Source organism: Globicephala melas, chromosome 1 (assembly GCF_963455315.2).
Source record: "Globicephala melas chromosome 1, mGloMel1.2, whole genome shotgun sequence".
NCBI lineage: Eukaryota > Metazoa > Chordata > Mammalia > Artiodactyla > Delphinidae > Globicephala > Globicephala melas.
In genome coordinates, this window is record NC_083314.1 from 42,511,359 (window position 1) to 42,655,537 (window position 144,179).

The 144,179-nt window shown below is 39.0% G+C and overlaps 1 protein-coding gene and 1 pseudogene across 1 annotated transcript; one reads left to right on the forward strand and one right to left on the reverse strand.

Moving 5' to 3' along the window:
- The first annotated feature begins 5,209 nt into the window (after positions 1-5,209).
- On the forward strand, positions 5,210-63,058 carry CENPF (centromere protein F). Its single transcript, XM_030873009.2, has 19 exons — positions 5,210-5,371; positions 6,399-6,595; positions 12,193-12,314; positions 12,729-12,820; positions 15,278-15,569; positions 16,699-16,901; positions 25,331-25,456; positions 26,405-26,533; positions 30,531-30,653; positions 37,137-37,272; positions 39,502-42,896; positions 44,404-47,145; positions 48,373-48,525; positions 51,626-51,802; positions 52,149-52,310; positions 54,591-54,753; positions 55,973-56,449; positions 57,890-58,068; positions 62,760-63,058. The coding sequence occupies exons 1-19, from the start codon at positions 5,210-5,212 to the stop codon at positions 62,961-62,963; spliced, it is 9,234 nt and encodes a 3,077-aa protein (XP_030728869.1). The 3' UTR covers positions 62,964-63,058.
- A 58,164-nt stretch (positions 63,059-121,222) lies between these two features.
- Positions 121,223-122,163, reverse strand: LOC115861693 (solute carrier family 52, riboflavin transporter, member 2 pseudogene; annotated as a pseudogene).
- Positions 122,164-144,179: the final 22,016 nt, after the last annotated feature.

The following is a 144,179-nucleotide window of genomic DNA, read 5'->3' on the forward strand; positions in this document are numbered from 1 at the left end:
CTGCCAGTGGTGACTCTTTCTAAAAGAAATCTCTAGAGCAGCTCTCATAACTCAAAAACTCTGGCCAGTGATCTACCCTTAGAAAGCCATCTCACTTCTGTGTCTAAGAGAAGACGTGTGTGCTCTGCGTCCGTCTCCTCACAGAGCTGTGCAAATAGACGTGAGCTAAGGGCATGTATTTTAATACATGATAATATTAATTGATAATAATATTGATAATTGTTCATTATCAACTTAATCACATCCTGCAAAACGCTGTTAAGTTCAGTTGACTTTTTCGGCTAGCCAGCATTTCTCTGTGGATGACACAGTCTGTAGACTCACATTCAGAGGCGACCTCTTTGACCCGAGTAGTGAAACCAGAAAGCCGTCCGGTCATGGCAGCTGCTCCGTCCATGCATATACTGACACAAAATGACCAATTCAGTGTTCCTGATATGTAATCATTCAAGGACTTGAATAATTCTGCAACTGTGGTGTTGGTTGGCAACAAAAGTGCGCATAACATATCCTCATGCACATCCTCCTGAAAAATATATCGCACAAAAACAAACACTGTTGCCTTGTTGTCAACATCGGTAGACTTGTCAACCTGGATTGCGTACCACGGTGACTCATTAATCCTCTCTAACAATTGTGCCTCAGTATCCTCTGCTATTTCATCAGTTCCTCTAGTTATGGTGCTAGCCAAAAACAAAGCTGGGGAAAAATAGAGGCAGGGGCAGGGAATCATAAAATTTAAGTCACAGAAATATCACTGAAGTTGCTACAATAGTCTCCATCACATAATTCCCTTGTCCAAGAAGTGAATGTATTTCTTTATTATTTATTATAGAATAGTGTAGCACAAAGCTTGGCTATACAGTGGTCGCTAATAGACATCTGCTTAGTAATGAATGAAAGAATAGTAACTGCAAATATCTCATTCAAACCTTGAGAATCCTCTATTACACGTTTTTCTAGTTCTGTTTTCCTTAGGCAGCTAATACATAGTCGAATAATTACCCTGGGAAGCAACATAGTTGGAATTGTTGTTGGCGTCAGAATTTGGTTCAAATCCCCAAACAGCCAGATACTAGACTGATAAGGAAGAGTGTCTCATAAAATTCTCTTCCCTTACCTGCTCCCTCCTCTCTCCTTGGGGCTTCAAGGAGACTGGCGAACAAGGCCTTTCTCCAGCTGGCAGTTTTACTTCCCAAGATAATTTTATTTTTAAGTTCTATGTGTAAAATTACTAGGGAGTTACTAGGGATGCAAAGATGAATTTAAAAAGATTTTAATCTACAGGATTTTCTGAGTCTGAAGGGGAGCCAGACGTAAACATAGATATCTATATGTATAACTATATTTATCTACCCATCTATTATAAGACATGGCAAAAATCCTAAAAGTATAAACCAAGCTCTAGGAAAGGCCTAGGAAATTATTATTTCTAAGGGGTGGGTGGGAATAGTGAAATTTTAAGAAGAAAGTGGCATTTGAATGGTGTACTGAAGGATGAGCAGAATTTCAGTGAAAGGTAAGGGGCTGCAGGAACGGTCTAATAAAAGATAAAGAGAGGGAGACAGAAAGATTGGAATCTATTGAGGAAGACAACAACATCAGAGATATATTAACTTAACAATTCATTGTTTTGCTCCTGCCTTTAAAGCTTATTTTTAGTTGAGAGAAATAAAACGGGTACATAAATACCCACAATACTAGTGAGCTTCATAGAAAAGGAGAGGTTGCATCCTGTTTCGACGATTTTTCTGGCTACAGTGTTCTCCCCTGGAATCCCGGCTAACAGATGTTCAGAATCACCTCTTTAGAATATGATCAATAGAGAACAGCAGTTAAGAGTGAGATCCTGCATGTTCTAGATTCAATTTCAAATGACTTAGCTTCTATGTGCTTCAGTTAACTTTTAAATAAAAATAAGAATATTTTCCTCAAAGAATTGTTAAGAATGACACGGGATGAAGAACACATGGCAGCACAGTACTTAGTATTTATGTCCTAAGTTATATATTTAATAAATAAGTAGATATGTGTGTACAGTATTGAGTTTTCACCAGACAGCACACTCCAGCGGGCTGTAGCCGATTGGCCTCACCCTCCTAATCAGTCTGCCCATTCCCTGGCTTTTGCGGAAAGAGCGGTTCATAACGCCTCCCAGCCTCAGCTAAAGCACGTGGACTCCGCCTCCCCACAACAACAAAACACCCTGTAGCACCAGCACCCGCCGCTCTGCTCCTGTGGCTTGATTTTTTTTTTTTTTTGGTGGCTTGATTTTTAAATCCATCCGAAAGGACCAATCAAAGGCGGCATTCCGAGTGCGCGGAAGAGGATTGGCTGACAGCTGATGACAGTGACCAATAGGCTTTGAGATGAGTTTGGTCTGGGCCGGAAGCGAGCGAATCGAAAACGGGTGGCGGTCGCGGGCAGTTTGAGTTGGAATCTGTGCTCCAGCCCGCGGCGGCTGTACTAGGGCCCGACTCTCTGAGTCGGGTTTTTCCCGACTCTGCCAGCAAGGTGAGCGTTCTGCTTGGGTCCCGGCTCTGGCGGCGAGAGTGAGGGAGCTGTTGGCCTTCTGCAGGGGGTTACTGGGCGGGGATGCCTGTGGAATCGCCCTCCTAGGCATTGAAGTTGCAGCGGGCCGCCGCCTCTTCCCTTCTGACGGAGCTGGGGAATCGGCCCCGGGCCAAGTTCTTTGTGGTGTCGGCCCCCCTCTGCTCCTGGTAAAAATGGGCTCGCACTAGTGTCCGGAGGCCCTGCTCGGTCACGGGCTTGCCCTTTGGAGGATCAATTTCCTCCTTTGTAAGGTAAAAGACTTGGGAGATCAGCAGGTATTTACTAGCAGCCTTCCGCGCCTATTTGAAATTTGGACACCGGTCCCTTGTTGCGTGGAGGAAATGCAGACTTTAGTTTTGAGGGTTTTGATCCGGGCAGCAGGTTGGTGTGCCTATTGTTAGTTGCGAGAGCATTTCTCTCACGCCTTCCACGTTCATTTGGCTGCGCCTGTGTTCCTGGCTCCGCTATGGGATGAGGACTCAGAAATAAATGACTTTGAGCCTGGTCTAGACGAGCAGGCAGAGTTTTCATTCACAGGCTCCGCGGTGGCACTTTAGGCGGGAACTTGGGTTTCTTGGTGGAGATGGGGAATTCTGATAAAGGGAAAGCGCAAAACGGGCCTGCCGTGCCGGGGGTGGGCGAGTCACAAGGTCACAAAAGAGCTTCCTCGGGCACTTTCTGGGGTTGAGTGATTCGGGCATGGAGAGTGTCCTCCCCACGGTTAAGACAGAAACAGCATTTTCTGGAAGGAGGATAGTCCTGCAGATCTTTTTTGCAGGAACCTCGATATCCAGGGCTTTTCTACATCACCCACCCCTGCCCCCCACTTCCATCCCTTTGCCCCTCACATCTTTGAGGATTGCATTTTTTGTCCTTTTCTCCCAGTGGCTCCATAGAGATTGTTGAATGGTTGATGCCTTAATCTGTCAAAGTTCCCTCTAATCAAAATTAGCTTGGGTCTGGTGATTGCTGTAACCATTTATTTGTTGCTGTGTCTTAGACTTTGGAAATGGAAAAGCATTTAACTTGCCAGTCTTCCTTCTGTTTATTTCCATCATCTCTATCATCTTTTTAAATTGCTCCTTTTAATATTTTGTTCGCTGTGGTGTACGGATGTCATGATTTCAGTAGCTGGCAGAATTGTTTAGGAGTTGTAGTTGTGTGCCTCTGAGGTATGCTATACCCACCCGTGAACCCCTGAATGAGCAAGCTAGTTTGGAATAGAAGGAGTAGCCTGTTGGGGCAGTGTAAATTGTCCTTTGTTGGTGGAGTGGCATGAGACTCCTTTAAGTAGTTTTTGGGTAAATGGGAATGGAGTTTAAGATGTTGTGTTCAAAGAACTAAAAGGGTGGGGTGGGAGGTGAGAATGGCAGAGAAAACAGCTCTCCAAGGCTTGATACTAAAGTATGTGTTTTCCGAGACCCTTCCTTCTCTTTTAATATTTGGAAAAAGTTTTATTATACTTAGTACTTTCATCAACTATTTATTAATCTGATAAAAAATGTCATTGATAAAGTCGACTGAAACAAAACGCTAAAAATGGTTGTGGACTTCATTTAGTAAAAAACAGATTCTCATCCTGTTGCTAAAGGAAGTGGAAAATGAATGCTTTTTCTTTCATTTGAGTTCTAAAGGCTAATGAATAAAGAATAATTGCCATACTTGTCTCCCAGCTGATTTAAATTTTCTAAGATATGCCTGAGAAAGAGGTAGGCCATTTCTATCTTGGCGCCACAGGCATCAGTATACAAATGAAAAAGCGTTTTCAGTGACTAATACAATCGCTAATATGTATGGAAAGCTTACCAGGAGATACTGTTCTAAAGCTTTAGGGAACCACCACCATTATTATTCCCATTTTACAAATGAGGAAACCAAGGCACAGAGGTGTTAAATAACATGCCCAAGGTCACGCATCTTGTAGGTTGCTGAGCAGGGATTTGAATCACTAAGGCTATATACCTGATTCATGGTCAGGGTCTGTCTGGAGAATGACTTTACTGCATTTTGCAGTGATTCTAGTGCTAGTATGGCATTCACCCTTTGTTCGTGCATGCATTGACTCAACAAATGATAACCTCTTGGGAGGAAAAGGAGGTACCTGTGCCATGAGAGACTTTGATGGGGAGATATGACCAGATTATGATGGTTGTCCTCAGGGAAGGCTTCCTGGAGGAAGAGGGACAGAGTATGAGTGGGAATTAATGACATGAAGAGAGGAAAGAAGAGCATTTGCAAAGTAACTTATCATGCATTTTATTTGTCCTGTAAGACCTATTTCACCAGAAACCTTATAGCAAAATATTCATGTCTTGTACAATGAAAACAAACTGAGTGGTAGAAAGCAGGTAGCCATATAAGAGTCAAAAATGAGATATAAGAAAACCAGAAAGCAAGGGGAAGCCAAACAAGCATACTGTGTACTATTGACACTTCACAGTCAGTTATTAGTAGTCACCTTGCAGAGGGTGGAGAAGATGGATGTTATACTTTGTTATCTTTTGAAACATGAAGTTTTGAAACTTGATTCTTAGAGGTGGTTATGTAGATTAGTTAGTCTCTGAGACAGTAAGTTTCTTTTTACTATAGTAAGACCAACAGGTTGTTTATTCTTTTCAGTTTATTTATAAATGTTTGACTAATAAAGGAGAGCAAAATGAGCTGGGCTTTGGAAGAATGGAAGGAAGGCCTGCCTACAAGAGCTCTTCAGAAAATTCAAGAGCTTGAAGGACAGCTCGACAAACTGAAGAAAGAAAGGCAGCAAAGGCAGTTTCAACTTGAAACTCTGGAGGCTGCGTTGCAGAAGCAAAAACAGAAGGTATCACTGAAATGCTGGTATTTAAAACTGTTCTCTCATTATTTGGATGAATGGTTTTGTCTTGGTCTTTTCAATTTAGAGAAAAATGATTTTGCCATCTTCAGGTGGTAATCCCCCCTCCTCTCCTTTATTGAATCTTTTTTTTTTTTTTGGCCACACCACGTGGCATGTGGGATCTTAGTTCACCGACCAGGGATGGGACCGCGCCCCCTGCAGTGGAAGCTCAAGCTGAGTCTTAACCGCTGGACCACAGGGGAAGTCCCCTCCCCTCTTGAGTCATTTTTATTTTAATTACCTCATTTTCTCCGTTCTTTGTTTTCATTTCTGCTTACCTGCTAATGTGTAGGGCTGCTGAGTTCCATTTTCACTTCTGTTTAGGACCAAGAATTGGGCATTGCTTTTGCATTCTGCACTAAAATGGCCGAAAATCTCTGGCTCCGAATCTGGGATCAATATTAGAGCACTTTGCAGTCCAAATAGATATCACTATTTGGATATCTATTTAAAGTCCACTATTTGGACTTTCTGAGAGTGAGCTTTTCACCTTGGTATTCCCACCTCTCTCCAGGACTAGTAAATGGAAACTTAAATAGTACTTCTTTCGTATCTTTGCATTAGCCAACCCATAGTAATACAACTACTGCTCCTAAAATGTTTTTGCTAGTGGGAGAATTTTTCAGTTTCTTACAGTAACTGGCTTTAGCAGCTGAACTTGAAAATGAATAGCTAAGGGAGGGTTTATAAGATTTATTTTTGATTTTTTAATTCTTGAAAGCCTATTAAAGCCTCTCTTTCTAGGATGGGTTTGTGTAGCCCTAACCAAGGACTGTAATACATGACTTTGCAAAACTTTTCTATCAATAGGCTTCAAAGTGAGATCATCTAAAATTTCGGTGTACATCAAGCACTGACTTCTGTATTTTTTCAACCATATCTCAGAAAATTAGTCATCAGTGTTAGATTAACAGATACTATTTGGTAAATTCATGAGTAAGAGACCTAGTTCCTTTTGAATAATCTGCATTAGGTTGAGAATGAAAAAGCTGAGGGTGCAAACCTGAAAAGGGAGAACCAAAGCTTGATGGAAATATGTGAAAATCTGGAGAAGACTAAGCAGAAGATTTCTCACGAACTTCAAGTCAAGGAGTCACAAGTGAATTTCCAAGAAGGACAACTGAACACAAGCAAAAAGCAAATAGAAAAACTGGAACAGGAACTTAAAAGGTAACTTTTTTGGGAATTGTATTTATTATAGATGTCTTTGTATATATTCATCAGATGCAGCTATCTTTTCCTTTTATGGTGTAATTATTACACATTGACATTTTTTTCTTTCCAGTGGAATGAACAATGATTTGAGGAAGATTAATTCTTTTCTTATATGCTTCAGTCCTATTGTTGCATGGCTCAGTACTATATAAATTCATTAAATGGTTGCTAGCTTATTCATTTACTTATTCAGTATATGTTTATTAAGCTGCTTCATGTGCCAGGCACTGTGTTTGTTACTAGGGAATGCAATAATAAATAATACCAAAACTATCAACAGTGGTTACTGAAAAAATGGAGGGAAGTTAAAGCATGGCTTATATTGATGGCTTCTGTTTTCTCTGTGTGGAAAAGCTGTTGTAGAGAATCAGAGAACTAGGGAACTTCAAAAGGACTGAGGAGCACTGAGGGCTCAGTTGAGATTGGAGGCCAGGAATTTATAGTGGGACCAATCTATAGCGTTTAATGAGTTTTTTTTTTTTCCTTTCTTTAGCATATAAATGCTGAGAAGGTATACAGGAGGATCGATTTAGGGTTTTTGGGCGAGGGTGATGGGATAGAAGACAGTGGAATAATTGAGGATATTGGAAGAGAGTGATTGAAGTTGGGTGCCATGGAATCTCAGCTGGAGAGGAGGGAAGTGAAGTCTAGAAGACTTTCCTACTGAGGTCCCCATCCAAGAGACCCATCTTCCATCTTAAGTATTACATAATCAATTCACCAATATCAATTCCATATTTAGGCAATAGAAAAAAGGTGCTTATTACTACTTTTCCATTAAAAAAAAAATCCCCCAAACAACTAGAGGCATTATTCAAAATAAATTTAATGGGACTTGAGCACTGCTGGCTTATAAATGGAATCTTCTTGTTCTAGTAGTGGAATTTTGTCAAAATAACAAGGAGTGATAAACACTAAAAGCAAAAAAGACTTTAGCAAATTGCCCTATTGTTAATTCCATGAATATACACCCAAAAATTTTAAGAAAAAATTTTGTTTTGAAATAACTTTAGACTTCCAGAAACAGTTGTTAACATCTTACATAACCAGAGTACAATGACCAAATCAGAAATAAACATTAATTCAATACTATTAACTAAACTACAGACTTTATTGGAATTTCACTCATTTTTCCAGTAATGGCCTTTTTGTGTTCCAGGATCTGATCCAGGATTCCACACTGCATTTAGTTGATGTTTTCTTACTTTTTTTTTTTTTAGTATTTATTTGGCTGCGCTGGGTCTTAGTTACTTTTTTTTCTAAGCTCTGATGGTTTCTTGTCTTTTGTGACCTTGACATTTTTAAAGAGCACTAGTCTCCTTTATTGTAGAATAGTCCTCAATTTGGGTTCGTCTGCTGTTTTTCAACAATGGCAGAATTGACATTTTGGACTGGATTATTCTTTGTTGTGGAAGGCTGCCCTGTAGGCTGCATTGTAGGATACTTAGAATTCCTGGCCTCTACCCACTAGATGCCAGTAGCACTTACACCACCTCCAAATTTTGACAGTCAAAAATGTTGCCAGGCGTTGCCAAATGTCCTTTGGGAGGGCAAATTCATCCCGGATGGAGAATCACTGGGTCAGATTGAGGTTATGAATTTTTGGTAAGAATACCACGGAGGTAGTGACACACCTTTATAGTGACGTGTATAGTAGTGACGTGCATCATATCAGAGTGTACATGATTTAATTTGACTTTTAAACCGATCGCTTGTTAGGGTGTTTATCTGGGTTTCTGCATTATAAAGTTACTGTTTTTCCATTTGTAATTAATAAATATTTTGATGCCAGGAATTTTTTTTCCTGGCATAGCTGCAATAATCTTAATTCTATCTACAAAGGAAACATACTTTTGAAAGTTAAAACGTTTAAAAATTACAGTTTGCCCTCCATATCCATGAGTTCTGCATCCACAGATTCAACCAACCAAGGGTCAAAAATATTTGAAAAAAATTCCAGAGAGTTCCAAAAGCAAAACTTAAGTTTGCTGCGTGCAGGCAACTATTTACATAGCATATACATCGTATTAGGTATTATAAGTAACCTAGAGATGATTTAAAGTATACAGGAGGACATACATAGGTTATACGTAAATACTACCTATGTGATTTTATATGAGAGTTGAGCATTTGCACATTTTAGTATTCAAGGGGGTCCTAGAACCAATCTTCTGCAGGTAGATTGTTAGGGACAACTATATGCTTGTCTTTTGGTGAAGCTGATAATTTAAGTGCACAGAAATCTTTTTCTAATTTTGTTTCCTATCCGTGTGGGAAGGTGGCTATCTATAATTTGCCATGTTAGAATGATAAATAAATTTCTGTCTTGTTGAGTTCTTTGTTTTCCTAAACTCTATCCTGGTCTGTGTTCATCACTATTCCTAGCACCTGGCAATTGTAGGTCCTCAAATATTTGTTGAATGAATGAATGAAAGAGAGGCATTTGTTTTGGAAAGCAGGTGCTCGGGAAGTAGGAAGCTCACTTCAGTATGCTAGAATAATCATTTCTTTGAAAAGAACATTTTGGCTGCCAATATTAGAAATATTGGTTTTAATAATTTACTTTATTAATTGGTTTTAATAATTTAATTTAGACAGAAATGTTAGTATTTTTTAACATTTGAGAAAAAATGCTTTTGTATACATTTCCCTATTTCATTGAAAAGTGCCATTTGGTAGCAGTGCCTGCAGATATAGTTCATGGTTGTATCTGACATGTAGCAATGGTTAAATGTTAGCATTAATATTATCAGTTGTTAGTTATTATCGTCATCATGGGATTAGGATACCCTCATAGCACATTTAGTTTAAAAATATTTTTATTATCTATGATGTTGATAGATATAGATGTTTATAAAAGTTTACAAACTGTATAGACTTTAGACTATAAAAACTATTGAGTATACTCTTCTATAGTATAAAAATTGTTAAGGGTATAAGACCTATAGATTACAATAACTATTGAGTATAGTTTTAATTATTTAATTTTTGGGGCAGTATTGGGTCTTTGTTGCGGTGCGCAGGCTTCTCATTATCATGGCTTCTTTTTGCAGAGCACGAGCTCTAGGCACGCAGGCTTCAGTAGTTGTGGCACGTGGGCTTCAGTAGTTGTGGCTCGCAGGCTCTAAAGCACAGGCTCAGTAGTTGTGGCACACGGGCTTAGTTGCTCCACAACGTGTATGATCTTCCCGGGCCAGGGCTCGAACCCGTGTCCCCTGTATTGGCAGGCGGATTCTTAACCACTGCACCACCAGGGAAGCCCCGAGTGTAGTTTAAAATTTTTCACTGGTAACCTTCAGGTACAGGGCAGGAACTTATTTTTTCCATCAATGGCCACCGATTTCAGGTACATCTTGAACGAGTTAGGTTGAACATTTGAAATGTTGGTCAAAAACTGGTGAATAATAGACACAGAACACAGACTGGTTGTTGTCAGGGACTGGGGGAAGATGGCACTGGGGAGAAATTCCTTAATGGTTAAAGAGCTTTACTATGGAATGATAGAAATGGCTTTTAAGTAGATAGAGATGGTAGTTGTACAACACTGTGAGTGTAATTAATGCCACTGCATTGTTCACTTAATCTGGTTAATTTTATGTTACGTGAATTTCACCTCAATAAATTATTTTTTAAAACAAGACAAAAAATGAACAAACAAAAACAAACAAATAAAAACTGGTGAATATTAGCAATCTCATATAGTTAAATTAGACCTAGGAGAAAACAGCTTAATTTTATGTTTTTTTGTTTTGTTTTGGTGGTGTGGTGATTTGTGTTTTTTCTCTCCCTAGGAGACAGGAGATACAAAGGTTTATAAAAATAATAGGGTATACTTTTATTTAATAGTTAAAATTAATAAACTTTTTTTTTTTTTTTTTACTGAAAAGATGTGAATTTGAGAGGGCAAAGAAACATCAGTTTTGCAAAGTTCTTCAAAATTCATCTCTGGAGTTTTACCAACCTTTTTACACCTTTGGAAGTCTATAGACCTGCAGTGTCCAATATGGTAGCCACTGGTTACATGTGGCTGTTGAACACTTGAAATGTGGCTAGTGTCAATTGAGTTGTGCTGGAAGGACACAACCCAGTCCAAATTCTGAAGATTTAGTACAAAAACATGTAAAATATCTTATTAATGATTTTTGTAATGATTATAAGTTGAAATTACAATATGGAAAATATTGAGTTAAATATTAAGATTAAATTCATTTATTTCTTGTTACTTTTTTCATGCTAATACAACATTTCTGTTGGAGGACTCTTACCTGTTATAAATTCGAATGTGACAATTTGATTTGCTGAGCAGCCATTTTCAGCTCATACATTGCTTCTTCCTTCCCGGATTGAATTTGGAGCAGGCAGAGCTAGGGCACTGAGGCACTTTCTTCACTACTTTCTTCACTCCCTGCTTTGAGTAATGTGTCCTTGGCAAAGAGAATGGTGCACATCATTAGCCATTCTACTAGGGTATTCATTTTATTTCTTGTGTTAAGTTAAACTCAGAGACATTGGAGACTTGCAGGAATTGAGTCCTCTCTTAGGTTTGCTTCTGAAGGGTGTTACAACTGAAATGGTAGGGATACTCTGTACACATATACAATACAGTCGGCCCTCGTATCCACAGGTTCTGCACCCACAGATATGGAGGGCTGAGTGTACGACTGCTGTTTTATATAAGGGACTTGAGCATCCCTGGATTTTGTTATCTGCAGGTGTCCTGGGACCAACAACCCACAGATCCCAAGGACGACTGTATATAGCTCACTTTCTCCAGTTCTTTGGATCTGTTTCCTGCCAGTATCTTTTCTAGATGCATTACGTTAACTTGATTTTTAAAATGTGTTTTAAAAATATCACAAAAGACGTGATATGTATATCAAATCCGTTTGTTTTTGGTTTTTTTGCGGTACGCGGGCCTCTCAGTGTTGTGGCCTCTCCCGTTGCGGAGCACAGGCTCCGGATGCGCAGGCTCAGCGGCCATGGCTCACGGGCCCAGCCGCTTTGCAGCATGTGGGATCTTCCCAGACTGGGGCATGAACCCGTGTCCCCTGCATCGGCAGGTGGACTCTCAACCATTGCGCCACCAGGGAAGCCCCAAATCTCTGTTTTTATAATGACAATATTATAAGTAATGCCATCCGGTTTTATGATTTGAGCCCGTGCTCCAATTTCCTCCTGTGTTTCTGAAATTCTGGTATTTTGTAGCACTGTGTCTTTCTTTGGCCTAGAATATAAAATTTCATTGGAATGTGTCCCAACCCTCTCAACTCTTCTTTGCTACTGTGGTGGTTATTACAGATCTTCATTATCGTCTTTATCACGTTGTAATTACTGGTCTATAGTTCTGTTTTCCTAACTAGACTGAGTTCCTTTGAAGACAAAGGACTGTCTCATAAATTAGTTCTTATTAAACGTCTGTTGGATAAATGAAGTGGTAAGAATTCTTAGAGGGTTGGGTTTTTTGTAAGTTTATCGCTTTCTGAGAACGTATGGTGTTGGTATTCTACAGCTGTTGCTCTGATTTGCCATCCTCTCGGGTCCTTTTCTCATAGGTGTAAATCTGAACTTGAAAGAAGCCAACAAGCTGCACAGTCTGCAGATGTCTCTATGAGTCCATGCACTACACCACAAAAAATTTTTGCAACTCCACTCACACCAAGCCAGTATTATAGCGGTAAGGATATTTTCCCTTTGTATAAATAGCTCTTTTATTGAGATTTTAATTCTGCCAAAGAAATGAATTCATTCAACTTTGAATTCAACTTCTAATTTTAGCATTAAAAAAAAAGCAGCCATTAGTTACATATACATTTGTGTATCTGTTGAACTATGTTGAGCCATCAGTAAGCCTTTAAACTTTTCACTTTATCCTATGGTATTTTAAAACATAATTCAGTTTTGGAATATTTAAAACACCTATGTTTCCATGTATTTTGATATTTGAGTAATTTGATCAGTATCCATTGCCTTAACCAAAATATTCTTTCTATCTGATGTACTAAGATACTCATTTCTAGGCGATCTATCATAATGATTCTTTGCAAAATCAGTGATCGAAGTAAAACTGTATCTCAATGTCTGTGTTTAGGTTCCAAATATGAAGATCTAAAAGAAAAATATAATAAAGAAGTTGAAGAACGAAAAAGATTAGAGGCAGAGGTGAAAGCCTTGCAGGCAAAGGTAAATTAATTATGGGCCTTTTAATAGAGTATGCAGTTGAAGAAGTACTTTGATATAGGATGCAACAAGGATAGAGAAAAATCTGCTTCACATAGGGCTGGCACATTTTTATTACACTGAGAAAATAAAGTTCCTGGCTCATTGGTTATGGTATTTTTAAATTTTAAAATAGGTAAGAGTAGAGTAAAATAGATTGGGGAGATGACTTTATCCCTAAATATTAAATGTTCACCAAATTCCATGGAAACTGTGGTCATGTAATTATTTCTCTGTTAAGATCTAATGATAAAGAAGAAGTTTCAAGAGGGTGGGACCAGAGTCATAACTGACACTCACTAGCTTTGGAACCTGGAGGCGATTGCTTCCTGTTCAGGCCTTCTGATGGAATGTGGTGATTGCTACCAGGGACGTGAGGTTTGGGGGTCATTATTAATGAACTGTTTATTTCAGGTGAGAATGTTATCAACGTAATCTCCCCAGTTCTTTTAACTAAGTTGCTGACAAGTGTTTTAAATTACATTTTGATAGGGGTAAAAAAAGCAGAGAGAGGTGGGTGAAAAGATTTGTTTAACATCAATAAAATAAACAAAATGCGTATTTTGGAAACCCCAGCTTTTAGTTTCAGGACTGACCCAGAAAATACCTGGTGTCTATAGAATATACCTTTCCCATTTCTGTGCACGATGTTATTTATTTATTTTATTATTTTTTTTTGCGGTACACTGGCCTCTCACTGTTGTGGCCTCTCCCGTTGCGGAGCATAGGCTCCGGACGCGCAGGCTCAGCGTCCATGGCTCACGGGCCCAACCGCTCCGCGGCATGTGGGATCTTCCCGGACCGGGGCACGAACCCGTGTCCCCTGCATCGGCAGGCGGACTCTCAACCACTGCGCCGCCAGGGAAGCCCGCTGTTATTTGTTTTTTAAAAAATTCCAGTTTGGCACTTAATGGCACAATTCTAAACATATGAACTTGGTGAGATGGCACAACTTAGCAAACAGTTTAAGGCTGAATTTATATGTAGATGCCTTAAATACTGAGGATCAAAAAAATACCTGTTAGAGCTTTAACAATTTAAATTCTTTTTACGTCTTTAACCCTTGTTTTGAGATCACCAGGGTTTTGATATGTAGCAAAGGCATTGCTTACAAGATGAATAAAATTAAACAATAATTCTCTGGTCTGACTTGGAAATACGTGCTTTGTTATCCAGTTCAGTCATTGGTATCAATTCTGGCCCTGACATCTGTTCCCAGAGTTATTTTGTGGAGGACTATGCGTCTCCAGAAGCCTTAAACCTTTCCCTGTGGCAAGAAAAGCCCTTGCTATCAAAAATTTAACTTGGGCTTCCCTGGTGGCGCAGTGGTTGGGAGTCCGCCTGCCGATGCAGGGGACACGGGTTCGTGCCCCGGTGCAGGAAGATCCCACATGCCGCGGAGCGGCTGGGCCGGTGAGCCATGGCCGGTGAGCCTGTGCGTCCGGAGCCTGTGCTCCGCAACGGGAGAGGCCACAACAGTGAGAGGCCCGCGTACCAACAACAAACAAACAAACAAAATTAACTCAGCTTCTATAGCCACACCTTGATAGTTTTCAGAATGCAGGCAGAGAGAAGAACAAAAAGAAGAATTCAAAACAGCAGAAAATCCACAAATGTGTATTATATGATACAAAATACCTCATACGACATTTTTGGGGGGAGAGTGTTATGGTGGAATGTGAGATTCTTGAAAGAGTTCTTTAGGTTAGTATTGAATTTTGAGTCTCAGTGTGCAAAGCTACAGGGGGAGGTGACCAAGGAGGGGCAAAGTAAAATCAAATTTCAGAATTCAAAATGGCAGTGAGTACTCACATGTGTTTTTATGAAGTATATGAGGGATGCAGAATAAATACAAAAACTGAGCCCATTTAAAATAGATTGGGCCTCAGATGGTACTGATTTCACCCTTCAGTGCCAAGTCTGACCATTAGAACATTTCCTCACTGGTTATTGGGACCCAGTGGTCCCCTTGACTTGATGAATGTTCTTTCTTGGTACACAGTGGAAGTGTTACTACCTTCTTGGCATGGCTTTATGTTCTATTTGAAAATAAGTACATAATCTTTTTTTTTTTATTGCAGTATTGCTGATTTCCAATGTTGTATTAGTTTCAGGTATATATAGCAAGGTGATTCAGTTATATACATTATATATACATATATACTTTTTCATATTCTTTTCCATTATAATTTATTGCAAAACATTGAATGTAGTCCCCTGTGTGTAAGACCTTGTTGTTTATCTATATTATATGTAGTAGTTTGTATCTGCTAATCCCAAACGCCTCATTTACCCGCCCTCCCACCCCCGCTGCTTTCCCCTTTGGTAACCATAAGTTTGCTTTTTTATGTCTATGAGTCTACTACATAGTCTTAAATATTTTGACTTCTAAAGGGCTCTAAAGAGTTTCTGTTTTTACAGAAAGCAAGCCAGGCTACTCCCCAAAGCACCATGAACCACCGGGACATTGCCCGACATCAGGCTTCATCATCTGTGTTCTCATGGCAACAAGAAAAGACCCCAAGTCGTCTTTCATCCAGTGCTCTAAAAACTCCAATTAGGAGGGATTTCTCTGCATCTAGTTTTTCTGGGGAACAAGAAGTGACTCTGAGTAGATCAACTTTGCAAATAGGGAATAGAGATGCTAATAGCAGTTTCTGTGATAATTCTAGCAATTCTCATCTTTTGGATCAATTCAAAGCCCAGAATCAAGGTAACTTCTTGAGCTAAATTAAATTTTCCTGAGATAATTTTAGAAGTCTAGAAATTTCTAGACATTTTTAGCCCTAGAAAGTGCTCATGTGTTTTGTTAGACCCATCAGTGATCAACATCCCAGCCTGGTGATGTGAAATACTGTCTTTGGGATAATGAGAAAAGATATCACCATTTGGAAAGGTACCTTTATTTGTACTATAAAGCTGGTGCCATGAAGACTTGAAAAGTAGGGTGAGTGGCTTTGACTTTCCAGAGCGGGGCAAGTAGGTGGGTTACAGTTGACACTCCCCACAGCTCTCCCCTGGCTCCTTTTGTGGCCCATGAAACAAGCCAGTTTTGGCCAGAGGTGTGGCATGTGTCTGTAGGAGAGCTTTGCTGTGTGCTGCCAGGTTGTGTGTATGGGAGAAACCTGTAACCTTGGCTGCTGCACCACGCTGCTGCTGACAGCCAAGGGTGCCAGGTGGTGTTCTGGAATCTAGTCTGCAGACTGTGATAATTTCCAGTGCTATGGTAGATTGAAAATCACCATCTGTGTGCACTGGTGAGACCTGTCCCATGGCCAGTGCCATTGGAACCAATATTGTGTATATGTGGGGAAAAAAATGAAAAAAAACATTGTTGTTAATTTTGGCAATAGAGGAGGTTCACACTGTCTTGCTCTTTACTGGAGGACAAGCTACTAGAGAATGTGGGAGGGTGAATTTTTCACTGCTTAGCACTCATTTGCATTGATATGGGTATAAAAAATATATTAGGTTGTGGGTGTATGAAACCAAGTGGTAATTTTAGTGCAGGCTGTTATATGTGGTACACTTTTTGCAGTCTCGATAAGATACTATTCACGATTTTAGAAAAACATTTCTGCCCCCCCAAGTTTCTCTGTGAAAACTTACGAAAATTTGTTTCTCCTGCTTTCTGTAGGGTTTTTGAATACAAATAACAATAAAGACTAAACATTGAAATTAAATCCAATTAAAGTAGCTTCTTTGTTTAATGTGAATTGATTTATGTTTGACTCACCAAAGATTTCAGAGCAGAGTAACGTTGATACATTCTGAGTTTAGTTGTAAATGTCTTTGTGAAAAATATATGTTAATTGAAGTGTGGGTTTTGTTTGTGATTTAAGAGCTAAGGAGCAAGATTAGTGAGTTGGAACTACGTCTGCAAGGACAAGAAAGAGAAATGAAAGGCCAAGTGAACAAGCTTCAAGAACTCCAACTCCAAGTGGAGAAAGCAAAAGTGGAATTAAACGAAAAAGAGAAAGTTTTGAACAAAAGCAGGGATGAACTGGTGAGAACAACTGCACAGTATGACCAGGCATCAACCAAGGTACTTGACTTTTCATGAGTTATTGATAAATCTCCATTTTTTTCATATCATTCTTTGGAAAGAGTACTCTGCACTTAGACTTGTGAAATAAATATTAGTAATGAACCTTATTATATACTAGGCGGTATTGATGCAGTTGAACAGTAAGTTCTTTTAGAGTTGGGTAGATCTGGGGTCAAATCCGGACTGCACATTTTCCCAGCCAAGGGACCTGGGCAAGTCACTGATCTCTTTTATATCTCAGAGGGTGGTGAAGAATAAAGATTATGTATGTACAGTGCCTGGCAGGTGCCTAATATATAAAAGAGGCACTTAAAGTCATGGAGCTTTAAAAGAGGTTTAGGACATACGATAGAATTGAATAGACCTACTCCTGGGATCCAGTGTATACACTCCTACCATTTAATCTAAGGCTCTAATTAAGGCCAAGCTTCATAGCCCGTTATTTGGGGGTTGTCTTTGTTGTTGTTGCTTTGCCCCCAACCTACCTCTCTAGTCTTTTCTTCTCTTTTTTCTATTATTCATTCATTCACTGACTCATTTGACAAATATTTATTGACCATCTACTGTATGTCAGCCACTGTTCTAGACCTGGGGATGCAGCAGTGAGTAAATAGACAAAAAGAATGGCCCTTGTGGAGCTTCATCATAATGGGGGACGTAACGTAGATGTACCAGTCACGTAGATAGTGTGTTATATGGAGAAAAGTGTAGAGCAAAACGAATTATCTTCTAGGACCAACTGCAGTTATTTGGTGTTTCTTGAACCTAATCTGTGTCTGGGTCAGTGTTCTGCTCACATTTGCCTTTCTGCTCCGCATACCCGCCTCTTGGAATACTCTTGACTTGCTCCCCATCCCGTGAGCTCCTTCTTTCATTTCTTAGTGTGGTGAGGTCTTTTCTCCTGGCTTCCATCCCCATTATGACCCTTTTATTGTCGTTATTTATGTTCTAGCTCTTGTAGTTCCCACACTTGGCTAATTGTCAGAATCACTGAGAACCTTGCAGAATTAATCTTCTTAGACTCATGTCTGAAGTGGGCCTATGGAATTTACCTTTAATAAAATCTCTAGGTAAAAACCACTGTAGTAGGTAGACCTGTATCTTCTATTTGCTTCCTGGGAACAGGCTCTTTCTTTCTTTTTTTTCAAATTAATCCTTTTTATTTTAAGATAATTATAGATTCGTGTAGTTATATAAAATAATAGCTTGTTAATATGATGGGTTACAATGATTGCTTTTCAGATATTTTAATGTCTTTCATCCTTGGAGTAGACCATACTTGGTCTTGGTGTATAATTCATTTTATATATTTCTGACTTTTATTTGCTAATAATTTGTTAAGGATTCTCGTGTCTATATTTGTGAGGGATGTTGTTCAGCTGTTTTCTCTTTTTGTACTGTCTTTGTCTGGTATTTGTATCAGAGGTAATACTAGCTTCATAAAATGCATTGGGAAGCATTCCCTTCTCTTCTCGGAAGAGATTGTGCAGAATTGGTGTTATTTCATCTTTATACATTTGGTAGAATTCTCCATGAAACTATCTGGGCCTGGAGATTTCTTTTTTGGGAGATTTAAAATTATAAATTCAATTTTTAAATAGTTACACAGCTATTAAAATTATTTATTTCACATTGGATGAGTTGGGTTAGTTTGTGATTTTAGAGGAAATTTCATCTAAATTGTCAAATTTGTGCATGTGGAGTTCATAGTATTTCCTTATTCTTTTGATGTCTGTAGGTCAGGTTTATTCCCTGTTCATTTCTGATATTTGTGTCTTCTCTATTTTTCTCTTTGTCAGTACTGCTAGGAACTTGACAGTTTTGTTGCTCTTTTATTGATCTTACCAAAGAGTCAGCTTTTTAATTCATTGATTTTTCTCTATTTCCTATTTTCAATTTCATTGATTTTTAAATTTTTTTTCCTCTCTGTTATTTCCTTCTGCTTGCTTTAGGTTTATTTTGCTCCTCTTTTTCTAGGTTGTTGAGGTGGGGAGCTTAGCTTACTGACTTGAGACTTCTTCTTTTCTAATGCAGACATTTAATGCTATAAATTTCCCTCTCAGTACTGCTTTAACTGTGCTCTGCAAATTTTGATATATTGTATTTTTTTAAATAATTTTTAAAAACATTTATTTATTTATTTTTGGCTGCATTGGGTCTTCGTTGCTGTGCACAGGCTTTCTCTAGTTGCGGGGAGCAGGGGCTACTCTTTGTTGTAGTGCGTGGGCTTCTCATTGTGGTGGCTTCTCTTGTTGCAGAGCACAGGCTCTAGGCACATGGGCTTCACTAGTTGTGGCATGCGGGCTCAGTAGTTGTGGCTCGTGGGTTCTAGAGCACAAGCTCAGTAGTTGTGGTGCATGGGCTTAGTTGCTCTGCGGCATGTGGGATCTTCCCAGACGAGGGCTTGAACCCGTGTTCCCTGCATTGGCAGGCGGATTCTTAACCACTGCACCACCAGGGAAGTCCCTGATATATTGTATTTTAATTTTTATTCTTTAATGTACTAAAAAAATTTTTTTTTCTTGGAACTTCCTTTTTGGCTCATTGATTATTCAGAAATACCTTGTTTAGTTTCCAAGTGTTTGGAGCTTTTTCTCTTTTTGTTATTGATTTCTAGTTTGATTCCACTGTGTTCAGAGAATATACTTTATGATTTCAGGTGTTTTAAATTTGTGGGGGTTTTCTGGCCTAGTATATGGTCTATCTTGGTATATGTTTCATAGGCACTTGGAAAAAAATGTATATTCTCTTGTTGGATGGAATGTTCTAAAAGTGTCATTAGCTCCTGTTGGTTAACGTTCTTTGTTGAATTCCTCTGTATCTTTGCTGATTTCTTGTCTAGTTGCTCTAGCAATTGTTGAGAGAGGGATATTGAAGTCTCCCATAATTGTTGATTTGTCTATTTCTCCTTTCTGTTCTATCAGTTTTTGCTTCACTTATTTTGCAGTTCTGTAGTTCGGTCCATACACGTTTAGGATTGCTATGTCTTCTTGGTGGATTGACCCTTATCATTATGCAATAGCCCTCAGTGTCTCTGGTAATTTTTTTTATTCTGAAGTCTACTTTATCTGGTAGTAATATAGCCACTGTAGCTTTCCTTTGGTTTATGTTTCATGATGTATTTCTTTCTGTCTTTTTAATTTCAGCCTATCTATGCTATTAAATTAAAAAGTATGACCTAACTATAAATTAGAAAATAGGCCTAATGTGAGTTTTGTGTGGACAGCGTATAGTTGGGTCATATTTTTTAATCCACTCTTTTAAAACACTATCCCCTTTTAGAAACACTATCTGTCTTTTAATTAGTATATTTAGATCACTGATATTCAATGTAATTATTGATATGTCATGGCTTAAGTCTTCCATCTTTTTTTTGTTTTTTATTTCTTTCATTTTTCATTTCTCTTTCATTTTTCCTGCCTTCCTGTAGGTTACTTGAACACTTTTTAGAATTCCCTTTTGAATTATTGATAGTGTTTCTGAGTGTATTTCTTGGTAGAGCTTTTATAATGATTGTTTTAGATAATGTATATATACATACAATTTATCACAGTTTATTGGTGTTGTCATTCTATCAATGCTAATAAATTATCGAAAATTTACTTCTCTTTTTGCCCTTATACCCTCCCCCATTTATAGTATAATTTCCTTCGGTGTTTTCTCTACATACATTTAGAACCACATCAGACAGTGTTATAATTTTTGCTTCACTTGTCAAACATAATTTAGAAAACTGAAGAAGAGATGGAAAGCCTATTGTATATATGTTTATTGTTCATTAACTTATTGTTCCTTCCTTCATGATTCCTTCCATATTTCCTTCTTTCATTATTTCCTTTCTGTTTAGAGAACATCCTTTAACCATTCTTTTAGTGTAGTTACAAATCCTCTAAATTTTCTTTTGTCTGGGAATGTTTTGATTTCCTCTTCATTCCTGGAAGATATTTCTGCAGGGTATAGGATTCTAAATGTTAACAGTTTTTTTCTTTCAGCACTGTCTTGTTTTTCCTTGGGCTCCAAAGTCTCTTGTTAATCTTTCTTCTCTTTTTTTCAGAGCTTTTTAATGTTTGTTTTAATGTAATGTGCAAGGTTTTGGATTATTCTTGGTGGGAGGTAGAGGGAAATGTTCATCTCTTCCATCTACCTGGAAGTGGTAGTCCAGGTTCATTTTTAGAATTCTTCTAGTGCAGTGCTTTGCACCGAGAAATTCTTGGTAACTGTGGCTTAGATGTATGAAGGAACATGATCTCCCTTGATCCATATATTTATTCTCTTTGTGCAGTCTGGGTTTGTAATTTGGTTTTCTAAGTTGGAAAGACTTGGATTCAAACCCTGGCTCTACTACATCCCAGTTGTGTTGCTTTGGAGCTATTTAATTAACTTCTGAACTTCAGTGTCCTAATCAATAAAATAGTGTTAATAATAATGCCTTTGTCATAGGATTGCTGTAAAGTTTGTGATAATTTTTAAAAAATATTTATTTATTTTATTTATTTATTTTCCTTGTTTTTTCTGGCTGCATCGGATGTTAGTTGAAGCACACGGGGTCTTTGTTGACGCATGTGGGATCTTTTCGTTACGGCGTGTGGTCTGCTCGGGTTTCTCTCTTGTTGTGGTGCACAGGCTTCTCTCTAGTTGTGGTGTGTGGGTTTTCTCTCTCTAGTTGTGGCATGTGGGCTCTCTCTTTGAGGTACGCAAGCTCAATAGTTGTGGCACGTGGGCTTAGTTGCCCCACGGCATGTGGGATTTTAGTTCCCTGACCAGGGATTGAACCCACGTCCCCTGCGTTGGAAGGCAGATTCTTTACCACTGGACTACCAGGGAAGTACCTGTGATAATTTTTATAAAGGTTTTGGCATATAGTGCCTGGCACATGGTGAACTTATAATAATAATTGTTATTATTATATCAATAAAGTTCCTTGTCAGTGAAGCTCATTTTCAGTTGCACTTCTGCCAAGTCACGCCTTCTCATATAAGAGAATTATACTTATCCTTTTACATTTTGTCTTGTTGGTTTTGGTGTGACAAGGTCACCGAATCCTTGTACTGGCTAGCATATTTGATGAAGTCTCTTCTTACCAGATCATGAATTAGGATTTTTGACTAGGACAGTGCTGAGAATATAGCTCTGGCTTTCTTTCTGTTGGAGACTCCTCTCCAAGTTCTTAAGACTCATTCGTTCAATGCTTTTTGTATTCCATTTTTTTCCTGTAAATTACAAACCCACCTAACTGAAAATTCAGTCCACCTTTCTCCATCTTGTCTCTAAAGATAATATGACCTTGTCCAATATGTTGCTGAAATCAGATTATGCTTTGTTTATGCTATTCCCTGATGTACCATTAGAACTACCTATTAAATAAAATGGAGCTAATTTAGCCAAAATCAATACCGTGTGCTTTAGTGAACATACGCTGTTTCTCGTATGCTTCTTTTCCAAGTATTTACAAACCGTGTGGGATGCAAGGTTTGAACTCATGTAGAAACAGAGTGCTGGGACTGGCAGCAAAGCTAGACTTCAGCACCCGTATTTTACAGCGAAAAGCTCATTGGTTCAGAGCACTGAGTCTCCAGGGTCATATGCTGTATATTTTTAAAGGACTTGAGCTCTGGACCCTTTTTTAGAGTATTATGGAGCATTCATGACACCTAGTGGCCAGGTACTTGCACATGGATTGTGCATCATAAATATCAGCATAAAAAATAATCTAAATAAAATATAAATTACTCTTAAAGGCTCTTTTTTAAGCTACTGTTTCTAATAAGAAAGAATTGATTGCTCCTGAGATCCTATAGTGGAATATGTTGCAGTTTGACGGAGTGCCAGCAGAGGGTGCCAAGGGTTCATTCATCTACTCTGCCATGCATGTTTTTTTCCCCCCTGAAAATTGTCAGAATTTTATTTTATTTTATTTTTTATATTTATTTATTTATTTGGTTGCGATGGGTCTTAGTTGTGGCAGGCAGGCTCCTTAGTTGCGGCTCAGGGGCTCCATAGTTGTGGCACACAGGCTCCTTAGTTGTGGCATGTGAACTCTTAGTTGTGGCATGCATGTGGGATCTAGTTCCCTGACTAGGGATTGAACCTGGGCACCCTGCATTGGGAGCACAGAGTCTTAACCACTGTGCCACTGGGGAAGTCCCTGTCAAAATTTTAGACCATCATTTAGGCAACAATGATTTTTGTCTGAGTTGTTTACTGCTATATCCCCAGTGCCTAGCATGGTGCTAGACATATTTGTTGAGTTCATATTTATTATTATTAGAAATAATTTCTTTCATACTTTTCCTTAGGGATTTAAAAATTCAAGAACAATAAGGTTAATGACAAAGGTGTCTTAATGTTCAAAGCAGTGGATTAATTTGAACAACTGCTCAATATTTTACTTTTTGAATCCAGTATTTTAAAGTTATGATATTTGCAAAATCAGACCAGCTTTATCTTTTCATCTTTGGTTAGTTAGTAGTTGGTGTCTGGTCTTCCAGGAAAGTCTTACATAATGTTTTCTTTTCCTCTGAATTTTCTGTTAAATTTCTAATAGTTCTAAATCGGACTATAATGAGTCTCAGAGAAATACATTAGTGGAGAGATTTGCCAAACTGGGGCACATTTCTTTTGGAACAGGACTTCTCCCCCACTAATGTGAGTTGTTCTCATTCTTTCCTGGGAAGTTAGAGTTGCTTTGTAGGGCAGTTCAAGGATTTGAACACCACAGGGAAGCATCAGAGGAATGGGTTTTAACACTTGAAGATTTAATTTTAGAAGAGCATCCTAAATTTTGATGTAGTTCATGTTTTAAAAATTATTTTAGAGATAACTGGCTATGCATAGAAAAGAATGAAATAATGCCATTTGCAGCCACATAGATGGACCTAGGGCTTATCATACTAAGCGAAGTAAATCAGACAGTGAAAGACAAATATCACCTGATATCACTTATATGTGGAATCTAAAAAATGATACAAATGAACCTGCTTACAAAACAGAAACAGACTCACAGACATAGAAAACAAATTTATGGTTATAAAGGGGAGAGTGGGAGGAGGGATAAACTGGGATTAACAGATATACACTACTACATATAAAATAGGTAAACAGTAAGGACCTACTGTAAGGCACAGGGAACTATATTCAATATCTTGTAATAACCTATAATGAAAAAGAATCTGAAAAAGAACATATGTGTGTGTAACCGAATCACTTTGCTGTACACCTGAAACTAACACAACATTGTAAATCAACTATACTTCAATTAAAAAAAAAGATAAATGGCTATGTAAAAGGGCAAATGCATGTTCTTCGTGTTGCCTTTGGCAGCTTGGTTAAAACCCATTGTGATATTCTTTGGAGTGCTGTGAACCTCCAGATATTTAAAATGGCATAGTGGGAGCATTGTGGAAAGATGCATATTAATATTTAAGTTTCCCACAAAATCTGTTGTGCTTGAAAAACACTATCACATGAGGATAATGGGTACCCTCTGGTTATTTTATAGCCTCTAAATTACGCAGGTCAACATCACTGCTTTTTTTTTTTTTTTTGCGGTACGCGGGCCTCTCACTGTTGTGGCCTCTCCCGTTGCGGAGCAACAGGCTCCGGACGCGCAGGCCCAGCGGCCATGGCTCACGGGCGCAGGTGCTCCGCGGCATGTGGGATCCTCCCGGACCGGGGCACAAACCCGTGTGCCCTGTATCGGCAGGCGGACTCTCAACCACTGCGCCACCAGGGAAGCCCAACATCACTGCGTTTTAACCTCTCATTCCCGTGCAACAAAACATTAGGTGAGGGCTTCCCTGGTGGCGCAGTGGTTGAGAGTCTGCCTGCTAATGCTAGGGGACATGGGTTCGAGCCTGGTCTGGGAGGATGCCACATGCCGCGGAGCACCTAGGCCCGTGAGCCACAAGTACTGAGCCTGCGCGTCTGGAGCCTGTGCTCCGCAGCAAGAGAGGCCGCGATAGTGAGAGGCCCGCGCACCGCCATGAAGAGTGGCCCCCACTTGTCACAACCAGAGAAAGCCCTGGCACAGAAACGAAGACCCAACACAGCAAAAATAAATAAATAAACTCCTACCCCCAACATCTTCTAAAAAAAAAAGCAAAACCAAAAAATCATTAGGTGAATCATTATTCAGACATGCTGATTTCTTTTTTCATGGCACAAGTTATGAAGTATTTATTTAAATGGTCTAATGCTTTACATCCTTGCTAGTATTTCCCAAATATAATTTTATGTGTGCTAAAATAATTGTAGTGGTTTTGGTACTTGACTAATTGTTTTAAACCCAACTTTTTATGAAATAAAAATGTCAAAACACTATGTTAAACTTGAACCAGATCATGGGACTAATTTTTCTAAAATTCAGAATGTTTGCTTCTTTCCAAGAATAATTTTGTTTTGTACTGAGTGTCTTAATTTGTTGTTAGTGTATTGCTTTGGAGCAAAAACTGAAAAAATTGACTGAAGATTTGAGTTGTCAGCGTCAAAATGCAGAAAGTGCCAGATGTTCTCTGGAACAGAAAATCAAGGAAAAAGAAAAAGAGTTCCAAGAGGTAAGGTAAATGGATTCATGAGGAGTTTGTCCAGAAGGCTCTTGTCGGCATTTCCTAGTTTGATCATTTGAAAAGAGAAGTGTCTGTCATTATTTGGGATGTTCCACTAGACGGGAAATGCTTTGTGTGGAAAAGGCACTATATTTTCCTTCACACTTTTCCATCTTTTAGTTTTTGACTGGAGAAGGGACTTAGAATGTTCTTTTTTATCCACATTTTCTGATTTGTTTGAAATTTGACACCAAGTAGGAAAGGATTGTATTTCTTATTTCAAACACTCTGTGTTCTAAAGGAAATTGTATTACATTCAGCAGGTGTATTTAAAGGCTGTGAGTTGGCAAATACATCAGGAAGGTAATTGATGGGGAGGGGAATGAAGTTGGCAGACAAATTAGGGCTGAAGATGCCCTTGCATAAGGCTTGGTATCAGTTTCAGGTGAGTTAGCCTTGAAATGGGTCTATAGTCTTTCAATGAGAGTGACTGGGAATGTTAACCTGGTGTCCCTGTGTGATTATCCAAATTAATTGGTGGCATTTCCTTCCTTTCATTCTCAATGGTCAGTGGCATAAGCTATTTGACATTTTAAACTCCATTTTTGAGTGTGTTGATTTCTCAGCCGAGTTGTGACCGGCTACAGCTCGGCTCTACTCTTTTGCCCCTGGATAATTCAGAACAGAGGTGATTCATTTAGGTCGGGGATGAGGCGGGAACAGGCCAGTTTCCATGTGTTCTCCTGGCGGACTCCTTCCTCTTCCGCTCAGAGACCCGGATCTGATGCCCGGGACCCGTGCTAAGGCTGCCTATATCAATCATCAGGTAGTCGCAGACCGGCTCCCATAATCTTCTGCTCTTACAGAAGAGCATTGCCTGGGGGAAGAATGGGTCTCGCCCTAGGATCTCCCTTGTTAACCAGCATCAGTTTGATGCATTTGTCTTTTGCTTTTTAGGAGCTCTCCCGTCAACAGCGTTCCTTCCAAACCCTGGACCAAGAGTTCACTCAGATGAAAGCCAAGCTCACCCAGGAGCTACAGCAAGCCAAGAACATGCACAACATCCTCCAGGCTGAACTGGATAAAGTAGGGTGCTAACTGATTTCTCCCTCCTCCTTAACCTCCCCATCCCCTTTTTAATACATGTCATTTCTGTACCACAGCGGACATATGATACCTTTAAAGAAAGAAAAAAAAAGCTCTATCCTCACTTTCCTTACGTATCAAAGTGGAGAGCAAACTGAACCTTTCTGGGTCTGGGTTTTCTTGTTTAGAGAAGGAGTGCAGTGAGTGAGGATCTCAGATCTGAAGGTCTGTGGGCGTCTCTGATATTCCAATGGTTCTTGGTCATGCCACCAGCTGGGAGCTATCCCAAGTATTTATGCTTCCAAATAGTCAAAGCACTGAAAATTATAATTTACTTATTTAACACTCCCTGCACAAATGATCTCATCTGCTTTTATGGCTTTCTGTGTCATCCATGTGACGATGACATCCATGTTTATATCTCCAGCCTGGATGTCTGGTCTGAATTTCAGACTTGTGGGTGTGCATCTGATATTTCCAGTCACACACGTAATAGGCATCTCACACTTGAAACATGTTATTAATGGAACTCCAACTTTTTTCAGACTTGTTCTTTGCTTAGTCTTCCTTGTCCCAGTAAATAGCAATTCCATTCTTCACATCGCTCAGGCTAAAACCTCAGTGTCATCTTCACCTCCCCTTTTCCTCTCAACACCTCAAAGTAATCCATTAAAACTCTGCTGGCTCTACCTTTATTTATTCACACACACACACACACACACACACACACACACACACACACACACACGTGTGTGTGCATGTGTATTTGTGTATATCTGTGCATATGTATATTTTCATGCATGAGTATATGTGTGTATTATATGAATAGTATAAACTTTTTTGTGGGTTAGAACACAAAATCTATATAGAACAAATGTACAACAATAAATTACTATAAGGCATGCCTCTCTTGTGACCATTATATATGTCAGAGGATAGAATCTTGTTGGCTACCCCAGAAACCTTTCATGTGCCACATACCTCCCTGCTAAGAATAAACCTGACTTCTCTGTCTTTATATTTTATACTGGATCTGACTGCTTTCACCATCTCCAGCTCTATATGTGGTCTAAGACACATCATCTCTCACCTGGGTTTCTGTACCAGCATCCTAACTGGTCTCCCTGCTTCCACCCTTCCTCCTCACAGTGTGTTTTCAATCAGCAGCCAGAGGGAGTCTTTTCAAGTATAGGTCAGATCATGTCACTCCTCTGCTCAGAAGTCTGCAGTTACTCCCCATTTCTCAGAGTAAGAGTCAGGTCATTCCAAATGTATGCAGGAGCCTAGGTGGCCTTCCCACCACCTTACCCGCTCACCCCATCTCCTACTCTCCCTTTGCTTACCTGTCCACGTGGCCTCCTTGCCATGGGGGGACACACCCAGCAAGTGGCAGCTTTGGGCTTTGCTCTTGGGGGTGCTCCATCCCCAGACAGATCTGTAGGGTGTGAGCCTTCACTATCTGAAGACTTGCTGCTCCAGTGTCACCTTATGAATGACATCTTCCCGTGGTCACTACATAGACCCTTGCCCTCAGGTACTTTCTGTTTCTTTACCTTGCTTTATTTTTCTCCATAAAGTCTATCACCTGACATACAATAGAGTTATTTGTTTATTTAAATATTATCTTCTGGGGCTTCCCTGGTGGTGCAGTGGTTAAGAATCCGCCTGCCAATACAGGGGACACGGGTTCGAGCCCTGGTCTGGGGAAGATCTCACATGCCGTGGAGCAACTAAGCCCGTGCACCACGACTACTGAGCCTGCGCTCTACAGCCCGCGAGCCACAACTACTGAGTCCGCATGCTACAACTACTGCAGCCCGTGCGCCTAGAGCCTGTGCTCCGCAACAAGAGAAGCCACCGCAATGAGAAGCCCACGCACTGCGACGAAGAGTAGTCCCCGCTCACCGCAACTAAAAAGAAAGCCCGCGTGCAGCAACGAAGACCCAATGCAGCCAAAAATAAATAAATTAATTAATTTAAAAAGATATTATCTTCCTTCCATCACTCAGATCTTTCCATGAGGACAGGGTCTCGTCTGTTTAGTTTCCTGCTCCATCTGCAATGCGGAAGCACTAAATATCCAGAGCCTTATGCTCTCAGAAGAAGCAATGTGGAATGTGGTCATTCATTCTTTTCTTCTTTTTTTTTTTTTTTGGCTGCGCCCTGAGGCTTGTGGGATTTTAGTTCCCCAACCGGGGATTGAACATGGGCCCTCAGCAGTGAAAGCGCAGAGTCCTAACTGCTGGACCGCCAGGGAATTCCCAATTCATTCTTTTCTTGACTTCACCCATTTTCCCTGAGAGGGTGACACATTTTAGAGTTTTATGCTGAATATGTCAGGTATTCACCTGTTGTCAGAGTTATACTTATTTTCTTAGTGTTTGTTTATTTTCTAAAAGTGAGGGTTTACCAATTAGGTTCTCATATGAAAAATACAAGTTAATTCCCAAATGTAAGATATAGCAGCCTAGGACATGTTGATTTCTAGTAGCAGAGGAGCTGGGGATGGGGGAATGCAGGTGAAATGCGGACAGCCAACATTTATTGATATCTCTTACATACAAGGGATCATCTGAAGTTCTAATAGAGTCATTCCTTTATCTGTCCATCTGTCCAAGTTTGGAAAAAAGAAAAAAAATCTTCCTGTGCCAGGATAAATTGTTATGCACTATTTATTGGATGTCCTCCAAGACTTTTAAAAATATACATTCGCAAATGTATAATTTTTTTTTTTTTTTGGTTTAAAAGGAAGCATTCTGTTGGTAGTGTCTGAGCCTTGTTTGTATTGGATGTTTTGTAGTTTATTTAGTCATTCCCCTACTGATGGGTATTTAGGTTCATGTAGCACCATTGGTGGTATCATTGGGCAGGTAAAGATGTGTGTTGCTGGTGCTTCTGTAGGACAGCTTCCTACATGTGACATTGATGGCCTCGAGGGCATATGTGTTCTCACGTGTGATAGGTACTTCCAAATTGCCCTCCAGAAAAGTCGTAGCAGTTCACCTGACACCAGCTGTAAGAGGCCTGTTTCCACCCATCCTCCTAATAGGAGGTAGTCCAGGTTTTTAAAATTTTGCCAACTAAGGAGTGAAAAATGTTATCTTATCATTGTTTTAATTCACACTTTTAAAATATATATATTTATTTATTTGGCTGCCTCAGGTCTTTATTGCGGCGTGAGGGCTCTTCGTTGTGGTGCACGGGCTTCTCTCTAGTTGTGGAGCGCGGGTTTTCTCTTCTCTAGTTGTGGTGCGTGGGCTCCAAAGCACGTAGGCTCTGTGGTTTGTGGCACGTGGGCTCTAGTTGAGAGGCGCGAGCTCAGTAGTTGCGGCACATGGGCTTAGTTGCCCCGCAGCATGTGGGATCTTAGTTCCCTGACCTGGGATCGAACCCGCATCCTCTGCATTGTAAGGCGGATTCTTTACCACTGGACCACCAGGGAAGTCCCAATTCACACTTTCTTGATTACCATTGAGGTTATTTCTTTCAGAAGGTGATTTGCCATTTGTATCTTTTGTCATTTCTGTTTCTGTCCTTTGGTCTTTTTATAAATGGGCTTGCCTCTTTGTATATTGAACCATAGATATGCTTTATGTGTTGTATTTTGGAAATATCGTTTTTATTCTGTTGTATTTATTGCAAATGTGTTCTCCCAGTTTGTTTTCTCAATTTTTGTTATTTCTTATCTCATTTTTTAAAATTAGTTTATTACTATTTAGTTGTTTTATTTTTTTGTGGTTAATTGTTTTCCTTGTGGCTTCCTCCTCAAACCCAGCCTTTTCCATCAACATATGCTGCTGCCGAGTAATGTCACAGGTTGACATGACGGTATTTTAAGTTCAACTTCTAGGGCCTCATTAAGCTGTTATGTATAGTGGGTCTCAACCAAAATAGATGATATCAATTATTATATTCCATGACCTTTTTATTCTTTAAGAATACATAGTTATTTAAAAAGTAAAGAAAAATGAAGCTTTGCTTTGTTTTCTACTTGTAGGCCACATCTGTAAAGCACCAGCTGGAAAAAAAATTGGAAGAGTTTAAGGAAAAGTTCAGTAGAACTGAACAGACCTTACAGGCGAGTCAGACCAAGGAAAATGAGCTGAGGAGAAGCAGTGAGGTAAGTGAGGGGTAGAGAAGAGTATTTGTCAGCTTCTGTACAGGAGGAAGTGGGAGGGTTAAAGAATTTCTATACCATTTTCTAGTAGTTTATTATAGCTACATTTTTGTTTTTAATTTGCCAGAAGTATATATTACAGTGTTTTGTATAAAATCTATGACATAGAACATGTGGGGTTTTTTTTTCACTTTCTATTCTGATATAACTTACTAATATACATCTAGCAATTATAGGAAAGCATGACTTATATTAAGACCATGTACTACTCTTTTGTTTTTTCTTAAGATTGTTTTAGACCACCTGTGAGGTGGAAGGATGGAAGAAAGCAAGGGATTTTCTAAATGGAAAGAAACAAAACTGGTGATGGGAGGTATAATTTAAATCCCTTTTCCAAGGGTTGGCTTTTGCATCATCAAATATTAAAAACCTTGTGCAAAGTGATAGACTTAAATATAAAATTTTTTACAGATAAAGAGTTTCTAGATTTAATATTGTTATAAAAACCTCAAGTAATTGTAAATTGTATTACTCTGGCTTCAGCAGTCAACATTAACTTTCATGTTGAGTGTGTGCAAGGCATGGGTGATGGTGTCTTTGCTGGGTTTTTTTGGTTTTTTTTTTGACCATGCTGCGTGGTATATGGGATCTTACTTCCCCCACCAGGGATCGAACCCGCGCCTCCTGCAGTGGAAGCACGGAGTCTTAACCACTTGATCACCAGAAAATTCCCATGACGGTGTCTCTGGAGAGTCATGGTAACGATACAAAATTGTGGATGAGGTTTCCCAATGGCACGGAGTACTGGGCGTACCCTGATGTTGCTTCTACCGATAGGATTTTATCTGTACTTAACTTTATTTATTTATTTATTTATTTTTGGCTGTGTTGGGTCTTTGTTGCTGCATACGGGCCTTCTCTAGTTGTGGCAAGCGGGGGCTACTCTTCGTCGCGTTGCTCGGGCTTCTCATTGTGGTGGCTTCTCTTGTTGCGGAGCATGGGCTCTAGCACACGGGCTTTGGTAGTTGTGGCACACGGGCTCAGTAGTTGTGGCTCGTGGGCCCTAGAGTGCAGGTTCAGGAGTTGTGGCACACGGGCTTAGTTGTTCCGCAGCATGTGGGATCTTCCCGGACCAGGGCTCGAACCCATGTCCCCTGCATTGGCAGGCGGATTCTCAACCACTGCGCCAACAGGGAGGTCCCCGTACTTACTTTAATTTGCTTCTCTCTGAATATATTTAATTGCTTGGAGTTTATTTTAAAGGGCTTAATTAAGAACCATTTAGGGGCAGTTAATAGACTGAAACAATATGAATAGAGTCATAAATCTACATTGTAGTTTTATGGAAAAGCACCGCAGAACATTGGAGGTTTCTTTTCCAGAAAATGTCACAGGAAAGAATTTGTTTTCACTAATCTTTTAACTATTTTGCAATTACTTTTTAGATTGTACGGTTTTTTTGTTTGTTTGTTTTTTAAGTTCTCTGTAAAGAACAGTGATTTATCCAGGTGAGGCAAGTCTAAATATATTTATCCCCTCAGCTTCAAGGAGTGTATTATGGTTATAAAATCAGAACGTCTGTCAGTAGCAAAGAAGAGGTTGTTAAAGCAGCTATAGCCTCAGAGGGGTAATACTGCTGGAGAGAGGAGGCCACAGCCCCAGAAACCCGAGTGGAAGAAAACTTCATATCAGATGACGGTTTCATCAGCAAACGTTTTTAAATGAAAGCGTTTGTTTCAGCAAAACAAATGTTCGCCGTTTGGCCAGTGGGGACCAACCAACAGATGCTTCTGCTAACATTTCCACAGGCAGACTGGCACTGAACTCTTCCCTCTGTGAGCTTCCCTTTCAGCCAGGAACTCTCCCGCGACTCCACTGGCTGCCTGGTGGAAACATTTTGTAAAATCGATCGACTGGTTAAGAGGGTCCAAACACTTTGCAAACGGTTTGCTTGGCGAAGGCTCCATAGTGGGCTGGACATTACTCGCAGGTGTTTCTGAAGATGCATGCATCCCTGCAGGGCCTGGTTTGTCAGCTGTGGAGCTGTCCACCACGAAATCTAGCTAAATGCCCGTCATGTTGCACTTAACATTTCATTGATTTCTGTGTCCAGTGAGGGCAGTCGTTGGAGGTGTGTAGCTCAGGGCCAGGGGATTCATTTAGTATTTGTCTTTAACTTACGTTTTTGTGTGTGTGCCTTCTTTTGAGGATGATATCAAGAATTCAAAGGGTGTAGCTGGCTCTTGCAGTTTGAATTGGGATTGGAATCAGAAAAGCAATTTACCCAGTTAGACTGGTGGTATAGCTTCGAGGTAAAATTTTGGTGACTTTAAAGTGAGCGAGATCTGAAATTGCATCACTTTTCTGCCACCTCCCTGCTGTGTGACCTGGGGACAGTGATTACCATTTCTGAGTCTGACTCTCCTCATCTGCATATGGGGACTAATACTAACCCTCCAGAGCTGCATTAATGATTAACTTAAATATTGTGTATCAAATGTTTAGATCCGTGCCCAGCAAGCACATAAGGGCTCTTTGGTCTTCACAACTGTTGTAACTTTTTGATGCTACCACTGTTTGCTCTCACCCATAGGCACAGAAAGGATGGGCAAAGGAAAGAGCATTTGAGATTTTTCACATATAAAATTGCAGCCCATTCTAGTCTTATCGTTCTGGGTATCTTTCTGTATCTAATTATAAGTACAAACAAGTTTAGCACGCTTATAGGTTTTGGATGCCAAAAAAATGAGACAGTTGTACTGCAATTTTCCTTGTCCATGTTTAGCAAACTAATATGCTGCTCACAGTGAGAAATTATCAGTAGTGGAAATGTGATGTAATGGCCCAATCAAGGGTAAAGTTAGCATTTAGTATCAAAGTGAATGGAAGGTTTAGATAAGCTGCTCACCCAGCATCCAGTGCCAGCTCCATAGCGTTGGGGTTAGGCGATCATGTACCATCATTTGACAGCCAAGATGAGGGAACACTTGCCTGGGGACCTTCCTGAGCGTGGGGACCTGTATTACAACAGGGTCCGCTAAGGGGCCTGGTCTGGCAGGCAAGAATGATGAGGTGGAAGGGGAAAAACACATCCTTTGCATCCGTCCCTGGTTCACCATATAGACTTCGCCCAGCAGGGGACGTATTAAGCTTCATTCATGGATGGGATCATGAAATGCCACACAGTAACTGAAATTTGTTTTGTCTGGTCCTAGGAAATGATGCTTCCCTGGTTGCTCCTAAACCAAAGTTGATCTGGCTGGAATTGCTCGCTAAGCTCTAAGGCTCGCTTGTGGTTATAGGGTTTTTTGTTGTGTTTTTCCAGACTAGTGCCCAACTCTGCAAATCATGTGAGGTTGCAAGAGCTGCCTAGGAGAATATATCCTTGTATGCTTAACGCATCGTTGGCAGTGAGCCACCCAGTCAAGTCCTAAGTGGCTGTAAGCCGTGCAGAAATGAATTGCTGATGGGTGGCAGCCTACAGCTCCATTTTCAGATGTTCATTTTCTAAATTCTGGCTTTTTAAAACTCTTGGGCTGGCCATAGCCATAGCATGATAAGCCTGCTGGGTCTCAGGACTGGCTGAACATTCCTTCATTTGAAACAAGTATTTATGGAACTACTGCCAGAATAGACAAAGACTTGTTAATCTTTTCATTGAGCTTAGTATTCATTTAAATGTCTCCAGTTATACACAGACATGGATAGAGATGAAGAGACGCATAAACATAAGTTGCACCCTCCCTCCTGCGGTCCCTCCCCACCTCTTCTTCTCCTTTTCACCTTCCTTCCTCCTACTGGGATGCACCCAGCTTTGCATACAGTGTCTTGTCAGCTTTCTTGTCACGCCTCTAGATGTAGGTGCCATTTGATTTGATGATTTTTTTTTAGGGTAAAAAACATAAGTTGCAAAATAAAAATGCTAAGTCAACTCAGATGGTTGCATTCTAGTTACTCTCTTATGTTGAGCTCACTTAGCTGATCTTAGCATTGATCACACACATCTAGCTGCTGTTAAATTTTAGGAAGAAACACTACTGACAATGCTCCATTACCCTTGTTAAAGTACGTTAAGGTATTTTTCCTTTCACATCTGTGATCTCATTTGAGTGGGGATTATTTTGAAGTCTGAAGAGCAAACAAGCGATTATAGATTCTCTAGTTGAATGATGCTAGTTTAAGTCAGTAACATCATTGCACTTCAGTGATCATTCTTTGCAGAATTTCACAATGACTGGTATGAATGTCAGTCTTGAGATGAGTTGAAGCGGGCTTTTCTTTTTTTTTTTTTAAATTTTATTTATTTATTTATTTATTTTTGGCTGCGTTGGGTCCCCGTTGCTGCCCACGGGCCCTCTCTAGTTGCAGAGAGCAGGGGCTACTCTTCGTTGCGGTGCGTGGGCCTCCCATTGCCGTGGCCTCTCCTGCTGCGGAACACAGGCTCCAGACGCGCGGGCCTCACTAGTTGTGGCTCATGGGCTCCAGAGCGCAGGCTCAGTAGTTGCGGCACATGGGCCCAGCCGCTCTGCGGCATGTGGGATCCTCCCGGACCAGGGCTCGAACCCCTGTCCCCTGCACTGGCAGGCGGACTCCCAAACACTGCGCCACCAGGGAAGCCCGGAGCGGGCTTTTAGTTCTGGTTGACCTCTTAATTTGATAGCTTGTCAGTTGAGCTCACGGAAGGGAGGTAGGATCAGGACAAAGGAGACAGAAATATAACTACAATGGACTCTGTCTTATTTTGATGATGAAATGAACATATATACATGAGCACAGCAGCTGCCAGCAAGTTTTCAAGTACTTTCTACCAGCCAGATTCTCCCTCTTCTTGAATTTGGCTTTGCTACGTTGGTACCCATCTGCTGGTAGTAACCAGACTGATAATTGAAGGCAGACTTCCAGCACTGAATTGCCAGGGCCATCTGTTTTCCAACAGTGCAGTAGGGTTTTGGAGGATAGGTCTTAATTGTTTCTTTAAGATTAAAAAATTTCCCCTACTTTTCAGCTTTTCAGAGGGATATTTTTTAAGTGTGTGTGTGTGTGTTTTAAAGTCAGGCTTATGAATCACACACCCCCTCCCGCCCACCACCACCAAGGATGGGAGTTGCTTGATTCTGTCAGTTTGTAATGATATATGCCAATTCCCAGTGGTCCAGAGGGTGGCATATAATATAGGTTGAAATACTTATCAGCTGTAATATCATTGAAGGTTGAACAGCAGGTTGAGGAATATGGATAGAGGATTTATAATATTTATTATGCAAGTCATGTGGTTAATAAGAAGCATTTTTATTCAGCATGAAAATATTGCTTCATTTTAAGACTCAGAAAAATAGACAGATCTCCCTAGAAAATAGTATGGGGCTGCGTATGTGTCTCTGCTACTCTGTGGCACATCGATGCATGGGTCCTTCATTTAATCAGGTACCCAAAGGACCTTTCTTCACTGTGAAATCTCAGATTCCTCCACCTAGAATTAATTCTTCCATGCTCCAGCCCTCTGATTTCCCATAGGACACTTCATCTCTCTTGAGGATGTAGTGCATCTTGGTGTGTATTAAGTGATTGGTATTGCATCGTCCCCCACTGGCGGGTACCTGGTCCTGGGGGCAGAGACTCTCTTAACTTGTAGCTGCATCTTTCATAATGCCCATTCCAACATCTTTACATTGCAGACTTTCTTAATGAACATTTATTAAAGGTAATTTTACTCATAAAGACATTCCCATAACAGTGAACCTTAAGATGGTTTTATAACGAAACATCACAATTTGTCACGTGAATTTTTTGGTTCGTTAGCACCTCAGAACTTTGCAAATATATATGTGTGTGTGTGTGTGTGTGTATATATATATATATATATATATATATATATATATATATACCTTTTTTGTTTTTTTTTTTGTTTGTTTTTGTTTGTTGGTTTTTGCGGTACGCGGGCCTCTCACTGTTGTGGCCTCTCCCGCTGCGGAGCACAGGCTCCGGACGCGCAGGCTCAGTGGCCACGGCTCACGGGCCCAGCCTCTCCGCGGCATGTGGGATCCTCTCGGACCGGGGCACGAACCCGCGTCCCCTGCATCGGCAGGCGGACTCTCAACCACTGCGTCACCAGGGAAGCCCGCAAAGATATATTTGATCATTCAGGTGTGATGGGGACTTGGAGCATTTGTGTTTTGGGGGAGCTTGTAAATAGGCTTTTCCTTATGAACGAACACTTTCACAACCACCGGGACATCCAGAAAGTTCAAAAAATATATTTCTCGAAGTAAAAAGATTATCATCCGTTTTGGATTCTGTGCTTTTGACTTCTATTTATAAAATCATTTTATTGAAGTAAAACTATGTAACTTCATTGCTCAAAGGGAAAGTGTGATTCCTCCCCTAGTGAGATACACACCCAGTCCCATTAGGGACCCTCACCAAGGCAGAAGTCCTAAGTTGCTTGAGCATCTGCTTGGGTGATAACTAACTAAACCTGTGCTTTAGGAAATGAAGAGGGAAAACAGCCTCCTTAAGAGTCAGTCTGAGCAAAGGGCCAGAGAAGTTTGCCACCTGGAGGAAGAACTGAAGAAGGCCAAGCAGCGTTTGAGTCAGAGCCAGAACTTTGCAGAAGAAATGAGGGGTGAGTAAATGTAGCGTTTTTGAGTTCTTTCTCTAGGCTAATGTTCCCATGAGGGAGGATGGATATCATTAGAAGCTTCTTTGAATTTTTCCATATCTTCTCCCAGAGAGATGTCTGCAGTTGATGTGGAAAAAGTTTTTGCTTTTCCACTTTTTCGTTTCCAGAGTGATAGTTGGACTTTTTTTTTTTTTATTGGAACACACTGAGTCCCCAGATGCCTGGTTTTCAGCACTTTGAAACCAGAAGGGTAAATATTTTCCAGACAAAAGTAAATTGTTGGGGCTGTCTCTCGCCTCAGAGTGCTATTTTGTGTCTCAAGTGTGTTTGTTAGTTACATCCAGACGGCGCATCTTCTCACCCATCACCATTTCCCTTATAATGGAAAATCCTATGTTAAATGCATGTTTTCCCAGCCCTTAGTGACCATTGTTTTGGGATGGCTTACTTGACTGAATGATTTTATTTCCTTATTCTCTGTATAGCCATAGAATGATGCTGCATACACCAAATGAATCCACTGTTCGTTTCACATTTATGTATATATAAATGTGAATGAGTCTTTCCTTACATTTATGTTCTCCCCTGAGGTATTTGCACATCTTGGATTTCTTTTAACCTGACTTGTGGAATGGGTGTCACACTTCTCTGTGACTGTTTTCTTTTTTAAATTCCAGTCTCCCTAAGACAGCTTTCAATTTTTCCATGGCAGGAGGTAGAAATGTCAATCTTCAGCTTTTTTTAAAGAAAACTATAGGAAAAGAAAGGGTTAGGGCGTTTTTCAGTGTTGGTCACCAGTATCATTATTTGAGGTCCTCACACGCGAAGTGGACTGATATCCCCTGTGGCGCTATCTCCACCAGCCTTCCACTCTCAGTATGTAGACTGAGATTAAGGGGCTAAAAATAGGAATGATTTCTAGTTACATCTGAGTTTATAATACATGCTACCTTTTTCATCTACTATTGAGATTCACAACTTTTATTCTTCCTCAACATACTTGGGAAGCCTTCCTATCATTGTTGAATGAAAGCAGTGTGGTTATTCTCAACTAGCAGGGGCCAGTGGGCAGAGGGGAGTTTTTAGGCAGAGGACAGGTGGTAATGGAGTTTGTGACATCTTCCTGATGATTCTCATCTTCACAGGCACCACCCTCACTGTGAGGGGCCGGGATGTGGGGGGTATTGCTTCCCAGTGATACTCGCACGTAGGCTTCGAGAGTTACTAACATATAGCATCATATACTATTAAGATATATATATATAGATAGATAGATATATCTATATCTATATATTAGTTGAAGTATAGTTGATTTACATGTCAGTTTCAGGTGGTACAGCACAGTGACTGTGTTTTTTTTGTTTTTTTTTTTGTTTTTTTGTTTTTGCTGTACGCGGGCCTCTCACTGCTGTGGCCTCTCCCGTTGTGGAGCACAGGCTCCGGACACACAAGCTCAGCAGCCATGGCTCACGGGCCCAGCCACTCCGCGGCATGCGGGATCTTCCCGGACTGGGGCACGAACCCACGTCCCCTGCATCCGCAGGCAGACTCTCAACCATTGTGCCACCAGGGAAGCCCAGTGACTGTGTTTCATACACACACACACACACACACACACACACACACACATATACTTTTTCAGATTTTTTCCCCTTATAAGTTATTACAAAATATTGAGTATAATTCCCTGTAGCACTTTATACTCTAGTACTTATGCCTGATTCTATGGATTTTTTGGCTAAAGTGGCGAAGAAGTTATTTACTTTTTTGAGAAATCTGGAATACTCCATAGTATTCCTGAGATATTTCCATTTTAGTGCTGCTCTTGTCACACTTTTCTCTCCTTGAATAAGTATTTCCAAAGGGCATAAACACATACAAGGAAAAAGAATAAAAGAAAGTTTCATGTGCTTAGGAAAATAATCCCTTGGTATTTTTTTTTTTTTTATCCCTTGGTATTTTATACAACAACACTTTCTTAAGCTGCTGAGAAAGGAGATAAACAAATGTAATGCCATCCTGAAAAGGACCATTTTCCATTGTCTTTATATAAGCTTAGATAATTATCAGGCGATCTGTTTTCAAGGAGGTATGCAGGCAATAATGCCAGTTTGTACAGGACTTGAGAAGCTGTTAGTTTGTTTGGGTTTTTTTTTTTTGAGAGTTTAGAATTCTTGTAGAATAAATATTTATTAAAATCATGACAACTTAAAAAAATATCTTTTTTAATAGCTAAGAATACTTCTCAGGAAACCATGTTAAGAGATCTTCAAGAACAAATAAAGCAGCAAGAGAATTCCTTGACTTTAGAGAAACTGAAGCTTGCCCTGGCTGATCTGGAAAAGCAGCGAGATTGTTCTCAAGACCTTTTGAAGAAAAGGGAACATCACATCGAACAACTGAATGAAAAGTTAAGCCAAACAGAGAGAGAGTCCGAAGCTTTATTGAGTGCTTTGGAATTAAAGAAGAAAGAATATGAAGAATTGAAAGAAGAGAAAACTCTGTTTTCTCGCTGGAAAAGTGAAAATGAACAACTTTTAAATCAGATGGAATCAGAAAAGGAAAGCTTGCAGAGTAAAATTAATCACTTGGAAACCTGTCTTAAGACACAACAAATAAAAAGTCACGAATACAATGAGAGGGTAAGAACACTGGAGATGGAAAGAGAAAATCTAAATGTTGAGATCAGGAACCTTCACAATGTGATAGACAGCAAGACTGCAGAGGCAGAGACACAGAAGCAAGCTTATGGAGAACTACAACAGAAAGCCGAGTTCTCAGATCAGAAACATGAGAAGGAAATAGAAAATATGTGTTTGAAAATTTCTCAGCTTACCGGGCAAGTTGAAGATCTAGAAGATAAGCTTCAGTCACTGTCAAGTGAAATGATGGACAAAAACCAGCGTTACCAAGACTTGCATGCTGAATCTGAGAGCCTCAGGGATCTGCTAAAATCCAGAGATTCCTCTGCGGTGACAAATGAGTCTCATCAGAGAAGTCTTTTGGCATTTGAACAGCAGTCTGCAGTGAATAATTCCTTTGCAAATATAATTGAAGAACAAGAAAGCGTGCCTTCAGAAAGGAGCGAATGCCATTTAGAAACAGACCAAAGTCCTAAAAGCTCATCCATGTTACAAAACAGAGTCGTTTCTCTTGAATTTTCATTAGAGTCTCAAAAGCAGATGAACTCAGATCTGCAAAAGCAGTGTGAAGAATTGGTGCAAATCAAAGGAGAAATTGAAGAAAATCTCATGAAAGCAGAACAGATGCATCAAAGTTTTGTGGCTGAAACAAGTCAACGAATTAGTAAGTTACAAGAAGACACTTCTGTTCATCAGAATGTTGTTGTTGAAACTTTAGCTGCCTTGGAGAGCAAGGAAAGAGAGTTGCAACTTTTGAATGAAAAGTTAGAAACTGAGCAGGCAGAGATTCAAGAATTAAAAAAGAGCAACCATTTACTTCAGGAATCTCTAAAGGAGCTACAACTTTTGTCTGAAACTCTGAGCTTGGAGAAAAAGGAAATGAGTTCCATCATTTCTCTTGATAAAAAGGACATTGAAGAGCTGACCCAAGAGAATGGGACTCTCAAGGAAATTAATGCAACCTTAACCCAAGAGAAGATGCACTTGCTCCAGAAAACTGAGAGTTTTTCAAACTGTATAGATGAAAGAGACAAAAGCATTTCAGAGTTATCTGACCAGTACAAACAAGAAAGACTTACTTTGCTCCAAAGATGCGAAGAAACAGGAAATGCATTTCGGGATCTTAGTGAAAAATATAAAGCAGAGCAGGAAAAGAACTCTAAATTAGAATGCTTGCTGAATGAATGCACGAGTGTTTGTGAAGATAGAGAAAATGAATTGGGACAGCTAAAGGAAACATTTGCAAGGGAACACCAAGCATTTGTATCACAATTAGCATTAGCTGAAGAAAGAAACCAGAGTTTAATACTAGAGTTGGAGACAGTGCAGCAAGCCCTGAGATCTGAGGTTACAGATATCCAAAGCAATTCCAAGAGGGAGGCTGACAGCTTAAAGCAAGAAATCATGACTTTAAAGGAAGAACAAAGTAAGATGCAACAGGAAGTTAATGCCTTATTACAAGAGAAGGAGCACCTGATGGAATTAACGAAGATGAAACATGAGCATCAGCATCTAGAATTGGAACCAATTCAAGACTCTGTGAAAGTAGCAGAGAGGAAGATAAATACACGTCACGTTCAACTTCTGATGGACCTTGAAGTTAAAGATGCTTCTCTAGACAGTTACAATGCGCAACTGGCACAAGTAGAAACTAAAGTGAGAAACATGGAATTAAAACTTCAGGAGAGTGAGAAGGAGGAGTACCTACAGCACAAATTACAAATTGGAGGAGAATTAGAAACTGGAGATGTGCAACAAGGCACTCAGTCACAAGATATTAGCGGCCTTGGAAACTTTGAAATAGATCCAGAGGAAAAATACATTTCGGTGCTTCACGAGTTGTCAACAAGTCAGCAGGACAATGCCCACCTGCAGTGCTCTCTACAGACGGCAATGAACAAGCTGGACGAGTTAGAGAAGATGTGTGAGGCATTGCAGGTGGAAAAGCTTGAACTCATATCTGAGCTGAATGACTCAAGATCAGAATGTGTCACAGCAACTAGCAAAATGGCAGAAGAGGTAGGGAAACTAGTAAATGAGGTTAAAATATTAAATGACGAAAATGGACTTCTCCAAGGTGAGTTCGTGAAAGAAACGCCAGAAAGTGAATTTGGTGAACAGCAAGATGAGCAGACGTCTGTGTCCTTAAATCCTTTGGACGACAGTAATTCCTATGAGCACTTGACAGTGTCAAACAAAGAAGTTCGCATGCACTTTGCTGAATTACAGGAGAAATTCTCATCTTTACAGAGTGAACACAAAATTTTGCACGATCAGCACTGCCAGATGAGCTCTAAGATGTCAGAGCTACAGTCCTACATTGACACGTTAAAGGCTGAAAATTCAGTCTTGTCCATGAGTCTGAGAAACTCTCAAGGTGACTTGGTAAAGGAGGTGATGCCAGGACCGGGGGAGAAGCATTTTCTGTCCTTGTCACTCTCTGGTGTGACTGACAGCCCTGGTAATGCAATAGAATCTTCTTTTTACAAAGATCTTTTAGAGCATATGGGAGAAACATCCCTTTTGAATAATTTAGACAGGACTGTTTTGGCAAACCAGTCCAGTGTAGAGAAGGTCTCTTGCAGTAGTCTGGAGGAGGAGAATCTGACTGAGAAAGAAATCCCCTCTGCCCCGGTGAGGAGCGTTGAAGAACTTGAGACCGTCTGTCAGATGTACCTGCAGTCCTTCAAGAAGCTAGAAGAGAAAATTGAAAGTCAAGGGATTACGAAAAATAAGGAAATCGAAGAACTCGAACGGTTACTAAGTTCTGCAAGGGAAGAGCTTGACTGTCTCAGGAAGCAGTATTTGTCAGAAAATGAACAGTGGCAGCAGAAGCTGACAAGTGTGACAGCAGAGATGGAGTCCAAGTTGGCGGCAGAAAAGAAACACACGGAACACCTTACACTTGAGCTTGAAGTAGCACGACTCCAGCTTCAAGGTCTGGACTTAAGCTCTCGGTCTCTGCTTGGCACCGACATAGACGATGTAAGTATGTGGGACTGACATGCTATTTCTCTAATCGAGTGCCTAGTAGGCACGCAATCAATGTTTGTTGAATTGAAATCGAAATTAAATCTAAACTAAAATATTTTTAGGGTTCAAGGACATAAGAACAGAATATACCAAAGTTTTGAAAAAATAAACCAGAACTTTAGGAAAGTGAGTCAACTTTATTTGAGGAGTAAATTTCTATCATGATTATCTTTAAACACTATTATATTGGACATTACTAAAGATGTTTTTTGAAGACTCCTGGAGAAAATCATGTTACAGTGTCAGAACATGTTCTTCAGGACGTCTGTGTGTTTTCACTCTTTGTGAGTTAATAAAGCACATTAAATATCAAATTGGAACTTAGGAATGGTAAGGTGATATGAATTTTAACCTCTTTTGCCTTTTTCAGACTGTTTTTTTTTTTTTTTTTTTTTTTTTGTGGTACGCGGGCCTCTCACTGTTGTGGCCTCTCCAGGCTCCGGACGCGCAGGCTCAGCGGCCATGGCTCGCGGGCCCAGCCGCTCCGTGGCATGTGGGATCCTCCCGGACCGGGGCACGAACCCATGTCCCCTGCATCAGCAGGCGGACTCCCAAGCACTGCGCCACCAGGGAAGCCCTTTCAGACTGTTTTTAATGTTAGAGTTATAGTCATGAACCTAAATATTGGAGTTTATTATGTATTTCTGAATACTTTTCTGACAATTTGCTTGGTACAAATTTGGATATCAAATCTCTGATTTGATATCAGTCATTCAAAGAGACATTTCTTTCTTTACAGAATATGAAATTGTTCGGTTACTTACACCTTTCTCTTTTCTAGTCTACCAGCTAAGCTAGTAATGGCGTACAGACAATGAGACTCACTTAATTCCCTCCCTCTACCTCTGTAAGGTAGGGAGGGCAGGTGAGAGGTGACAGCAGTTGTAGTCAAAGTAGCAGATCCCTATTTTACAGAGAAGAGAAAGTGAGGTTCAAACATGTGATTTATCCAAGAATATAGTAAGTGCTGGATCTGTGATTAAGTCCTTGGGCTGGGAATCTGGTCATGAAACCCTACTGCCTTCTCTTATCGAAGAATATCATAAATGCTGAAGATGGAAGCCGACCATTTTATGTGGAATTTGTTAGCCTCTTATTTGATAATCCCAAAGAAAATTTCATATTTAGGTTACCTACAATATTGCTAGCAAGAAAAAAATTTTGAAGTGTAACTACATCACAATTTAGATGATCACGTAACTGACCCTGAAGGGTTTGTGTTCATGATAAATACCCAGTACCTTGCCCACAGAGAACACTTACTGAATGTTTGTTTAATTGTGTTGAATATTTGGATGGAGAGAGGTGGATTTGGTGGGAAGAATGCCCTTTGAAGAGATGTGTTTAGCAGAAGCAAGTAGCCAGTTTCTCAAAAATAATACTGTAATTCAGCCTATTTATTCTATTTTGATTCTTCTTGAAAAATAAAGTGCCTTCTCATTATATGTTACAACTACAGGCTATTCGGGGTGGAAACGATAGCTGTGACACAAGAGAATCGGAAGACTATACTTCAGAAACTAAAGAGAGGACACCAGAGCACGAAATCCATCAGATTTGTGAAAAAGATGTCCAGCAGGACCTCAGTCTAGAGATGGAGAAAATAACTAAGACGAGTGCAATCAAGCTTATAGGAGAGTGGTCCGGGGAGCAGTCCCCAGAAACCAGTCACGGGACCCCAGTGGAAGACACAACCCAGGGCTGTTCAGAATGCATTTCCGAATTGTCACTTTCTGGTCCTGACGCTTCGGTACCTATGGATTTTCTAGAGAATCAGGTAACCATTCAGAATCTCCAACTGCAGGTAAAAGAGACATCAAATGAGAATTTGAGATTACTTCATGGCATAAAGGAACGTGACCAAAAAGTTGAAAGCTTGCTAAATGAAATCAAAGAGTTAGACTCAAAACTCAATTTACAGGAAGTACAACTAACTACCAAGATTGAAGCATGTATAGAATTGGAAAAAATAGTTGAGGAACTCAAGAAAGAAAAGTCAGAGTTCAGTGAAAAATTGGAATCCTTTTCTCGTGATAACCAGAGAGTAGAAAGTTCGAGAGGCCTCACTTCTAACTTAGAAATGGGCACAGATAAATTGTCACATGAAGGTATCGAAGATGAGGTAGCCAAGGTGACCGACAACTGGAGAGAGAGATGTCTCAATGTGGAAAATGAGCTTCAGAGGATGAAAGCTGAGAGAGGTAGCACAGAGCATCACGCCCTCTCTGCAGAAGCCAACTTAGAGGTAGTTCAAACAGAGAAGCTGTTTTTAGAAAAAGACAATGAAAATAAGCAGAAAGTTATAAACTGTCTTGAGGAAGAACTCTTGGTGGTCACAAGTGAGAGAGACCAGCTTCGTGGAGAATTAGATACTTTGTCAAAAGAAAATCAAGAGCTGGATCAGATGTCTGAAAAGATGAAGGAGAAAATACAAGAGCTCGAATCTCATCAAGATGAGTATCTACATCTCCAAGAGCAGCTGCAGAGTTTGGAAAAGGACTCTCAGGCACTGTCTCTGGTAAGAAGTGAGCTGGAAAACCAAATCAGACAACTGAATAAAGAGACGAAATCACTCGTAAGGGAATCCGAGAGCCTGCAGACCAAACTGAGTGAATTGGAGCATGAAAAGCTGACCGTCACCAAGGCCTTGGAGGCTGCACTGATGGAGAAAGGCGAGGTCGCGGTGAGGCTGAGCTCAACGCAGGAGGAAGTGCACCAGCTGAGAAAAGGCATTGAGAAGCTTAGGGTCCGCATTGAGGCCGATGAAAAGAAGCAGCTCCACATCTCAGAGAAACTGAAAGAAAGCGAGCGTAGGAACGACTCGCTTCAGGATAAAGTTGAGACCCTTGAAAGGGAATTGCATATGGCAGAAGAAAACCAAGAGCTGGTGATTCTTGATGCTGAGAATTCCAAAGCAGAGGTGGAGACCCTAAAAACACAAATGGAATTGATGACTGAAAGGCTGAAAGCTTTAGATTTAGACCTTGTCACCATACGGTCCGAAAAAGAAAATCTGGTGAAACAACTACAAGAAAAACAAGGTCAGGTGTCTGAATTACACATGTTACTCTCTTCATTGAAAAATGTATTAGAAGAAAAGGAGCGAGAGAAAATACAGATGAAAGAAGAATCTAAAGCTGTGGTGGAGATACTGCAAACACAATTGAAAGAGCTAAGTGAGGAAGTAGCAGCCTTGTGTGATGACCAGGAGACCTGGAAGGCGGAAGAACAGACTCTGGACTCCCCAGTGCAGGAAGTACATCGGCTGAGAAATAACATTGGAAAGCTGAAAGTCCACCTAGATACTAATGAAAGGAAGCGACTCCACATCTTAGAAAAACTGAAGGAAAGTGAGCATCAGGCAGCTTTGCTTAAGGATACAGTTGAGAACCTTGAAAGAGAACTAGAGGTATCAGGAAAAAACCAAGAGCGTGTGATTCTTGAGGCTGAGAAGTCCAAAGCAGAGGTAGAGACCCTGAAAGCAAAAATAGAGGAGATGGCCCCAAATCTGAGAGCTTTGGAGTTAGATCTTGTCAATACAAGGTCAGAAAAAGAAGATCTGACAAAAGAATTACAAAAAGAGCAAGGTCGAGTGTCTGAATTAGAAACATTAAACTCTTCATTTGAAAATCTATTGCAAGAAAAAGAGCAAGAAAAAGAACAGATGAAAGAAGAATCTAAAGCTGTGGTGGAGATACTGCAGACACAATTGAAAGAGCTAAGTGAGGAAGTAGCAGCCTTGTGTGATGACCAGGAGACCTGGAAGGTAGAAGAACAGAGCCTGAGTAGTCAAGTAGATTCCCTTGAACGTGAGAAGGCTCAACTGCTACAGGGCCTTGACGAGGCCAAAAGTAATTACATGCTTTTGCAGTCTTCTGTGAATGGCCTCATTCAAGAAGTAGAAGATGCCAAACAGAAACTAGAGAAAAAGGATGAAGAAATCAGGATACTAAAAAATCATATTCAAGACCAAGAGCAGCTGGTCTCTAAACTGTCCCAGATGGAAGGAGAACAGCAACTTTGGGAGGAGCAAAGAACAAAACTGGAAAATCTGATGGTGGAATTGGAGCAGAAGACCCAGGTGCTGCAATCCAAAAATGACACTTTGCAGGACACCTTAGAAGCTCTGCAGAATTCTTCCAAGGATCTGGAGAAAGAGCTTCAATTGACAAAAATGGAAAAACTGTCCTTTGTTGAAAAAGTAAGTGGCTTTATCTCTGTACATTTGAATGTGTTGTCATGCGGAAGGGTCAGCCACTGTGTGAATTCTCTTTCCTTCTGGACAGCTTTTGCAGTATTGGACCAAACTTTGTAAAGGCTTTTGGGGTCTTGAACTGTGGGGACATTGAGTTGGCTCCAGCAGTGGTTGCCCTTTGCTTTGGCACACACTTCCATGGGGGCACTTGTGTGGATTGGCATGGTTTTCACTGTGGCACCTGGACAGGGCAGAAGCTTTTGGGTTGTGCATGGTTCCTTTCTCACAGTACATCAGAATAGTAGCCCCCATACCCATACCCAGTTGAGAACCACTGCTGTAGAGAGTATAACAGATATCAGTTAGAATCAGTAGGGATCCCCTTTGCTGCTGCCCTGCCTTTTTTTTGCCTTTAGGAGAAAGAACTATTAAAGATACTGATACAATTGTAACTGATAGAACCCTCGTGGCTCCCGGGGCATGTCCTGGGGATTTTGTGCTTTCAGCCCCTCTTTTGTACCTTCTCCTCGGGCAGTCTCCTGTTCTGTTAGCTGATGTTTAAAGGGGAAAATCTGCCATCTGGAAGCTCAATTATTAAAGAAAAATTAAGTTTTTGCCCTATACTTACTGACCTAGGAAAGTGATTCCTTCAAATTAAGTTTTTACTGGACAAATATTAAGAGACTGTCCAGAAAATACAATCAATCATACCTCTGTATTTTCCAAGAATTTCAAGTTTTTGTATGGCAGTTATGGGTGGAGACAGACAAACTATACCAGGCTGTTTCAATCTGATATAGGGACGAATGTAAACAATACTGCTTTCACTGGTTTTAATGAATCATAGTCATGTTTCTTGCATTTTAGCATGGCATTTGGAGAATTAGTAAGAAATCCAAGAGCTGATAGATTGTCACTGCCTCATATAATCTCTGATATTTAAGTTTAATTCAAATCTTTACTTCTATGAAGGATTTTAAGACTTGGTAATATTATCTTTCTTTGTCATTCCTTTCCTTATTGTTGTCTTTTATTAAATCTTGCAGAGAAGAAAAGGTAAGCTTACCAGTAGGTTTTGAGAATATTAGTTGAGTGGATTAGTAAAGGGAGAATTAGCTGGGTTTTATTTTATTATTGGAGGCTAAGGCGAATGTCGTGAATATGCCATATAAGAGTGATTAATTTGATCAAACAGACAACCATAAGCAGATCCTAACGAAGAGGAAATTTCAGGTAAACACAATGACTGTGAAGGAAACTGAGCTGCAGAAGGAAATGCTTGCAATGGTACAGAAAACGACGGAGCTGAAAGAAGAGTTTAGTAGGGAGAAAAACAGGCTAACTGAAGATTTAAAATTAGTGTCGGAAGAAATGAAGAGCAGAAAAGTAAGTTTCTCTGTGACAGATTCATTACACTCTGATAATTCTTGTGCACTCTCTCCTTGTTTGTTTTTGTTAAGACCTTCTGTAATGTACTAAACTTTTTTTTTAGCTTTTGAAAAGAGTAACCCAAGCTCATGTCACGATCAGACCTGCAGTAATTTTCGCCATCCAGCACTGTCATGAGCCCGGAAGGAGTCAGGCGAGGCCCCTGAACACATGAAAATACCTGTCATGGAGCCCAAATATTTTTTTCATAGAAGATGACCCTTGTAACTACATTAATGCATACCAGAAATGGATTTCATGCTGCTTTCAGCAGGCTGTTGTCCTAGCCTGCCACAGATTACAAGCCAGAACTTGCTAGAGACAAATGCACTGATCTTGCAAAGAACTAACAAAGTAACAGAAAGAAAGTCATAGTAAGATGTAAAGTTGGAGCAGTCTTGGGGTGCTATTTTAGGGCAGGTTGTGGCAGAACTATAGCGTTTGGGCTGCCACTCCCACTGCTGGTCCCCTAATAGACATTGCTGATTCATGCGCTTTCTCCTGAATCTCTTTAACACCAAGTCTTAGGTAGCAGCTACCATGCATGCAAATGGTAAACACTCCTATATTCATGAAGTCCTTGTGCAACTTCATCCCTAAGTAATTCTCAGAAAAGGACAGCAAAATATAATTGTGATTATGACCCAGAGTAATCACAAAAAGTTGAAACGATATTTGTAATGGCCTGTATAAGGAGTTGGGGAGGTTAGTGCTTTTCTTTCAATGTGGTATTTAATCTAATGAACATTGAAAAGCTTCAGCATTTAATCTCAGCAATTGGCTCATGGAATTTTCTGGCAATGCTGTGTGGAAGGAGTTCCTATGGATGATATTTGAGTCCTGCATCTGCTAAAATCTCCTTTGGTACTGAGCAGCTTGGGAGTATCCCAAGTATATTGTTATTTGTCTTTCATTTATAGGCTCTACTAAAAAGGAAAGCTAGGTGTTCAGCCTCAAGGCCATACATATGAGTTTGTTAGTCTGCAATGGCTTTATTCATTCTATAAACACGGCTAAGGTCAGAGGATAGAATGGAGGGCGATAGCTGTCCTGTGGTTCTTCCTGCACCCATAGAACTTACCATCTTGACATACAATAAATCATTAAATAGGAAGTATATCGAATAATCATAAACTGTTAAGTGCTATAAAGGAAACAAGATTCTTCACTGCAGAATATTTGGGAAGTGGAGTGTGGGGTAAGGAAGAACCTAATTTAGATGGCGTGGCCAGAGAATGTCACGTGCAAGGCAAGGAGTCAGCCACGTGGAGAACAGGGCAGACGAAGGAGCCTTCTAGGTCTAGAGAGCAGAGTGGTAGAATCTCTGAAATTAGAAAAATCTTTGTACATTTTAGAAATGGAAAGGAAGCCATTGTGTCTGGAGTCAGATGGAAAATAATAGGAAAGAAGGTTGGAGCAGTAGGAAGGCATGGTAAAGAACTAGAGTAGAATCTAAAGTGACACCAAATACATGAGCTTGGAGATTGAAGGAAACGTTTAGGGTGGATACATGAATTGGGCTAGTTCAGAATATAGGTAGTGTTTAAAAAATTATGGGAATGGTAGAAAACATAGATGGAGAAGAGAAGATGGCTCAGGGCCTAGCCCAGATGCCCTCCAGCATGTAGGGTGAGGAAGAACCAGCAAAGAAACTGAGAAGACAAGATGAGGCAAACCAGGAGTGTCATGTTCTAGAAGCCACGCATGGAGGCTGTCTCAAGTCCGAAGGAGTGGTCAGCGGCAGCACATACTTCCTGGAGGTCGAATGAGATGAGGACTGAGGAGTCCTCCTGGGATTTGCAACATGGAGCTTAACGATGCCGTGAAAAGCCATTTCAGGAGGAGCTGGGATGAAAGCAGGTTGGAGTGGGTTGAGGGTGAACGGTTGCTGAGGAAGTGGACACAGCATGTATATAAACACGTATAGAAACAGCTATTTGGGGTCAGGCACGGAGAAGCCAGATACCTCTAGGGCTGCAGTTTTGTTTTGTTTTGTTTTGTTTGCGGTACACGGGCCTCTCACTGCTGTGGCCTCTCCCGTTGCGGAGCACAGGCTCCGGACGCGCAGGCTCAGCGGCCATGGCTCACGGGCGCAGCCGCTCCACGGCATGTGGGATCCTCCTGGACTGGGGCACAAACCCGCGCCCCCTGCATCGGCAGGCGGACTCTCAACCACTGCACCACCAGGGAAGCCCTAGGGTTGCAGTTTTGATAGTCCTGCACAGTGAAGGGAGAGAAGGGCAGAAGAGTGGGGGGCCTTTGGAAGGAAATTCTTAAACTGATAGAAGATGGAATCTAAGCTGGCCAAGGAAGAAAACGTAAGTCTGGAGGGGCTTCAGTGTAAAGGTGGTGGCGATGCTGCTAATGAGGTCAAGAAATTACTGCACTAGAAGTACTTAAATAAGTGAGCCTGGGAGCCTAGGAGGGTTTGGTCCAGAGTGTTTTCGTAGCGAAGTCCAGGTTTCAGAGACTCTGTGTTCCCCGTGGATGTAACCTTGGGCTGGAGCAAAGGAAATTGCCACTGGAGGTGAAATCAACATTTAAAGTGAATACACTCATCCCTTGGTATCCACGGGGCATTGGTTCCAGGCCCTCCCCAGATTCCAAAATCCGCAGATGCTCAAGTCCCTTATATATCACCTGCACACATCCTCCGGTATTCTTTAAGTCATCTCTACATTACTTAAAATACCTAATACTACCTAAATAGTTGTAAATACAATGTTAATGCTGTGTAAAAAGTTGCTGGTACACAGCAAATTCAAGTTTGGCTTTTTGGAAATTTCTGGAATTTGTGTTTTGGAATATTTTTGTTCTGTAGTTGGTTGAATCAGTGAATGTGAAATCTGGGGAAACAGAGTGTTGACTGTACATTGCTAGGGATTTATAGCACTAATTCTCTATAGATTGTCTTGCCTGTAAACTATTACAGGCAAGACAGTACTCAGTATTTTCTAGATATAGATATATATATCCAGTACTCAGTATTTTCTAGATGTTGATATATATATCTAGGCTCTTAATTATCTTCCCATGATTTTATTATTTTTCTCATTAGAGTCAACTGGAGGAGCTCATTCTAGAAAACAGTGAACTGAAGAAGAGTTTGGATTGTGTACACAAAGACCAGACGGAAAAGCAAGGGAAGATGAGAGAAGAAATAGCTGAATATCAGCTACGGCTTCAGGAAGCTGAAAAGAAACACCAGGCTTTGCTTCTGGATATAAACAAACAGGTAAAAATGTGTGGTCTGGTGACTGGGGGAACTGGAGAGAGTGTGTTGACCATGGTGATGAGGCATTTTTTCCAAGAAGGTCAGTGTTCTGCATTATTATTATGATGTATAATCCTGTAAACATCCCATCCTATTAAGTTCCCTATCTTTCCACCAGTTACTTGCACATGTCTTATTTTATGACTTGATTTTTTTAAAAATACATTTCCGTCTTGGAGTAGAATAGTAAGGGAGTTGCAAAGACCATTTGAAATGGTCCCCGGATCAGCAGTTTTCTTTTTTGTTTGTTTTCTTTACAATATTTTCACCTGAGCCTCCTGGTTAAAGTAACATTTTTCTGCCCTAGTATGAAATGGAAATCCAGACATATCGAGAGAAATTAACTTCTAAGGAAGAATGTCTCAGCTCCCAGAAGGTGGAGATAGACCTCTTAAAGTCCAGTAAAGAAGAACTCAATAATTCTCTGAAAGTGACCACTGAGATTTTAGAAGAATTGAAGAAAACCAAGGTATGTTCATTTATCATTACTTCATGACTTAGAATGGTTCATACGTCTAACAGTGGTTTTAACAGTATGAAATTAAGTGCTTTCATTTTAATTTTCATGAAAAAAGTTTTTTGTAATCATAAATAATACCATTCATCACTTGTCTGCTGAGTTGTTTTTAAAAATTAGAGGATAGCCTGCAGTTCCATAGCTTGAATAAACTTCATTCATTGCTCAGTGAATCCTTTCAGAGTAGAGGATGTCAGAGACTTCTTGAGATGGATATGAAGAGCAAGCCAATAACAGATCAGGGCAGGCCCCTCCAGGTGTGGATAATAATAATTTGGTGGTGAAAGTCTTGCATGACTGGTCTTCAGGTTCACTGCTGTCACCAAACCCACTTTACCATGGCTTATGGGGAGATCAAGCACTTGGTCAGGTACACGTATGTCTATGTTCTCCTTTTCTTTTCCATGCAAGGACCATAAAACTTTTTTCTTTATAAAAAAAAAGGAGGTGAGCCCTCATCTCAGTATTGTGAGACTGTAGAAGGTGCTACAGCAATTCTACCTGGAGAGGGAGGCTGTTTTGATACCCACAAAATTCTCTTCATAAAACGAATACCATCCAGAATGTACAATATGAACCTGGAAAATAAATATTTTTCAGTAAAGGTCAGAAAACTAGGTATAGATTTCTTATGTTTACAGCTCTTATACAATGATCAAGGTGAAGGAAATATACCAGTAAAATACAAACTAAGTGCAAAATAACATTAATGATCAATAATGTCCTGTTGCTACAAAATGAGAGATGTTAGGTTTAATAACAAGACAGAAGTAGCTTCAGGTCTAAGTTTTAATTTACTCACTTTCTCCTTTTTTTAATCTTCGACAGTTGTACTGTGGGGAATGTCTATTTATATATATGCCGTGCACAAAATGGTACATTGTTAGTTGAGTCTATACAAATCTTATATAATTTTAATGAAGTAGAAGTTGATAAGCATTGCTTTATTTATTTATTTATTTATTTTGGCTGCGCTGGGTCTTAGTTATGGCATGTGGGATCTTTGTGGCAACATGCAAGATCTTTAGGTGTGGCATGTGGACTTCTTAGTTGCGGCATGTGGGCTTCTTAGTTGTGGCATGCATGTGGAATCTAGTTCCCTGACCAGGGATCGAACCCAGGCCCCCTGCATTGGGAGCGTGGAGGGCTACCCACTGGACCACCAGGGAAGTCCCAGCATTGTTGAAACTGAATTAAATCTATCTCTAATCCAATTACTGTTGGAATCAGAAATAGAAAGTTCTGAAAGTGCAGATTTACTGCAACATTGCTAATAAATTATTTCAAGGTGAAATGTGCGAAGAATGAAATCTACTTGTAACATGAATGCGATGCTCAGGTTCTTTTTTTTTTTTTTTTTAATAGTTTGGTCTGCCTTTATATGTTCATGATCTCTTATCAGAAACTCTTAGAGCTAGATTGTTTTACAATTCTGCATTTCTTAGATATTGCGTAATACAATGCATATGCCACATATTACATAATGTCCCATCAGAATCTTGGGGTAATACTTCATAATCAAATTCATATTTCTACAGCAAAATGTATGAATATTTTTACAAGGTGGGATAAATAAAGGAATAAATTCCTTCATATCTGTTCAAGTCAAGTTTTGCCTAGAAATCATTTTCAGAGCTTTTTTTTTTGATTTTGCAATTGTGCTTAAGGAACTGTGAACATGTTCTACTGAGAAGTGCTTGATGACATAATTCTGCCACCATTCTATTCACTTTTTGTTTGAGCTGCTATAAAATTTAAATTTGTATTGTAAACCATAATATCATTTGGCCTTAAATTTGTGTTGTGAGCCGTAGTATCACTTGGTGTGACGAAACAAATGCCATCTTAGGTATTGAAATTGTGCAACAGCACAGATCACAAAAGGGAACAATTCTGTCATCTAGAGTGTTTGGCCTACCAAGAATATGTGCACGGACCCTTGGCCCCTACCTCCCGGTGTGATTCCTATTGGATAAACACAGACATAGTGGGCTACTTAATAGGACATTATATTAAGAACTGTGACTGATGCTTGCTGATACTAAGAAAGGGAGTGACAAAACCACAGTGTCTACTGGGGGGACTTAGGACACTGAGCAGAGAAGATGAATTGTTTTGAAAATAATAGTTCTTAAATTTACAGCATATGATTCTTAATTATATCTTATTATTTTTCCATATGCTTATGAAAAGCAATTCAAGGTTTTAAGTGGAATTACTTCTGTTTTGTAGATGGAAAATCTAAAATATGCAGATAAGTTGAAGAAGGAAAACGATCGTGCCCAGGGGAAAATAAAGTTGTTGATCAAATCCTGTAAACAGCTGGAAGAAGAAAAGGAGACGTTGCAGAAAGAGGTATCTCGTCTTGAAGCTGCGCAAGAGAAACAGAAAGCAGGTCGGTGTTAACTGGGTACATCAGTGAACCTAGACTGTTTTCCACTAGTGAATCATACACTTACGGTGTGTCTGCATGGGAAGTGTCGTTAGTGCTCTGTTCTATGACTGCATGCTGATTTTCAGCAGTTAGCCGTTTTCAGCATTTTCCAATTTCAGAATTTTGTGCTTAGCTTGGAGTCATTAATAGGATTCAGAATGAAGCCTGCATTTTCAAAACAGAATTATTGCATCTTCTGTTCTATAAAACATACAAAAAACTGGTAGCCCTTTCTGCTAATGAGCCTTTCCAAGAAGCATTTTTCATGTGGATGTCCATGATGTAGTTCTAATGTAAAGGAACACTGGCATGTGAGCTGGCATTGGTAATTTATAAACAGCTGATTCTGGTTGTCCTTGGCCCATCCTGGTGGGTCAACTAAATGGAAGGGTTGGGGGCTATATTTTTGGGTATGGAGGTGAAATAAAAAAGAAATGACAACTCTTCCTGCCACTTTTCTCCACGTATGCCCCCAGAATGGAATGCTTTTTCTGTGTGGATAGATGATGGCAAGCATAGTAGAAGTGCCTCTTTTGGACCATACATAAATTGGCACGGGTGGGAGGTCAACAGTCTTGCCTCCTGAGAAGAGTACTCAGAATGGATTGGGGCTCCAGGGAGTGTCTCTAATGGAATCAGTGCCAACCAGGCAGCTATAAGTTACTGAGACCTCTTCCCTTATAGTATCCCTCAAGCCCTTGTCCATCAGATCCTCCATTGCCTCCAAATGGTTTTCAGAACTTCTTTGGCCTTGTCTCGTCACTGGCCATTTCCTATCTCCCAAAGCCATTACAGCAGTGACTTTATATTCTCTTTCGACTTTTACTGTTCATTCCTTTACAATAGAAAGGACGGACGGGAAAATCGGGGATGTAATAAATTAATTCATTTGATGTCATATGATAACTACAAAAGGTTTGATGGATTGGCTGAAATATGAGTTTGAGATTTTGGTGGGTTATGTTTAAGCTATCCCAATAAGTATGTAACTCACTAGAGTATGTATGTTGATATGATCCCTCCCAAACAAGAACTATAAGAACATATACAGATAGACCTTCTGCCACTCTTCCCAAAAATAAAAATCAAGAAGCAAGTCTAAGGTTATCTGCTTGCTGATGCCCAGTGTTAATCAGAGAAGCGTCAAGTTACAAATGATGTGTCGCTTTATTTTTGACAGGTACTGTTGTGGATGCTAATGTTGATGAATTAATGACCGAGATGAAAGAACTGAAAGAAACCCTTGAAGAAAAAACCAAGGAGGCAGACGAATACCTGGATAAATACTGTTCCCTGCTTATAAGCCATGAGAAATTAGAGAAAGCCAAAGAGATGTTAGAAACACAGGTTGCCTGTCTGAGTTCACAACAATCTAAACTTAATCTTCGAAGTTCTCCTTCGCTGAATTCAGTTGTTCCAGGACCATCCCCAGTCCCTTCTGCTACTGAAAAGAAGTTATCATCTGGCCAAAATAAAGCTTCAGGCAAGAGGCAAAGGTCCGGTGGGATTCGGGAGGATGGGGGAGAAACCACACCTTCTACACCAGAGAAATTTTCTAAAAAAAGCAGGAAAGCAGTCAAAAGTGGTATTCACCCTGCAGAGGATGCAGAAGACGCTGAGCCTGAGCCAGAGGGACTTCCAGAAGTTGTAAAGAAAGGTACTCATAATTCAAAAAGGATTTGTGTTCTTTTGAAAGTGCTCATAAAAATTCACATACAAAAAGACAGAAGCATTTATTTTTTAGGTTATTGCGTAACAGTACTCGTTGACCTTCAGAAGCAATAGTCCACTGTTAAATTGGTAAGGCATATACTTTCTTTTCTGTCATGAGAGAATGGCTAAGATCTAATTACTCATGTCACAGTATCAAAAGTACTAGGAGATTTGAAAAATGGCTGTCAAAAACCTGTTTAGAAAGAGGCATTTCTGTGTTGAAAAATCCCCAAGTCAAAGACACCCTTCGAGCTTTCCCACCTTCAGTCCTGTGTGACCCCCAGGTAGTGGGTGAGCTAGAGGATGGGCCTGATGATGCTGGACCCCTGGCTGAAGCCAGTTACCACTTTTTTTTTTTTAAAACCCACTGGTGCTCCAAGTGCGGCCCAGAGATTGGGGCCAGTCTAGGAACTTTTGTTACTGCTCCATGATCAAAACAATGTATAGAAATCAAGAGTAAGAGTTTGAAATTTTCATAGCCCTTTGCTATTGTTGCAACATTCAAGCACATAATCAGTTCTCTATTAGATTCATTCTTATTGTACTATACAAAAGTATCATTCCACAGCAGATGGGAAATTACTTCCCACCCCTCCCCCGCAAAATATCAAAACCAATTTTTTGCCGTAGATAGTTTGAGAAGCACTGCTCTGAGTAACTCTAGGCTTTAGGAAATCTAACCCCTAAATAGTTAGCTATCTCTTTCTCGTTTCTGTTTTTTATTTGTAGTTAAAGGGTTAAAAACAAAGCAAAACCACATGCTGCTGTAGTTACTGTAGTTACTTTAATGCTGTGTGTGACATGCTTTCTTTAAGTATCCTTGGCATTGCCCTTCACCTCTCAGTCATCACAGGTCCTGTCAGTTCCCTCTGTGGAAGGAGATGATGAGTGCAGAGCAAGGTCAAATCTCTCCTCCCACATAGTTTTTCTGCCTGAGAGTAATTACCTCAAGTAGCTGCTACCATTTCACATTTTCCTCCTTTCAACAAGAGCAGACCTTTTCTTTTATCTCTTTCCTTTCCATTTCACCCATTGTTTCCTCCTCTAATCCAAATCTTACAGGAAGGCCTGCTGGTGTGTTCTTCTTAGAAAAGTGCGAGTTAAGACATCCACATAAAAGAAGCAGGAAAAATTTTTTCTGTTTAATGTTATTTTCCCCATGTGGTTTCTTACGTTTCTAATAAGAAAAAAACCTGTTAGTGATTTATTCAATTTGATGACTCCAGGGTAACTATGAATAAAGTGTGTCCATTGTCCACTGTGGCTAGGAGAAAGTGTTTTCGGAGGCACCCTTATCCTTGTTCAAACTTTACCTAGTGAGTGGTACTCCCACCGTAGATAGAATTGGAGCCAGCAGTGTTGACAGGCAGCTTTTTGCCTTTAGGGTTTGCCGACATCCCAACAGGAAAGACTAGCCCATACATCCTGCGGAGAACAACCATGGTGACAAGGACCAGCCCCCGCCTTGCTGCACAGAAGTTAGCACCATCCCCACTAAGTCTCGACAAAGAAAATCTCGCTGAGACCTCCAAACCAACAGCTGGTGGCAGCAGATCACAAAAGGTAAACTACTGTGAACATGTATCTGCTGTTTGAAATCCAGGAAATGACAGCGTTATCTGGGCAAGGGTTTGGCACTGCGCCCTCTGACTCAGGAGCTCTTCAAAGTCTGACCTTCCCCCTGGGGTATAAAGAAGTCAGTAGCGAGGAAAGTAGCGAGCAGATGCGAGGATAAACATCACATTACCCTGCCACACAATCTTGTCCTTGACCCAGCGGGCCACTTATAAATTGTTTGGCGGGAATTGGCGTTGTTAGATCAGAGCTCAGAGGGTCTGTAAGAAAGTTTCGGGCAGTACCACTGAAGGATTTGGCATGGGTACTGGTCATTGCTTGCTTCACAGTTTTCCCTCTCACCCATCTGCCCCCCAGCTGCTGACTCTTTGTGTTTCATTATTCCTTTACTTTCTACAGAAAGCATATATTTCAGTAGATATCTGGAGAAAGTAGCTCTGTTTATGGATGTCTCTAGTTTGATTGTTGAGGGTAGGGAGGGCTGGGATCTTAGGGACCTCTCTGCACCTTGCAAACAGCCCAGTCACCTTATTTAAAGCATAGAGGATATTTGCTTCACAGATCTTTGTCCCATTACAATAATCCATACCAGCATCTACCACTTATGTATGCAAAGTATATGTACTTTATGGAACTCAAGTTTTATTTTCTTATTTTATTGTACTCTCCTAGTAAGTAGTATTATAAAAGGAGGAAGAAAGTAAGACTTACGAAGATTGAACCTGCCCAGACTTAACACCTACTCTCTCTCTCAGCTCCAGTCTTGATCTTTTCCCATTGTTTCTCAAACTAGGGATTGCAGGAATCTTGTTGGAAGTTTCTAGAGTGGCTCACAGATTTTTTTTTTTTTTAATGTCGTGATTTTACTTTGATTGCTTACTTGTCAGAGTCTAAGTATTCAATGATTACCTTGAACCGGCCAACAAAGCTTTGAAAGCATAGTAACCCTATTTGTGTAATGTAGTAATTCTTAAGTGGGCAGGCATGCTCCTCAGTAGGATTTTAGACACCAAATACAAAGACACTGGTGATTAGTTGCATCAAAGCAAGAACATATATGCACATGTTTGCTATGTTGATGTATAAGGGCTTTAAGGATTAAGGAATTTATGCCTACTATTAAGTTTGTTCATAACTTACATTATAATAAAAATTTGATTAACTCAGGAGTGAGGAAGAAGGGTCTGAGGTTTTCTTTCACTTATTAAAATGGGCCCATTCATGACTTGTATTAGAAATATTCTACTGTGTTGTGCAAATTTCTTCCCCATCCCCACCCCTCCACCCACCTTTTTATCTTTTTTTTTCTTTTTCCTCACTCACTCACTCACTCACATTTGGATTTAACTCTTGGATGTTGGTAGCAATAGAATACTGAAGAGTGCACTGGAGTAGGTCCTGACTTTCCAAGGGACAATAAGAACAGCTTCTTTTCCATAAAGTAACTAGCACCTTTAAAGAGTGAAGCTTCCAGGTTTGACTAAAGCTATTAACCACAAGCTAATTCTTGAAATGAAGTATTTGGCTCTTTTAAAACAGGAAATCATGATACATAGGTAGTACCCTGTATGTCCTGCTATTTCATGGCAGCTCACTTTACTGTAACTACTCGCCTAAATATCTGCCTTCTGAGTTCCAGTATGACTTCTGCGATGTTCCTGGTTATGTTTACAGTTTACCTGTGTCCTCATGTCTAGTAGAGATATTTGTTGAATGAATGGAGCTGTGAATGTTCTGAAGTGATTGCAATAATAGATGTTTAAAGGTGTGTTAGGAAATCACCTCATGAAATCATCATATGGGTCATTTTTCCCTTCTTTTATGAGGAATTGATGTTATTTAAAGCAGTTTCCATGTGGAGTTTAGACTTACTATCTAAGAAAGAGAGCTTTGCACGCTAGGGGGCCTGCTCTCCACGCTGCTGTCGCATCTGCTGAGGACAGAGCAATAATCATGGTTGCCTGCAGACTTGTGTGCTTGCTTTAGCTACAGGCTGCAGTAGGCACCAGTGGTTATGAATTGCTAAGCAATTTTGTGCACTTGTGCACATGAATGGAGGGTGGTTCCTCTTGAAAGAAGATTATAGGGGACTTCATGATTAGATGTAAGCCTTTGAAACCCGGCCTATTGATTTTTTTTTAATATATATAAATTTATTTATTTTATTTATTTTTGGCTGTGTTGGGTCTTCGTTGCTGCATGCGGGCTTTCTCTAGTTGCGGTGAGTGGGGGCTACTCTTTGTTGCGGTGCGCAGGCTTCTCATTGCGGTGGCTTCTCTTGCTGTGGAGCATGGGCTCTAGGTGCATGGGCTTCAGTAGTTGCGGCACGTGGGCTCAGTAGTTGTGGCTCATGGGCTCTAGAGCACAGGCTCAGTAGTTGTGGTGTATAGGCTTCGTTGCTCCGCGGCGTGTGGGATCTTCCTGGACCAGGGATCGAACCTGTGCCCCCTGCGTTGGCAGGCGGATTCTCAACCACTGCGCCACCAGAGAAGCCCCAGCCTATTGATTTTTAATTTAATTCAGCATTTTCTGAATCACCTTATAAAATGCTTGCCTCATCTGTTGAGCATATTTCATCATTCAGTTTGAAAAAAGAGAGAGCAAGGTGTCGTTTCCTAAAGCAGTTGCTTAGAAACTTGGGATTATGAGCCTTTGCCTGAAGTCACTGGCTGAGTGTTGAGAGATTTCCTAGATCGTTTAATGGAACCTTTAGTGACATCTGACAAGTTCAAAGGGGAACATGGGTAAAATGCGGATTAGGTGAGGATCACTCTCTGTTATGTCTCTGGGATGAATAAGCCCAGAGCTCCCAGTTTGCTGGGAACAAGGGAGTTGTGATTGTGTGTAAACTTGATCTGAATCTAGGGTTGGTAGTCAGCTCCAGAGGACCGTCCACTAATTGTAGAAGATGATGGTGAGGCCGTCACCACAGAGTCGGTCAGCAGTTTCGTGGGGTCTTAGCTATTTTTCCTACTAATGAGATTCATTTCCAATGAGCCATTTGCATACCTGCCCTCTCCCCACTGTGGCTGCAGACACAGTTTGTAAGACAGGGTATGGGTGCACTTAATAGCTTAAGTACCTGGTAAGTCCGACCTCACCTAGTTATGGGTGAGTCTGAGGCTAACTAACCAACATGAAGATCAAATCCATAGTGTAAACTCTGATCACCGGCTACAGTTTCGTCAATTCAGAATCAAAGAAATTGAGTCTAGAGGGGGGAGGCCAAAGGGTGGGCTTTGGCTATTTAATTGGGTTTCAGGAATTGAGTAGCTTAAATTCTCTTTCCCCAGCTTGATCTCTCCATCCCCCTGCTTTTAATGGTGAATCTAAAGGTTTGATTCTCCTGCAGCTGTTGGGTTCAAGGGAAGTGTGTTTTTGTATCACTTTCTACTTTAAAAAAAAAAGAGGAAAAGAAAAAGGAGTGCCAGTAAAACTCTGGGTTTTTTTCCTTCAACTTTCCATGGACAGTAATTTTCCATTAAGTCCTAATCCTTAAAGGCTGCTCCTTTTAAGTGTCCTGCACATCCTCTGAGGTAGAGGCAAGCTTTCCAGGGATCTGATCTGTCGGCCAGATTTACTATGTTTTCTGTAATGAAGAGTATTTAGCTGCCTTTTAAGACCACGTACTTCCTGTGGAAAGAATATAAACGGGGAAATAATTTCCATTCTTTCTTCTTACTGCTTCAGAAGGAGGTCACCGGCAGTCCGTTGCACAGGGAGTGACGTGTCCCATAGCCGCTTATCAGGCTTGGTCCTGAGCACGTTTGTGCTGAGCACCCTTGTTAAGAGTCCTTCCTCTTTCTCTTTTACAAATCTTCCTACCTGAATTGTCTACTCTTGCCTTTCACTTTGGTTAAGTGACGTTTTTCCTGTGCTTCGTCTGTCGTGCTCTTCTTTCTCTTTCCCGACCCCATATCTTTCTTCGCTACCATGGAAACCTCAAAAATATCTCGACTTTACCAGCTACCCTGCCCTTTCATCTACTTCTTAAAGTCTCGCATTTTTGAGATTCCCTCTTTCTCTTAAAAGGCAGGACATCAGAAAGGGAATTTACTTTTTTCTGGACTTTATTATTAGATAGCTGCCCTTCTGCCATAAACCAAATATGGGAATAAAACAACAATGTAAGGGGAATGATTAAAATGCTGGTATGTGAGGAAGAGGTTCTAGGTCTTTTAAATGTTGTAAGTAAAGCTTCCACTCTATGAAGGTGGTATTACTCATTTGTAATATGTTCATTTGAATGACAGCAGGGGCTCAGTTAAGATAAATGGAAGCTGCTTTGGGTTCTTATTTAGGCAAATATTGAATGTTTGCCAGGTAGGCATATTCTGGGCACTATCCATGCAAAGGTAAAGAGGACATAGTCTTTGCCCTCAAAGAGCGTACCTTCTGACCTGAGAATGTCACACTGGCCTTGGGAGTGAGTTTGCGGCCGTCAGAGGTGTCAAGGGAAGCTTGCAAGGCGGCTGGCTGGTCAGAGGTTGTGTCCGACTCTTTTCTCTAGCTTCTCTGTTAGATGGGGGCCTGTTTTTGGGGAAGAAGAAATAGTAAAACTGTGTACAACTCCTAGAAGAAGAATTTAACTTCAAATTTGGTGATCTAAGTGCTTGATTTTTCATGTTGTAGAAATGTGAATGTGATTTAAACCTCTAACAATGACGCTTGTGTTGCAGGTCAAGGTTACTGAACAGAGCCCAGTGGATTCAGGCACTGCCCTCCGAGAACCCATCACCAGATCTCTCTCCATCAGTAACCTTCCTGAGAGAAGTTCGGCTGACAGCCCCAGGGAGGGCCTGAGGGCCAAGCAAGGCCGGCTGGCTCCCAGCCCAGAAGCTGGCCCCGAGTCCAAGGGCAGTGAGAACTGTAGGGTCCAGTAGCAGAGCCCTTGTGTGTCAGCACCCCTGGAAGGTGGCTGTAGTTGAATAGAAGGCAGTGTGTCTGTGGGGTTTTTCTTTATTCAAGGAGCACATTATCAGAGGGAAGAAAACAATTCCTTATAAATCTAAATATGTTGGACTCTTTAGATCTCCCCTGTATAACAGTTAGAAAAGTTTGGAAGCACTGATTACCTCTTCATTGATATTCCTCTTCTGTAATGTATAATAGTCCTGTATAAAGCTTTTTGGTAATGTTAACACAAATGGCAAGCACTATATAACAACTCCTGTTTTTATATGGATTTTTACACTAAAAAATTGCAAAACATTTTTTACTTGCAACAAACAGCTCCTAGGAAAATGTAAACTTGCTTTATGGTATTTCCTTGGTATAGTGTTAAGCATAAAATAATTTTAGATCAAGAATTTCTTTGAGTTGAGTAAAACAAAAGAAAACAATGTTATATGTGTTCAAGGAAAACATGCGCACAAATACATATGTGGGTGTGTCCCTCCTCTTCCAATGTGTTCTCTAAATCTTGGCTTATATAACCTGTACATATTTGTGTGTGGGGTAGTGGGAGTTGTGTGTTGATTTCCAATTAGCCTGGTTGCAGACTCCTCAGAGGTGTAGCATATCGAGTTTTCTGTCATTGTGCTGTTTCTGTTGAAGACCAATTTGTTGTAGTATTTTGGTATGCATTCTGATAAATGGTGATCTTCTATTAAAATATGGCATATTTTCTATTAAAAATTCACCTTTGTTTTCTGTAAAAATGATTCCTAAATATAAATATACTATGAACTTTGGTACCATTTCTTGCTAACTTCACCAGCCTCTTATAATAGTAAAAATGTTTTAACAACCGATATTACTATATTTAGTGAATGTATTCAGTTATATTAAAAGACGTGATTTGGAATATGGGTCATGAAGATTATGTAGGCATATAATATGTCCAGCCAGCGCTTAGCACATTGTGTGTACCCATTAAATCCCATCAGCAAGGATACAAGTATGTGATATTTTCCAGCTCATTTACGGATGACAGGGTTTTGAAAATATGCAGACATTATGAGCCATATCAATTCCAAAAACTTTGGAACAAGTCCTTGTGTCCTTGAATCGGGGTAAAGATGTTTTCCAGGACATGAGCTAGTAAAAGATAATTTGCTCTTGACTTCCAGTTCAGATTGATGTGTAAACCTTGACAAATACTATCATTTATATTTTAAAATTGTCCTTTGCCAGATGGCCTCTATGGTTGGATAATGCTTCAATAATATTAAGCTACTTAGTATTCATCCACTGAGAGTGGTATCCTGACTTTCCTCCTGTTTTTTCTGTTGCTCGAGGTTGTGGTCTGGTGCAATATCCTTATCATAAATCATCCCAAGGCTGCCATGTGCTCAAGGGCATGGCCCAGAGTAGACATTGCTGGGATCAGGCCATCAGCTTTATTGGCTGTCTCCAGTTTTTGGAAGATTCCACTCAATAGGTCTGGCTGGGCGGTTTGGTGAGTCCTTGAAAGCATCTTCATCTTTTCCTAGGTGAACTGTAGTTGCTGTTCCTTGTTATAGGAAGTACTCAGCATGCCTTCCATTTTCAGAATTGTAGAGAATTGTTCACAGTCTTATAAATGGACAGCAAGGACATTAAATATTCTTTTCCTTGAGCTAATAATACTTGTTACCCTAGGAGCTGAACTGCATATAGGATGAAAACTAAATACAGTACAGTCCCAACTACTGAAGTACCTAATAAGCCAGGTGAGTCACAAATAAGATCCCAGCTGAAATATCATGTGGGGAAATAACCAAGTCCAGAGATCTAGGGATTTGATTCTCATCTGTTCAAAGAGGGGCTTGGTTGAGATGATTTTTCCCTCTTGAATATTCTTTAGGAATTGAGATGGCCCTTTGTGTTATTGGGAGTTATCAGGAGTCCAAAGGGACTATGCTCTCCCTCCCACTTCTACTCACATAAGCTGCCTTCCCTTTAGAGGAAGGGGCTTCACGCTAAGTTCACTGACTAGAGAGAACACTGAGGGAATAGAACTTGGGTAGCTTCAGAAGAACCAGGCCGTTTGTTCTAATTAGAAAAGACTGAGGACCTGAAACTAGCATCCTACCTCCAGGTAGAGCTATGTATCTAATGGCACTATTCACATGAGCTATGGCTCAGCTACTTAAAACACAGTGTGGAAAATTATAGTCATTTCGCATGTTTGCTCAAACCTTACACCTTTGTGAGGTAGACATTAGGATCTCCATTTCATAGGCTAACATTAGTAAGAGACACGGAGCTTCTGACTCATGTCTGGAGAGAGCTTGTTAATAATAACAGTGTGTCTCACAACAAGCTTGCAAAACGGGGATTATACTTATTGGATAAAAGATGATGTAGGCTCAGAGGGTTGAAGTATTTCAACCATGGTGTTCGTGAACATAGAGCCCACTCTATTTCTTGTTTATATTGTGCCTCTCTAGGAGCAGTCTGTTCCAGAATAATTCTGATAGCACAAATATTCCTGTGATAGAAGTAGCTTTTCCACTCTGTGCAATGGAGATGTCCTTTATCTAGGATGATGGCATCTGACTTGTGTTACCTTCTATTGAATTTTCAAAACCATAAAATGAGACAAGCTATAAATTTCAACTTCTAAAAATTGTAACTACTAACTCAGTGCATAAGCACTATTTATTTAAATAAAAGCAAATCTTTTTAAAGAGTCTGTTGGAAAACTTGAAAAATCTAAGGATTTGTAAGGCTTTGAATATGCAAGTTTAGTATAATGTAGACGTTAAAAGTCAGGTGTCAGAATGCCTGGGCTCCCCAAGTGACCTTGGGCCAAGTTTGACCTTCACTATGCCCCAGTTTCTTCTGGTAGAATTGGGAATAATAATAATACTCCTGACGTTGTCATGATAATTAAATTAATCGGTTACTATTTAACTATACATAGGATTTTGCACTCTTGGTTATTCTGTATACATATAATTAGAAAATTTTTTAAATTGCAGTTTACAATTGTTAGATAAATCTTTTCATCCAACACTACACATTAATTTCAGATGAAGTTCTGTCCTACAAAATTCTCACCATTCTCAAAACCACTAATGCTTATTTTGCAAATGAGTTTAATCACTGTAGAATTGTTCATATCATTCAATTACTGATCTTGCAAATGTACTGTCCACTGGTTTTGGTTTTTCTTTGGTTGGCTCATTAAAAATACCCAAAGAAAACAATTGCTGCAATTTTAATTACAAATGAGTTGTGTTGCTGAGGTTCATATAAACTGACCATTTGGAACTCAAAATACATTTCTTTATAGAAACAACATTGCAAATTGTGGCTAATTCAAGCTTAGAAAGTTAATTGAGTTCACACATAATATATTAAAAATGGGAATTACTTTTGTTTCAACTATCAGAACCTCCACTTATAGCATTGTTTTACTGGAAAAATATATTTTAAGCATTGAGTTACCAGAAACTCATTTTTCTACCCCTCAACCATTTTTATAGTGTGTTCCACCCTTCCCATCCTGTGGTGTTGGACAGGAATTTTCTAGTGGTTTCTGGAGAGTAATAGGTGCGCAGATTCCTGTCTGCCACATTTCTAGCAGCAGCCTGTCCCGGTATGAAAGGGAAAAGGACGGCTTTTATGTTGGTTCTGATGCTGCAGGTAAGGTCTGTCCTGTGTAATGCTGATGTATTTATGTGTGTAGATATAAGTGGTATGTTCTATTGATGTTTTAGAAAATCACGAGGAAACACGCATATCCCCAAAGTTCATACATTTTTGTTGACTTGCAGATTGAGTTCCAGCACAGAAAATGCCACCAGCCCTCATCCCCTCAAAGTAAAGAATGTGGGAGGTGAATAAGATGACAGTTCTTTGTTGTTCCTCTCCTCTAGGACGCCTTGAGGATGATCATAGGGTAATGTTTACATGCATAAAAATACCAGATTTGTCAAGCCGAATCCTTGCAGTTTCAAATGCTTTGTCTTATTTGATATTTAATAATCTTGTGAAGTGGGTCCTATTTTGCCACTCAAGAAGACACCCAAAAAGGTTATTAAGTTTGTGGCAAAACAAAACTGAGGTTCTAGACTCGATCTCCAGTCCAAGGCTCCTGATATATTACCTTACACCCCCCAGTAGAGAGGAAAGAGGCCAAGAAGCTAACTACCAGCCTGATAAGTTCTTTTTAGGTTCCTATTCTGAACCCAGTGGGGGGAGTTTCCTTTTTTTTAGGGCTTAGGACAACTCCGCACCTAAGGAAAATGTGCTTTACTTAACCCTTAGTTAGAGATGGTTTCCAGCAAAAGTTACACTGTTGTAATCATAGGGAATTCCACTTCTTCCTGCTTTGAATTTTTCCCCAATGCTGCTTCCTTCCCCCAAGGAGGCAGGAAAATGGCAGCTTTCCACAGTTACAGACTTTTTAGGGAAACATTGAGATATTTCTGAGTTTTAAATGTGAGCCGATCCACCGGGTGTTGAAATCACAGCTGTGTTATCTAATAACGTGTGCTGGCTGAGAGCCCACTCCTTCCTGCTAGACCTTGGGCAGTCCGCACGAGGGTTTAACTTGTCCTGGATGCCATCTGCCTGTTGTTTTAATGGCCATCTTCTTGGACGTGGGCCAGCAGAGGGTCATGAGGGCGCCCTGTGTCAGCCCACAATGCTTTGTCTCCCCTACGCTATTATTTATGGTCAGCCCATAGCTTATGCCTTCACAGCAGGCTGGTGGTCATTTCCCTCCAAATCATAGCCATGTGGGGAAGGAAAGAAGTGTTACTGCTGATTTGTAAACAGGTGACTATTTTCCTTTGAAAATAGCCACGACTTGGAGCAGGTTAAGTGAGTTACATCTTGGCTTTGCCCAGTTAGGTTCTTTCAGAGGTTTGGGTATTCGGCTTATGAGACAAGTTGAAATACCAGACGTTCATGGACTTGCATATAACAGATTTTAAGGGCAGAGCTAATGAATGGAAGATACCCATCATTCCTAGAAGTTAAAACAAGTTCTCACTGAGAAGATTTACTGCAGATTCCATTTACCAATATGCTGTTATAAAAACCAGAAGCCCAAATTAGCATCCTAAATCTCATTCCAACATGTATAACAAAATTAGAATTTTTAGAATTTTTTCCTCCATGAGGTTGTCATAAACTCATTGAAGAAGAGAATATATTGGTTTGCAAAGAGTCTCACACTGATCTTCCAAATGTGGTATGCGTTGTAGTCAATGAAGAATTCTTTTTTTAAAACCAAATTCAGCCAGTTAAAAATAAAATTATCCCCAGACAGAAAAGATGGTTGATTGCCTACTCAGCTGTCACTGCCACTTTCTTTCCTGCCAATAGAACTCGCTTTTGTTCAGATGCTGGGCAGCATTTGCTCAGGAAATGTGGCCCCGCTCACAGGGAAGGAACGAAATTGGGATAAGCCAGTTTGGGTCATTCCATTCTCTTTTGTCAGTGATTGGTTATGCTGACCACCCTGCAGTAACCAATTCTGAGACCAGAAATAAAACATTTCCAAAACACAGATGACAGGTCAGAAAGGTGGGTCACTGATAACTACGTTAAGCCTCTGAACCAACCTTGGGTTTCTTGTCAAAAATAAGCTGTGATTTTTTAAAGCAACTTCCGGTAGGAAATTCTGTTACTTCACCCACAAGCTTCCTGATATAATTGCAAAGCCCGTTTTCTGGGTTTTTGTTAGTCCATCCCTACACTCTTTATCTTTTCTTTGAGTCTGGCCTGCTACCTGAGCAAGAGAGCTCTTTGAAACCCATATGCTTAACAATCTTACTCCCTCCAGGTCTGTCATGAAAAGCAATTCTGCTTGGATTGGCACAGGGCACCTGTCTGAAACCTAAATTACACAGGGGAGGACGTGAAGAAAGTACATAATGTCCTAATGCCTATTAATGCCCACCTTGAAAGTCATTCATTATTCTGCCTATTGTGATTTTTCTTAACATCAGGTAACTAAAATAGCTACAAGTCCAAAAATAAAATGACTTTCGGGCATCCATAACTTCTATTATAATAATATGGTTTAATTATCTGGGTTTTCCTTAATATTTTGAAGATGAAGAAATTGAGATCCTGAATAAGAAATAGTTTTCTCTGCCTCCCACACTTTGTCCTAAAATCTACATTCCAGCTACTCAGAATGGTGCTTTTAAAAAATAGAGCATGTGAATAATATTTACAGTTTTTTTTTCTCTAGAAATGATCATTCACAGCACTGGAAGGAACAGCAAGTTTGAACCACATCAAGAAAATCGGATCTTGAGTTCTACGAGGGTCAAATATCCCTTCATTCTGTCCCAGCCTTAAAGACCAGGGGATTTCACTAGGAAAACCTGGTAGGGAAGCCATGATTAGGGTGCCAGCTGCAGAGAGATATACGTGTGTACGTGTTAATGGAATAGTTATGGGGACAGACACACAGAGTATGAACACTCAGTGTTTCTGGTGACAGGCTCACAGAAGCTCTCTACTTTCCTCACCAGGCTTTTCCCCCAAGCCAACATCCATACTCGAGCTGCTTCTATGTGCTCTAGGACTTCTCTCTTAGTAGCTCCCAAACATGGCTGTGGGTACCTTTTACACAATTAGGGCTTTAGATTTTAAAAAAAATCCTCAGATAGAACCTGTCAGAATTTTAAGACCTTCTCCTTCTCCCATACTCCTTCTCTTCATATGTACAAACTACATCCTTTTTAGATTCAATTTATGAAAACCAGAACAAAATCAGAGTATGAATATCATACTTTCCAAATAATTCCCAAGCATTCCCTTTAAATGACAGGGGATGGGAGCCCTACCATATTGCTTTGGGGACAATTAACCTCTTGACAGAAAGTCTGAGTTGTAGAGAGAGATTTAATAGTGAGGTTTGTTAGAGGGTCACACCCACCGAAGATCGAGTAGGAGGAATACAGATGAAGAATCTGCAGTGGTCACTGCAAAAGTGAAATATCTTTTAAGTCAGTGTGATAGTAAAAGAGAATTTCAAGAATAGAAGGAAATACCATCTATAAACTCACCCTAACTCAAAAATTATTTTTATCAGAAATAATAGAGATATTGAGAAGACATTTTTTTCTCACGTAACTTTTCAAGACACATCAACAGAGAAGGGTTATTAACCACACTCATCCTAGTTAGATAGCTATCCATTAGGGTTTCTTCTCAAGTCTATGTTTATTTTTATATATTTTTTAAGTTCAAAAAGATAAACACTTAAAAAAGTCTTTTGTTTTCTGGTTTCATACATGAAGTGTCCCCTTTAACTGGTTTCTAGTCTCCAAAATAATTTTTGAAATGATTGAGGTAAATGAGCCCTGGGGCTTAAGATTGGTTGGCTTAGATACCATAATCATCTCACGGTAATTGATAATATATTATTGATGGTGATGATCAGGAAATGCTGAGAGATGGACAGTGAGGGAGGAGAAAAAAGATGGGAAGGAGGAACATTGAGCAGCTGGGAAGAGATATGGGTGGGAAAGGAATGAAGTTTGGGGATCAGAACAACCCAGAGAACATTAGATGTTTTACAGTCACAATTCAAGAACTGGAAGTTCGATTGTCTTGTGAGGACTGCTAATTCCAGGTCTGAGCAGACCTTGAAACTCCATCTCACAGCTATTGCCTGCCAACGTCCTTATTTTACAACCACGAACTCATGGAAGCCACTCCAATGCTCTATCTGCTGTTTAAACACCTCCCCCCCACACACTGTTTTTCAGGCGTAGTCAAAAAGCCTCTGCTTATTTAAAGAAGCTAGTATAGAACTAAAATCAGGTGATTTCAACTCCAACTCTGATTTAACTAATAGTTTTAGCTTCCGCCACCACATTTCTGACAAGTGATGCTATCCTATATTGACTTGGACTGGTTTGTGTTCCTCTACCCTAGTCCTACTTAATCTTTTAGAAGAAGTACCTCTATTACCCTCTATTATCACCTGCTGGGAGTGAGTTCATGACCTCATTTGGTTAGCATTTCCATGACAACATTACATATGCTATATTTTTAACGTATATTCCTATTTCCTCATCTGAATTCCAGGACTCTTTGGGGACAGTAGAATGTCCTATATACATTTTTATACTCCCAGTTCAAGCACAGGGTCCAGCCTGTAAATACTTATTGATGATTATTGCTTGGATGACAGTTGCCTTCTCTTTTTTATCAGGACATAGAAGGGTGAGAGACTGACAGAGATGTACTGATTTCTCAGCCTTAACCCTGGCTGGTACTGAAAGCCATCTTCTCGCACTTGTTTTTGATAAAACCAGACCAAATCCTTCTTAATAAGTAATCAAATCTTTGCTGACATCTGTTTCAACTGATGAATTGGGTGAGCATCTTACTGAAAGTTCTGATGTGATTAATCTCTGTCCCAGAATCCACAGAACTATTCCCATTATCTAGGAGAATGGTACACGACAAACACTTTCTTCCCACTAGTTTGTTAACTATTTACCTCCAGTATAGCTAATTTCACTCTTTTCTTTGAGAGAAATCAAGATGGTGTAGTTCAAGGATCTAATCACAGAAAGGTCAAGAAATTGAAGCCCGGAAGGTTTGTAGCTGCTTTATCTTTTTTCTTTTAATGAGATGACCTTATATCACTTTGCAGGTGTGGTAGAACCTAATGTGTCCATTCCTTACCAATGTGGAATTTGTGAAAATGTCTTATATGCTCTAGATTGCTATTTGTCTGCATTATCTGGGGAGAACAGGCTTTCCAAATGGGTTCAATTTACAATGCTCCCAACACTCATCAGCCTCATTGCCCGCCCTTAGAGAACCAGCACCTGCAAGGCCCTTCCTCCAGGTTTTTTTTTTTTTTTTTTCCGGTACGCGGGCCTCTCACTGTTGTGGCCTCTCCCGTTGCGGCGCACAGGCTCCGGACGCGCATGCTCAGCGGCCATGGCCCACGGGCCCAGCCGCTCCGCGGCACGTGGGATTCTCCCGGACCGGGGCACGAACCCGTGTCCCCTGCATCGGCAGGCGGACTCTCAACCACTGCGCCACCAGGGAAGCCCCAGGTATTTTTATTTTAATAATTTTCACCTCTTCCCTTTGTTCCTTTGGTCTTAGGAATGGTTACTGCTGATGGCACTTGCAACCTCTGTAAATCCTTTGCATTCTTTGTTTTGCTTTTTCAGTTCTGCAATATCTAGTTAACAATTCTTTGTTAAATTCACTCTGTTTAAATAGCTGGTGTCATTTCTACATCTTGGTTGGACCGTGACTGATACAGAGCACACACATTCTCTTGTGTATTTGGAGGTAATAGAAATATTGTAAATTCTTTAATATCTGTTTTTACCTTTTAAAATTTCCACCAAATGTGTCCGAATTAGTAACCTGTTCTAGAAATCATATTTTTCCTTCAGCAGTAATCTGTTTACTAGGCTTGATGCTAATACTTTAAGACCAAAAAAAATTCACAGATCTCCATTTCCAGCAAGTGAGAGTTGATATTGTTCTGTTTCCCTGTCCCCCCGCACCCCAGAAAGAGGGGATGACTTGGAACAGGAGTATCCAAGTCAGCCCCACTCTTGTGACACCTTCCAAATCACAGGAGGGGGCAACACAGGACACTATAGTCATCATCTCCCCCAGGAAGCAGTGATCCTGGGTCTTTCTTGCTCTTGGCAGGGGAGGAGAAGCCCCAGTGGGAGCGACAGAATTGATTTAAATATTCCTTTCAACGTTGCTCAGCAGGAGCACAAATGGGTTTTAGGGACAGAGACTTTGGCTTGAAGTTGGCTATTCTGAGGTCAGAGGAAAGTTTCTCCCTTGAGAACTTCTGTGCTCAGAGCAGTGCTCATGTGCCATTACTCATTTGCTAGTTACATTTGCTTCCCTATCAGGTTTATTTTAGTCATTACGGACTGGTATCTTTTGCAGGGCAGAAGTTTTTAACTTCAGCAAAGTCTAATTTAACAGTTTTTTCTTTCATGGGTGTTTTGGTGTTGTGTCTAAAAACTTATCATCAAATCCAAAGGCACATAGATTTTCTCCTATGCTTTCTTTTAGAAGTTTTATAGTGTTATGTTTTATCTTTAAGTCTATGATCATTTTGAGTTAATTTTTGTGAAAGGTATAAGGTGTCTAGCTTTTGGGGTTTTCCCCATATGAACATCCATTGTTCCAGCACCATTTGTTGAAAAGACTTATCTCTTCTATATTGAATTACCTTTGCTCCTTTTTCAAGGATCCGTTGACTATATTCATGTGGGTCTAATCCTGAGCTTGCTATTCTGATCCAGGTTCATTCAAGTTTCACATAATGTTTATTAAGCAATTAACAAATAAAATTAAGAGGATTCTGCTTAGGTACAAAGGGAAAAGACAAAGCCACTGCTTCCAGCAGCTCTCAGTCCTGATAAAGTAATCGTTCACAGTAGAGCTTAGTAAAGAATACAGTGGAAGTACTAAGAGTTCCCAGAACACAAACATATAAGGCATCCAACCGTTTCTTCCCACCTCTGTCATGACTGTTTCCATCTGGGCCCAGGGCACTACTATTTTTCACCTGGATTTTTTAAGTTGCCTTCTAACTAGATTCTCTGATACTGGTCTTGCCTTTCCTTTAAAAGAAAGTGGAATTATGTCATTGCTCTGCTCACAGACTCCAGTGGACTCCCTTCTACCTTAGAGTAAAAGTCAACGTCCTCTCCATGGCCTTCATGAGCAGGATCCCATCATGTTCCTGCCCTCATCTCCTTTTCTCACACTCCTGTTCTGGCCTCTCTGGCCTCCTTGCTATTCTGTTAAAGTGCCAGGTGCTCTTGTTTTAGGACTGGCATTTGCTGTGCTCTCTGCCGGGGAAAATCTTGCCAGATATCCATACGCGCCCCTCCCACAATTCTTTTAGATCTTGATACAATCTATGTATCAGTATCTATTACCTGCTCAATATTTTAGCTCTTCTTTTTCAAAAAAGTTATCCGTCTCTCCCCAGTAAGTTCCATGAGCTTATGGAATTTTATCTCTCCTTCTCTCCCTTCCTTCTCCTCTTCCTCTTTTTTCCCCCGTGGTGCCTAGAATAATGCTTGGAATATAGTATGAACTCATAAAATATTTAATGGAATGGAGGAATAAAAGTGTGAAAAAAAAATACGAACCCTGGGGGTAATCCCAGTAAACTATCAGCTTCTCAAGGAAAGAGGAGCTTATAAAAGCCATCATTGATTCTCAGTGCCTAAGCATGAAACAAACGCTGAATAAATGAATGAATGAAGAACAATATACTCAAATAACCATTTCCAGTTGAGAACACTGAGGCACAAAACTTTAGAAGATTTCTTACCCCTGTAGTGGCAGACATGACCTTTGAGACTACAGGGATATTTTTTTCTTTTCATTGCGACATTTTAAGACTACAGTCTCTAAATAAGATGAACTAATTGAGTCAAGGGAATTAATTAGATGCCAGGAGAAGGCTTCATGGGTTAGAATGTTTCTCAGTAGGACTTTGAAGGAAGGGAGCCTCAATTAAAAGGTCAGAAAAAAGGAGTTCTTCTCCCTTCCAAATTCCATATCCTGGCTGAGAAGCTAGCCAGTGCAGGAGTGTGCACCAGAAGGTCCTGACAGCAGTCTTGACAAGTGGCCATTGTGACCTTTGCTTGCCAATTAACAGAGGCTAAGAGGGTAGGGGCTGAATGGATTTAACATCCCAGCAAGGCCTTCTTCTAGCTGCATAAAAAAGCAAATACTGGTAGATTAGGAACCTGAGGTACCTAAGATGTGGAAGCAATTTTCTCAGACGTGGGCTCTTCTCAGTGAGCACCAGAGATTACTTGGAGAAAGTTACCCTTCTCAGGGTCCTTTTCAGAGGATCTCTCTTGGCCCAAGCTGGAGATGCCCAGCCCAGCCCAGCTCTTCCAGGAAAACGTGGAAAAATGGTGAGATGTAGCTGACTCTGCTCTCAGAGCTCTGCAGTGTGTACGGTGGGTGGGAAATGTTGGCCTCGATACCTCCCTCAGTTCAATTCAAAAGCAAGTGGCTGCGGAACTGCTATAATAATATCACTGATGCTCTCACTGGTGCTTGTGCCTGTAAACGGGCATGGTTGTGTCTGGTCTCTCCATCAAAGGGCATTTATAACTTTTCTTTGTTTGTATTAACTTTTTGGCTGAAAACGTATGCCATCAGAGAACAAATAATACTGACTTTCAAGATTTATATAACGAATTCCATATGCCTTTGACAATTCTATCACATTTTTAGGCAGTTACAAAAGACACTGTTTTCCTATAGGATGTCAGGATAGCAACTTGGATAGTTGATGGGTGTCTTGTGAAGTATATAAAAGATTAGAAAGACAAAAACTAACTTCAAATGGTTTTACCAAAACTGGTCAAGGAAAGAATGAGGAGAGATATTCTTTATCATGATACCTCAGAGTAAAAAATGCTGCTCTGTGGTTAACAAAAACCTTTTTTAAAGTTTATTGTCTATTAGTAAACCATTACTGTCTTAAACATGTTCTGAATTTTCTCTTTAAATTTGCCATGCTTATCATTATTCATCATACTTGATTAAAAGTACATCTCTGGAATTTCAGAAGCTTGATGAAATGGATTCATGGCTCAATAAAGTACAACTAAGAAAGAATGGAACATTTTTTAAACTGAATTTTTGGTTTGTAATTTTATACTTTTATACATGTTACAAGAGAAAAGAAGTTTTCTCTTTAGGAGAAGCATCATGACACCAAATCTCCTCATCCAATATTTCCACTCAAAGGACCTCTGAGTAAGTCAACTTCTCTTTAAGACTTAAAGGGATGGAAAGAGTGACTTGATTTTTCACTGTGCGGGGTCTGACTGACAACACTGAATTTTTTTTTTTGCATATGGATACATTTTCTTGTACTTACAAAGAGAAAAAAAAAAAAGCTTGGAACTCTTTTTATTCCCTCTGAGGGTTCTTCTCTTTCTTCTCCTCCTCCATTTGGCTGAAGGAGCAAAGATGAATGTGAATGGTTATTAAATAATCACTTGTTACAAGTAACTGATTAGAATGTGGACTATGTCAACAGTGGTTGCTTGCCAGCCACTTGGCAAAGCGCTAATCACGTTAGGTTTTGGGTAATCAATTTATTCTAATACAAACCATATTGGATGATTGAGATTTTATGCCTTTTTATTTCCTTTAAACAGCTTTCTGAACCAAATGCTTATTATTTTGAAATGCAGCCAAATTCTGGCCACCACAGGAGTCCAGTGTTAAGATGGAGCTCCTAGTACTTTAGATATTTTCTTGCCTTATGCAGAAACACTTAGAAAATTGGACCGAAAAGTTATGTTTCTGATTTTCTCTCTTAGCTGCTGATTATTCGAGTTTCATTAGGATAGTGACAGTAACTTTTTAATCTATGGAATATTTTTCTGTAATAAAAGCTTCCTCTTCTTGTTTTATTTTGTCTAAATTTTAGGTAAACAAAGAGTACCCAAACATTTGGTATTCAAATCCAGTAATAAACGGCAACCATGGGGTGGGTGGAGCCCCAGAGAAAGGAATAAAGGCAGAGTTTCCTGGGAAGATATCATGGAAATTGACAACGAGCAGTGCAGAGGATTAGAAGAGTGATTAAGCTGAGAGGCTGAGCATAGAAGTTATTTAGGGCTTTCCATGGGAATGAGGCTATTAAAAAAGCCATGTTCTAAAGGTTACATAAGGATGTCAACAAGCTGAATATATTAAGATATATTCGGCAGCAGAAGAAAGACAGGAACTTCAAATGAGCACCTGTGGATGAGACGGAGAGGTGACTAAGGTTTGAGAGAGGTGGCAAACGAATGTCTGCAGGGGGTAGGCAGGTGACCCACATGTAGGGGTGCTATTAATAACGTTTCACGGATACGGTACCCACATTTACCAATCAGAACAGACGCTGACCACAGAGGGGGAGCAGGGTGCAGTAGGTTCCTTGTGACAGCTGGCCTTTCTCCTTTATTTCCTGGATCTTGGGGAGATCTGAAGGATCCTCAGGGAGTGGTGATGGGACAGCTGCAGAGGCAGGGATACGTTTAGAAGGCACAGGATAGTGCTGACTTACCAGTGTATTTAATAGTCTAACAACTCATGGGGCTAAACTGTACTGGTAGATTATCGTCCCTTCCCACATGGGTAAAGTGGACTCTATGAAGCTACAATAGAGAGTGGTACAGGCTGTGCTAAGCCCGCGCAGCCACGCCACTGTTAGCTGCAGTGCAATGGATTTTGTGTTCATTGGAAATCTCCTTTTAAAAAACTATTCTTTAACCCTGTGTGGGTGAAATAAAACACACCTGCAGTGTGATCACATGCCATCCTTTGTCATCATATGAAACTTTATACTCAGGTTTCTATCTTAATAGCTGGTGCATTATAACACCAATGTCTCGGGTAAGAAACCTCAGTTGTTTCTGACCTATTCATTCATTTCTCCATTTTCTTCATTTATTTATTCAATACTACTAGGGAGTATCTTTGTTCTTCATGTTTTATCACTTACTTCCTAATATCTTTCTTAAGCTATCCATCTCCACTTCTCAACTAACTTCTCAGAATAGTATCTGAGCCTGTCTTTCCGACACTTTGACATCATACAGTAATTCCAAAGTTCATTTGCTTTTTCGTTTATTTAATATTTATTGGACAACTTCCATGTACCACGGACTATACTAGGTGCTGATATAAGACTCATAAGATAGTCTCTTCTTATTGCCCTCAAGGAGCTTACTCTCTAACTCAACTCAACTAACCACTGATGAAGTATTATCAAATTCTGCTTGACAGTATCTTACTCAGTCCTTGGAGATGCTGATTGAATGGTCTTCTCTCTTTTTTGCTTTTCACCTCCCTCTCCTCATGCTAACATAGTGATTTCCTCAGCATCTCACCTCAGGTCCTTGTTCTTGTTCTGTGTTTCAAAGTCCTTACTGAGCTACCTTGGCAAACCTCGTCTCTCCAGTACCTTCATATCTATCTCCCTTCCCTTTGTGGCTTTTGGACTTGCTTGCTCAATGCACGTCCTCCTCTTCCCCCTCAGCCCTCCCAGCATGCACAGGTCTCCAGCTTCACCAGGACCATTTTCCCCAGGCCAGTTCATGAAGGCCTATGGCTTTCTCTGAGCTGCTGCCTGGATCAAATTTCATCTGGGGGACATTTGTGCCCTTTGCTCTTGGCTGGTACCTAACAACTTTCCTAAAGGATCAGGTATAAGATGAAACACCACATCCAGTAGTGGAAGGATGCTGCTTAAAAAAAAAGAGCAGTAGACACATCAGACTGACTTAGCAGAGAGAACTGAGGAGAAAGACAAAAGGAGAGAAGGGCAAGTACACTTTTTTTTTTTTTTTTTTAAAGGAAAGGCCTTCCTTATGTAAACTTCCTGGAAGCTGTGAATAGTGGTGAGTTCTGAGAGCGGCACTGTGCAGGCCAGACCACAGAGCTGGTCTGGTTCGAAGGCTGGGGAAATGATGCCTTGGGTTCCATTCAAAGTCACTTTCTCCTCAGTCTACTGCCAAACTTGCACACAGCCAAACAGAGAAGACACTAGGGAAGGTTAAACATGAGCAGATGAGGCTTCTCAATATCTCCTGCTCAGAGTCATGTGCTCAATACTGTTTATGTGGAAATGGGAGGCTGCCTGGACCTCTGACCTGTTCCTGTTGTCTTTCAAGGATTAGAATGAAAGAGGGGGCTTGTTAGCATTCGGGGATCTGCCTACTTCCATACAAGGAAATTATTGCTTTACTGACTGTTTTGTGTTCAACTGTGTCCCCCTGGAAAAGATATGTTGAAGTCCTAACCCCAGAGGCCTCAGAATGTGACCACACTTAGAAATAGGGTCTTTACAGAGGTTTTCAAGTTAGAATGAGGTCATTAGGGTGGGCTCTATCCCTGTGACTAGTATCCTTATAAAAAGGAGGAATTAGGACATAGAGACAGACACAGAGGGAAAACGATGTGAAGATACACAAGGCGAAGTATGCATATACAAGCCAAGGAATATCAAGGATTGCTGGCAAACGACAGAAGCCAGAAGAGGCTAGAAAGGATTATCCCCTAGAGCTGTAAGAGACAGCATGGCCCTGCCAACATCTTGATATTGGACTTCTTGCCTCCAAAACTGTGAGACGATACATTCCCTTTGTGTCAAGGCATCCAGTTTTTGGTGCAACTAATACTCCTTCTTACTTTGTCAGCGGTCCCACATCAGGTCTGCCTATGGCTTACCACAGGCCATATAATAAAAGATAGGTTTCTTCTGCTTAGAGTATGGAAAGAACCACTGTGTTTTGCAGACGCATTTGCACACAGAGGCAGTATTTGTCTATAAGCTAGTAATATATAATACCTCCTCTGTTATTCTATAGCAGCACTGTCCAATAATATAGTTACCACTAGTTATATGTGATTCTTTAAAACTCAAATTTAATTTAAAGTAATTAAAATGATTAAATCAAAAATTTAGTTCCTTAGCCACACCAGCCATACGTCAAGTGCTCAATAGTCATATGTGGCTAGTAGCTACTGTATTGGACAATACAGATACAGAGCATGTTCCTCACTGCAGAAAGCTCTATTGCACAGCACAGTTCTAGAGAAAGAGGTGTTCTAGTCAGTTGAATGTTCTAGGTAATAGAAAGATACTATGTATGGCTAAAAAAATAAAAATCAAAGAAAGAAAGAAATGAAAAAGGAAAAAGAAGTCAATACAGTTAACTTAACCCTGAAAATGTACTTTGATAAATCTGAAGGGATGCTATCACCTTGAAATATTTTAGAGGTGGGAGTATGAATTTCAATACTCACTGTACTGATAGTGGACCAGGATGCTGGCAAATTGAGAGCTGGGTTGATTGAACTCTAAATAAATCAGCCTCTGCTGTCTAAACTATAGCCACAGTACAAAATCTAACCAAGGCTGGGGAATAATTTAGGAACATTTAAAGTCATTAGGATCATTAGATCAGACTCGAGCAAAGCAAAATAAACAACTCTCCCAGCCTGATTTGGAACTAGTTCTACTGCCTTATAAGTCAAAGTGAGTTTAAGTATATTACAAATGTTTTTCTTTGTTGGGCTATGTTTATTCTCACTTCTGTTTTTTCAGTGTTCATTCCATTGTTTTCTGTACCCTAATTACTCACTGTGTTAGAGCCATAGGACTGTTTGTCCAGACTGACCAGACTGAATTGTCTGGTTCTGGCCTTCAGTCCGGAACTCAACTGATCTGACTATATATACTTCTGTGTTCTAGGTCCATCCTTCATGGGAACATAATCATCCCGGGACTATACTTAGCAGTTTGACATTGCACCGTGATTTCTCTTGCCCCCTTATTTTTCATAATAGCATTTTTACATTCTTTTCAAACCTTTGGGTCAGAGTGCCATTTAATCTGCTCCTCTGATCTCTAGTTGTAATTTTCTTTGTCTGGGCTATGGGGAGGGACACTAAATTTCCCTTTTTATTGTGGTTAGAGGGTTCACCAAGGAACAATGGCAGGAATGTATTCAATAGCTCTGAGTTCTAAAATCATAGATAACTAAATAATACTTTACAGACAGAGGGGACTCCAAAAATATTCTTAACTGACTGGTTGGCTTAAAGAAATTAACACCCTTCTATAAAAAATAATTTTGTCTGTATTTAAGAGATATGTGGTACTCTAAATTTTAAATAAATTGCTGGAGAAGGACTTCACCCCAACTCTTAAGGGAGAAAAGTCACTAGATTTGGCTTTATTGATAACAGTGATTTTGACATTTATTTCTTTTCTTCCACCAGAAAAATGTCATGCCAGTTATGTTGCCAAGAGCTACAGAACGAACTGGGCTCTGATGAAGGCTTATCAGGATGGTATGATCAAGAGGCTCTCCTGGTCAAGCAGGCTGAGTCTCAGCTGGTGCCCTGTGTGCTCCTTGGGAAGAGAATTGGGCCAGTGTGCTGCTTACCTTTCCAGGGCCAGCCATACGATTATGTGATTGACAGATTACTATGTCGACTAAGAGGAAAGATGAATAGATGAAACAAGAGAGGGCAGTTTAATAGGAGGGCATTTTCTATATTGAGAGTAGAGAGGTTCTGTCACATTTTCAAGCCACCCTTACCCTAGGCAGTGTGCCCTTCTCCCAAGTATGGAAGATACATGGTGTTTCTCATTTTAAGAAATTCAACAAATAAAAATCTAGATAAAGGGACCCCGAACATCTTTAGAAAAATAGCAATTATTGAAAAAGACTTTCCAAATTACCAAATAATATCTATGCAGGATTTCTTTGAATAATGAGATTTGGCAGAAATCTCTGTTCTGGCTTTATGCAAATTCATTATTATTATTATTTTTCTTTTCTATTTGGGTTCTGGACACTTCACTCATGCTGGTTTACAATGGATTGCTTTTTCTCTTATACTGTGACCCTTATTACAAGTTATAGACAATTCTTGGTCTCTACTCCCAGATTTGGAGCTCCAGCCCACACCTCTTTCTGGGACTTCAGATCTATGTACCCAATCATCTAGGCAGCTTTTCACTTGATGGTCCCATGGACAGCTCAGACTTAACAGTGCCCAAGACTGTCTTTTAACCCCAGATCTATTCTACCAGCAGTCTTCCCTGTGTCAGGTTTGGGTAATTCCAAAATTCCATCTGCTAAGGCCAAAAACCTTGGAATCAACCGAAACTTTCCTTCTCCCCCACTCCCCCCTTCCCCACATTTCACATCTACCAGTTAGGATTTCTCTCTGGAAATATCTCCAGAATCTGACCACTTCTCACCTCTCCCACTGCTGCTGTTAGCCACCATGATCTCCCACTTTGATTACTGCAGTGGCCTCCTAGCAGCTCTCTCTTCCCATTTATAGTTTCTTGACCCAGTGGCCAAAGTGTAGGAGCCATTGCAGGGTTTTGACCAGAGGAGTGACAAGATCTGACTTTTGCTTTAAGTCTCCTTTCTCAAGTATTGCTCACTCAATAAGACTTAACAATAAACACTCAGTTTAAAATTACAAGCTACCCCTCCCTCAGCATTCTTAATGCCCTTAGCTCAATCAAATTATACATAACATTAACCACTTCTAACATAATATATAATTTACCTATTTATCACATTTACTGTTGTCTCTCATCATACCTCCCCTCTCCCACCCCAATAGAATGTAGATATTTGCTCTGTTCACTGCTATTTCCAAGTTTGGAATCATACATGGCACATTGAAAACATTCCTCATACTTGCTGAATGATTAAAAACAATTTTCTTTGTAATCCATCCAGGGGTCTTCAACCCTGTGTAGTGAAGTCTACATTTTTTGCCTTTCTCCTAGATAAAGTCTTAACCAGGTCCATAGCTTTTCTAGTTAGAGTTGAATAATGAAAAGGCTGTGGGACACTTCCTGTCACAGGGACAGTTTTATTTCAATGCTTTAAATGACCCAGTTCCATAAAAAGCTAAGATTCAGACTTTTAGTCATATTTAAAGTGTTTCCCCATCCCCAGTTTCTGAATCCTGCGCTGGGGAGGGGAGCATGGATGCCTCTGTTCCATATCCTCACCTTTTCTAAACCCTGCTCACTAGTCCAGGCTTCTGACTCCTTCTGAATTGGGAAGAAGGCATTAAGGAAACACACAGTATCCAGAGATTGATATTTTTACAATCTGTCCTTGGTGTTCATGAGGCTTGGCAAATGTAAACCTAGATCTTTCCCTTGGGATACATCTTGTGGGTTTCTAGGAAACTCCACTGGTGGGAATCTTCGATAATGACCAGTCCTGTGATGTGGGATGTGGTTGGCCACTTAACAACACAAACCCTCAGACCTGGAGCGTTGGGCCTTCCACCCTGCAAGACTCTCTGTGGTAAACCTCTTGAGAGCAAGGTCTTTTGGAAGATGGCTCCAGTCTGGCTCCCACGAGACCCACATATGTTTGAAGAGAATCTCTCCTACATCTTTGCCTGTGTGAAGTGCAGTTTGCTTCCAGTGCTGCCACTTCCTCTGAATGTTTCTCGTTAGCATGACTTTAGATATTTCAGCTGAGTCAGACAGCAGTGCATTGAGGAGTCTCCTGGTATATCCCCGGTAGATCTCAAAGCATGGGGGTAAAAGATCCCTCTTCTTCCCTTTTGTGGAAGAGAGAGGGCAAGGGAGTGGATGCAGAGCAAAAGGACAGCTTCTCCAGAGAAATTCTTGCTCTCAACCTTTTCAACTCCAACCCTGTTGGAGCCTCAAGATGGGTGATAGATTAGGGATTGACAAAGGGATGGCTGGGTACCCTCCTTGCAATTCCAGTGGGGATGTCTGGGATCTATTATTTTGCTGTCAACCTATGGAGAGAACAAACAGATAGAACAAGCCATAGTTTAGCATGTTCTTACAGTTGTAAAATAATAAAGAAATGAGTGGGTGTCATCCCTCCTTCGGTCTTGCCCCCGCATGCTGCTTTCTGGGCTTGCAGCATTCACGCGCCTGGCTCCTCTTCCATTTCAGGTCCCGGCTTAGACGGAGCTTCCCACAGAGGCCTGCTTGGCCTGCCCAGCCTCAGATGGGCCCCTGTTATGCTCTCTTAGCTCCTGCTTCATTTCCTTCATATATTTATTACAGTTTGTAATCATACATGTATCGACAGGATTCATTTCTGTCTCCCACACCAGACTAATTAGCTTCAGGAGGTCATTCTGCTTGGTTCATAGTAGCCTCCTTGGAGCCCAGGACAGAACTGAGCATACAGCTCCTGCTCAGAAATGTTAGGGGATGCTCAGTGCTGCCTGGGGTGAATGTGGCTCTGACGCTTACTAGTCGTGTGCTCTCAGGAAAGTTCTTTTCCTTAGCTGTAAGTTTGGGACAACAATAGTACCAATTATTAGGTGCTATTTAAATATTTATAGTTTTTAGAAAAGGGACTGGCAGATACTTTAAAAGTGTTTGCTGTGATTATTAACTCCATAAAGGTGATGCATTATCTAATTGGTAAGTTAAATGTTTTTAGGAAACATTCAGTTAAGAAAGGGGAATTGTTCCGCTGCAATCCAGAGAGAACCCACCAGTGTAATGTGGTTCAGGGAATGCGAAGGCCCTAATGCCCTGGTGCTGAGAGGTGCTCCCTAGTCCCTGCATCACATAGATCTGGGGCGAGAACATTCAAAATAGTGGTCTAGCTTAGCGGTTCAAGCACAGGCTGTGGAAGCAGACAGATCAGGATCAGATCTTGCCTCTTCCACTTATAAACTCTGTGATATTGAGGAGTTATTCAATTTCTCCAAGGCTTGATTTCTCTATATTTAAAATGGGTATCATAATACCAACCTCACAGGGCTGTTGTGAGGATTACATGATTTTAGATATGTGATATTATTTGGCTATCATAAATGCCCAAAAAGGCAGCCATTATTAATATTGTTGCTAGTAACAGTAACTACAGCCATAGAAAAACAGTGGGCAAGGACTCTGCACTTTCGAAGTAAACTTTTAGAAATTGCATGTAAGACAGTATTTTTTGCAGTGTTGTGACTAGCACGTAACTGTTGGATGTAATCCCATTATGAGGAAATAAATACCTCCCCCCCCAAATCTCAGTATTAGATTAATAAAAAATATTTCTATTCCCTGCTTATTTCAAGTAGCACTCACTGCAAATAGTTCCTAGTATATAACACAAATCAGACTGCAAACGTGAGGAGTGGTTTGAATCTCAGAAATCTCTGGACTTACTTGCACATGAAGCATCTCCCTGTGAAGGGCACTTTGAACTCTTAGTTCTGACAGCACCATCAAAATCAAAGGTGCTGGTGTTATTTCAGCCAAACTCAACTTCTGGAATACTCTCTCCTTACACAAATAAATCTCTCAGTTTTAAATCTGCAAAACATTAACATAAGATTCTCAGCGTTTGGTTTACTGGAAATGATATTTGGATTACTTTAGAAATGCAGATTTCTTGTTAGTTCTATGATAACTGGATAAAAAGCTAGCTTTTTATTTAGAATTTCTTCCATTGACATTTATTTCTTTGTTTAAATTGTGTACCCATTCATTTTAGCAGGGGGCAAATGAAGTTGAATAAAGACATTCTACCTACAAGATTAAGCCTCTATTCAGAATAGTCTGGGAACTCTGTGCCCTGGGGACAGTAGCACTCAGCAACTCCCCATTATAATCAGTCTTCATGATTAAACATTTTGAGGACATTCTCTGGGTCCATTTTTTAAAGACAGTTATTCTCTTTGACTATATATACTTGATGTGATGTCATTTTTTGTTTTCTCAGGGAAGCTAAATAATTAAGCTAGAATTTAGCCTTTTTTGGTAGTGCTTATGGAAATTGAAGTACATAATATATTTAGCAGGACTCCAAATCTGCGGTCACTAGTTTGCTCATGACAATCACATGTTTCTGCTGCTCACCAGAAGCCTGGGGTTGTTGTGCTTTCTTTGATCTCCCCAGGATGCACTTCTGAACTGTGGGCTGTAGAGTGTCAGAGAAACTATCCCAACTGTCAGGGAGTCCCGTGGCTTCAGGCAGGGCAAGCCCTTGGGTTGCCTCTTCATCCTGGCTTCATTTCCTGTATGACCCTTTCTCTCTTTCCACATTTGGTCACCGGGAGTTCTCTACATTCAGGGAGCCAGAACTCGGGAGATAGAGGAATGTGATAGAGAAAAGGGGCCTTTCTTTCCATATCTCAGTATGGTGAAATGCCTGGCCAAGGTGTTTGAGAAGAAAGCTCAGCTGCTCAGTTACTCTCCTCTCCTGACGAGCGTTTCCTAGTAAACCTTCCCCCCTTCGCCCAAAATTTTCTTCTGTTGCAGAGCCATGGTCTGTAGCACCTGGATGTTGTAAACTGGCAGAAAGCGAATGGACCCAAGGGTGACCAGGCTGAATTATCAATATATATTGCCCTGTGATATATAGTAGCTCCTCGTTTATCTATTTTATATATAGTAGTGTGTACCTGTTAATCCCAAATTCCCAGTTATCTCTCTCCCCTTTCCCCTTTGATAATCATATGTTTGTTTTCTATGTCTGTGAGTCTATTTCTGTTTTATAAAAAGTTCATTTGTATAATTTTTTAAGGTTCCACATATAAGTGATACCATATGCTATTCATCTTTCTCTGTCTGACTTCACTTAATATGATAATCTCTAGGTCCATCCATGTTGCTGCAAATGATATTATTTCATTCTTTTTTATGGCTGAGTAATATTCCATTGTACCTATATATACCACATCTTTATCCATTCATCTGTCAATGGACATTTAGGTTGCTTCCATTGGTTGGCTATTGTAAATAGTGCTGCAATGATCATTGGGGTGCATGTATCTTTTTGAATTAGATTTTTCATCTCTTCTGGATATATGCCCAGGAGTGGGATTGCTGGATCATATGGTAGTTCTATTTTTAGCTTTTTAAGGAACCTCTATAATGTTCTCCATAGTGGCTGCACCACTTTACATTCCAACAGTGTAGGACGGTTCCTTTTTCTTCACACCCTCTCAGCATTTATTATTTGTAGACTTTTTGATGATGGCCGTTCTGACTGGTGTAAGGTGATACCCCATTATAGTTTTGATTTGCATTTCTCTAATAATTAGTGATGTGGAGCATCTTTTCATGTGCTTGTTGGCCATTTGTATGTCTTCTTTGGAGAAATGTCTATTTAGGTCTTCTGCCCAGTTTTTGATAGGGTTGTTTGTTTTTTTGATATTTAGCTGTATGAGCTGTTTGTATATTTTAGAGATTAATCCCATGTTGGTCATGTCATTTGCAAATATTTTCTCCCATTCTGTAGGTTGTCTTTTCATTTTGTTTATGGTTTCCTTTGATGTGTCCCTGTAAATTTTAGAATAACTTATATGTCTACAAAAATATTGTTGGGATTTTGGTAGAAATTGCTTTAAACCTGTAGATTAATTTGAAGGGGAACTGACATCTTTGAGTCTTCTAATCCATGAACACAGTGTGTTCATTTACTTAGTTCTTTGATTTCAATCATCAGTGTTTTGTAGTTTTCAAACCTGTTTTCTTAGATTTACACCTATGTATTTAATTTTCTTGGAGTGACAGTAAATGGTATTACATTTTAATTTTAGTGTCTCTGGATTCATTACTAGTGTATAGAAACATAATCAATTTTTGTACATTTATCTTGTATCCTGTGACCTGGTTAAATTAACTTATTATTTCTAGTTTTGTTTTGTTTGTTTGCTTGTTTTGTAGATCCCTTGGGGTGTACTATGTAGAAAGCTATGTCATTTGCAAAAAGGGAGAGTTTTACCTCTTACTTTCTGACATACACACTTCTGGTTTCCTTTTCTTGTCTTATTGAGCTGGCTAGAACTCCCAAGTGCTATGTTGAAAAGAATGGTGACAGCAGACATTCTTGCCTTGTTCCCAATCTTAGGGGAAATATTCAGTCTTTCACTGTTAAGTATAATGTTAACAATAGGTTTCTTTATAGATGCTCTTGTCAAGTTAGGGAAGTTTCCCTCTAGTTCTATTTTTGATAATTTTTATCATAAGTGAGTGTTGCATTTTGTCAAATGCTTTTTCTGTATCAAATGATATAATTATTGACTTTTCTTCTTAGCCTACTAATATGGTAGATTGCATTGATTGATTTTTGAATATTGAATCTGCCTTGTATCCCTAGAATTAATTTTGTTTGGCCATGTTTTATAATTCTTTTTATATACTGCTGAATTTTATTTGATAATGTTTTGTTAAAGATTTTTGTATCTGTATTCATGAGGGATATTGGTCTGTAGTTTTCCTTTCTTTGCTCTGTTGTCTGGTTTTGTTATTGGGGTAATACTAGCTTCATAAAATGAATTGAGAAGCATTCTTTCCTCTTCTATCTTCTAGAAGACCTTCGGGAGAATTGGTGTTATATTTTACTTTATACACTTGATAGGATTCTCCTGTGAAACAATGTGGGCCTAGAGATTTCTTTTTGTGGAGTTTTCAAGTTACAAATTCAATTTCCTTAATAATTACAGGGCTATTAAAATAGTCTATCTCATATTGAGTGAGTTGTGCTAGCTAGTGATTTTTGAGGGATTATTTCATTTCATCTAAATTGTCAGATTTAGGTGTGGAGAGTTGTCCATAGTATTCCCCTATTATATTTTTGATGTCTGCACAGTCTGCAGTGATATCTCCTGCTTTATTTATGATTGGTAGTTTGTGTTTTCTTTCTTTTTCTCTTTGTCTATCTTATTAGAGGATTGTCAATTTTACTGATCTTCTCAAAGAATCAGCTCTTTGGTTAACTGATTTTCTCTATTGTTTTTGTAATTTCTATTTTATTGATTTCTCCTCTTATCTTTATTATTTTCTTTTTTCTTCTTGCTTTGAATTTATTTTGCTCTTTTCCTAGGTTGTTGAGGTCAAGGCTTAGATGATTGATTTGAGGTTTTTCCTTTTTTTTCTAATTGATGATTTAGTGCTATAAATTTCTCTCTCAGTGCTGCTTTAGCTGTGACCCACCAATTTGATACATTGTATTTTTCTTTTCATTCAGTTCAATGTACTTTTTGATTTCCCTTAAGATTTCCTTTTTGACTTATGGATTATTTGTAAGTGTTTAATTTCCAAGTGTTTAGGGATTTTAGTCTTATCTTTTATTGATTTCTAGTTTGATTCCACTGTGGCCAGAGAACACACCCTGTATGATTTTAATTCTTTAAGGGTTGAGTCTATCTTGGTTTCATGGAAGCTTGAAAGGAATGTATATTCTATTGTTGGGTGGAGTAAAAATGTCATTAGATCCTGTTCATTGATGGTATTATTGAGTTCTTCTGTATACTTTCTGATTTTCTGTCTAGTTGTTCTATCAATTGTTGAGAGAGGGGTGTTGAAATCTCCAACAATAATTGTTGGTTTGTCTATTTTCCTTTCAGTTCTATCAGTTTTTGCTTCACATATTTTGCAGTTTTATAGTTTGTCACGTACACATTTAAGACTGCTATGTCTTCTTGGTAAATTGACCCTTTTATCAATATATAATGTCTCTCAGTGTCCCTGGTAATTTTCTTCATTCTAAAGTATATTTTATATGATATTAATATAGCCATTCCTGCCCTTATTTGATTTATGTTTATCTGTCCTTTTACTTTCAGCCAGTCTATATACATTATATTTGAGGTTTCTTTTAGATGACATTGAGTTGGGTCTTTTTTTCTCGTCAAAGATTTAGTTTATTGTTACAAAATTTAAAGTTTTGACAGCTTCAATTAAACCTTCCTATAGACCATAATATTTTATTTATTAAAAAATTTTATTTTATATTGGAGTATCGTTCATTAACAATGTTGTGTTACTTTTGAGTGTACAGCAAAGCAATTCAGTTATACATATATAAGTATCTATTCCTTTTCAAATTCTTTTCCCATTTAGGTTATTACAGAATATTGAGCAGATTTCCCTGTGCTATACAGTAGGTACTTGTTGGTTATCTATTTTAAATATAGCAGTGTGTACCTGTCAAGCCCAAACTCTCAATTTATCCCTCCCCCCACCCATCCTGCCTGGTAATAATAAGTTTGTTCTCTAAGTCTGTGAGTCTGTTAATCTGCTCAGCCAGTCTATTTAAGAATGTTTAGACCATTTATGTTTAATATAATTATTGATATTTTAGGGTTTGTCTGCCATTTTTTTCCTGTTTGTTCTTTACATTTTTCACTTCTGTGTTTTCTTTTTCCTGACTTCCTGTGGTCTACTTGAACATTTTCTAGAATTCATTTTAACTTATCATTTTTGAGTGTATCTTTTCATAGACCTTTTTGAGTGTATCTTTTCATAGACCTTTTTCACTGGTTGCTCTAGGTATTGCATTGTATATACATAACTTACTTCATTGACTGGTGTCATCATTTTACTAGTTTGAGTGAAATATGAGAACGTGTTCCCTTTTATGTCCTTTTATCCTCCTCATTTGTAATATAATTGCCTTAAATATTTCTTCTATTACAGCAGGGCTCCCCAATTCCCGGCCACGGCCTGTTAGGAACTGGGCTGCACAGCAGGAGGTGAGCTGCGGGTGAGTGAGTGAAACTTCATCTGCCACTCCCCACCACTCCCCATCACTCACGTTACTGCCTGAACCATCCCGCGCCCCCTGGGTCCATGGAAAAACTGTCTTCCATGAAACCAGTCCCTGGTGCCAAAAAGGTTGGGAACTGCCATATTACAGGTAGTACCACATAAGACAATGTTCCAATTTTTGCTTCAATTGTTAACCAAATTTTAAAAATTGAAGAAGAGAAGGAAAGCCTACTGTATTTACTCATATTTTTACTTATTGCGCTCTTTCCTCCTTTATGATCTACCAAGGTTTCTTCTTGTATTGTTTCCTTTTTGCTGAAGGATTTCTTTTAGCCGTTCTTTTAGGGTACTTCTGCTGACGACAAATTATCTTAAGTGTCCCTTTGTCTGAGAATGTCTTGGTTTTCCCTTCATTCTTGAAGGATATTTCATTGAGTATGGGATTCTTGGTGATAGGGTTTTTTTCAGCACCCGAAAAATATTGTACAGCTTCCTTCTGTTTTTCATGGTTTCTGATAAGAAATCAGATCTCCTTCTAATTGTTTTTCTTCTATAGATAGGTATTGTTTTCTTTGGCTGCTCTTGAGATATTTTCTCTGTCTTTTGGTTTAAGAATTTTAATAATGATGTGTTTTGGTGTGAATTTTGGGGGGGATTTATCTTGTTTGAGTTTCATTCAGATTCTTGATTCTGTCAGTTTATGTCTCTTGCCAAATAAGAAGTTTTCAGCTATTTTTTTTTCATACTTTTCAGCCTCATCCTCTTTTTACTCTCCATCTAGGACTACAAGGACATGGATATTGGATATTTTGTTATAGTCTCACAAGTCCCTCAAGCATTGTTCATTGTTTAGCCTATTTTCTCTTTCTTTTTTCAGATTGAGTAATTTATATTGTTCTATCTTCCAATTCACTGTATCCTTTCTGTCTTCAACATTCTGCTGTTGATTTTATTTATTGAATTAAAAAATCTAATGAGGGGCTTCCCTGGTGGCACAGTGGTTGAGAGTCCGCCTGCCGATGCAGGGGACACGGGTTCGTGCCCCGGTCCAGGAGGATCCCACGTGCCGCGGAGCGACTGGGCCTGTGGGCCATGGCCGCTGAGCCTGTGCGTCCAGAGCCTGTGCTCCACAATGGGAGAGGCCACAGCAGTGAGAGGCCTGCATACCGCAAAAAAAAAAAAAATTAATGAAGTATAGTTGATTTACAGTTGATTTACAATGTTGTGTTAATTTCTGCTGTACAGCAAAGTGATTCAGTTATACATATATATACATTCTTTTTCATATTCTTTTCCATTATTGTTTAATCTCAGGATATTGAATATAGTTCCCTGTGCTGTACAGTAGTACCTTGTTGTTTTCCAGCTGAACTTTTAATTTTGTTATTTGTATTCTTCAGTTCTAAAATTTCCACACAGCTCTTCTTTGTATCATCTTTATATTCCATTGATGAGATGTTCTATTTATTTGCTGAGGTTTTCTTTTTTCATTTGTTTCAAGTGTGTTTATAATTGCTTATTGTAGCATCTTTATCATGACTGTTTTAAAATTTTTTTCAGATACTTTTAACCTCTCTGTCATCTTGGTGATGACATCTGTTGATTTTCTTATTCAGTTTGAGATATTCCTCAAGTGATTTTTCAATTGAAACTTAGACATTTTTGTATTATGTTATGAGACTCTGGATCTTATTTAAATACTTTGTTTTCACTGGTTTTGCCTGATGCCATTCTGGTAGGGAAAGGAGAAGTTTGCCTTGTTGTTGCCAGTTGGAAGTGAAAGTCCAGTTTTCCCACTCAGCCTCCATTGACATGTGAAAGAGCTGCCTCCTCATTACTGTTGGGTAAGAATGAAAGTTCCTGCTCTCCACATGGTCTCCATTGACACCATGGTGTGGTGGTCTTATTAACACTGGGTGATAGTGAAAGTCCTGGGTCTCTACTGGACCTCCTTTGATGCCATCCCAGTGGAGAAATGTTTGGGTGCCTTATTACAGCCTTGCTAAGGTGGAATTCTGGGCTCCCCCTTTACCCTTTGCTGGCATGGGTAGGAGTGGGGTTATAGTGTTTTCTGTGTTGTTTGGTAGAGTAGAATGGTTATTATCTAAAATGTTTCTCTATTGCTAGGCTTTCCCCTCTCCTGATTCTTTGACTAGAGACAGCAGACTTTTGTTGAGACTTCTTTGGTCTGTGCCTATTGTCATTTCTGAGTTGGTAGCTTCTTCAGCTCAAAGTCTGGTATATCTGAGGCAAAAAGAAAACCCACAGAACTCATCAATGGGTTGTTCCTTGGGTCCCAAGGTCCTTAGCCAATCTGCCATCTTCTCTCCATCTTTCAGAGTTTTCTTATGTTTGTTTTATATATAATATAAATATATGTTTAAATATGTTCATATTTATATAGCTTATATAAACATATATTCATATTTATTTATGTTTGTTTTATATATAATGTCCAGGGTTTTTAGTTTTTCTTGGCGAGAGAAATAAGGAAAAGTACATCCATTCCATCTGTCCAGATGTGGAAGCATTCCTCATCGATTTTTAGGATTTCTTCTAATATCCAAATATTTACACTTTTTCTCTTACTTGGATTGCAAGTATTTTCTCTCAGATGTAACTTTTCTTTTAATTTTGCTTTTGAAGTCTTTGACCATATTGTTCACAGGAATTTTTAAGGAGACTGTTTTTTTTAAAATGGGTGAGAGAAAAGTAGACAATTAAAATAGAAAGAAATATGACTGGCTAACAACTGGTATATGAAATTTGATATCAATGAGTTCAATTTGAAGAAAAATGATGGAATTATAGGGATGCTACGAATGTTAAGGTTCAAAATGTAAAAGCCCTGATGAAAAAAATTTAGTGAAATATCAGTCAGTCAATGGTTTCCTGTGCTAATAAGGAACTTTAAAAATATATGCAATTCTGGAAATTTTTTCATCCTACTGTGACGTCTCTAATTGTTAAAAAAAAATTATAAATCAAATTTTACAAGGAATATCATGGAGATGTTAGAGATTCTTTTAAAACTAGAGATGTACAAAATCTGTTTTATTACATTTTTGCTATTTTTGTGCAATTCACAAAAGAGACACAAAATTAAAACACCAAAAGTACTTAGATAAGAATTCCTTTTTTAGGTGTAGAATTCTTAGTACTCTAAATAAGATAAGTAGTCTCTGTGAGAGCTAAATGGTCTTTTTAGGGTATAATAGAACCCTAAATGCATCAAATTACTAGGCATCAATTTTACTAAATGCATCAAATTACTAGGCCCCAATAAAGAGAGAAATATTTTCTAAATATAAGTTTCCTTTTAGGGTAATGGCTTACTTTTCCTGTTTCCCAAGATGCCTTCAGCTGCTTATGTGCTTTTATTATGTAGTATTAATTTTGCAACACAATGCTCTTGAGAATTCGTAGCATATCTAGTTTCCCCAGAAAAGTATTTTAGAGGATTACATTGCTTGGTTTTGTGTTACTGGCCTCACATAATCACATATACTGTATTATTTGACTGGATGAAAATAACTGTGGAAGGTTTGGGAAATTTTATGGATGGTAATGTAGATATCTATTTCACCATTATATCTGCAGTTGGCATTCAATTTCTCCAAGGAAAGGGGACATAGGCACTGGATTAATCTCTAAACCTAATTTCAGCATTGTTCATAATAAAAAGTTACTCAAACTAGAAACTATCAGGAAGACTACCTTGATTCATGTTTGCATCTACCTGTCTATTTTCTGAAACAGTTGCTAGTGCAAGATGAAAGATGGGTAGGACTAATAAAGACAAGCAGATGACTGGATTAGCCACAGTTGGCTGGAAAGTTTTCATCTCAAGTTATAGAATCTGAAATACCAATCAAATATCTTTATGTCATGATGTAGGTATAAAATAAAAGTAATGATAATTACTGAATTGTGGAAAAGTGGTGATATAGCTGAAAGGGAACATTTCTTAAACAAACAGTATGTCTCACTGTACTGGAATATGGTATTTGAATAGAGATTTTTAGTTTGGAACCATTTGGCCATTTTTATTGGTAAAATATTAACAATTTCATATGGCTCAATCAACACAAATTGCCTAAGGTGACCACATATATTAGGCAAAACATTTTAGAATAGCAAAATCCTAGATTGTGATGGGTGAGTAGGGGTGAGGTTGGGGAAAGTAGGTGTAGTGTGCTGGATCACATGATACAGGAAACAAAAATTCAACTCTTCTGAACCACAGGAGAGCAAGTTTTAAAATGCTGAACTTTACTTCTAGGCCAACTCTCAAACCTTCACCTCCACTCCTCCCTCACCAGCAACTGTGTGCAGATGTGTTCAGAGGTGTGAGAGTCAATCAGCCCAGAGGAAGAAGAACCAGTCATTCCTAGCATGATAGGGACCTACAAATGGTGCTGAAACAGCATGAAAACATAGCATGGAAAACAGAAAAAGTAATCATGGAAAGATACAGAACTACAATAAAAGGAGCAGTGCATCGTATCTATTCCTATTCTGGTGTATGACTGTTTATATTTATTTGGCACTTTAATAATTCCCAGAAAGCTCTGATTTTTTTTTTCATAGACAGATCTATGTGCTGTACTTACTGTATCACTTGAGAACTGGTTTGGATTTATGAACTAAGATAGATCAGCGAGGGACAAAACCACAGTTCTCTATTTGAAATGTAGCTGGGTTTCTAGAATTAGCTGTTCTAGTTGCTGGCACAAGCAGCCCATGTAAGTTTTAAAAATTATACAACCTTCTGGATCTAAATTTCTGTTAGTTGTTTTTTGCCAAATATAATATCTTTGGTGTATTATTAAGAAGAAGTGCATCACAGACTACAAACTGCTCCTGAATATGGAGCACTGACTATACACAATAGGGAGATAAAAGGAAAAGTAGCACAAAACACAGTCATTTGTTCCTTTTACTGTGTGCAGTTAATTGTCTCTGTGCATGTTCACTCTAGTTAAAGAGGGAATGCATGAAAGACATGAAACCAGATAGAATTTTGGAGTTATTCTCAAGGAGCTTCCCTTGTTCACTAGGAAACATACATGGAGAGCAACTACTGCACACAGTAAATAAAATAAAACGTTAACGTACAGTTATAAAATCTCAAAGAAATGTGTCACAATGTCCAGTAGAAAGGGGTTGAATTTATACCTTTGGCTGTCTCTGAGTGATTCTAAAATAATGCCTGGAGCTGACTTTTAAGAGAACACCCAGATAGCAACAACCAGTTGAAAAGCAACACTAATATGGAAGAGAAGGTATTAAAAAGGAAAACAATTCTGAAGTGAGTCTGGGGTGGGGGGGGAGCATGGATCATTACAGGCACTCATTTCTTTCTACAGAGTTCCTTTCTGTCAAAAAGATTAACTGATTTAAAAGATTTCAACTTATTTTTCCTTAAGAGACTATTCACTGCCTACCGTATATCATTCAAATTAAAATTTAAACAACCACTGGAAAGATCAATTCTATACTAATTGAGACTTCGCAAAGAATCCAAGATTATTTTTTGGATTTAGTGCACTTTCAAAGTATGTCGATTGTGATTCCATTTTCATACACCATACACATTTCACTACCACAAACCTATCATGTAAAATAATGCAAAACCAAACATCAGGATGCTGACATTGTCTATGTATAAAAAGATAATACTAGAAAAAAAGTTATGGCAAATCTTCAAAAAAGTAGTCAGCCTGATTCCACCACAATTTGAATATCTTTACAACCACATCACATGTATTTCAGAGAGGTCCTCTGCTACTGATTTGGTTATTGGAAAATGGTTAAATGCACATGAATATTATTAGGAAATCTTGAGGAAGCTATCACTACTAAGATTCAAATACATTATTGTAATTATTTTAGATAAAATCAAATTGGTTGCAAATACATTTCTTTGAGAGCAGATTTCTGATTTATTTCTTAGAGGTCTCAACCATGTTGTCAAAAGTGCAAACATTCATCATCCTACTGAACATATTTTCCTAATCATTCCTCTCCATAGGCAAACACAAACTCAGTAAAATAAAGAAAGACAGCTTCTTCCCCACTGTCTGACATGGGCATCCAACTCTACTGGCCAGATAGCAGTTATGCAAATTGCAGTACATATGATGCAGATTGAATGAATGAAGTGGTTGTTTGCAAAGTCAGCTTGGCAAACTGCAGTGTACTAACCATGGTGAGAGATTTCAGCCTCTCAATATTTTTCCATATATAATAATCATTTTCAAATATCAAGACAGGGCTGATGAAATATTCTCAGTAGACAGTAAGATTTCAAAAAGATTTTCTGCTTTTTTAATGTTTTCAACTAATCTCTGCCCATCTCTTTCTTGACAAATAACCTTGGCTTCAATTTTATAGATAAAATTGAGCTCTGTATCACTAACACGTCTTAGTTTTCCTCCTTGCCACCTCTAAAATCCCTATGTATAGATATTAGACCTTTGTGCACTTCTTTTCTAGGTAAAAATTGTCCCTTGTCCTTGCTAAGTCCAAACTGATATCTGAGCTCATGATTCCATTTTGTGTGTCCTCCCACTGGATTACACAGTGTGTAATCCCCAGTCTCTTTTAGGTCTTCACTTTTACCTTCTCTGCTTGTCCCACCTCCTCTGCCTCTAAACATGTCAAGTTTTCTGTTATATTTTCCCTTGATCCTGCCACCATCTCAAGTTGTAAGTATCTTATGATATTGAGCATCTTTTCATGTGCCTACTGACCATCTGTATGTCTTTGGAAAAATATCTACTCAGGTGTTCTGCCCATTTTTAATTGGGTTGTTTGTTTTTCTGATATTGAGTTGTATGGATATTATCCCCTTACTGATCATATAATTTGCAAATATTTTCTTCCGTTCAGTAGGTTGCCTTTTCATTTTTTCGATGGTTTCCTTTGCTGTACAAAAGCTTTTAAGTTTAGTTAAGCCCCACTTATTTATTTTTGCTTTTGTTTCCTTTGCCTTAGGAGACTGATCCAGAATAATATTTTCATGATTTATGTCAAAACGTGTTCTGTCTATGTTTTCTCCTAGGAGTTTTATAGTTTCCGGTCTTACATTTAAGTCTTTAATCCATTTTGAGGTTTTCTTTCATTTTTTTTGGCTGAGTTGGGTCTTCATTGCTGCTCGTGGGCTTTCTCTAGTTGCAGGGAGCGGGGGCTACTCTTCATTGCAGTGCATAGGCTTCACACTGAGGTGGCTTCTCTTGCTGCAGAGCACAGGCTCTAGGCACGCGGGCTTCAGTAGTTGCAGCACACGGGCTCAGAGTAGTTGCAGCACGCAGGCTCTAGAGCGCAGGCTCAGTAGTTGTGGTGCATGGGCTTAGTTGCTCCGCGGCATGTGGGATCTTCCTGGACCAGGGCTCGAACTGGTGTCCCCTGCATTGGCAGGAGGATTCTCAACCACCGCACCACCAGGGAAGTCCCTGCGTTTATTTTTGTATATGTGTGAGAAAGTGTTCTAATTTCATTCTTTTACATGTAGCTGTCCAGTTTTCCCAGCACCACTTTTTGAAGAGACTGTCTTTTCTCCATTGTATATTCTTACCTCCTTTGCTGTAGGTTAATTGACCTTAGGTGTGTGGGTTTATTTCTGCACTCTCTATTCTGTTGCATTGATCTATGTGTCTGTTTTTGTGCCAGTACCATGCTGTTTTGATGACTGTAGCTATGTAGTATAGTCTGAAGTCAGGGACTGTGATAACTCCAGCTTTGTTCTTTTTTTTTTTAATAAATGTATTTATTTATTTATTTTTGGCTGTGTTGGGTCTTCATTGCTGTGATGGGCTTTCTCTAGTTGCAGCAAGTGGGGGCTACTCTTCATTGTGGTGTGTGGGCTTCTTATTGCGGTGGCTTCTCTTGTTGCAGAGCATGGGCTCTAGGTGCACGGGCTTCAGTGGTTGCAGCACACAAGCTCAGTAGTTTTGGCTTGCGGGCTCTAGAGCACAGGCTCAGTAGTTGTGGCACATGGGCTTAGTTGCTCCGCGGCATGTGGGATCTTCCTGGACCAGGGCTCGAACTGGTGTCCCCTGCATTGGCAGGCAGATTCTTAACCACTGTGCCACGAGGGAAGTCCCTCCAGCTTTGTTCTTTTTCTCTAAGGATTGTTTTGGCTATTCAGGGTCTTTTATGGTTCCATATAAATTTTAGGATTTTTTGCTCTAGTTCTGCAAAAAAATGTCATGTGTATTTTGATAGGGATTGCATTAAATCTGTAGATTTCTTTGGTTTGTATGGACATTTTAACAATATTAATTCTTCCAATTCATGAACAAAGGGTATCTTTCCATTTCTTTGTATCATCTTCAATTTCCTTCATCTATGTTTTATAGTTATCAGAGTATAGGTCTTACATCTCCTTGGTTAAGTTTATTCCTAAGTATTTTATTCTTTTTGATGCAATTTTAAATGGGATTGTTTTCTGGCTTTCTCTTTCTGATTGTTCAGTATTAGTGTATAGAAAAGCCATAGATTTCTGTATATTAACCGTGTTTCTGCAACTTTACTGAATTTATTTATTAGTTCTAAGAGTTTTCTGATGGAGATGTTAGGGTCTTCTATATATAGTATCATGTCATCTGCAAACAGTGATAGTTTTACATCTTCCCTTCCAATTTGGATGCTTTTTATTTCTTTTTCTTGTCTGATTGCTGTGGCTAGGACTCCCAATATTATATTAAATAGAAGTGGTGAGAGTGGGCGTCCTTTTCTTGTTCCTTACTTTAGAGGAAAAGCTTTCAGCTTTTCAATATTGAGTATGAGGTTAGTTGTGGTTTTTTCATAAATGGTCTTTATTATGTTAAGGTATGTTCCCTCCATAAAAACTTTGATGAGAGATTTTGTCATGAATGGATGTTGAATTTTATCAATTGCTTTTTTCTGCATCTATTGAGATGATCATGTAATTTTCCCCCTTCATTTTGTTAATGTGGTGTATCAGTTGATTGACTTGCTGATACTGAAACATTCTTGCATGCCTGGAATAAATGCCACTTGATCATACTGTACAGTCCTTTTTATATATTGTTGAATTCAGTTTGCTAATATTTTGTTATGGATTTTTACATCTATATTCATCAGAAATGTTGATTTGTAATTTTTTTGTAATGCCTTTGGTTTCAACATCAGGGTAATTGTGGCCTTATAGAATAAATTTAGGAGTGTTCCCTCCTCCTCAGTATTTTGGAATAATTTAAGAAGGATAGGTGTTAGCCCTTCTTTATATGTTTGGTAGAATTCCTCTGTGAAGCTGTCTGGTTCTGACTTTTGTTTGCTGGGAGTTTTTTGATTACTAATTCAATATCATTATTAGTGATAAGTCTGTTCAGATTGTCTATTTCTTCCTGATTTGGTCTTGAAAGATTGTATGTTTCTAAAAATTTATGCATTTCTTCTAGGTTGTGCAATTTGTTGGCATATAACTGTAATATTCTCTTATGATTGTTTGTATCTCTGGGATACTGGTTGTAATTTCTCTTCCTTCATCTTTTAAAAATTTTATTTGGATCCTCTCTCTCTCTCTCTCTTTTTTTTTTCTTAATGAGCATGGCTAAATGCTTATCAATTTTGTTTATCTTTTAAAAAACCAGCTCTTAGCTTCACTGATCTTTTCTAGTTTTCTTTTTTGTCTCTGTTTCCTCTCTGATTTTATTATTTCCTTCTTTCTGCTTTGAGCCTTGTTTGTTCTTCTTTTTCTAATTCCTTTAGATGGTAGATTAGGTTGTTTGAGATTTTTCTTATTTCTTAAAGTAGACTTTGAACTGCTTTTGCTTTATCCCATAGATTTTGGAAAGTTGTATTTTTACTTTCATTTGTCTTGAGATTTTTCCTGATTTCCCCTTTGATTTCTTCATTAACCATTGGTTTTTAAGTAGCATGTTGTTTAGTCTCCATGTGTTTTTGTTTTTCCTGCTTTTCATCCTGTGGTTGATTTCTAGTTTCATACTGTTGTGTTTGGAAAAAATGCTTGATATAATTTTTTATATCAAGTGAGTGAGGTGATATCTCATTGTAGTTTTGATTTGCATTTCTGTAATAGTTACTGATGTTGAGAATCTTTTCATGTGCCTTTAGGCCATTTTTATGTCTTCTTTGGAGAAATGTCTATTTAGATCTTCTGCCCATTTTTTTGAGGGGGTTGTTATTATTATTTTTTTTGATTTTGAGCTGTATGAGCTGTTTGTATATTTCGGAGATTAATCCCTTTTTCATTGCATTGTTTGCAAATATTTTATCCCATTCTGTAGGTTGTCTTTTTGTTTTGTTTATGGTTTCCTTTGCTGTGCAAAAGCTTTTAACTTTAATTAGAGCCCATTTGTTTATTTTTGTTTTCATTTCTACTACTCTAGGAGACAGATCCAAAAAGATATTGCTGTGATTTATGTCAAAGTGTGTTCTATGTTTTCCTCTAGGATTTTTATAGTATCTGGTAGGTCTTTAATCCATTTTGAGTTTATTTTTGTATATGGTGTTAGAGAATGTTCTTCATATGATCCAGCAATTCCACTCCTGGGCATATATCTGGAGAAAACTATAATAATTCAAAAAGATACATGCACCCTAGTGTTCACTGCAGCACTATTTACAATAGCTAAGACATGGAAGCAACCTAAACGTCCACTGACAGATGAATGGGCAGAAGAATGGAATATTACTCAGCCATAAAAATGAAATAATTCCATCTGCAGCAACATGGATGGACCTGAGATTATCATACTAAGTAAGCCAGACAAAGACAAATATCGTATGATAATTGTTTATATGTGGAATGTAAGAAAATGATGTAAATGAACTTATTTACAAAACAGGAATAGACCCACAAACATAGAAAGCAAACTTATGGTTACCAAAGGGGAAAGGGGGGAGGGATAAATTAGGAGCTTTGGACCAACATATACACACTATTATATATAAAATAGATAACCAACAAAGACCTACTGTATAGCACAGGGAACTATAGTCAATATTTTGTAATAACCCATAATGGAAAAGAATCTGAAAAAGAATATATATGTGTGTATATATATAACTGAATCACTTTGCTGTACACTTAAAACTAATGCAACATTATAAATCAACTATACTTCAATTTAAAAAAAAATGGTGGTCCTGTGACACTGTTCTTCTAATGAAATGTAAGTTGGAGTCTGTTGTAGGGAGGGTTCCTGTGAAAGAATTTGCTTTCATGAAAAAAGAGGTGGATGCACAGCGTTTCCCCTTTCAGTCTGCCTTAAATGTGGGTACAATGCCTGAAGCCTCAGCAGCCCTCTTGCACCCATGAGGGAAAATACAAGAGTGTTGCAGAGACAGTCTCCCTGATATTACTGCATCCCTGAAACAAATACAAGTATCCATCTACCACCAGATTTGTGAGAAAAATCAACTCCTAATTGTTATAAGTGGGTTTTTTTGGTATACGTAGCTGAACAAAAGCTAACTGATATGTAGCTTATTTTCCACTGTATTTCTTAATTTGATACTGCTGGCATAGGAGAACACAATTTGTATAGATTGATGTTGCTGAATTTTTATTAGTTCTATTAAACAATTAGTTGGTGTGTTACATTGATTTGCTTGAGATTTCTTTGTAAAAGATGAAACTATATGCAAATAATGCTAAACTGTATCATTTCTCCCAGTCCTTATAAGAACTCTTTTTTTCTTGTTTTAGTGTGCTGGCCAAGACTTTGGAGTACCAATGGTCATTCATTCTACAAATATTTATTGAGCATGTATTTTATGCCAGATGCTGTACTAGCCACTGTGGCTAACAAAACTCCTCTACTCTACTAAGGACATTCCTGTCTAGTTCTTTATCTTAAAAATTCATCTAAAGTTTCTTTTTAACCATGGTATTTACTGAGGTTTTTGGTAAATAGTCTTTATGAGGTCAAGGGAGTTCTATTCTATTACTAATTTCTGATGATTAAAAATTAATTTTAAAAATTGTATCAGAAACTTTTCTGGATTGATTGTGATGATCATGTGAATTTTCTTCCATAATTTATTAATGTGGTGAATCACATTGATTAATGTGCTGAATCACATTAACTATCTGTGTTCTTGTGCTGAACTTCATTTGATTATGATGTATTACTGTATTTTAAAACAAACCATTGTATTCAGTTAATATTTTATTTAGTATGTTTTTGCACCTACATGAAATAGTCCTATATTATTAATTTCTTCTTGTCTTTATATTTCAATTTTGGAATCAAGATTATTTTAACCTCATAAGATAAAGTGGACTACTTTACTTACTGTTTTTTGAAACAGCTTTTTTCCTTGTAGTAGGTCATCTGTTACTTTAATGTTGGGTGGAATTCACTTGTACAATCTTCTGGATCTGTTCAAGTTTTCTATTTCTTCTAATTTGAGCATTTTATGTTTTTTCCAAAATTATGTCTATTTCTTCTAGATTATCAATGTATACTTTTTCATGTTATCTCTTTATTATTTTAAAGTATCTTTTGACATTTTGATATATAGTGTCATTTTCCCCTTTCATTATGTATCTTATTTAAATCCTTTTTTTCCCCATCTAGTTTTCAGAACTTTTTCCGTCTTATTAAACCTTTCAAAGAATCTAATTTTTGTGTAGTTTATCATGTCTTGATTCTTTTGTTTCCTAATTCATTGATCCCTTATAGCTGTCAGTTTCTTCCTTCTTGTTCTTTTGGGCTTATTCCATTGCTCTACCTTCGCAAGTTGGACATGTAGCTTATTTATTTAAAAATTTTCTTATTTAAACTATAAAGTTTCTTTGAGTACTACTTTAGTGGTGTCCCACAGATACTGACATGCAGTGTTTTCATTGTTACTCAGTTCTTAGCATTTAAAAATTTCCCTTATAATTTCTTCTTTAACCCAGGTATAATTTCTTCTTTAACCCAGGTATTATTTCTTAGAATATCTTTCTGTTTCCAGACAGGCCAGCTGTCTTACTTTTGTACTGTCACTTCTGGACCAGTCTGTAAGCTCCTTGAGGGAGACACTGTGTGATTTTCCTCACTGTCTTTCCTTACAATATGCAACACAGCAGATATTTTTTACTTCCATAAGTGCTTAATGCACTTCTATGATAAAATTGGTAATCTACAGGAGAAAATTACTAAATTGATGTTTACATAGCATTTTGTCACTGCTGGTTATAATGATTGCTTTTCTTTTTGCCAGACTGTAAAGAATTGTCCTCTCAGGAGAGGCATACCCTATACATAGCCCAGCTGAAGAGATCTATTGAACAAACAAAAAGCTTAAGAACTGCAAATAGGTGACTATATTCTTACTTTCGATGCAGCTATATGTTGACTTTAGTCATTGAGCAAATTTCCTCTTCCTTTCGTTATGGTAGATGCCGGCCATAAAGCTGTGAAGGGTGGGAAACTTAATGATACAACTCTGATTCTAGCTCTATTTATTTGTTTGCTTAACCCAGTGAAGCTAAATGACTTAGAAGGAACTATAGATGCTACCATTTCTTATTTTTACATCCCATGGCTTCTTATGTATGGCTACTTCACTGTCTGCTGAAGATATTTGAAACTCCTCTCTCTCCACCTCAAATAGATTGTGGGGTTTATTACTTTGCTAGAAATGATGAACTAAGAGTCATTATTTCTGGGTGACTAAAAGGCATAAATATGTATAAATTCCCATTTTAAATTTTAGTTAATTAAAAAAACCCCAGAGACTAAGATATGAACAAACAAGTACATCTTAAGTAACTTACTGGCACAGGGCATTCATAAATAGTTCGACATAACAGTCCCTCCACTTCTGCTTTTATGCTGTTTATAATCCTGATCCTAACTCTTATTTATGGATGACAGCCTAAAGACTGTGACCCAGAATGAACAGCTGTTCTGCTGTCTCTATTGGTCACAGTAAAGAAGTCAATATGGAAACTGCCATCTCTTCTCCTCCACTCCCTCACCCTTTTATCATTACTGTTCAAAAGCTTCTGGATGCATTCATGCACATCGCATGGGCAATGATAATTGTAGAAAAGATGACCTTAATTTTGAATGCAGATCAAAGTTCCTTGGAGGAAAGAAGAATGCCTTTGTTTCATGTAGGGAGATTGATCAGCAAAGAGACACATCCTTGGACACATATTTGAGAAAGCCTCACCTAGTCCAAGTCAGAGAACCCTCCCCCACACAATATTTATAGGTAGCTTTATATTTAGTTGTTTGTAAAAACATGTTTGTGCTTTATATTCATTTCTTTGGGTATGAAATGTGTTTCCAGACATGAAAACTCAGTTTATATTATTGTACATATGTAGAATAACAGCCCAGTGTACAATATCTTGACTTGTAGCTGTTGTCCAAAGGACCAATAAGGTTGTAGTTTAGGGATCATTTGCATCTGAATATCTGTGCTTATTTCTTTTTCACAGGGGCATGCCTTATCACAAACAATTTGCTTTTTGTCCCATGAACATTTTCAGTTCATTCATTCATTCAACAGAGGATGCCCATGTTCTCCCTTGTATTTCTGCCAGAGAAGAGTGCTACTCCTTTCCCACTGGGTGGGGGACTAGTGGAGTGAATGCTTCAGTTTTTTTCTCTTTTCACGTAATTAGATGGGACTAACCAATTTTACTGGTTAGTGCTATTGCCTGACAATGGGAAATCTCTCTCGTGGGAAATGCCTGTGGCCTGTGTTCATGCAGGATGGTCCTACATGACTATTCTCCACATCATAGGACCCTTGTGAGGAGCTTTTTAAGGGACGAAGGACAGAGAAGGGAAAGTCTGACATTTTCCATTTTCTCTGGCTGCAAATGCTTTGCAGTCTCAACTATTTTGAAGAGCTCCCAGTGTGGCCTCATGTTCCAATTACATTCCCCAACCCAGCTTTATCAGTCTAGATCATCACTAACAAAATTGATTTTCAGATCTCTATACATCTCCCAGCATCCATTCTCTACTGGGAAAGACTTGGATGGGAGGAAAGGTGTGTGTTTGACACTCCAAATCTCTAATATTATGAGATATAAAACATGTATGTCTGCAGCCCTCAAGTAGCTTATAATGTAGTTGAGGAGGCCAGGAACGAGCATATAAAGTTCAAATAAAAATTTAAAGTATCAAAAAAATTTAAAGTATCAACTTACTGATGCAGACAGGGATTCATAAAAGACAGGAATCACTGAGTGTTGGGGTACTCAGAGTGAGATTTATAAAGGAGGAGGTAGAACTCTGGAAGCAAGGTGGTTTCAAATAAGTAGAGAAGCATACCAGAAGACAGAACTTGAGCCAACAGAGAAATTACAAAGGGCAGATTTTGGGACAAATATAAGGAAGCTCTTTCCAATATGGAAGATACATATTAATTTAAGATTATTGGTTCTAGGAAAGGACCAATTAAAGTTTACCACTTTGAACAAAAAACATAGTAAACAGCAAAAAAAAAGTTTGAGACTTTAACTTGAAGCTAAAATTTTGAAAATAAATTGATTTCATCTTAGAGTTAACAAGATGCTTTAAAATGCTTTTAAATGCACATATGTATTTTCGAGTAAAAATAAATGATTTTTAATAAAATACTTCTGATTATATTATATGATTGTATGATTTGGTAATCTTCACAACAAACTTGACTTTTGCAATCTGATCAGAAAAATTTAATCCTTCTTTGATTATTTTCTTTTCTTTTTCTTTTCCAAATTAGGATGGTCAGTGTACAGCACTGAGTTAATGATCATCCTTGTTTATCATATAGTTTAATCATTGGCCTTTGGATTCATTTATTTAATAATATAATTTGTACCCTTCAATCCATGATCCAATTCAAGAACTATGGTGCAACTTTCATATTTATGCTCCTCTCTGTTTCCTCCATCTACTTCTTCCCTTCCTGTTGTCACTATCTTGAATTTTGTGCTTATCAGTCCTTTGACTTATTTTTTTAGTTTTAATACCACATATGCTTCAATATTTTTAGTTTAATTTGCTTAAAGATTTCATATTATATGTAGTCTTTTAGAACTTGCTTATTTCCCTAAATAAAATATTACAAAGATTTAGCCATATTACTGGATGCAGATTTAATTCATTAATTTTCATTGCTGTAAATTATTCCACTGTATGACTATACCACAATTCATCTATCTACTCTTCAGTCAATATATGTTTAATTATTTCCAGTTTGGCTATTATTATCTCATGCTGCTGCAAAAAGTCTTTTTGTTCACATGCACAAGATTGTCTGTAGTTAAGAGTATATGTCTAAGAATGGAATTGCTAGTTTGAAGGGTATGCATGTCTTCAGTTTTATGAGATGATGCTGAAATTTTTTCCAAAGTGATTATACCAATTTATACTCCCACCAGTAATGTATAAAAGAACCTATTAATCCACATGGGCTACAAAACTTGGTGCTGTCAGGCCTCTTCATTTTTAGAAATCTATAGTTATAAAATGGTCTTGATTTGCATTTCCCTGATTTCTCACGAAGCTGAGCTTTTCATATGTTTTGGTCATATGTGATTCCTCTGAAATGACTATTTATGGTTTTCTATTCTCTGAGCCTCAGTATTTCTTTTCCTTTCATCTGCAAATTCAGATAATAATACATATCTAATGGAATTTAACCATATACTCTATGCAAAGCATCTGGTCAGTGTCTGTCACATAGTAGATCTTTATAGAAACAGTTTTTTCCCCTTCTTTTCTTCTGTTCTGAGATTATCTTCTGGTCTTCTCACACATTTCTGGATCCTTCCTTCTTTCCCTCCCACCTTTACTCCTTTCTTCCTTCCTTCCTTTTTTCATTCCAACCTCAGAGTCCTTCTCTTATATTCCAGCCCAGTGTCTGAGGCTCTGTAACCTACATGGGCCATCCAAGGAACCAAAAGGTGCTTACTGCCTTTTTGGACTTCCAAGAAACCTGTCTGAATGGACCACTGCTTCCCCCACTCCTACCACCCCCACTTATTTGGAAGTATGGTCTTCAACCATACTTTGTTGAAGTTTATGCTCAGAGACTTCTATTTCCTTTTGGATGCTGTGCCTATTCCTCAGGTCGACTCTTCTTTGTCATATCATCTGTGCGAAGCATTTCTTCAAGGCCTCTTATTTCAGTCCCATCCTGTGGTAAGTTAGCACACTTGCTCCCTGTGTCCTGAGATATGACTCTGCTGTGGACACCAAAGTCATCTAAGTCTGGGCTTTTTCAACTTTATTGTGCATGTGGATCACCTGCAGTTTTCTTAAATGCAGATCTCATTCAATACATCTGGATGGGCTCTAAGAATCTGCACATCTTAACAAACTCTCAGGTGATGCTGATGCTGCTGGTCTGTGGACCACACTTTGAGGAGCAAAGGTTTAGATAATTTCTGATTTTAATAATCTGTGAGCAGTAAACATTCACATTCTATTCCTGAGAACACTGCTATCTTTTCTCTGTATCCTCTCTGGTTTATTAGTAATTGATTCATTTACTTAGTAAATGATTTTTGAGTACTCATAATGTAGCTGGCATTAACCTAGTGAAAGTGACACATCAGTGAACAAAACACCCCTGTCCTTAAGGGACCATCTTAGTTTAATTGTAACTTCTAAATAAATGCAAATAACATGTATCTTTTATACTACATTTCTTCTGTTCCTCTTTTCAGGAAGTGATACTTTAAACTGTTTTTACGTGACAAAGACAAATAGCATTATTCTTTGTTACCCTTGACTCTATATGGTGGTCTCTATTTAATGCTATTTTAAATTTTATTGGATTTAAAAATACTCAAATATTTACAATATTATTTTATTTGGAATGAACAATCTTTTAAAGTTTCTAATAGAATAAACCATGAAGAAAAAGTGTGCTAAAACTTTTGCAAAATAAAGCTTTTTTTATAAATAAAAATTCTATTTCTACATCTCTTCAAGTTTTTTTTCAGATTGATTTCCCCTCATTTATTATCTTGCTTTTATTTTTCTCCACAGGAAGTAATTCTCAATAAACCTTAAAATTCAGGATGTCTTGGTGTGTATTTCTCTCCATAACACACTTCAAGGCAAAGCTTTTGAAGTGGAGCAAACTTCAAAGTTGGACCCGAAGCTTTTGAAGTGGAGCTACCCTCAGAACGATTTTCAAAACAAGTTATATGCTCATTCTCCCTTGTGCTTCACACATGACAGAGAAGGAATCTGTAGTGACAAACAGCACCTATACCAAGTCCTAAAGTATTTAAACCAATAAGCACAGTGTCCAAATGGTTTAACTTAAGATTTTGGAGGCAGAAGTAAAAAATATGTTTAAAAGTATAAAAGGAAGCTTGGAGGGTCTCTTTACTATCTGCAAACACAGTGGATTAAAACAATTGTTTAATTTTCAAGCTTGGTTGGAAGATGTAAGAATGACTGTCAGGTGACTAGAAAAAGGCAAATTTCAGATATTTAAATTAACCCATCTCATCAAGCCCAGGCTTATCTATTCTCTTTTTTCTTTATTTTGAAAGTTCAAACTCATAGGGAAGTTTTGGCACCTAAGGATTCAGCTTTCATTTTTTTTAATTAAAAAAATTTTATTGAAATATAATTGATGTACAATGTTGTGTTAAAGGTGTACAGCAAAGTGATTCAATTACATATATATACATATGTGAACTCATATATATATATAAGAATATATATATTCTTTCTTTACATTCTCTTGTATTATAGGTTATTACAAGATATTGAGTATATGGTAGGTCCTGTTGGTTATCTATTTTATATGTAGTGTATATACTTTAATCCCAAACTCCTAATATAACCCCCCTCTCTTCCCCTTTGGTAAACATAAGTCTGTGTTCTATGCCTATGAGTCTATTTCTATTTTGTAAATAAGCTTATTTGTATCATTTTTTTAGATTCCACATATAAGTGATATATGATATTTGTCTTTGTCTGACTTACTTCACTCAGTATGACAATCACTAAGTCCATCCATGTTGCCTCAAATGGCATTATTTTGTTCTTCTTTATGGCTGAGTAATATTCCATTGTATATATATATACCACATTTTCTTTATCCATTCATCCATTGATGGATATTTAGGTTACTTCCATGTCCTGGCTATTGTAAGTAGTGCTGCAATGAACATTGGTGTGCACATAACTTTTCAAATTATGGTTTTCTCTGGATATATGCCCAGGAGTAGGATTGCTGGATCATATGGTAGCTCTATCATATGGTAGCTCCATACTGTTCTCCATAGTGGCTGCACCAGTTTACATTCCCAACAACAGTGTAGGAGGGTTCTCTTTTCTCCACACCTTCTCTAGCATTTATTGTTTGTAGACTTTTTGATGATGGCCATTCTGACCATTGTAGTCTTGATTTGCATTTCTCTAATAATTAGTGATGTTGATGATCTTTTCATGTGCTTTTTGGCCATCTGTATGTCTTCTTTGGAGAAATGTCTATTTAGATCTTCTGTCCATTTGTTGATTGGGTTGTTGTTTTTTTTTGGATATTGAATTACATGAGCAGTTTGTATATTTTGGAGATTAATCCCTTGCTGGTCACTTCATTGGCAAATATTTTCTCCCATTCTGTGGGTTGTCTTTTCATTTTATTTATGATTTCCTTTGCTGTGCAAAAGCTTTTAAGTTTAATTAGGTCCCATTTGTTTATTTTTACTTTTATTTCCTTTACTCTAGGAGGTGGATCAAAAAAGATCTTGCTGTGATTTATGTCAGAGAGTGTTCTGCCTATGTTTTCCTCTAAGAGTTTTATAGTGTCTGGCCTTACATTTAGGCCTTTAATCCATTTTGAATTTATTTTTGTGTATGGTGTTAGGGAGTGTTCTAATTTCATTTTTTTACATGTAGCTGTCCAGTTTTCCCAACACAATTTATTGAAGAGACTGTCTTTTCTCCATTATAGATTCCTGCCTCCTTTGTCATAGATTAGGTGACCATAGGGGCATGGGTTTATCTCTGGACTTTCTACCTTGTTCCATTGATTTATATTTCTGTTTTTGTGCCAGTACCATACTGTCTTGATTACTGTAGCTTTGTAGTATAGTCTGAATTCAGGGAGCCTGATTCCTTCAGCTCCATTTTTCTTTCTCCAGATTGCTTTGTCTATTTGTGGTCTTTTGTGTTTCCATACAAATTGTAAAATTTTTTGTTCTAGTTCCATGAAAAATGCCATTGGTAATTTGATAGGGATTGCATTGAATCTGTAGATTGCCTTGGGTAGTATAGTCATATTCACAATATTGTATCTTCCTATCCAAGAACATGGTATATCTTTCCATCTGTTTAGGTCATCTTCGATTTCTTTTGTCATTGTCTTATAGTTTTTGGAGTACAGGTCTTTTTCTTTAGGTAGGTTTTTTCCTCGATGTTTTATCCTTTTTGATGCAATGGTAAATGGGATTGTTTCCTTAATTTCTCCGTCTGATCTTTCGTTGTTAGTGTATACAAATGCAGCAGATTTCTGTGCACTAATTTTCTATCCTGCTACTTTACCAAATTCATTGATAAGCTATAGTAGTTTTCCGGCAGCATCTTTAAATACATTTTCTATGCGTAGTATCATGTCATCTTCAAAGAGTGACAGTTTTACTTCTTCTTTTCCAAGTTGGATTCCTTTTATTTCTTTTTCTTCGCTGATTGCTGTGGCTAGCACTTCCAAAACAATGTTGAATAAAAGTGGTGTGAGTGGACATCCTCGTCTTGTTCCTGATCTTAGAGGAAATGTTTTCGGCTTTTCACATCTGAGTATGATGTTAGCTGTGGGTTTGTCATATATGACCTTTATTATGTTGAGGTAGGTTCCTGCTATGCCTACTTTCTGGAGAGTTTTTATCATAAATAGATGTTGAATTTTACCAAAAGCTTTTTCTGCACCTATTGAGATGATCATATGTTTTTATTCTTCAATTTGTTAATGTGATGTATCACACTGATTGACTTGTGGACATTGAAAAATCCTTGCATCTCTGGGATAAATCCCACTTGATCATGGTGTATAATCCTTTTATCGTACTGTTGGATTTGGTTTGCTAGTATTTTGTTGAGGATTTTTGTGTTTATATTCATTAGTGATACTGGCCTGTAATTTTCTTTTCTTTTCTTTTTTTTTTTTTGTGGTATCTTTATCTGGTTTTGGTATCAGGGTGATGGCAGCCTCATGGAATGAGTTTGGAAGTTCTTCCCCTGCAATTTTTTTTGTAATAGTTTGAGAAGGATGGGTGTTAACTCTTCTCTAAATGTTTGATATAATTCTCCTGTGAAGCCATTTGGTCCTGGACTTTTGTTTGTTGGGAGTTTTTAAAACACAGATCCAATTTCAGTACTCGTAGTTGGTCTGTTCATATTTTCTATTTCTTCCTGGTTCAATCTTGGGAGATTGTATCTTTCTAAGAATTTTTCTGTTTCTTCTAGGTTGTCCATTTTGTTGGCATATAGTTGCTTGTAGTAGTCTCTTATGGCCCTTTGTATTTCTGTGGTGTCAGTTGTAACTTCTCCTTTTTTATTTCTAATTTTATTGATTTGGGTCCTCTCCCTTTTTCTTTTCCTTGATGAGTCTGCCTAAAGGTTTATCAATTTTGATTATCTTCTCAAAGAACCAGCTTTTAGTTTCATTGATCTTTTCTATTTTCTTCATCTCTATTTCATTTATTTCTGCTCTGATCTTTATTATTTCTTTCCTTCTACTACCTTTGTGTTTTGTTCTTCTTTCTCTAGTTCCTTTAGGTGTAAGGTTAGGTTGTTTATTTGAGATATTCTTATTTCCTGAGGTAAGATTGCATTGCTATAAACTTCCCTTTTAGAACTGCTTTTGCTGTGTCCCATAGGTTTTGGATCTTCATATTTTTGTTTTCATTTGTTTCTAGGTTTTTTTTTTCATTTCTTTGATTTCTTCAGTGACCCATTTGTTGTTTAGTTAGCATATTGTTTAGCCTCCATATGTTTGTGTCTTTTGCAGTTTTTTCCTGTAGTTGATTTCTAATCTCATAATGTTGTAGTTGGAAATGATGCTTGATAGGATTTCCATTTTTTAAAATTTATCAAGGCTTGCTTTGTGGTCCAACATTTGATTTATTCTGGAGAATGGTCCATGTGCACTTGAGAAGGAATGTGTATTCTGCTGCTTTTAGGTGGAATGCTCTCTAAATGTCAATTAAGTCCTTCTGGTCTAACGTGTCATTTAAGGACCATGTTTACTTATTGATTTTCTGTCTTGATGATCTGTCCATTGATGTAAGTGGGGTGTTAAAGTCCCCCACTATTATTGTGTTAGTGTTGATTTCTTCTTTTATGTCAGTTAACATTTGCCTTATATATTGAGGTGCTCCTATGTTGGGTGCATATATATTTAAATTGTTATATCTTCTTATTGGATAGATCCCTTTGTCATTATGTAGTTCCCTTCTTTGTTTCTTGTAACAGTCTTTGTTTTAAAGTCTATCTGTCTGATATGAGTATTGCTACTTCAACTTCTTTTGATTTCCGTTTGCATGGAATACCTTTTTCCATCCACTCACTCTCAGTCTTATGTGTCTTTAGATCTGAAGTGAGTCACTTGTAGACAGCATATATGTTTTTGTACCCATTCAGCCAATGTATGTCTTTTGGTTGGAGCATTTAGTCCATTTCTACTTAAGGTAATTATTGATATGTATGTCCTTATTGCCATCTTGTTAATTGTTTTGGATTTGTTTTTGTAGGTTTTCCTTTCCTCTTTTGTTCTCTTCTCTTGTGATTTGATGACTTTCTTTAGTGTTGTGTTTGGATTCCTTTTTCTTTTTTGTGTATATATCTATTACAGATTTTTGGTTTGCAGTTACCATGCGATTTGGATATAGCAGTGTGTGTGTGTACATATATATATATATATGTACACAAACTGTATATATATGTGTGTATATATATATATATACACACACACACACATACACACATATACACACAGATACATGATTGTATGATTAAGTTGCTGATCTCTTAATTTCAAATGCATTTCAAATATCCTGCATTTGTACTCTCCTCCTCTCACGATTACTGGTTTAGATATCATATTTGTGTGTGGATTATTTCTTACCTTTACTGTATGTTTGCTTTACCAGTGAGGTTTCCCAGGTTGTAATTCTTTTTTCTAGTTGTGGCTTTTTCTTTCTGCCTAGAGCAGTTCCTTTAGCATTTGTTGTAAAGCTGATTTAGTGATACTGAATTGTTTTACCTTTTGCTTGTATCTAAAGCTTTTGATTTCTCTGTTGAATCTGAATAAGAGCCTTGTTGGGTAGAGTATTCTTGGTTGTAGGTTTTTCCCTTTCATCACTTTAAATATATCATGCCACTCCCTTCTGGCCTGAAGAGTTTCTGATGAAAAATCAGCTGATACCCTTATGGGGATTCCCTGGTATGTTATTTGTTACTTTTCCCTCATTGCTTTTAATATTTTTTCTATATCTTTAATTTTTGTCTGTTTGAGTAGTATGTGCCTCAGCATGTTCCTCCTTGGGTTAATCCTGTATGGGACTCTGAGCTTCCTGGACTTGGGTAACTGTTTTCTTTCCCATGTTATGGAAGTTTTCAGGTATTATGTCTTCAAATATTTTCTCAGGCTCTTTCCTTCTCTCTTCTCTTTCTGGGACCCCTATAATGTGAATATTTGTGTGTCTGACTTTGTCCCAGTGGTCTCTAAAACTGTCCTTGTTTCTTTCATTCTTTTTTCTTTCTTCTGTTCTGCGGCAGTGATTTCCACCACTCTGTCTTCTAGCTCACTTATCTGTTCTTCTGCCTCATTTATTCTGCAATTGATTCCTTCTAGTGTATTTTTTCATTTCATTTATTGTATTCTTCAACTGTGTTTGGATGTTCTTTATATTTTCTAACTCTTTGTTAAAAACTTCTTGTAACTTCTCACCCTGTGCATCCATTCTTTTCACGAGTTCTTGGGTTATCTTTACAATCATTACTCTGAACTCTTTCTCAGGTCGATTGCCTATCTCCATGTCACTTAGTTCTTCTTCTGGGGTTTTATATTGTTCCTTTGTCTTGAACATGTTCCCCTGATGTCCCATTTTGTCTAAATTTCTATTTGTACTTTTATGTATGTGGAAAGTTAATTATGTTTCTTGACATTGGAGAAGTGGCCCTCTGTAGGGGTGTCCTACGTGTCCCAGCAATACACTCCTCTTCTGTCACCCAAGGGCCAGGGACCAGCTGGTCACAAAGTAGGTTCTGACCTGTGTTTGTGGACTTGGTTACACAGGATGTGGGATTTTAGTTTTCTTGCTCTTGGTGTCTGTCCCCTGGTGGGTGAGGTTGGCTCACAGGCTTATGCAAGCTTCCTAGTGAGAGGGGCTGGTGCCTTCCCATTGGTGGGTGGAGCTGGATCTTGGCCCTCTTGTGGGCAGGGCTGTGTCTAGGGGTATGTCTGGAGGTACTGTGGGCTCAGGAAGTCTTTAGGCAGCCTGTCTGTTGATGGGAGGGACTGTGTTCCACCTTGTTTGTTGTTTAGCCTGCTGTGTCCCAGCACTGGGGCCTACAGGCTCTTGGGTGGGCCATGTCTTGGTGCTAATGACACAGGCTTATCTATTCTGAATATGTCTCTGAAATGCTGTCAAATGCCCTTTGAAGTATAATAGAATAATGAAAAGAGATTATCAGAAAAATAAAATAAAAACACCATATCTAGTTCCCTTATGAAAAAAAGCAAAAATATTGACAGGATAATTGATCGCAAGACAGTAGTAATAAAAGGTACAAATTGTAACTGTGCACAGTTTCCCTTGTTTTCTAAATAAAGTTGTAACTTTTTAGAGCTTTCTAAACTAAATATTTACATTAATCAATAACATGTCAGTCTGTAAAAAGTCTAAAACTCAATGTCTTTTAATTTCTGATTTATTGTCTCCAACTAGGGCTAAAAAATTCAATACAAAGGAAATAGAAAAGCATAAATAATTTAATATTAAATTGGGATAAAAAGATACATTTATGAGACATGAGCATGTATGTTATTTTCATCTGAGCATTACCTGGGAGCAGAGTTTTTATATTTTCTCTTGTGGTCGTATTTTTGGTTTCAATCCTCTCATCTTTCATTTCTAAAAACTACAGTGAAGAACATATATTTTATTAAAATAATTTGAATTCCTCTAGCTTGTTCATGTTGGTTTCTTAAACAAAAACCTACATTTTTATTCATCACCACAATGTGATGTATCAAAAATTTTCACTTTTAGAAGGAAATTATTTCAGACTTTATTTTCCATTGTCAAGTCTTTGTCACAAGTCCCTGTGTTTTACAACTATTGAGTTTTGAAGTTCAGGGCTTGTAATTAAAAATTTTCAGTTACCTTGCTAAAGGTGATTGTAGGGCAAATTATTTAATAACCCAAATAATCATAGATAGAGCTTATGCTTAGTTAGACTGCATTTGTATTATTCACCTTATTTAAGGCAACATTTTCTTAACTGTTCCACTCGATTTCTTCCTGCAAGTTGGTGGAAGGAAGGAATCTAATGTTAATTAGATTAACATTAATGTTAATCTAGTTCTAATGTTAATATAAGAAATATATCCTTATGAAATTGACCCAACAGGCTGAATCCTGCACATTTTTTCCATTATTCCTTGGAAGTTTATTGAGCTACATGAAGCCAGGGTTGGAGGTTTTACTACTATATAAGTTGTTTAATTTCTCCATCTTCTCCATCCAGAATCTGCATCTTGAACTCTGCCCAGTTGTCTCATAAATGTTTGTGACTGATCACAATCGAAACTACGTGAGTGTAAGTAGATCAGCTCATACCAATGTCACACAATGGGAAAAAAAGTATTTGTGAACTGTCGATGGATCAATGACACCAGATTTCTAAGAGAAGATTAGTTTTTTGTATTGCAGTTATCACTGAGTAACAAACAATGCCAAAATTTATTAGCTTAAACAACCATTTTATTTTGTTCAAAATTTTGTAAGTTAGGATTTTGGGAAAGGCTTCATTGGGCAGTTCCTCTCTTCCCTGTGGCATCAACTGGGGTGGCTGTGGCTTGAAGACCTGTTCCCAACATGGCTTTTTCACTCACATAATTGGCTTCTCAGTGCTCCTGGGTACCTCTCATTCTCCATATAGCTTCTCACACTCCAGGGCCTCTCCAAGTTGCTTGGGCTTATTACATTAGTGGTGCCACAGGAGTGAAACTTCTCAAGTGGTAGCTGGCTACCTACAGAGCATTTTAAGAGAAAGCAAAAGTATATACCAAGCTGTAAGGCTTCCAATTACTTAGCTTCAAAAGTCCCAGAGCATCATTCCTCTGCATTCTATTGGTCAATCAGGTCTCTCAATCCAGCACAGTTTCAAGGGGAGGAAGGGAATAGATTCTACTTTTACATGGGGGAATGACATAAAAAATAGATTCCACTGTATGATGGGGGAATGGTACCAGGAGGGGAAAAATTAATGGCTGCTAGCTGGAAATAAACTATCACAAAGACTATTCTTTCTATGGTACATGAATTAACTGTTGCAAGACTTTGGGGGCCATAGTCTCTCACTATATATTAAACAATTTACATGGCTTCAAAATGGGTGAGCTCCTTGGGGGAGGGTGTGTCTAGGGGCTCAATTCCCCTTTATTTTGAAAAACATAAAAATTCACTTTGCAAGGATGTAAATGGAAGCAAAAATATTTCAAATAAACTTAAATCACTGTAGCAACTTCAGCATAATTGGTTTTTGTTCATTACACTTTCATTAATAAAATATGTTCTTAAAATTATATTATCGGGTGGTAATCATTTAATTAACAAAGCAAAACTAATTGTGAAGTTGACTCCTTAAACTACTTATTAAAACTATTAATGTTTGAACACAAAAGTTCATCATTAACACCTGCTAAATGTCTGCTGTTAAATACTAGGGGTTTCCCAATATCATTCTGCCTGATATCTATGTCATGAATAGTGAAAGTTGTTCTATTTTTAAGAAATCAGCGGAGGGGAAAAAAAGGGAAAAAAATGAAATACAAACAAGTATTTTCCCTTAACTTTTTAAATTGTAGCATCAAGAGTTCCTGAAACATAATTACAACTTAATCTACATCTAAAAATTCTTGACAAGTTTAAACAATTTTAATTCCCCAGGAAAAGAGTATTTAATGGCTGGAAAAGATCAGAGGGCACAGCACTGGAAGAAGTGCTGGAGCCCGGAAACCGGAAGAACTCTGAAGAGGCCAGATTTTTGGTTCGATACTTCCTGTCTTGGGCTACATGTACCATGATGAGCCTGAAGGACAGTCCCCAAATAAGCTTCTGTTGTGAAGCAGAAGGGGATAATATGTGTAACATGCGTTTCAGAGGCCTGGCTTCTACTGTTAGAAGCCAGGCCTCTGCAACGCATGTTACACATATTATCACATTTTAAAGCTGCTGTTTCCTAAGTTTGTATTATCCGCATTTCACTGGTAAGAAAACAGGCTTATTGAATTTGAGTCACTTGCCCAAACTGGCATGGCTAAATGTGGTCTGAGGTCTGTTGCTCTCCATTTACTCTGCTGTTTACAGCATACATGAATAATCACGATTATCTCAACTCATCACCCCCATCTGTGAAGACAAATGGTTACAATGTAATTTTGTAAACAGATGGGGAAACTAAGGCTCAGCCAGATTTTTACTTCTCATGCAGGAAAAAAAAATGTCTGAGTGACCTGCACAAAACAAAACTAGAAAACAGAGACGGCAGGACTCAAACATGTTTCTATTGCCACCTCTTTCCACAACACTGAGGCTCATAAGAGTTGACTCCTGTTCCCTGGTTTCTGAAGTCTACATTATTAAATGCTAAAATTTATTCATTCATTCGCTCATATCAACAAATATTTATTTAGTGCATAGCATTTATGAGGAGGTTAAAATATTTAAGGGAGTTGAAATATTTAAGATGCCTCTCCCTAATTCTTGTCTCCAGAAAATTAAAAAGAAACTGTGCATTTCATACTTTCTTTTTTGAAATAAATAAAACCCCAAATGCTCAGGGTAGCACCTGAATTGGTTTTCATTTTCTTTTTTAATTTTTATGTCAGGTCTGGGGTAAGTTGGACCAAATTTGAGGGAAAACCATTGACTTGCAGTCAGCTGAGACATGACTTAGTTAATTTTGTGGGCAAATTGCCTTTCTGACTAAGGAAAAGTCAAGGCCTGAGCATGTCTGTGGCCAGAATGATCTCTTTGTCTCCTGGAGGGCATGGCCTTGCCTTTGCTAAAGCAAGCAACAAATTCAAGTCGAAAAAGAACTTGAGGGGAAAAGCTTTCTTTACACTTGTATGGAAGTTGATGTGGAAATGAGAGGTGTAATACAATATGAAGAGTAAAAAAATACTTGGGAAAAAGGCTGTCTTATTTCTCAATCTTTTCCAAGTTTTTAGATTTTTCAGATACACCTTGAATTTTTACTTGTAAAACTAAGATACACATGACAACACTTAAATCTTAAGGCCCAGATTACCTTTCTTTTACAGCTCTGCTATGATTCTGAGGGGAAGTGTTTGGGGTCAGGGTGCTCGTTGGGGCAGAAGGTTTAACATTAATGTTTTATTAATGTTAAATGGAACTAAGATACATCTACACAATAGAAACGGTATTTTTGGAAAAAATGACATGGAAAGTGCTCATGATGTAATGAAAACTAAAACATCAGAGGACAATATTACATTATAGACTGAGACCACAGACTAGAAAAAAAAGACTGGAAAGAAAAAAATAAAATACTACTGGTGTTATCTCAGGGTGGGGATGTTTACTGTGATTTTATTTTTTTCCTAGCACTTTCTTGTGTTTCTAAACTTTCTGTGGGGATCATGTATTAATAGTGACTTTAATAGTCAGAAAAAGGATGCATTAGGAAAAGTAAAGTTGTCAAGTCTTTGGGCTTGAAACACTAGATTTCCATTATGTTCAGATCAAGTTAAAATTTGACCTCACAAATCTTGTTTATCTCACTGCTTTGTTATTCCTTTATCTCATTAATGAATTCTGTGTATTCATAGAGTATTACCCAAGAGGAGATGGAAACTGATGAGACATTTTAAGTAACAACCCCAAAGAGAGGAAAGCAAAGAAAAGGAAGAACAAATAGTAAAATCAGAGGAATAACCAGGGCAAAGATTCAGGATTCTTGCTTTCCATTTCAGCATAAATCACCAATTAGATTCTCTTGAAATTCTAATTTATTCTTTCCTCACTTTCCTCTTCCTTTTCCTAATCTTCTCTTCTCCTTCCTTTCTCATATACTTCCCTTTTCTTCTCTTTCAAACCTCTGCTTTTTTGGATAATGGTAATAATTATAGCTACCTATTATGGGCACTGCAATGTAAGTTTTTAAGGGCAGGACCCGGCTTCAAATCTAAGTCGTCCTGACTCCCTAACTCCATATCACGTTGCCTCCTATTGAAATCCAAAGGAAGAAACTAATGTTTGATTTTTTCCTGTTAAAGTGCAAATTGCAAAAATGCTTGTGATGTTTCCATGTCGTTTTGATTTGCATTCAAACAAAAGAAAACCAAACCCAAAGTAATCATATCTTCCAGGTTTTCCAATGTCAAATGGCATTGCAATATGTGAAACAAAGATTCAGAAATAATCTTCACAATCAGAATACAAATACAAGCTAGAGAAGCCAAATGCATCAGCTGTTGAAAACAAAGGACTGACCATAAGCCACAGAACATTTACATTCATGTTTCTAAATAGCTCTCATTCATTATACACTTAGATATAACTCTCATCATCAGCTGAATTTAAAATAGGAGAAATTTCCCACTTGTTAGGCTAGCAGTGTTGAATCAAAAAGCAATTTTTATTTTGTTTAAAAGATAAAGGTGCTTTAAGGCTTCCCTGTACAAATGTGGCAGAGATTCAGCATCAACAAATCCTCCCCACTATCTTGACAATGTTGGTTTCTTCAGTAAATTGCAAACAAATTAGCAACTTTTCTTGTTATGTTAATATTTTGGCAATGATGACTGTCATTCACTGTGGATCTAATCTTTCGAAAGTCTTTCCATCAAGATTTCTGGAGAAAATAAATTGTGTTAGTTATTACAAAGCTTAATTAGAGCTCAACTAATTGGCAATTCACAGCTAAAGCTTGATTACATATGCCATCTACTATTTTTGTCTAATAAGTGCTCTTTAAAAATAAGTTATGAACGTCAAATTCACATAACATAAAAAGAATCATTTTAAAGTGAACAATTTGGTGGCATTTAGCACAATCACAATGTTGTGAAACCACTACCTCTATCTAGTTCCAAAACATTTCCATCACTCCAGAGTAAAACCCCTATCCATTAAACAGTTTCTCCCCATTCCTTCCTCTCCCCAGCCTCTGTCAACCACCATTGTGTTCTATCTCTGGATTTAATTCTTCTGGATATTTCATATAAATGGAATCATACAACATGTGACCCTCTGTGTCTGATTTCTTTCACTCAGTGTTACGTATTCAAGGTTCATCCACACTATAGCATGTATCATATTTCACTCCTTTTTGTTTTCAGCTTTACTGAGGTATAATGGACAAATAAAATTGTAATATATTTAAAGGGTACAATGTGATGATTTCATATCCATATACATCGTGAAAGAAATCCCACAATCAAGTTAACATGTCCATCACCTCCATCACGTTATATATTTATCTTTTTTGTGTGTGCTTGTGAGAACACTTAAGATCTACTCTCTTAGCAAATTTCAAAATATACAGTACAGTCTAATCAACTATAGTCACCACGCTATACATTAGACCCACAGAACTTATTCACTTTATAACAAAGTTTGTACTCTTCACCGGTCTCTTCTCATTTCCCTCACCCCCCCCACCCCAACACCTGGCAACCATCATTCTACTCTGCTTCTTTTGATTTTTTCTTTTTTTTGAATAAAAATGCTTTATTGTACAAATCCCACACAGATCCCAGGCCGGGGGCCAAGTCCACATCCCCAGCTTGGCTTTGGCTTCAAGCCTGCTCTGTGGTCCCCAAATTCTCCTGTGGAGAGCGCAGGTGTCCTACAGCATGCTGTGTGTGGGGTGGGCCTCTCTGGGCTGTGGGCACTCAGGCACTGTGGCAGCCCCAATCTGAAGACAGGTGGGGTAGAGCAAAGTCCCCACCTGCCCAGGTTTAGAAGGCACATTGGGCCACATGGTTCTTCCTGCTGGGGAACGCGTGGTAGATGGTGAGAGGGAATATGACAACAGCGCTGAAAAGGGAAGCCCACATGGATGGCCAAGCCTACTGCCAGCAGTGACAGCTCCCCACTTCCCCATCCCCCCCATGCAGCAGGGCGCTGGCAGCCGCCTTCACGTATGAGAACATGCCCAGACACAGAATCTACACCACCACCACAAGGACCACCCCTGCAGAGGTGCCCACCAGGGGTGGGCAGGGGCTCAGGATTGCCAGCACCATCAGGCAGGCCCCAAAGAGCATGCCCAGCAGAGAGAGACTGCCCAGCCCTGCCAGGGACCTGCATATAACGTCCATGGTCAGGAAGCAAGTGAGGCGGCACTGCCCAGCACCACGACCAAGTGGTAGGACAGGTGTCTGTAGGGCGGGCAGAACCAGCTCTGCACAACAGGCAACCCATCCTTGGTCAGAGCGTTGGTGGTGGCCAGCAGGCCCAGCAGACAGGCACCACCACCGATGGGCTGCAGGGTCTGGGCTGGGGGTGATGCCTGCCACCTGGCCGGGTAGCTCCTGCCGCGCCAGGCCTCTTCCTCCACTCCTGGGTCTCCCATTTGCAGGCCAGGCCCTGGGCCCCTTGTGGGTACAGCTGGCGGTGACAGCAACAGCAGCAGGAGACCCTAGAAGGCGGCAGCAGGATGGGGGCCCCCTCGCCCTTGCCTGGGGCCGACTGCTGCCAGAGTCACCACGAGCAGCAGACCCAGGGTGTCCAGCGCCACAAGCACAGAGAGGTAGGAGGGGAGACTCCAACCCTCGGGGAGGTCTTTTACCACCCCCAGGCAGCCACCCGGATCCTGTGACAGCAGCCCATGAGCCGTGCCAAAGAGGGCTGCCAGCAGGTGGGTCAGCACCGGAAGGCCCAGCGGGGGTGCCGCCATTCAGCCCAAGGCTGGGACATCCAGGACAGGGCCAAGGTCACAGCCAGCTCCTCTGTCCTCACCTAGGGCCGAAGAAGATGCTTCAGGCTCTGCTGGGGACAGAAGACCCCGTCAAGCAACACCACATGGCAAGGCCGTCAGGCAGGGGGTCAGGAAGGCGCCACAGCCCCAGGGGAGGATGATGAAAGAGGGAGGTGGCCTTCGGGTCCGACCTCCCCACACCACCACCACACTCACCCTCACATCACGGAACAAAGACTCCGGGACAGGATCTGCTCTCAAGCGCCACGCAGAGCTCCGCGTCTTCTGTGAGACCCTTGACCGCCGGGCCGAGTGGGGCCTGGGGGCGTTGCCGCGGCGGGCACCGCCCCTCGCTGCGTCAGGCGGCGGCGCAGAGAGGTCCAGGGCACGCACGCACGCACCCACCCGCCCGCCCGGGTCCATGCTCCCTGTCAGAGGCCTGCACTCCCTGACCCGGCGGCGGGCCAGCCCGCCGAGCTTCGAGGGCGCTGCCTCTCGCCCAGGGTCGCGGCTCGGTCCCAGAGCCGGTGGGGGCGGAAAGCGCAGCTAAGCCGGTGTGAGGACTCCAACTTGCCGTCCTGGACTCAGGGAAGCCCTGGGCCGGCGTGCCCCCGGCATGGTCCAGCGCTCATGTGAGTTTGAGATATATATATATTTGTTTGTTTTTTTGTTTTTTTAAAAGATTCCACTTTTGAGTGATATCATGGCTTGTCAAAAATTAATTGAGCAGGTATCTGTGGGTTTATTTCTGGGGTCTCGTATTCTACTGTTCTGTTCCATCCATCTATGTATCTGGTTTTATGCTGATTGCACACTGTTTTGATTACTGGAGCTTTTTTTTGTCTTTTTTTTTTGGCGGTACGCGGGCCTCTTACTGCTGTGGCCTCTCCCGTTGCGGAGCACAGGTTCCGGACGCGCAGGCCCAGCGGCCATGGCTCACGGGCCCAGCTGCTCCGCGGCATGTGGGATCCTCCCGGACCGGGGCACAAACCCGCGTGCCCTGCATCGGCAGGCGGGACTCTCAACCACTGCGCCACCAGGGAAGCCCGATTACTAGAGCTTTGAAACATGGTTTGAAATCAGGCCCTGTGATGCCTCCAGCATTGTTCTTTTTCAAGATGGTTTTGTCCATTCGGGGTATTTTGTGGTTCCATACCAATTTAAGAACTGTTTTTTCTATTTCTGTGAAAAAAGCTATTGGAATTTTACTAAGGATTGAATTGAATCTGTAGATAACTTTGAGTAGTATGGACATTTTAACAGCATTAATTCTTCCTATCCATGAGCACTAAATATCTTTCCATTTATTTGTGTCTTGTTAAATTTCTTTCATCAGTGTTTTCTGGTTTTCAGTGTACAGATCTTTCGCTTCCTTGGTTAAATTTATTCCCAAGTATTTTATTTTATTTTTGATGCTATTGTAAATGAGGTTGTTTTCTGAATTTCCTTCCCATAGTTTGTTGTTAATATATAAAAAAATGCGACTGATTTTTGCATATTGATTTTCTATCCTACCACTTCACTGAATTTATTAGTTTCAAACAGTTTTTATTTTTTTTGGTGGAGACTTCACGGTTTTCCATATATGATATCATTCCATCTGCAAACAGGAACAATTTTACTTCTTCCTGTTTGCTTTGGACGCCTTTTAATTCTTTTTCCTGCCTAATTGCTCTTTTGGGCTCCTTGGACGATCCCAGGCAGCACCTAGATGCTAGCTAACCAGGTGCCAGAACTTCAGACAGCAGCTAGTGACACATGCAGTCAAATTTCTCCCAGAAAAAACTGGGAGGTGGGCGATTTTGTCTGCTTCCTCTGTGCTGAGCCTGGGGAGATAGCCATGGGGAGTGCCAGCACACCCATTTAAGAACTGCTCTGTGTGCTATAGATCTTGGGACTATAGCAAGCTCCATTGGCTCTCAGAGGTAAATGATTTGCGGGCCCTTGGGTGGCGGCCTTAAAAGTTGGAGTGCATATGAGTAGTCCAAATGCTTCAATTCTTAGGAAGAAGCTGGAATCACTCCTGATTGTAAGGGGCTGTGCTGGAGGTGGGGTTTATGGTGCAAGTGTGTTTTAGCCTGTCCCACCTGCTTCGATGTGGATACTTTTTCAGTCACCTGAAGTGTAGGAGTTACTCAACTAGTTTATGGATTTCTCTCAGAGGAAACTGCTCTGAGTGTAGCTACTCATTTGGTCCGTGGAAGGAGGGAAATGTCCTATGTCTCCATCTTCGTGATATCATTCCAGAATTATCCCTTCATTCCTTTTTATGACTAAATAATATTTTATTGCATGGTTCTACCAAGTTTTGTTTATTTATTCATTCATTGATGGACATTTGGGCTGATTCCACCTTTTGGCTATTGTGAATAGTGCTGCTCTAATAAGTGTTTTTAAAAATTGTTCCTATAAATGCTGTGTAGGCACATAGTTTTCAGAGTCAAATAGTTTCACAAGGCCTCTTATGAAAAGTAGCAGTTCCCTGAACAATCTTCCTTTACTGCTGAGTTTCTTTGCTCCCTAAAGGTTGGTGGGAATAGGAACTACTCAGAGCCATGTGTGATGTTTGGAAATTGTTCTGCTCCTTTTTCTTAGTTCTTTCCTTGGCCTTTCACACATGTGCCAACCAGTGCTCTGCCTGCAAGGCCTCCAGGGCTCAGGTGCTCTCTCTCCACGTGGTGCCTCCTCTCCTGTTCTTGGCCCTGCAAATTCTAATCATCTAGGCCTCTCCCAACTCATTCTCTGTCTCCTCAACTTTGGGCTCTGTTTAGTGTCCCCTCGCCCCCCAGCCCCTTCCTTGCAGCCTGGAAATTGCCTGAGTCTGGTCCATCTGTATGGCTTGTAGATACTGTGGAAGGTGATGAACGTACATGCTCTTAAGTATTAAAACCTTTCTGTATCATCTGAGATGTCAAATTATCATTTGGGAATAAAACATAGAATTTATGTCCTCCTAAGAGTATATTAAATGTCAATCTTAAGTGGAACAGTTAAGGAAGCACCTGTTAGCATTATAAAACCTTTTAAATTGTCTTACCCTCTCCTTGTGTATGTGCAAGAATTATTACAAGGTAAAATAGAAAGGTACATCACAAATGATTTTGCAAGAACTGGATATAGTTAACACTTTAGCCAATGCTTTTCCTAATGAAATCTGTACATTCTAACTAACTATCGAATTAATCCATTGCTAATTGAGTTACCCTGAGACTGTTTTGCTTGAAGGAGAGTTATGAACTGCTAGGGAGACACAATTTTTGCATATCAATTTGTAGCAACTCAGCTGTTATTGACCTTTGACTAGTTCTGGTCCCTGAATTAAACATAAAGATAACTTGTGACTCATCTGGATTTTAAATTTTGGATGCTTCTAGCAGCAAATTTTAAAATAAACATTGCATTTTAATATGCTTATTTTTCTGAAGTGGGTGAATCAAACATTTCAGATTTTAGAACCCATAATTCATTTCTCTATGTTTTTCAAACAAAAATGAGCAGAGGAAAAAAACCCATTTTTATTATTTTAGCTCTCTGTATTATCTGACATTATGTTCCGTGAGATCATTTTGAAAAGGTTAAGTGACTTGGAAATTTACAAGATGTTCTTAGTTTCATGTCCTATTCAGTTCTTCTCCCAGGAGAGAATGTGGATGACACTGCCCATGTTAGCCATCAGTATTTCTAACCTGTGGAACCATTTAAGTAAAGCTGTACTGAAGAAAAGGTGAAAGAGTAATAAAGGTAAATAATATGTATCTAGAGTTATGGCAAACACAGAAAAAAATATGATGTGATTCCTGTATATATGGTGTTTTTAGTAAGATATTGTAAATCAGAGTGACATAAACATTAGAGAACAATACAAAATAATATATAATTAAGAGCTCAAGCATGTGGTGCAAATTGTAAACACTAGAAAGATTCAGAGAAAGGAGACATTGGTGTGGGTTTAGAGGAACTGAGACAGACAGTAGAACGTTCTGGGAGCTTATCATTGAAGAGAAGTTAGAATTCGTTCAGAAACCAGGAAGAAGGAGGGGATGCTCTTTAGTTGGAGCAGCACCCAGGAAAGATGAGGAGGGGGCAAAGAGATTCTTGCCCAATGGGAACCTGCTGGATGAAAATCTGATAGGAGAAGATCCATAATATGGGAAGAAAGTTGAAGAAAATGCTTTCATGATGATGGAACCATTAACCCCCCCAAATAGCTGTTTGTTTTGGCAACAATTTTTTCCTAACTGCAAATTTTATAAAATATATCTGAGGTGGGGGGGTGAGAACAATTAATGCAACAGTGCTGGTGGGCTGCATCCTGGCTCAGGCCCTCACTGGCTGTGTGATCTTGGGAAGGTTCCTTAATTTGTTGAGCTTCAGAAGTCCCCGCAGCCTGCCCTCTTTCTGCTTATCTTGCTTTACTTCCTCTTTTTTTTTTTTTTTGCGGTACGCGGGCCTCTCACTGTTGTGGTCTCTCCCGTTGCGGAGCACAGGCTCTGGACGTGCAGGCTCAGCGGCCATGGCTCACGGGCCCAGCCGCTCCGTGGCATGTGGGATCTTCCCGGACTGGGACACAAACTCGTGTCCCCTGCATCGGCAGGCGGACTCTCAACCACTGCGCCACCAGGGAAGCCCTGGACTCTTATTTTGAATTTGTAGCATGCCCCATTCAATCCTTACTCATAAAGTCCCTCATATTATGTGTAATTTTGAGTGTGTGTCTCACACTTGGTTACACATTTTTTATAGCCATGACTTGGATATAATATTGAACCCATAGGACATGCTCATTGTGCATATGTCAGTTAATAGGTTGATATTCTGAATTTTTGTTTACTTACTTTGACATTCTTAAAGATTGTTTACTAAAGTATGCTTTTTTTAAAAACATCTTTATTGGAGTATAATTGCTTTACAATGGTGTGTTAGTTTCTGCTGTATAACAAAGTGAATCAGTTATACATATACTTATCTTCCCATATCTCTTCCCTCTTGCGTCTCCCTCCCTCCCACCCTCCCTATCCCACCCCTCTAGGTGGTCACAAAGCACCGAGCTGACCTCCCTGTGCTATGCGGCTGCTTCCCACTAGCTATTGATTTCACATTTGGTAGTGTATATATGTCCATGCCAATCTCTCACTTTGTCCCAGCTTACCGTTCCCCGTCCCCGTGTCCTCAAGTCCATTCCCTACGTCTGCGTCTTTATTCCTGTCCTGCCCCTAGGTTCTTCAGAACCATTTTATTTTTTTTTAAGATTCCATGTATATGTGTTAGCATATGGTATTTATTTTTCTCTTTCGCACTTACTTCACTCTGTATGACAGTCTCTAGGTCCATCCACCTCACTACAAATAACTCACTTCTGTTCCTTTTTATGGCTGAGTAATATTCCATTGTATATATGTGCCACATAGTCTTTATCCATTCATCTGTTGATGGACACTTAGCTTGCGTCCATGTCCTGGCTATTGTAAATAGAGCTGTAGTGAACATGTGGTACATGACTCTTTGAATTATGGTTTTCTCAGGGTATATGCCCAGTAGTGGGATTGCTGGGTTGTATGGTAGTTCTATTTTTAGTTTTTTAAGGAACCTCCATACTGTTCTCCATAGTGGCTGTATCAATTTACATTCCCACCAACAGTGCAAGAGGGTTCCCTTTTCTCCACACCCTCTCCAGCACTTATTGTTTTTAGATTTTTTGATGATGGCCATTCTGACTGGTGTGAGATGATATCTCATTGTAGTTTTGATTTGCATTTCTCTAATGTTTAATGATGTTGAGCATTCTTTCATGTGTTTGTTGGCAATCTGTATATCTTCTTTGGAGAAATGTCTGTTTGGGTGTTCTGCCCATTTTTGGATTGGGTTATTTGTTTTTTTGATATTGAGCTGCATGAGCTGCTTGTAAATTTTGGGGATTAATCCTTTGTCAGTTGCTTCATTTGCAAATATTTTCTCCCATTCTGAGGGTTGTCTTTCCGTCTTGTTTATGGTTACCTTTGCTGGCCAAGGCTTTTAAGTTTCATTAGGTCCCATTTGTTTATTTTTGTTTTTATTTCCATTCCTCTAGGATGTGGGTCAAAAAGGATATTGCTGTGATTTATGTCATAGAGTGTTCTGCCTATGTTTTCCTCTAAGAGTTTTATAGTGTCTGGCCTTACATTTAGGTCTTTAATCCATTTTGAGTTTATTTTTGTGTATGTTGTGAGGGAGTGTTCTAATTGCATTCTTTTACATGTAGCTGTCCAGTTTTCCCAGCACCACTTATTGAAGAGGCTGTCTTTTCTCCATTGGATATTCTTGCCTCCTTTATCAAAGATAAGGTGACCATATGTGCATCGGTTTATCTCTGAGCTTTCTATCCTGTTCCATTGATCTATATTTCTGTTTTTGTGCCAGTACCATACTGTCTTGATTACTGTAGCTTTGTAGTATAGTCTGAAGTCTAGGAGCCTGATCTTCCAGCTACGTTTTTCTTTCTCAAGATTGCTTTGGCTATTTGGGGTCTTTTGTGTTTCCATACATATTGTGAAATTTTTTGTTCTAGTTCTGTGAAAAATTCCATTGGTAGTTTGATAGGGATTGCACTGAAACTGTAGATTGCCTTGGGTAGTACAATCATTTTCACAATGTTGATTCTTCCAACCCAAGAACATGGTGTATCTCTCCATCTATTTGTATCATCTTTAATTTCTTTCATCAGTGTCTTATAATTTTCTGCATACAGGTCTCTTGTCTCCTTAGGTAGGTTTATTCCTACGTATTTTATTCTTTTCATTGCAGTGGTAAATGGCAGTGTTTTCTTACTTGCACTTTCAGATTTTTCATCATTAGTGTATAGGAATGCAAGAGATTTCTGTGCATTAATTTTGTATCCTGCTACTTTATCAAATTCATCAATTAGCTCTAGTAGTTTTCTGGTAGCATCTTTAGTATTCTCTATGTATAATATCATGTCATCTGCAAACAGTGACAGCTTTACTTCTTCTTTTCCAATTTGCATTCCTTTTATTTCTTTTCTTCTTCTCTGATTGCTGTGGCTAAAACTTCCAAACTATGTTGAATACTAGCAGTGAGAGTGGACAACCTTGTCTTGTTCCTGATCTTAGAGGAAATGGTTTCAGTTTTTCACCATTGAGAATGATGTTGGCTGTTGGTTTGTCATATATGGCCTTTATTATGTTGAGGTAAGTTCCCTCTATGCGTACTTTTTGGAGGATTTTTATCATAAATGGGTGCTGAGTTCTTTTGAAAGCTTTCTCTGCATCTATTGAGATGATCATATGGTTTTTCTCCTTCAGTTTGTTAATATGGTTTATCACATGGATTGATTTGCATATATCGAAGTATCCTTGCATTCCTGGGATAAACCCCACTTGATCATAGAGTATGATCCTCTTAATGTGCTGTTGGATTCTGTTTGCTAGTATTTTGTTGAGGATTTTTTCATCTATGTTCATCAGTGATATTGGCCTGTAGTTTTCTTTCTTTGTGACATCTTTGTCTGGTTTTGATATCAGGGTGATGGTGGCCTCATAGAATGAGTTTGGGAGTGTTCTTCCCTCTGCTATATTTTGGAAGAGTTTGAGAAGGATACGTGTTATGTCTTCTCTAAATATTTGATAGAATTCGCCTGTTAAGCCATCTGGTCCTGGGCTTTTGTTTGTTGGAGGATTTTTAATCACAGTTTCAATTTCAGTGCTTGTGATTGGTCTGTTCATATTTTCTATTTCTTCTTGGTTCAGTCTTGGAAGGTTGTGCATTCCTAAGAATATGTCCATTTCTTCCAGGTTGTCCATTTTATTGGCATAGAGTTGCTTGTAGTAATCTCTCAGGATCCTTTGTATTTCTGCAGTGTCAGTTGTTATTTCTCCTTTTTCATTTCTAATTCTATTGATTTGAGTCTTCTCCCTTTTTTTTTCTTGATGAGTCTGGCTAATGGTTTATCAATTTTGTTTATCTTCTCAAAGAACCAACTTTTAGTTTTATTGATCTTTGCTATCGTTTCCTTCATTTCTTTCTGATCTGATCTTTATGATTTGTTTCCTTCTGCTGACTTTGGGGTTTTTTGTTCTTCTTTCTCTAATTGCTTTAGGTGTAAGGTTAGGTTGTTTATTTGAGGTGTTTCTTGTTTCTTAAGGTAGGATTGTATTGCTATAAACTTCCCTCTTAGAACTGCTTTTGCTGCATCCCATAGGATTTGGGTCGTCGTGTTTTCATTGTCATTTGTTTCTAGGTATTTTTTGATTTTCTCTTTAATTTCTTCAGTGATCTCTTGGTTATTTAGTAGTGTATTGTTTAGCCTCCATGTGTTTGTATTTTTTGTAGTTTTTTTCCTGTAATTGATATCTAATCTCATGGTGTTGTGGTCAGAAAAGATACGATTTCAATTTTTTTAAACTTACCAAGTCTTGCTTTGTGACCCAAGGTATGATCTATCCTCATCAGTTTTCCATGAGCACTTGAGAAGAAAGTGTATTCTGCTGTTTTTAGATGGAATATTGTATAAATATCAACTAAGTCATCTTGTTTAATGTGTCACTTGAAGCTTGTGTTTCCTTGTTTATTTTCATTTTGGATGATGTGTCCATTGGTGAAAGTGGGGTGTTAAAGTCCCCTACTATGGTTGTGGTACTGTTGATTTCCCTTTTTATGGCTGTTAGCATTGGCCTTATTTATTGAGGTGATCCTATGTTGGGTGCATAAATATTTTCAATTGTTATATCTTCTTCTTGGATTGATCCCTTGATCATTATGTAGTATCCTTCTTTGTCACTTGTAATAGTCTTTGTTTTAAAGTCTGTTTTGTTCTGATCTGGGAATTGCTACTCCAGCTTTCTTTTGATTTCCATTTGCATGGAATATCTTTTTCCACCCCCTCAGTTTCAATCTGTATGTGTCCCTAGGACTGAAGTGGGTCTCTTTTAGACAACATATATACGGGTCTTGTTTCTGTATTCTTTCAGCCAGTCTATGTCTTTTGGTTGGAGCATTTAATCCATTTTCATTTAAGGTTATTATCGATATGTATGTTCCTATTACCATTTTCTTAATTGTTTTGGGTTTATTATTGTAGGTCTTTTCCTTCTCTTGTGTTTCCTGCCTAGAGAAGTTCCTTTAGCATTTGTTGTAAAGCTGGTTTGGTGGTGCTGAATTCTCTTAGCTTTTGCTTGTCTGTAAAGGTTTTAATTTCTCTGTGAAATCTGAATGAGATCCTTTCTGGGTAGAGTAATCTTGGTTGTAGGTTTTTCCCTTTCATCACTTTAAATATGTCCTGCCACTCGCTTCTGGCTTGCAGGGTTTCTGCTGAAATATCAGCTGTTACCTTATGGGGATTCCCTTGTATGTTTTTTGTTTTTTTCCCCTCTTTTTATATTTTTTCTTGGTATTTAATTTTTGATAGTTTGATTAATATCTGTCTTGGCATGTTTCTCCTTGGATTTATCCTGTATGGGACTCTCTGCCCTTCCTGGACTTGATTGACTATTTCCTTTCCCATATTAGGGAAATTTTCAACTATAGTCTCTTTAAATATTTTCTCAGTCCCTTTCTTTTTCTCTTCTTCTTTTGGGACCCCTATAATTCGAATGTTGGTGCATTTAATGTTGTCCCAGAGGTCTCTGAGACTGTCCTCAATTCTTTTCATTCCTTTTTCTTTATTCTACTCTGTTGTAGTTATTTCCACTATTTTATCTTCCAGGTTACTTATCTGTTCTTCTGCCTCAGTTATTCTGCTATTGATTCCTTGTAGGGAATTTTTAAATTCATTTATTGTGTTGTTCATGATTGTTTGTTTGCCCTTTAGTTCTTCTAGATCCTTGTTAAACATTTCTTGTATTTTCTCCATTCTGTTTCCAAGATTTTAGATCATCTTTACTATCATTACTCTGAATTCTTTTTCAGGTAGATTGCCTAGTTCCTCTTCATTTGTTTGGTCTGGTGGGTTTTTACTTTACTCCTTCATCAAGAAGTATGTTTTGATTTGTGGTCCTACATTTGTGATTTCTTTGTCTTATCTTTACTAATTTACTATTTCTATGCAAAGAGCCACATACTAAAACTGAAAATTCAGGTTTGCTGGAGATAGGCAGCTGCTGGGTTAGCTTTCATATTGATGATTTTACTTTATTTATGGCATCTGGAGGTTTTTTACTTTCTTACAGGCTCAGCAATGCATTTAAAAAAGTGTTTAAACTCTCTGTCTAGCATTTCCAGGTGTTTTACGGCCTGTGGCTTTCAGTCTCCTATGTGCTATTAATGGAAATCCTATGTATTTTTAAACGTTACCTACGTTTGTTTTTTAGGAAGTGCTTTTCTTTAGCTACTGACACTCCTTTGTCTCATTTTATTTCTCTCTTTCTTCTTCCTCTTTATTATTATTTACATTTTGTAAATATTGGCTTTTGTTTTGCAAATACAACTTGTTTGCTGACTATACTGGAATTGAAACATAATTAGAGAAGCCCAGAAAGTACATTGCTTCATTAGCTGCATACTGTGAATGAATTGAAGTTGTGTTTTGAAGGAAGAAATTGCCTGTGAGAACACCAGATTGTACGACGCCCTCAGCCAAGGAATGTGGATGCAGAATTTCAACTCATTGGAGTGAAACTCTTAACAACCAGAACTTTCACAAACTCTAAAACATCTGTGGTTTCCCCCACGGCGTTTTTCAGCAAGAGCTTTGCATCCTTGGATATGTTGTAGAGGGCCACAGGAATAGTGGGTGTGGAGGTGCAGTGGATGAGCTCTCCAGTTCCTCCTAGTTCTGACACAAACAGATGCTCCAACACACTACCCCTCAGTCTGGCTGTCACCCTCAATGTTCCTTGGATGGCATTGTAATAAACACCTCTACTTGGTCTGCCTGCCATGCACTGGGTCTGAATCTAATCAGGACTCGTTTGTCATAAAACCTCTTGCACACTCTGTTGCTCATTTTGTGGGGCTCCTGGGAAACATTTCTGGAGTTAAGTAAGGGTGAAGATTGAAGGTAAAGCATGTCTTCTGTAGGATTTTAAATGCTGGGATCAGTTTTTATTTCCTCTGCTGTCTCTTTATTAAACAAGAAAGTACACACAAAAACTGGTGTGTAATCGTGCCTGTAGGATTTCAGAGTGATGCTTTGCATTTTCTCATAGGTCACTGTTGAATCTTGAGTCATTTTGAACCAAGCAGTGGGTTGGGGCAGTGTTATGGGAGGGGCAGGGCATGCTGAGAAATCACTGCGTATAGTGGGATTGATGAGAACTTGTGGCCCATGTGAATGTGATGGAAGAGAAGAGAGGCTTAGAACCTTCACTAAAGACTATCTGTGCCCCATGGCCTGGCATAACATGGTAGAAAGGGACTGTGATGTCTGAATTCTTGTAGAATATGGATTTTTAATATACTAGTAGTCATTTATGGTGTGCCTACTCTACACAGGGCATTCTACACACATTAGCTTTTAGCCGCATAATAGCTTGCAGAGGAGGAAAACTTTGACCACTTTCCCACCTGCTGTTATAGATAAGAAAAAGGAGATTTAGAGGCGTTAGTAATTCCTCACTTTGTTACTTTTAGGGGTGATGTTAATAATATTTAACAACTTGACATTCAGTCAAAAGTGGTACTTGACCAACAGCATGTATCAAGCCCCTCCACTGAATGAGGTGCAGTACTATCACCAGGCCCTATCAATATTAATTCTGCCCTGATACATTTCTAACCTCTAGTTTTGAAAATCATGACCCCTGCCCCCACTCTTTTTCTTTTCATCTCACACCCAGCCTGCCCTTCTATCTGACTGGGTAGAGCACATGGCTTCATCTTTCCCCTCTCCAACCAATTCTAACTTCACTGCTAATTAATCTTCTCCAGTCACTCATTGATCATGTCCTGTGTGTCCTCACAAAACTCCCATGGCTCTTTGCTTCTTTTGACTGCTGATCACTGCTATTTATTGAGCATGTGCTATAGTTCAGTCACTGTGGTAAGCTGTTCCCATACACTTCCGGTTTAAAAAGCACAAAATCTCCAATGAAGTAGATTTTCCTACTGTATCTATTCCATAGATGATGAAGATGAAGCTTAGAGAGTCCTTTGCCCCCGCTAATGCAACCTCTATACAGTGGAGCCAGGAATGAGAATTTGCCTGGCTGTCTAAACGTTTTGTCTTGGTTTCAAAAAGCCCTCTACAGTCTGTTCCAAATGCAACATAGTGCCTGACATGTAATAGTTACTCAGTAAATGTTTGTTGGTGAATAAATAAATGTCTTTATATCTTTGTCTCTGTACTCTAGCAACAGAGATCAGTTCATTGTTCTCCAAATGCCTATTGTGTTCTCTCAGCTGAGTAACCTTGTCTTTGAGGCTTAGCCAAGTATGTCACAGCCCCCTATCTCATCTTCTTTGAAGAGTCCAGTGTTCTCCCCAAAGCTTTTTACAAATATCTGGAGGCTCTTATTCATATAGTCAATTTTGATTCTGGTAGTCACATATCCCCTCTTGATACTAATTGTATTTTAAATTTATATTATTATTGACTACTATGTACAATTATTCAACTTCTCATTTTTAAAAAATCACTCAACTAGATGGTGAAATCTTTGAGGGGATGTGTAGTCTCTATAATTCCTTGAATCACTAACATAGTGCCTTACTCATATTCATGATTATTTGACTAATGTCGGTCTCACCCTCTGGCCGCCATGCCCCATGATGGCAAGAATCTTGTCCAGTTTTGCTGAATATTGAATCCCAAGGGCTGAATGCAGAAGTGCTCCATAACAAGTGCTCAAAATATTAATATTCCTATTAATTTCACATTCTAAGGTATTAGAAAGTGCACTGACTTTTGAAACAGACAGACTTTGCTTTTGCCCCTTAATAGCAACATGATCTTGTACAAATTAATTAACCTCCCTGAACCCAGCTTCCTCATTTGTAAAATGAAATAATAATCACTACCCACACAGAGTTGTTGTAAACGCTTTGCACTTAGGATGAGCATAACAAATGGCTTGGTTGAAATGGAAGTGGAATACAAATTAACTGTTACTGAGATTTATGTTGTGATCCAGAAAGTTCACTACAGAACAACATAAAAGTGTATTCCTTCTTGAAAAGTCCTAGAACACCATAAATCAGAGGATCATGGGTCACATCCTAGGAGGACTCTGAAATATCATCCATACAGCCTTCTGCCTTACTGCTGTCTAATCCAGCATTTCCCAGTGGGCTGGCCAAAAATGATCAATGTCCAAGATGTTTCTAGATGTTCTGTGCAAAAAGGGTTTTGTACTAAAGACAAAATTTACAAGCACTAGATAAAAAAGGTAAGTGTTCTCTACACAGTAATTCTCATACCTTTTGTATGCCTTGAATATGGTATAACTTGTAGCATTTTCCACTCTTATTTGACAACCAAATCCTTTTTTTTGCTTTCATCCTGTAGGATTGATTAGTATTTCTCAGACTATTCTAGAGAAAAATTTAGGATGGATAGCTTCTAGTCTTGTGCCAAAGTGCTGTAAAAGTAACCTATTCCAATGAACAGAATGTTCTTCTTTAGAATGTGAAGAAGGGGTTAGAATACATTTATGAATAAGTGTGATAGATATTCCTAAAAATCAGTGCTTTGTGAGAATGATAGTAAAATAATAAGTGACTAACCAATGTGATGCTTAGATAATGAGGCAAATAAAGCGAAATTTTAAAATTTGCCTAACTTCCCTGCGACCTCAAGGCTCAAATCACCATCTCCCACCAAGTGTGGAAGTTTTAATTGGTATGCTGGAGAGAAACTGAAAGCTTGTTTTCATTCTAAATGTATGCCTCTTAGAAGAGAAATTTAAGCATAACAGGAGTAGAATCCTTTAGGTGGAACTAGATATAAATAAATCAGAATATGTCATCCTTCATTGCATAGTCGATAGGTTTTATTTTTTACTCTTTATAAGGGTCAGAAAATGACAGAACTCCTATTCATTACATATCATAGGTTGCAAGTAGAGGGCTGATTGCCATTTTCAAAGTTTTGAGATTCTTTTCTGAATCTGAGAAATTGCTTCTATTTTTACATTATGTCATGGCTGTGAATATCTATTGGAAGCATTAAATAAGTTTTTTTTGTTGATATTGTCCTAAATAAACACCCTTTATTATTGAAGTTTACTTTTTAATGACTTTTAAAAGCTGATGTTGAAAAGTTGAGCTATCCCCAAAATGTTTTGCTTGGATTCTTCATGTGATAATCTGAGATAGTGGGAACAGTATTCCACTAATAATATCCTTTCTTTCCTTATATATTTTCTTTTTTTAAGCAAAACTTTCTCAACTTTGCAATGGACTTTTCTCTCCTTAGGCAGAAACCAGCCATTAAGTTTTTAGCTCTTTTATGAACCAACCACTAAGTTTTCTCTTTTATGGGAGGCAAGAGCTGAGGATTTTCTGACACTGTCCACACATTTTTCAATTATGTATGTACTTTAGAAAGGTAATATTCTATCCCATAGGAAGATCTACAAGATATTTTTTCAGTTTTCACATTTACTTATAAAGTAGGCATTTCAAAGGAAAAATTTTTTTCTCAAGACCTTATTTTTCTATCCATAGAGAGCTTACTGTATATTAGACTATAAAATAGTGATCTAATCATCACAGCCATTTTATACATGAAAAAACAGAAGAGCCAGGATGTGACCCAGGCAGCAGCTCTCACAGCTTGGCTCCTATTCGCCTCTAATGACTGTGCCAGGTGTTCCAACAGAGAATTATTGGGGAATAGAAGCTATACCTCCCATTCCATCCCCCCACCTGCTCTCGCCTCAGCCCTTTCCTTGACACTTAAACCCTGCCCGTAAAGTGAAAGTATACCTCTATTAGTATTGCAAGTAAAGACCTGAGTAGGGGTAAAATGCAGAATTGAGGAAGGGGCAGAGAAGTGATGCCTGTCCACATTCCTCATGTTTGAACCTCAGCTCAGCCAGCCATAAATACCTGGTTAATGGTGTAAACCCAAACTAGCATCTGGCCCTGCCCCCCAGGGGAACTTTGCCAGTGACCTAGGAGGAGGGGCTGAATAAGAAGTTAAAAGTAAATAACATCAAATAAAATAAAGTAAACTATGCACCATTAAGCATTTCTTTAAGAAATTGGGTGAATACGCAGAGTTGGTAATAGGATGCTGCACAAGTGGATTTCCTCCAGTTTAGCCTTGTCATGGTGAGAGTGGGAGGATTATGGCTGGCACCATTATTTTGGCACCCTGGGAACCTCTTGAGAATGGGACTAGCAAGGGAAGGGTGGTGTCAGTCATGGCCATTTGCATGCCTGTGAGAGATGTCCCAAATGGCCTTTGACCTAGGAGCTGGGGCTGATACTAGATATCAGTGAACCCGGAAGTGGGTCTTGTTAACTCTAATTATGATATTTTTGTACCCTCTCGTCAATTTGTTTTGGGGAGATTTGGGTCACAAAAACTGATGTTCATAAATCTGTTTGTGAGAAATTTAGGAAAATAAAAAATTTATACTCTCAATATGCCAGTGCTGCACTTATGGGCTATTTGATCTAATTAGGAGTCTCCCTTTATTTAGGAACAAAAGAATCTAACAGGGTTCTGTTGTTTATTTTCATATTCTTATTTCTATTTTCAACATATATCATATTTTCATTTCTTAGGTTTTATACTCCATTTTGGTGGTTTTAAACTTTCCTATGAAAGAGTCACAATATTGATATGAACAAATAGTTAAGTGGGTCAAAATCTGCATTAGTTCTGAGCCAGAAATTTCTTTTTTCTTTTTTTGCTGAAATTCTCTAGTATTATCATATTTCCTCCTGAAACCCTCAATTGCAAGAGAAAATGTTCTCTCTCTACCAGGAAATGAATTAACTGTCATAATTTTTTGAAGTAGATTTAATAGAGTACCTGATGGACATGTGAAAAATAATTCCCTTTCACTACTGAGGAAAATTATGCCTGGCTAGAGTACATCAGGTGACCATTAAATGGATTATTATAAACTTGATTTTTTTATCCATATCTACACAAATTATTCTGGTTCAGTTATTGACATTTGCTAATAAATAAAGGATATATGTATCTATTTTTAACATATGTCCATGTTCTCAGGTTTCAATAAGAGAGAGTTAGTTATACAAATAAATCTTGGTTAACTAAACTGGACTTGGATGAATAATTATGAATAATTTGCATTTTTATTTTTCTAATCAAGAGCATGTCCACAATTAAAATACGTTTATGTCACTGACTTTCTCAGTTTTATATTTCATGGAAGAGATGACTTTTTTCAAACATCACTATGTAGTCATCTTAAAAAAGGTCAATATGAGTTTTCATTCCTCAACAAATACTATTTGGCTTCCATCGGGTTGGCTTCCCGCCTGTTTTTCAGCCCTACTGTGCTCAGCCTACCTTGAGTTTTTAAAAAATATATTTGTATAATCTGGAAGGCCTTTCTCAGTCCTATTTTACCCATATCCTGTAAGGCCTCATTCAGGATATCTACACACATTGATAATTTCCTTCTTGAAATCCTTCCAAGTTTGTACTACCTAATCAGAATCTTAATATATATTGCCTTGTTCTCTAGATGTTTCTACCATGTACTTTTACACAAGTGGTAATGGATATTAGTTTTGTTTATGACTTATTTCATTGTATTTCTTTAATTTTCTTATAAGCCTCCAGAGAGCAAGCTGTATCTCTCAGTTTAATTATTTAATTATTTTGTGTTCCTTCATACCTAGAGGGGGGCTCATATCTGTGAGAGGTGGTTAATAATTTCTTGGGCATTGGTTGCAATTTTATATTTTCCCTGCATATCTTTTAAGTAATCTATGGGCAGGTTAATTCATAGGTGAATTAAGGTAATTTAATAAGCTTACAATGTTACAAATGTCATTAGCAAGACATTTCTCTCAATTAAATATAAAAGACTATATTTTTTAAGAGTTTTGTTTACAGTATTTTGTACTCAGTCATTGAGTTCTAACTGTATGTAAGGCATCCTTCTTGTGTGTCCAGGTGGAGAGAGAGTGTATGTAGTGCTTATTTTTTTAATCATATTTTAAATTCAGTCTAAGGGGTTGGTTAAGATATAAGACGTATGGTTGTTAGGAAAAAAACATTGCAATTCTCTAAGCATTTTCTATTATATGTTTTTTTTTTTTTTTTTTTGCGGTACGTGGGCCTCTCACTGTTGTGGCCTCTCCCGTTGCAGAGCACAGGCTCCGGATGTGCAGGCTCAGCGGCCATGGCTCACGGGCCCAGCCGCTCCGGGGCATGTGGGATCTTCCCGGACCGGGGCACAAACCCGTGTCCCCTGCATCGGCAGGCGGACTATCAACCACTGCGCCACCAGGGAAGCCCTATTATGTGTTTTTTTAAAAAATATAATTACATAGTATAGGAAACATGAAAAAGCAGAGCAAAACAAGAATCCCCCTTAGAGTGACTGGTTTCCTCATCACTAATACCATGGTGTATTTTGGTCTTTTTAGTACTTTTTGTAGATCAGGAATGAATCTAGAACTTTTATGAGACCCAAACTTTTACATTTTGGAGGACCTTCTTTAAAAAAAGGAATACAAAAGTATGGATACAAAATTGAGTTCAAAAGTGAATATTTATGTAGAAAGGTAAAGGACATCACAAAAATCACAAATTTTATAAGTTGAAAACTACCACAAATGTCACATAATCCAGAAAAATAACAAATTATTGTTGAATATTTTATTGTTTGACATTCCTCCCTCCAACATTTTGGGTTGAATACTCATTGATTGCTTCTTCATAAGACAACAATTTTGTAATAACATTTTCTATAGAAAATCTGGAAAGATGACCCCTGGGATATAGAGAGCGACCTCCAGTCTGGGACAGTGGCTGAAGCTGCTTTTTAAAAATTAATTAATTTTAAAAATTAATTTATTTTTATTTATTTACTTTTGGCTGCGTTGGGTCTTTGTTGTTGCGTGCAGGCTTTCTCTAGTTGCGGCGAATGGAGGCTACTCCTCGTTTCAGTGCACAGGCTTCTCATCGCCATGGCTTATCTTGTGGAGCACGGGCTCTAGGCGTGCGGCCTTCAGTAGTTGTGGTGCGTGGGCTCCGTAGCTGTTGTCGCCCACGGGCTTCGTTGCTCCGCGGAATGTGGGGGTCTTCCCGGACCAGGAATCGAACCCGTGTCCACTGCATTGGCAGGCAGATTCTTACCCACTGCACCACCAGGGAAGTCCTGTTCCTTTCTTCTTGAATGAGGACATGCCCAACTTTGGAAGAGCTGGTGGAAAGTGGGGGTTCAGAGTTGAAGTGCGGTGGCTTTGTAATCAATCTACCCCTCTTGATACAGATTTAAACAAAATAGTATTTGAGTGATGTGTTTTTTTTTCATTTAGCAATATATTGTGACTCTTTTCCATTCTAACAAATATTTTTCTACAACATTTCTTAGCCAATCTTTTATTGCTAAACATTTAGGTTCTTTCTAATTTTTAATATTGTAAACAATATTGCATCTAACATTATTACGCACATATATGATGCCATCTTTCAGGGTAGTTTTTTCTTAGGATAAATTTCTACAAGTAGCAATTTTTGGTAAAATGGTGTGCAGATTTTTTAAGTCTTTCAAATGTACATTAAGGCTTGACACATTGTCAAGATATTCTATGGAAATATTGTAACAATATATCCTCCCAAATAATAGTTTATGAGAGAAGAAGACTTTGCATTTCTTGAATGGGAAGCACTATAAATTAAGACTAATAATTAACTCAGCACCCAGAGAGAGCCATTAAGGAACTGTTCTGAGAGAGAAATACATGAGGCATGTCTGCCTGACACATTTGTCAGAATAAGGCCACAGAACAGCAGCCTGCATGAACAACTTTGCAAAAGCTTTTTACTGACATCAAAGCCTGTATTCTATCATTGAATTTTATTACCTAGGTAGGAGTATGATGTATGATCTGATACTGAAAGAAATTTAAGATGGAATCTTGAAGGTTTGGGTGTCTTTTGGGAAGCTGCGAGAATTTGGTGTAATATGAATTTAAGCCTTCATAAGATGCACTTCAACAACTGCAGTGTGGTATTAATGTCTTTTGATTTTGAAGGATGGTAACAGTATTTTCTAGTCAGGCATGAATGCATTACTATGGTTTTATGTCAGTAGATTTGATGGTGTGATTATTTTCTATCCTATTGTATTTAATATAAAATAAGAAGAAGCAAGGGTATATAGCATAATAAAAATGATAGAATACTTTTATTGTTATTCCACTATTATTAGTGAAAGCCAGGAAAAATAAAGAACAAAAGCATTGCAACATATTTCTAAACAAATAAAATAATTATTTTCTAATAATGGCTAGAACTTCTACACATTACACATAAAGGATTTAATTTATAACAAATGTAATTGCTTTGGATATTGAAATCTCTTATGAAGCCCAGAATTTTAAATTCATTAAAGCCTTACTGTCTAGGGAAGATACTTTAGTGTGACATGTTATACATAAGTCAAAGAAATTTAATAAAAAATTCATTTCAGATTCCATGAAAACAAGTAATTAATGATTCCTTTTAACAACTGGTTCATGTGTTTTCCATAAAATGCAAAGTGAAATACTACAAACATAATGTACCACCCCAAGGGTAGTTATAAAATTGAACTGGAAGAAAGAGAAGGAACATTCAAATGGCACACGACACTTGCTACATTTGGGGTCTTACAGCATTGGGCCTGCACAGGACATTGCTATAACCAGGCAAACATGTCTCTGTCCAGTTTCCCTCAGTGAGGCACTGATGGATAGAATTTTGACAGGTAGAGATGTAACACTATAGGTGGAGAGCACAGGATGAGCAAAGGTACGGTACCATAAAAACATGGCATGTGTTTGGTGAACAGAAAGTCATAACGTTCTATAGAAACACAGAGAGGTAGTGAGCAAAATGCCAGAAAGTTCATCCATGATGAGAGGGTATCACTTAATTCAGTATGTGAATGAGGTGGTGATAGAGGTGAGGAGTGATGGGAGATGGTTACTAAGATTCTGAGCAGTGAAATGGCATGATCAGAGTCTAGACTTAGAATACTCTGGTTTAAATATCTTGGGTTTTTTAGAATAGAGGAATGCTGAAGTTGAGAGATAAGAATGGAGGCTATAGCCATAATCCAGTAACTGACCAGAAGGACATAAGCAAGGCAGGTAGCCATTCAGGATCCTTCTTGTGAACAATAGAAACATCTCTGGCTAACCTGGGCTAAAAGGCAATGTGATGAAAAGAGATGGGATGGCTGGAGAAACAAGCATAGAAAATAGAATCCAGAGGAGGGAAGGGAGCTGGACCCATTTGCCAAGATGAACCCACATGAATAGACTGGTCAGAGTCTAGCTGCTAGCTCTTGTTGGAGGACATGCCATCGGCCTATTGATTTTGCTGTCGTGTGTACTTTCTGAAGCACTCCTACATGTTTATATCACTTATTTAAGTTTTACAGACCTTGGAAGGAGAATCCACCTGTTTGAATTTTTTATCCCCATCTGCCAGGGGCTGGAAGAGATTGGCTCCTCTATTTTGGCTTCCAGAATGGGAAGCACTTCCCTGATCCTACACACCATGAAGAAGGAGTTTGGTTGCTGGGAGGCCAAAAAGAAAAAAAGGTCAATGTTCACTGGATCCTACTGCTCTGGCTGCTTAAGAAGTACATCCTTTTCCTATTCTTACACTGAAATAGAAAAATATGTAATACTGCTCAAACAACCAATAAGCTACTCACTCCTCTTCATTGGGAAGTAACCTAAAGCCTTGTCATATTTTGCATCTGGTTCAGTATCTCTGAGAGATGCCCTTTTCATGTTGTCTTCTAGGTGTGTCTTCAGCCCATCTTGATATTCTTCCATCTCTGACTTAATTTTTTTATAGAGTAATGGGAGAATTTATGACTTGTCTTCTCCATAACCTTTTTGATAATCCCTTGCCTCTGGTTTTTGGGGGTCAGGATGATCATAGTCTTGCTTCTTTTTTACTCCAGTATTCTAAATGCCTATTATAGTGCCTGACACAGAGTAGGTTAATTAACTCTTCCCCTAGACATGACTATATGAGGGGGATTCCACAAAAGATGATCTGGCCTCCAGCCATACTCTTTTCTTGTCCTACAGGCAGTAGCTGCCAGTCTATTATTTTTGCTCATCAAAAATAATCACCAATACCATAACATCATTTCCCTCATTTTTGCCCATCGTTGGGAGATGTCTGAAGCTGTCAGCTTCCAATGCAGTGGAACCATTGTTAGGTTCCATAGATTTGCTTCTATTTCAGAGCATTTACTGCACCTTGCACAGTAGCACTCCAACTTTAGAAATGTTGGGTCCTCTGGGCACTGTAACCAAGTCTCTAATAGACTGATTATCTAGTGTCTGCTGCATGTAGGTGTTGTGGAATATGATCATACCAGTGAATCCCATGGGCCCCAGCTTATTCCTTAACTATAAAGTGTGTTTATTGTTCAGAAGAAGTGTTGTTTGGTATACTGTTAACATGAGAGTTGAAAAGAGCTGGTTGAGCAGCAGGAGTAGGCAGGCTGGGAGGTACAAGCAACCTGCTCAGATGACTTCCTTGTGTCTTCAGGACTTGCTGGAGCCCAGCTCCCTGTGTATCTTTTGTACTTGAAGATGGATATGCCCGTATTTATGCTGCCCAGATCACACATGAAGCTCAGATCTCGTGGTCACTCATATCTTACTGTAAGTTATTCACTCTGAACCTGGGCTTAATAGCAAGGCATGAGCTTCCAAAAAGGGTCTTCCCTCAGTGGCTGAAGGGGGATGTGGATCGAGGAAAGCTTTTTTTTTTTTGGTTTAATATTGGAGTTACAAGAACATGTTTGTATATTGATAGGGAAAATCCACTTGATTCAAATGCAGCCTGCCTGTTCTTGGCTTCCCTTTTCCTACTCCACATGTCCCCAAAGAGGGGG

Bases quoted from the DNA above. Each gene is read 5' to 3' on its own strand.
- CENPF (XM_030873009.2), top strand. From the start codon at position 5,210: ATGAGCTGGGCTTTGGAAGAATGGAAGGAAGGCCTGCCTACAAGAGCT. The intron at 15,570-16,698 runs GTAACTTCTTGA...TTGTGATTTAAG, and splicing joins ATTCAAAGCCCAGAATCAAG to AGCTAAGGAGCAAGATTAGT. The intron at 51,803-52,148 runs GTAAAAATGTGT...TTTCTGCCCTAG, and splicing joins TTCTGGATATAAACAAACAG to TATGAAATGGAAATCCAGAC.